At 38.8% G+C, this 119600-nt stretch overlaps 1 protein-coding gene and 1 long non-coding RNA gene across 2 annotated transcripts; both read left to right on the top strand.

Moving 5' to 3' along the window:
• Positions 1 to 34483: 34483 nt before the first annotated feature.
• Positions 34484 to 104886, top strand: LOC116734292 (tetraspanin-18-like). Its single transcript, XM_032585607.1, has 9 exons — positions 34484 to 34666; positions 75587 to 75675; positions 93081 to 93176; positions 95762 to 95956; positions 96205 to 96279; positions 100120 to 100218; positions 100426 to 100602; positions 101264 to 101347; positions 103291 to 104886. Exons 2-9 carry the CDS (start codon positions 75673 to 75675, stop codon positions 103336 to 103338), a joined length of 777 nt encoding a protein of 258 aa, XP_032441498.1. The 5' UTR covers positions 34484 to 34666; positions 75587 to 75672; the 3' UTR covers positions 103339 to 104886.
• A 12835-nt stretch (positions 104887 to 117721) lies between these two features.
• LOC116733688 (uncharacterized) lies at positions 117722 to 118027 on the top strand. The gene is made up of 2 exons (XR_004342087.1): positions 117722 to 117861; positions 117893 to 118027. It is a non-coding gene; the product is annotated as an uncharacterized LOC116733688 (long non-coding RNA).
• Positions 118028 to 119600: the final 1573 nt, after the last annotated feature.

Genomic DNA, 119600 nt, shown 5'->3' with positions numbered 1-119600 from the left:
CCTTTTTGTCACCCTTAGAGATTAAATGGAGGAATCGGCTCCGGTTGCTTTTAATGCTGTGGAATTCAGATTTACCAGTATTGGCAGAATTTGATCCTGAATAAAGAATGAACATGTGTGGTCCTGGAAATGTGTCTGGCACGTCTGTTTGCCTCCAACCTCCGAATCTCCCGTTTTATCTTCTGCCACGCAAATTCCTCAGCAGACAGTCAAATATCATATTCACTGTTGAGCCCAAGATTGAGTCCCTCTCATTACGGAAAAGCACGGGGCAAATTAAAACGTAAAAAAGCCCCTGTATGGAGCCAGACCTTCCTGCTTTATGAGCAAAGCGAATGCTGATGGCTTCCTGGGACACATATGTTCACTGACACCTTTAAGGGTGAACCTCTGTCACCTTCCAATCCCAAATTATAGTTCACATAGTGGCACAAAATGGTGAAGTGGACAAAAGCAATATGTGGTTCGCATATTTCAACAATGAAAATGGGGTGTATTGTTGTATTTAAAACACTTTAATCTGATACTTATTTTAAAGCTGATCTACTATGCTTCCTTGAACAGAGCAGGATAGGTCTGTGGTCGACACAAAACATGTTCATTACATTTTGTTTGCACAAAATCATTCTTAGATGATGATATTTTAGTCTGACCAGCTCAAGTGCAACGTCTCCCCTTTCAGAAACCGTTTTTTTCACATGGTGCAAAGTATCGCAGCGTTATGTTACTGCAAATTTGGCTTATAAAACTGTCGTTGCCGACACGTTCGGTCTAGAAAGGTAAAGTTTGATAAACAGGTCAGTGCTGTAGTCTAGTTTTTACCATTTGAGATGAATTGGCTAAATCAAACCTAATTTACCATTTTATAATTGATTTTAAGGTTTTGAAATGCTTAAATAGGCCGACACTTTAATATCTGGTAAAACTTTTACAGAAGCATGTTCCCAGAAGAAGCTCGAAGTCTTTCCAGATGTTCTTTGTGTTGTTGCAGCTAATACTTTGAAGGATCTGTGTAGCTTGACTTTTAATTGCAGTTGAGCAGAAATTATCAGGCTATTCTTATCAATAGTCTTTTCTTCTACTCACTATTTTCTTTGTTGCCTTTTTTAGTTCTTATTTTTTCTCCAATCCGTTTTATTGTAGAAACTTTTGTCCTATTGGTTATGTTCTCTTTCATGGACCTGTACTGTGCAAATTAACTGAGGTTTTTAGCATTGTGGTTTTTAATATCCTTTTTTTTATCAAAATGCTGTCATGTGGAAAAACTTTCCAGCTTGAGCCCTCATTTGTCTGCGCTGCTTGCTGAGTGGAAATGATGGAAAACGAGCCTGTCACAATGTGACAAGGGCACCGTGGATATCTTCAACATGGCAGCCTGCTGTGTTTCACATAAAAGGAAAGCCCAGCGGACATAATGGAAACGCAGAGCAAGTCAGACGCCGCTCTCCAAGAGTTTAATTCAAACCCTTTTAGTTATAAGAGGAAAAAGCAACAGTAGATTTGCGCATCAGAGTAATCAGAATGCAAGGAAGGAGGTGGATGGCCTTCAGACGAACATTCGCAGCTGCTGATTAGAGAAGCCATGTTAATGAGATTCATTGACAGTCTAATACGGAGAACAGCATGCCCCCCTGCTGTGGTGTCTGTGTCGTCCTCCCCCCACACTCTGCTCTTCTCCCGTATTTTGCTCATTTTCTCAGTTTCCATCTTGCCGCTGCTCTCTTCGCTGTGTTTTTCCTGGACTCAGCCAGCAGGGATTCTGTCTGTTTTCAGGCAAATTCTGCAAAGAACACAGCAGAGTGGTTTCATCTTCAACTAGAGATAAATACAAGGACTTTTTTTTTTTTTTTTCCATGTCGCAAATCTTTAATTTCAAAATCCAATTCTGGTCTCGAGTCCCTAGAGACTGAAATAAATGTTCTATCACTGGATGCATGTAACTTTTTAGTTAAATCTAATAACAAAACATGTTCAAAAGAAACCTGATTTAGAAACGACAAGCAACCTGTGATGTAGTGAGAGAATGAATACACATGTTGAATTTCTGTCAGAATGCTGAAGAAAGGACTTTCAGTTTGAAGAGCAACGTTAGTTATAACAAGATAAACAGATGCCAAAGTAAAAGTAAAAAGTCCTCAGTAAAGTACTCGTACCTGAAAAACCTACTTAAAATGATACATGATTGTTCACGCATGTTGTTCATGCTGCAATGCATTCTGGGTAAATGATGACTAATGGTCCAACTGCACTAGCTCCCTCCAGCCAAAGCAGGGATGAGTAACATTAGTAAGCCTTTTCAAATTGAACTGGAGCACTTTGAAATCGATGGGAACGTAGAAATCATAAGAGGTGATGAAGATGAGGAGGACCAAACGGAGGACAGAGTTGGTAGGAGTTAGTGTTTGGTGCTGCTGCTTTCAGCTTTGTACATGAAACAGTGAATGACACTTACCTCTGGTTGGACTGTGTGATCCGGTAAGTACTTTTGAAGCTCTGTGTCTGGTCTGGTCTTCATCCGGGAAGGCAGTAGTGCCACCAGTACTACTGCAGCAGAGCTCCGTTAGCATTTAAAGAGCTTCCAGTGCTGTCTGTCTGATGTTTCTCCCAGCGTTTTTCACCCCGGTGGCAGCAGGGTTTAGGCGCTTTGTGGATAAAAACTGTCAGCACGGCATTTATTTTTAGCTCGTTAAGGTAACAACCACCTGTTAGAGCCCTTGTCAGTTTTGCTCGCACAAATTACTCAAAGTGTTCTGGGGAGAAATGTTGAGAGCACAAGTTAGGTCCTTCGGAAGTTGTGTTCCGATCCGGATTTCTCCCACTGCGCTCCTCTTTTTTTTTATGTGGGAAGTGATCCAGATTCACCTCACTGTTTTTTTTTTCTTTTTTTTAAATTACAACCAATAGTGACACAGTGTGGCATTATCTAAAATTACACCAGTCAAACAGAACATGATAAAAAAAAACAACTCGGGTAAAGTTAGCCTTCCTGTGGACCGTTATCCATCATTAACCCAGCAAGTGAAAAAATGGCGACCTCCATAGTTGAAAAATATAACAAAAGATGTAAATTTTTGAAGTAACTATGAGTTTTGGCATATCACAAGCAACAATTTTTAGTTAATAGGAAAATTACAACATTTTTAGGCCAACATGTTCAACTAATCTTGGATCACTTTAACAGTAACGGATAACTTTTACATTTTTACTTTACAACTCTGGATTTTTCACAGTTCTCCAAATTTATTCAAAGGTTATTGGACTTAATGAACAGCTATCTAATATACTAAAAGGTGATTGAATGAGGGTTGTTCATGTGAAATAGCAATCAGCTTGGACCAAATAAACAGAATACCAATAATAACGAACTACTTCTGCTTTATGCACTTCCATTCATTCATGTTCCCATGTGCACCATGTGTTGTTCACCAACAAATCCTAGGGGGATCCCACTTTTGGGGACTCAGTGGAAAACTGCACAGAGAAATGAAGGAACGCAGATGTTTATAGCTCAGCAGGCTGAAGGATGAGTTCATGGGGAGACATCTGAGGTTTTCTGCTCTGCTCACTCCAAAGGGAAGTCTTAATCCACCCAGTCAGAGAATTCATGTGCAGATATTCATTAAAAGAGAAAAAAAACAATTAAGGTACAACTAATGTTCTTTTGTTCAAACCGTTTGAGGTCGTAACTTTTTTTGGCACAGCCACACTTCATAAAAGAGATGGAAGATTAAAACATCAGCCAGATGCATAAGCAGAAACAAATGTGCTGCAATGCTTTCAGGTTTGCGTAAGACTCTCTTTGTGCGACTGTAGCAAAAGTCAAAGTGTGTACTGACTCCCCTCAGGTCTGTGTCCTTTCACCACTTTCATTTCTACACTAATCGGTGTCATAGTCCAGCTAAGGACAGGAACATTATGAAGTTTGCTGATGACCCTGTAATTGTGTCTTTGCTCGATGACCAGGATGTGACCAATCATCAACAACCGCTTGACCTCTGAGGCTAAGACACTGTTAAACATTTGAAGGTGGTTTAACTTGAAAATGAAAGTACAGCCCGTGCCTTGAAAATGCAATTTAAGTCAACTGTGGCAGATTATTTTACTTATGTCACTATCAATGGGGATTTTGCGGTTACCTAGCAACCCCAGCCAAGCCCAGGACGTCACCTAGCAACCAAGTACTGGCAGATTATTTTACTTTTAACAAGACATTTTTCCCATTTTATAAGTGAAATAATCTGCCAATGGAAGAAGTTATGTATTTATCTGCAATTTGTCCTTTCTGTCTGCAAAGCAAATTACCCCTTGGCGGACAATAAAGTTTAAAGTTTATCTGAAGTGTTAGTGGAAGTTTGTAAAGGAAAAAACAGTTGATGTTGTGATTACACGGAGCGAACTGGACCTGCTTGCAGTTCCACTAAAGTGCTTCTAATTAGGATGAACTGTTTCAGTGTCTCAGTAATCACGCTTCATTACCAGACAATCAGCTGTAAATGTGCTTCTGTCACATCGTTCATTCGCTTTTTCCTTTTTGCTGAGTGGCTGCAGAATCAGCCTGGAGGCAGAGAGAGGAGCAGCAGCAGAGGTCAGTTGGTGGGTTGAACCACTTCAGCTCCCATCACAACTTCATCTGACCTCCATCCGCCGAGGGGAAACTAAACTCAACAAACCACAAGCAAACACAGCTTCTGTCCAGACCGCAGCACCGGAGACTGTGGTCACACTTGGACACTGTTGTAAAATTAGTGATAAACCGACATACAGCGTCTGTAGAAATTGTACACAGCTTCTTACAGTCGTTCTTTCAATCCACATATTTATCAGTGCAGGAGGTTGGAGGCAGCTTTTGCTCATGCTTGCCAAGTCTTTCCAGAAGAGGGTCCTCATCTGGTTGACAGCGCTTTGTGAATGCATGCATTCATCTCCAGATGCTCACAACACTTTTACTAAGATTTTTCAACTGATACCAAGCTTTGCGTCTTCTCTACTGTGGGGTCAGAACCAAATTAAGGTTATTTTTAATGATTGAAGTGAAATGATGATCTTGTTGAAGTTTACTTTTTTAATTTCGCCTCATGCACACTGCATTGGTTGACACAAACCAGGAGAGGCTTGTGATTTAAGAGTTAAAAACTGACATTACCTGCAAACCGTATTGAGGTATTGCATGTTTCTCATGCTTGAGTAACTAGTGTGAACATGTGCTCAGCAACTGGATAAACGGTCTGTTTTGCACATTTTGCTGCACACAGGAGACTGTGAGAGCAAATAAGTTGTTAGATGTCCGCTGCAGCTCATAAACATGATATGTTGGTTTGTAGATATAAATAAATTACATTTTCACTGGAATATTGAAGCATTAAACGTTAATCCTGCTTTTTTTACTCTCCTCTTTTCAAAAATATGCAATGCCCTATTGGAGAACCTTCAGGTTCACTACTATTTTTTTATTCTTCTAATTTGATTTTTCCTCACCTGACAGCCGAGGTTGTTTTGACACATCTTGGCCATATTTCATCCTTTGTTTGTGATGGCTCAGGCCCAGGTAATTTTTTGCTGTCTTGGATGAGGAGGAGGCCTCCTCACACTGACCACACAGCTGGAAAGGATGAGCTCATCTGTGAGGCAATGAACCGCTTTACCCTTTGAAGTTACAGCCTTTATTTCCAAGTATTCAGCCAATCACTGATCCACCGGACAAAAGATTCATGTGAGACCAGTTAAGGCCTTTATGAGGCGAGAACAGGCAGGACTGTGGGTTGCGTCTCCATCCAAGCTATAAAAGGTTTTCTGTGCAAAGAGACTCTGACTGCACCTGGGATCTGACTAAACTAAAACGTTAACCCCTTTCTCACCTTCACCTGGCTGTCACTCCACATCATTTTTAACTGTAGGTAGTTCTTCAATCAGGAGTTTGGGTGGATAATCATACAGAAAGATTATTGTCCTTCCATTTAAATTACATTACATGATAGATCTGTAATGGTTGGTAATCAAGTCCCTCAGGTTTGGCCGTCTGCAAGCCATTTTGTATGTTCTTGTTTTCACACCATGAAAAGCTCTGAATGCTTTGGGTCACTTTGACCCTCTGACAGTTGACTGGATTTCAATCTGGCATGTTTCTGTTTCGTCTATTTATACTTCCATTTTGTGGCCACATGGAAACTGTTGTGTAGTTGGTGGATTTTTATGAATTATAGCTCAAAAAGATAATATAAATGTTTACATTTCATTGTATAGTATATTGTTTTCTGGACACTTTGTATTACACCCTGTTTCCATTTATTTTTCTTCTGATCCGCATATGGTTCGTTTGAATCTCAAGACATTTGCCAGTAATATGTTCCCGTATATAATCAAAAACATTGAATATCAGAAATTAGAGTCATACAACCTAATGTCCGTATAGTAGATTACTGAAAATTACTTTGTCAATGAGTTCTCTGGTAAAAACATCCCTCTGGCAATTAATGCATGGTTGGGACCTAAAACAAAAAAAGATGATATGGGGACATCGTGTGGTTTAGCGACCGAGCGGGCGGCCATCTTGGATTTGATTACTGACCTCAAAACCTTTGCTGCATATCTTCCTTTCTCCTCTTTCTACATTTTTACTGTTTTCTAACTGTAAATAAAGGATATTAGTGACAAAATAATCTTTAAAAAAAAGAGGGGCAAAATGGGGTACAGTCAACCCATTTTGCCCTGGGGTGACTAGACAGGTTCAGATTAAATCTCAAATCATTTAGGAACCAAAAAAACCCCAACTAAATAAAACAGAAAATTTTAGTCTCTCCATATATTCTGTCCTGTCCAGTTACTATTAATTACACTGCAAAAACACAAAATAATACCAAACAATTTTGGTTTAGTTTGAAGTGCAAATATCTGAATACACTTGAAGTAACTGTCAGGTTTGAATTACCTAGAACAATGAAATACAGACACAAGAAAGAACAAGAGAGGGTTAGTATATTTCATCTCGCAAGAACAGACAGAGATGTGCTTCAGTTACAATCTCCACCTTTTCTGCAAGCACATTCTGCTGCACCTCTCTTTTTATTGAAAATCATCCCCTAGTTACAATGCACGTTTCAGCTCTAATCAAAACATATGCAGCTGCAATGTGATTCACAGTTTCATAAACTAGAACATTTACTACAAACAGTATAACTGTATCAGCACCATTACGCTAAACACTATCATTTTATAAACACGAAGAATAGGATGTCCTCCTGCTGAGCAGCCGTCTGATTAGAACTGGTGCCGTCAGTCTCTGCATCCTGGCCTCCTTAAACACACTCAGAAACATACTGATTAACATTTATATAGGTTATTATTTTAATTCTATCAGTAACACAAATCTAACTTTAAAGCAACTTTTCAGCAAGATATAGAGGCTTGTTTTAAGTGAGTAATTCCTTAAAATTTATTAAAAAGTTCTGGTTTTGTCGGTAGATAAATTAACTAATAACTTGGGGAAAATATCTTGTTATAAGTGAAGTAATCTGCCAGTTATTTTTTTAAATCAACACTAAGGAGTTAGAGGACGTCTTGCTGAAAAGTTACTTATAAGTTAGTTTGTCTTATTTCAAGTGTACTGAAATATTTCCACTAGAAACTAAGCAAAAATACTGGATAAGATTTTGTTTTTGCACTGCAGATTAGATTATTTCTCAATCCAATAAAACACACAAACATTTAAATGTTTCCAAGTTGAACATTTGATTCAACTTGGGAGAAAACTGCTTCAAGCTGCAGTGAATTATTTGGGAAATTGATATAATTGTTACTCCACTCAAAACATATAAATGTGCAAATGCTCTTAAAGAAAATGAGTTGAAATAGGCTAACACTTCTCGACGTAAAATTTCTGCATAAATTGCACCCGAAGGGCTTGTATTTATTTTGAAGAACCGCTGTTCTTTGAAATGATCCAGATTTCCTTAATAACAGGGTTTGATATCTCTGATCATTTTTATTATTAAGCTAGTGATATACACGTTTTTAGGAAGTATAACCAAACCACAGTCTGTAAACACCTCTGGTTAGTAAATAAAATGCGGTTTTTAACAGTAAAAGAAAAAAGACTTTGCAGTTTTGTTTTCAAATGTTAAGTTTTAGTGAATAACATATTAAATGAATCATTTTAAAACTGTGTGCATCCTCTGTTCCACTCCAAGATGCGTTTATCTGGCAGACCAGTTCACTTACTGCAGTGAGTTAAATTGGTGTTTTCTACCTCAATCTGTAGATTTTAGCTTTCAGGTCATCTTTCATCTGCAGGGATCATGGCGCAGACTTGACCTTTCCTAACAGAATAGCCTCTCTTCTGAGATGGCTCTGTGAAAGCCATTCCACCTCACATAAAGCCAAAACCCATACGACTAGTGGGAAGACAAGTCCAGTAAACCAGACTGTGATCAACTCCACTGGAGGGAGTAAGCGGTGGCGTTGTAGAGGCTGTTCACCTGAGTAATTGAGTTTTATTTCTTAAATTTCACTCCCTCGTTTTCCCAGCCGGCACTTCGCCGCATCCAGTCTTCCAGGGAGCCGAGCCGTTTATAGCCAGCGTGAGAGAATTTGTCGCTAGATTGCCTTTGTCATTTTGATTCATGTGGGGCTCGCTGCTGAGCGTGTTACTGCGCAATACTGACTCTGCTCTCTCTCCTGCCGCTGTTATTAACTTAGATGTGTCCTGAGAAATGAGGAGTCGCACTCTGAGGAAACTTTTTTTTTTTCTCGCTTTCTAAATGTTTTTTCCTCACCTCCTACGTCGCGCTGCTTATTGAACTTTTGCCGTCTCACTCTCCTCTCTGAGCTGGAGGTGGGTGGGTGGGGATGGGAAAGGTGGAGTGTAAGACGGCATGTGGATGAGAAGGAGCAGCCATTACAGCTGGTTCTGCCGCATGAGTCATGACACCAGCTAAGATGCGCCTGGCTGACCTTTCACCTCTTCCTCTGCTGCAGGATTTATCTCACCATCTCCAGGGAAAGTTAGAAATACACTTGCACAAATTCAGGAGAGAAAGGAAGTTTGATTTATGAACCTCAGTCACATAACAGACCTACTCAACTTTTATTATGTGCCGCACTTCTGCTGCAAAGCATTTTGAAAACATAAGCAGGGACCAAAATTATTTATATTATTTTCATGTTAAATCCTAAAGTTTAATTTGACTCTGATATTGCATATTATGTTCTACAAGGATTCAAACCTAAAAATAAATTACTAAATGTCACGCATCTCGCTGCCAAATCAAATGAATTACAGAAAGGAAGAATACAGCTAAAATTAAAACCTGGACACAGTTTGAAAATAATCCCTAATCCCAGACATCAACCCAATTGAAAATTTGCAGACAATCTTCAAGGATTCAAGAATTTTTATTGTCATACCATTTCGCAATTGTTTGCTTGTGGTATGAAATTCAAAGCAGTGATACTTCAGCAGAGTGAAGAAGAGGGGGCTCAGCACGCAGCCCTGCGGCGAGCCAGTGCTAAGGGTGATGGAGGACGAGACGGTGTTGTAGATCCTGACAGTCTGAGGTCGGCTGGTCAGGAAGTACAGAATCCAGTTCCCCAGTGTGGCACTCTATGAGAGTCAGATCTGTTCCAGGAAACTATCCAAGAGAAATATACTATACAATTCAGAGAAGAGTGATCAAATACTCCACAAGAACCGTGTTGTAGGCAGAACCTGGAGATTCTATGTCTTATTTTGTGACATAATGATCCTTGAACAAATATGTTAAAAAAATATTTTATTTTTGTAAAAGCCATATGATGCAGCTTTATACCTGAATGGCAAGTTGAGCTGTTTAAAATGCCAGTAGCTTATGGTTTGCATATTTTGGGGGTCCTGGGTTCTGTGTGGAGTTTGGTGCGACTTGCTCCAACTTCTCCCACTGTCCAAAAACCTGCATGTTAGGTGAAATAACTGATCTAAATCCCCACTAGGAGTAAACGTGCATGTTATGGTCGTGGGTCTCTAGGTTTCCTGGAACGGACCGCCGACCCATTCAGAATGTCCTCTGGAAACGAGCAAAAGGAACCCTTCAAGGATTAAAAGGTTACAGAAAATAAACGAACTGGGTCATGGGTTTTCAGGCTTTCTTGAGGGTTCTGCTGTTGACAAGTAAAATGCAAACTACTAAAATACTTTATAGGTCCATAATTATATAAAATTATTCTTGAACAAACTTCTCCATTGTACTGACTCCCTTTCTTTACTTTGGAAAGGTCTGTTCTCACATATTTCTTTTTCCTCTTTTCAAAAGAAGATTGCTTAAAATTGCAGTTGTGGTTTAGAGCACTTGTTTTTTCATGCAAGTTGGTTATCTCTCTCAATAAATCAACAGCGTAGTTGATTTTTTTTCCCTGCTTTACTGCCCTCCCAATGCCTTCTCTGCTTCACTGCTAACCAGGCATGTTTGCCGTTTGCTTTGCGGTCTGTAAAAGCAAGACTAAAGGTGACGAGATAGGACAAGAACGGTCCCCTCGAGATATGGCGTGTTTCTGCCTCAGTCAGTCCTGACTGAAAGCTTCAGCCCTGACTAGTCGTTAGCTTGCAACAACAACAACAACAAAAAACTCTCCTAAAAAGAGAGCAGAATGATTTAGCGGTGTTTTCGCAACAGGTGCCATGATTTTAGCTCAGAGCGCCACATGGCAGAACGCTGCTGCGCCGACGTCACCGAATGTTGCTCTAAATCAACCAGAAAAACTCAGAGAAGAGTTTTTCTGGCTTGTCCGCGTTGTTAAATATGCAGTCTCTCTGGTAAACTTCAGGAGTCTGCTTTGTGATTGGAGGCAGAAATGACGGGCTTCTTAATGGGGAAAGCAACCGGCGTGGAAGCGTGTGTTTTTCTAGCTCATCTGGTTTAGATTAGAGCTTGCCTGAGCGCCGCTGTCATACTGGAAAGTGGAGAGCGGATGGAGGCAAGAGGAGATGACGAGGGTGAGGAGAGAGTGGACCAGTAAAAAAACGAAAAATAAAACACAATAACACAGTGAACAGCAAGAGGTTTGTGATGAGCTCTGGCTCTGCTACTCCAAATGCTAGAGAGGTCTTGTGTATCAGTAAAAGGCAGAAAAAGCCTCTAAAGCAGTCTTTATCAAACTTTTTAATGTTGAGGATCTCATTTAACACATTTAACAAACACTCACAGACTACCTAACTTGAACTATAACTCACTTCTTGTTTTTTTTGTTTTGTTTTGTTTTGTTCATCTTAATGAGAATGGTGGTGCTATTTTCCAATAAACAAATTTATTTAGGGCATTTTGAGTATTTGCAGATCCTGAAAGTGGAGATTCTAAGCTTTCTAATTATATAAAACACATGGAAATCAATAAAGAAGTTGTGTTATGTGCATTGCATGCACAGGGAGAACATGCAAACTAAATGCAGAAAGACCCCAGGCTGGGAATTGAACCCAGAACCTTCTTGCTGCAAGGTAACAGTGTAGCCAACTAAGAAATTACATTAAAAGCAAAACTTTGGATGAATACTTTGGGTTGGGTTTCAGATACTACCTTTACAACAGTGTTGCCTCAGCCTTACTGAATGTGAAGTTATAGTACATCAATGATATATGATCCATCCATCCATCCATCCATCTCGGGGGTAGCAGCTTCACAAGGGAGGCCCAGACTTCCCTCTCCCCAGCCACTTGTTCCAGCTCCTCCGGGGGAATCCCGAGGCGTTCCCAGGCCAGCTGAGAAACATAGTCCCTCCAGCGTTTCCTGGGTCTTCCCCGGGGCCTCCTCCCGGTGGGACGTGCCCGAAACACCTCACCTGGGAGGTGTCCAGGAGGCATCCTAACCAGTAGATCGACCGTTAATCGAGAGCTTCGCTTTTTGGCTCAGCTCTCTATTCACCACGACGGACCGGTACAGCGCCCGCTTCACGGCAGACACTGCGCCAATCCGCCTGTCGATCTCCCGCTCCCTTCTTCCTCCATTCGTAAACAAGATCCCGAGATACTTGAACTCCTCCACTTGGGGCAGGACAACCCCCCCGACCTGGAGAAGGCACTCTACCCTTTTCCGGCTCAAGACCATGGCCTCGGATTTGGAGGTACTGATCCTCATCCCGGCCGCTTCACACTCGGCTGCGAACTGCTCCAGCGAGAGCTGCAGATCACGACCCGATGAAGTCAAAAGGACCACATCATCTGCAAAAAGCAGAGATGAGATCCTAAGGCCACCAAATCGGATCCCCTCAACACCTTGGCTGCACCTAGAAATTCTGTCCATGAAAGTGATGAACAGAATCGGTGACAAAGGGCAGCCCTGGTGGAGTCCAACTCTCACCGGAAACGAGCCCGACTTACTGCCGGCAATGCGGGCCAGACTCTGACACCGGTCATACAGGGACCTGACAGCCCGTATCAAAGGGCCCGGTACCCCATACTCTCAGAGATCCCCCTACAGGGCTCCCCGAGGGACACAGTCGAACGCCTTCTCCAAGTCCACAAAACACATGTAGACTGGTTGGCTGAACTCCCGTGCACCCTCCAGGACCCTGCCGAGGGTGTAGAGCTGGTCCAGTGTTCCACGACCAGGACGAAAACCACACTGCTCTTCCTGAATCCGAGGTTCGACTATCCGACGGACCCTCCTCTCCAGGACCCCTGAATAGACCTTGCCAGGGAGGCTTAAGAGTGTGACCTCCCCCCCCCCCGTTGATCGATATGGTAACAAAAAGTCCAGATTATTGTCTTATATAAGTACATATTTAAGAGATTCTTGAAAATATTTTAAAATCTGTGATTTTGATTGCAAAAAACTTTACAAAAACAATTGTTAAAATTCTGGAGGAACTGATTACTGTGAATAAATGGTCAATATCATTTCATTTTACGTACTTTTCAACAATGATTTATTAATATTTTAACAGTTTTACTAATGTGTTTTATCAATACATTCTGGCACAACTGGCCCTTTTGGGTCATGTCACATATGATCTTGACATGACCCAAAATACCCAAAACAGGCAAACTAGACGAATGCCCGTGCCACGTCCTTGTCTGCAAACTATGAACAGACTTATTACAGTGGGACGTTTCATCCTCTTCACCTTCAAAACGTCCTTCTGCCTCAGCATCCGCCGCCTCTTGTTCCTCTGCCTCAGCATCTTGAGATCGCCCCTAAGACTCTGACAGTCCGTCCAGAAGGAGGAAAGACAAACACAGGCAGAAGAGAGGGAGCATTTCCATATCTCTCTGCTGGTAGATGTTGTTTCCATGGTTTGCCAGATTTCTTTTGGCTGTGTTGTGCGGTTCATACAGAGTCACAGAGAAAAAGTCGCAGACATGCTGGAGCTAATTATTTCTTTTGCTGACAACCTCACGCTCACCAGCTTCAATTTGGATCAGCTACGGCACTCCACCCGTATCTGTTCTGCGTTTTGTTTTAGCATAAAAAACGTACCTTCAGAAATACTGTGAATTTCTCTCTACTTGTATATTTTTTTTACTTGTTTTTGAGTTAATCCAGGCTTTTAAAGGGGGAGCAGAGCAGGGAACGGGGGGATTTGGAGTGTTTTGAGCCTGTCAGTCTGTTTCAGCTTGTCGAGCAGCCTTCGTGCAGACAGCATTTCTAGGTCAGGCCAAATTGACGACCTGTATTACAATGAGTGGCATGTGTGTTTGTGTATTTCTGGGTGTTGCTGTCCTGGATTTTGCTGTCTCACTGTCCTCGGGCTCAGATGAGACCCTCTGTCATCACGCACAGTCTCCAGAACTAAAAATCACACGTTCGGGTGGGAGACTCGCTTGAAGATGTTACTCTGAACATGAAACATCAATCTGTAATCAGACAATGCTAGAATCTTAAAGCGACTATACAGGTGGACTGCAGTAAGTTAAATATATAGAATCTAAAATATAATTTATTTTAAAAATCCTGTTAAAAATATAAAACTCCTCTATTCTATATGCAACTGGGTTTTATTTTAACAATATTTTAGATGTGAAGTTTGTCAAAATGTGTTTATTTATTCTTTGAATTTATCTTTGTTGAGTGAAGCTATTTTTCCTGACATTTATCGGTATATTAAGTTCGGTTACGCTGCTCTTGTCGGTTGACGGTTACCATAGCAACCAGTAACCGACAGCTACGGCCCAAAACGTATTCGGTAAAACAGTCACTCAAATACACAGTAACTGATCAAATTGTCAATCATTTAATATTTAAAACTTAATCAGACAGTAAGGTTATGTAGAAATGTTGGTATTTAAAGATCAATTTTTAAATAATTCATATAAAATAATTACAAAATTGCAAAAGGAACGTTTTTCCTAATAATTTCTTCAATATAAAACTTATGAAACGAACAAACTGCAGGCGTGTGCTATAATCTGGTGAATTTTTGATTAAAACATGTTTATTCTCCATTCAGCAAAGTTACTCAAGATTAGAGGTGCTTCATAATAAGATTACTAAAGTAAAGTGAAAAGGTCTCCTCCTCAAAGTAGATTTTTTCCAAAAGTTTACTAGAGTAAATGTAACTATAGTTACTACCCAACTCTGGTTTTATTACATGTAAGCATAAAATCACCCACACTAACAAAAATAAAGGTTTAAAAACGTCAGTCTATGTGTAATTATCCATGTAAGTAAATAAAGCCATGTTGCTTTTCAATCTGCTAAGTCCAATGAGGCGAGACGGAGGACCTGCACCACCAGGTGATTGTTTCCATGTCAACAAGTTTGTCTCCTGAGACTCTTTGCTCACAACCCCAGGACATCCTCCATACTGTTTCCTGTCCAGTTGCTCCTGGTTACAGGTTGATTTTTGGTTGTTTTTTGCATTAGAATCCCATCTTGGTGTCATTTTATCCGACCTCATGTTGAGCTGCGGTCCGTTTTGATTGTTCTGTAGTTTCTATTCTGCCATATATTCCATTATATTCCCTCTGAATCCGCTCTACGGTTTCTCATTCAGCGTCTCCCGCTCTGTTAATTAGTACCTCACCTTTCTTTTGTTCCACAGATCAGCTTTTTCTCACTACTTGTTCTCTTCTGCTTCGTTCTGTTTTTACTCATTTATGCATATAGTGATGAAATTTGTAACTACTTTTTGAATTTGTCATCAAGTTTTTGACTTTATGTTTTTGGATTGGATTCAGTTTTGGGAGGTTTTTTTTCTTTAATTTATGAAGCAGCATCTTTCTGCATCATGTCTGCTTGCTCTAGAGTTATTATCCTGAAAATGATAAATTACAAATTTATATTCAAAGTATTGGCAGTTGAAGGGTGTGTGACTCCAGGGAACCAGGTTGTTGTGTGTTGCAGATTAAATGAGATCTGGATCTCACTGGGGTTTTCCCTGGTTAAATAAAAGACATATACTGAACGGGTTTTAATTTGCTAAAGAAGACACTTTATGGCCTATAGATGTCTGGAACTAAATTTTCTGGATTTTTGAAAGCTATTTTCTTTCCTTTTGGGTATAAACTGTTTGTCAAATGATCCCCAAACCGTGCAGCGCACAGTGACACACGGTGGCTCAGGTATCATGATATGGGGATGTCTCTTCTTCCTCAACTGCAGTACATATGTGAATCAACAGCTGTTATACAACTAACTGTTCAATAATTCACATAACTTTTCATGCTTTTTTCAGCCTTTACAGTAAATGTTTAAAACATAAAATGCAGACACATCCTCACTTTCTACATCAGGGTGTCAAACTCATTTTTGTTTTGGGCCGAATCAAGATCATGAATGCTCTTAAAGGGCCGGTTATGCATTATGATAAAACCTGTTCACCAAACTGTTGAAATATCTATGAAATCCTAAAGTTAAATAATATTGTTGAACATATTCTCAGTCCCTCCAGGATTCTGAGATTCTTTTTGTGATTTTTTGCAATAAAAATCAAAGTGTTTGTGGTATTAATCTGGAAATATTTGCACTTCTTTATGACCGTAAATGCTACTTATTTCTCGCTGTATAAATTATGGACTTTAGTCCGACATCAATTAAGGCTGAGGCAGCTGTTTAGTACAAGTAAGAATGTTTTTGACAATTTTTGAGAAAAATCTGCAATAAACTCTCAATTATGTACTGGCGCAAAACAGTGTAGGGATTTGTTGATTTTGCATGAATTTCCACGATAATTCTCAAGAAACTTGAGGGACTGATTTATATAATTTGGCAGTAAACAGATTAAAAACTATATTGATTTGATTAAAAACATAATAAGCTCACTTAATGTTTAGTCTAGAATCTAGAGGTCTACATAAAAAACTACGGCGAGCCGGATTTGGCCCACAAGCCTTGAGTTTGACACGTGTTCCAGAGAGATTTTGATCAGTTTTCCTTCATGTTTTGGTTTGAAATAGACTCTGCTAGATATTATATGTTTTGGTCATACGGTGATTGTTGTTATTGTTATTGTTATTCTTGCAGCAGGAACCCGAAGGAGGCTGGAAGAAAGTCTTGTTACCTTGAAAGCAGTCAGTCAGTAAGCTGGAGGAAATCTCTCCTGCTGGGTGGCCCGCTAATCTCTCACGAAGCTAACATTGCGTTTCTGTTTTCTGAGGCACACCTCATTTATTGGTGTTTTCCTGTCTTTTGTTTGTGTATCATCCTCCATCTCCAGCTGAAACATACCTTTGTACTCCATCCATCTTTTATATAGCAGAACGGCTGGATCTCCCAGAGGAGATGTCAAAGCAAGCAGACATCATGTCCGCGGACGGAAAACTTCAATGCTTTGACAGAATAAAGCCCAGAGCAGCAGCAGCGTGTTTGTACGGACAGCAGTGAAGTAAAGCTGCAATTATTTGTTTGTTTATGTGCCGTCTGTTCAGTCCCAAGTATTTATTTTAAAATTCTCCCGTCTGAGAGCTCCAGAACAATAAAACTCCTTAAGACAGTGGTGTACAGACTATTTACCATGGGGGTGAAAATTGTCAAGTTGAGAACATTTTGTTTTAATTAAAGGTGAGTTTCTTAAGACATTTGTTGTCTCTTGCACAATTTCAGTATTAAATGACATGTAAATATTTTCCAAAGCTTTTTGGAGGTCTGGGGGTTTTATTGTCTTATTTTTTTTTCTTTTTAAATTTTGTTTTATTTACATTTTTGCAACAAAGGTTGTTCAATTCAAATTCAAAAATACTTTATTAATCACAAAGAAAAATTTTATAAATAAAAAATGTAATTGTGCAGCGTATGCTGGTTTTAAAAAATGTAATCTATGAAAACATTGCTAATACAGTTAAACACTCTGTCTTGTATCTGAATAAATAAGTATTTAAGAAGATGTTATTTGTCTGTAAAAATCTAAAATTAATCGCAAATTACCTCCTTTCTTGAATTACGGACTAAGGGACTACGAATGGACATCCCTGCCTTAAGACTATTTGGAGTTAGACAACACTGGCATGGGGAATGGAAATGCCTCACAAAGCACACCTGCTCTTGCGCGTGACGTCACGCTCTCCAGAACTCCGCCCACTCCGCCATGACGGATGTCAAAACAACCAATGCGCTCCTTTAATTCTAGTCTTAAAAACAGATATCTGTAACCTAATATATTGCTTTTATTTAGTTGATTTCACTTTAAAAATGGTCATTTGGTGCAGTGCGGACGGTTTTAGAAACAGAGAAGGATATAAACCAAACTTTTATTTTATGACTTTTAATGAGGAACGATACGTAGCCTAGCATGTACGGGAAAAAACTGGTTAGCATTTCGTCTTTTGTAAGTTTTAAGACTGCTCCGGTTTAAGGGGAAACACTGTTTATGATATAGCGATTTAAATCATGTGGTTTGAATTCAGGCAAAGTGGTAATTAGATCAACACGTCAGGAGGGAGGAGGTATTGGTCGGTTTCTAAGCTAGCTATTTCCAACTCTTGTAAATACCGCCGTCTATGAGCCCCAACCAGGTGTGTTACGTTCACAGAGAAATTAGCTCGACTCGAAGAAGTTGAAACCATTAACAAACTGGCAAAAACAACTTTGGAAAACAACTTAAGTCGCTCTGTTCAAGACTCCTGTCCCTCACTAGCAACCTCCATCATCGCGCCTCGAATGATTAAGTGACATAGTTGCAAAGGGTCAATATGGTGAAAGGGTTCTGTGCTTGGTGACAACCTCCCCAAGAAGGTCAGAGGTTATCCCATCATGTTCTCTTCCACTTTTTTGACATCAGCCTGTTCGGACGCGCTGCAGAGTGTGTTACATCTGAGAACACATGTCCTTCAGACACTGAAGTTGCTGCAAATCAGCATTAATATTCATGTCGCCGCAGCGCTTCTTCCACATAACAACCCATGCTGCTGGTTTCGGCGGGGACAACCGAGTCCTGCTCCGATGGAGAGCTGACTCCGTTGTCATGGCGACAGAGACGTCGTGGCAGTTGGAGTGCATCTCCCCGCCGAAAATAAGGACCAGCGCGGAGCATTATGCATCCACTCGTGCTGCCCCTTTACTATTAATGGACATAAATATTTATGTGGTTTGGAAGATATTTTCGCAGTGCAGGAGAGCCAGGGGCCTGTGGCGAGCGGAGACATGAGCTGATGAAGTGGTCTTTGTCAGACATTTGTGATCATGTGCTCCGTTAAGGATGCACAGGCACCAGGCAGCGTGAGAATAACGATGCTGGGTTTAATGCTTGATGCAGATTGTGCATTTAAATATAATTTGAGTCCTGAAAGTTGTTTTCCTAGACTACCATATTTTTATTTTCAGATTTTTAACCTTTTTTTTTTGTTCGTATTCAAATCAAACAGGTGAAAACACCTGCTTAGCTTTGCTGTTACATAAATCAGACTTTGAATTTTGGATTGTCTCCTGCCCATTTCAGCAACCATCCAGATTTATCCATTTAGTCAAAGTGAAATCTCAATTCAACCAGAAAAATCCTTTATTTTCTTCTTTCTGTTCTGTGTTTCAGAACACAAAGAACTTTTTTGACCTTTCATTATTCTGTACATCAGATATTTACATGCATGAACCATTTTTCCTGTCTGACATTAAATAAATGAAATTATTTATATTTTCTAGACAGCAGAATAATAAGAGACATATTTTAGCCTGCTGGGAGAGCTAAAGTTAGGACTGAAGCTACTTTTAGTAGTTTATTAATCAGATACAAAAAATGGCACATTCTACAGATTTTTCATTAACCGTTTTGTACATTAAAAGATGCAAATAAATAAAATTTCTAGATGAGAAAATAACTATTTTATTTCCTAAAATGCAACAACAGTCCTTTAGTGATCATTTGTGTCAGCATGTAAAAGCTCAGATCTTTCTGCTTGATTTTAACATTAATACATTTGTATCACGTCTCTGTTGTCTTTATGATAATTTTCTTGTTAAATTCTGGCTTGTTTTCTTCAAGAAGTCTAATTTTATTAGCAGAGTTCATTCCAACATTTAGTAATATTTACTTTACTTATGTTACATTTTACTTGAAGCTTTTTAAAATATGCTTTTTTTAGGCTGTAAGGTCACCTTGTCATCTCAGTGCAATGTGTCAAATAAATTTTTTATGGGCTCTTCCATCTTTTAGCCGAGTCACCTCGTTTCTCTAACACACATCCTCTTTTATCTACTCTCTTTCTCCTGAGGTTCTTTCAAATCTGAACCACTTTCTGGTGAAACTGCAGCACAAAGACTTGCACAGCGATTGTAGATTTTCAGCAGATTAAATTATGAGCAGAGCCCATTGAATCTGCAGGGACAGGAGGAAAACCCATCCCCTTCAATCTTCTTCCCAGAGCTTTTTGTTTAAAGTAAAACCAATCGCTCTTTGCCGTCTCACAATCTACCTTGTCTATATAAACGGTTTGGCTAATCCTTTAGCGCCGTTATTAAAAATCTACAGGAGAGCTCACAGAAACTAAAGACAGAACAGAGCTTCATCTAAAAGGCGCAGAGGTGATTTTTGAAAATGAGGATATGGCGCACCACCCAGGGCACTACTCTGTCAGAGGGCGGCACAAAAAATGAATTTTTAGTGATAATTGCAACAAGTAAGTGAAGAGTTGGTGCACCACTTTGCTGTTTGAATGAATGATTAATTTATTTCAGACTAATAACACATATAAAGCCTAGCACAAAACTAGACCAAAAATACTTGGTAAGATTTTGTGTTTTTGCAGTGTATGATTTCCTGACCCTCATACTCATAACCTACAAACATTTAAATCTCCCCACACCAGATAAACTCTTAAATTATTCCCAAATTGAATGAAACTTGCACCTCATGTTCTCATCCTCCAATGTACAATTATACATTCATTTTTAAAATCAGCATTTTAGGCCTTTGAAACACACATCCTATACAACATGTTTCACAATAAGCTAATTTTGAAACAGGTTGGTTTATATTTGTACTTTGTTTAAGCTCATCACTGATATACAAAAACTCTTTGTGGTTGTTTTTTTAAAGTTTCCTTGTAACCCCCGTCTCTGTCACAAAACATTTTTGTGTATATGTATTGGAAGTTGACGGTTTTTTACTTTAAACATGAAATGTACAGTTTTAAATTTTACTTGGTCCCAAAGTTGAGTATTTGGAAAATAATGGGTTTGTATGTTCCCAATTATAAAACTTTTAGTTTAAAACTAAAGTTTGGCTGTTTAAGCATGTACAGTTTATTATCAGATTTAAGAACGTCCGAAATCTAATTGAGGATCGAAACTTTTAGCTTCAGGCTCTATTAGTTTAGGAGCAACGCTGCAACCAAACCAGCTGCTGGGGTCAGTACACTGCAAAAACACTAAGTCTTACCAAGTGTTTTTGGTCTAGTTTCTATCGCAAATATTTTAGTTCACTTGAAATAAGACAAAACTAGCTGACAAGTAACATTTCAGCAAGATATAGGAGCTTGTTTTAAATCAATAATTCATTAACATTGATAAAAAAAAGTTCTAGTTCCATTGGCAGATTATTTCACTTATAACAAGACATTTTTCCCATGATGTAAGTTAAATAATCTGCCAATGGAACTAATATTTTTTCCCTCAATGTTAAGGAATTATTGAATTAAAACTACCTTGCTGAAAAGTTCCTTTTAAGTTAGTATTGTCTTATTTCAAATGAACTAGGGTATACGAGATAGAAACTAGAAAAAATGTATTTGGTAAGATTTTGTGTTTTTGCAGTGCTTGAGTTATTTGGCCAAGGTGAGCAAATGTTTGCTGGGAGGCGTTCGCTGAATGGATTTAACCCCCGGAGCGCTGTGCTCACTGTTAGCCACAGTGGTGATTAATCTCTGTCCCATGATGCTCTGCAGCTATTTTGCTGAATGTGGTAGATTTGTGAAGGAAGTCGGAATTTAAAATAAAGAGAAAAATAGACTATCCCAGATTTTGTGGGTAAGTTTAAGGACATACATTTTCTTTTCAGTGCTGGGGTGAATTTAATATCACACAGAAATGTTCCTCTAACATATTAGAGGAAAATGTTTGTAAAAACAAAACTTCAGAAGCTTTATTGATGGAGTAAAGTCTGAGCCTTATCACTCAGCTGGACAACTTTCCCCTGCTTTTTCTAATATTACCTCCACTGTATTAACACAGTTCTGGTTCACCAGATGCAAACATCAACCTTGTTTCTTGACATAAAAACCTGTGAATTGAGCAGAGAAGAAAGGAGCTCAAACTTTACCCTTTGGCATGTTTCCTCATTTGACTCACATTTTACCCTGCAGACTAATTTTTGAGGTTAGAAAAACATAAATTAGCTTCTGTCAGGCCTAATCGCTACCTGCTGCTGACTTTACTAATTGTTTCACAATATAAAGCAAAAAAGACAAATCAGCCACTATTCTCGGTTTGACCTAAAGGCATGTTGAGGCGACTGTTAAACGAAAACATACAGTAATTTCTCAGTTGATCAGTGGTGTTGCACTTCGTCACATCACCTTGGTGAGACAGGAAAACAGTTTTATTATTAAACAAGGCCCAGCAGCGCCAGGAGTCTGTACTGTTAGCAGAACTTAACGAGGCGTTTTCCTTCACGATGAGTAAACGGATAGAAAGCAGAAAACTCCTGAGCCAAGGTGAAGCTGGAACAAAGTCTCCACACTGTAAAACATTAGAGCCACATTTAGTTGTGTCTACCATCTTCTACTCTTTAAGTCAAATAAATTTATCCAGTTTTAGATTTTGAACCTAAATGTGAGTTTGTGAAAGATAAACTTGCATCATTAAGTTGTGTTAACTTTTTATTAATTTAGTCAAACCTCCAAGAGTTGAATAAACTAGAGTTTTTAGATTAGCACTTAAAAAACTGAAATAATAGACAGGAGTGGGAACTATTTCCCAGAATGCTTAGTGGCATGTTTTTGTCTCCTGAGATGGAAGTGCGTTACATTGATCTGACTCTTGTGTTTTATTAAGGCAAATGTTCATTTTAATGCAATTCTCAGTTAGCAAAGCTTGAGGATAATGTCCTGTTCACACTAAATGTTTCTGAGCTGAATTCATTGGGATGTTTAATAAAATTCATTATCAGATCAGAAATTTTGTTCCTGCAGTTTGAAACAAGAATGTAAATTATTCTAAAGTAAAATAAGTATTTATTTTAACTTGATATTGAGAGTAAAATAATACAGAAATGTGGCTCTTTAACTCGGTGAGGGCAGATTCTTTTTTATTGCATATTGTGAAATAATTATTTAGTTTAAATTGCAGCATTAAGTTAAAACTCACAATTCAAGATGAATGAAGTTAAAAAACAATGTTTAGACAACTTGTCTCTTGTTAAATCAACTTCATAAACTTTAATTTCTGAGTTAAAACCAAAACAATTTTCTTGTTAAATTAAATTGCTTTTTCAAGGCAGCAGGTGGACTTTAATAAGTCTAGTTGTAATTCTCAAGCGGGGGAATCTCACGGAGTTGGCTCGTGTTATTATTATTTTAGTATCTGCAAAGTGTTCCCTAAAACCACGTCTCGCGTCAAAGTTTCATGTTTCTGTCAAAGCGAGCTGAGCGCTCATCCTAAAGGGAGTTTGAATATCACTTCAAAGAAATGGATCCTATTCATGACAGATATTTACCCTGCCAACTGAAGAAAGCCTCAGCCTTCCCCTGATGCGCTCTGGTTCATGGATTTGTAATTTTAAAAATTGTGAAAGTCGGCAGTCGCATGTTTCCCCTGAAACCACCTGCTAACTTCTGACAAGAACGGGAAATTGAACGACTTTTTCCTTTTTTTATTCCCTCGCTGCTCTCCTTTTTATTTTCCGTAAAACCTCGTCTCTCATCCACTGTCTGTGGGGTGTTTGTCATTCAGTCTTGTTGGGTTATGAGGCAAAGCTTCGATATAAAACCATTTCCCATCAGATGAGTCACAACCACAAAGGACATTTCAAGGTCAAACTTCCAGGTTTTCAGTCTTCCTCCTGAATTCTCCTTTGTCTGTAATTGTTTGAATTTCAGGGTGACAGTTTCTCCTGATAACAGAGATTATCCCTGCAGCATCAGAAAATCTCTCGCCTTTTACGCTGCTGCACAAATAACTCACCGTCATTAACTTTTCATTTCCCTTATCATGACTGTCAGTTGTTTGACTTCACAGTTAAACCAAACTGTGATATCGACTGAATTTTCTGTTACTCTAAATCTCAAAAATAATTCTCATTTTACGAAGTCACCATCATGTCACCCTTTATATCAGAACTTCTAAAGCAAGTACAGTTTTTGAATAATGAGGCAGATATATGTTGCTGCGACACTTTTATGGTTTTTCTGAAAAACAAATCTGTAAGGGGAAAAAATAATAATAGAAAAAGTTGCAATAAACTTCCTACATAAGTGTGTTCACCCTCAAATAACCACATTTTATATCTAGGGACGCACCGATAGGAAAATTTCGATATCCGATATTAATATTGCCATAATGTCCAACCTCCAATATTTACAGATGTTATATTTCCGTACTATTTTGTCACCTTCGGGGGGGAAGATTACCAGGAACAGTCGGCATTAAGATGGAAATAAATATCAGGTCTTAGTATCGACCCAGTTTTATTACTGATACCGATGTGTTAAGAAATGACTAATATCGGCCGATACGATGTTACAATTAGGTAACCACGATATAATAATTGTATCTGTGCTTTTTACTATTATTATTCCATCAAATAAATTGGCTGTTTGAGGTCTAAACTACACAAAAACTCACCAATCTTTCCACACGTGTCAGTCATATGGGAAATTACTTATTTTAAGGATTTTGCAAAAGTTGCAGTAGAAATAGCTCAATGGCGCCCCCCAGCAACTTTCAAAACCAACTATTCATTCAGCTTACATTACTCTTAAATTGGTCATAATTCCCAAGAGACAAAAGTCTGCTGCGTCCGTCCTCTACAACAAATAAGTCGTCTATTTTGTAATGAAGACAAAAAACTTGCTTTTCTTTTTCTTTTTATTGTTTCTTTCTGTATTTGTACCTGCTTCAATCATTACACCTTAGTGTGATTAATAATTAACATAACTAATAGTTACAGGTAATTACTTTGATTGCTGTTAAATAAATCCTAATTGGAAACATATTAAGAGTGTGATTGCTTCTTTAAATATGTGATGCAGCTGTTCAGTGGGATAGGTAATGAATTCATCCTTCAGATATATTGTTAAACTGATTAAGCTCCTGATTATCAATTCATGTTAATGCAATTTAATGCATGACACCAACTGGAGTTAATCTGGGAGGTTTTGTTTTTCTTACAGTCTCATAAATTTATTTCTATCTAGTAGCTTTGACTTGATTGTCTTTTCTGGAAAGGAGATACATCCAAAAAAACAAAACCAAACATGTTGAGACGTATCATTTAGCAGGATTTTATTTTTTCCCATTTCAGAGATTTTATTTATGCATACAGAAACAAAACCAACACGGAGTGGCTGAGCTTCGGCACGCATCAGGTATAATAGGTATTTGTGCCTGAAGTTTCTCAGCATGTCGAAACATCGCAGCAAACACAGCCATCATAAGATGGGGGTCCTAATTTGTGTTTTATGATCTCAAATAAAATTATGCATGCAAGTTCTGGCGCTTTGAACATGTCTAAGCGGTTTCCCTCTGGGAGGCGTGTTTACAGACGTATCTGATGACATCTGGAGTGTTAACTGAGGAAAAAAAAGCTCTGTGTGTCAGCTCAAATTTCTGCTCAGAGGACCCGACAGGTGTCTCCGAGCTGCACGCCTGTTCTCCTTCTTGGCCATGCTGTGCAAACACATGCGTAATTCTCTGATGGCTGCCCCGTGTCCTGGTAAATCTCACATAGAGCAGGCAGTAATGAGAAAAAGGATAACTGTGTTCCATCAACAGCTGAGCCCTGCTGTTCCCGTCAGCATTTAATGCACACGTATAGCTGCTGGCATGGCAGTTGCTACGGAAATGATGGTATCCAAGCAGAAGTTGGCAGGAAAACACTGCTAAAGTTGATTCAATGGATCGGATGCCGCTGGAGTTGATTTCAGGCTACATCTATAGTTCATTTATCCGTAATAGTTTTCTGAGTGGAGATGGAAAATTGGCTCGATGTCTGTCAAAATGTTGCAGGGTTGAAGGTTGCAGATCCAAAGTGGAGTCTGGGAATGTCATTTATGGTTCACAGGACATGAGGAAAGACCTGGAGGACAACAGAAAAGAGTTATGGTCTCTGGCTTTTATTCATAAATGATTAAAAGGGAACATATGATGGAAAATTCACATTCGGCACATTTTTGTGTTTCCATTTGGGTCTCAGCTGCTTCTAAAAAATAAAATAAAATAAAAAACACCCAAATTTGGCAATAAGTTAATGTTTTTTTGTTTTTTTGTTTATCTTGGACAGGTTAGGATAACTCTATTGGTTATACAAAAACATGTCTATTACATTTTCTTTTTGCACAAATTCTTTGTCAGATAATGAGATTTCAGTCTGGTCACTTCTGCCTATTTTGAGCTCCTTTCAGATAGTGAGCAAGTGGTTTTTCCAGCAGCCATTGTACAGCACATATAGCGATAATGTTCACACTGAACGTGATTTGAGCATCAAGAGCGCCTGGTTTAAATTCAAAGCCTACGTGGACGCACGTCCAGAGTGTGTCACGGTGCAGTCTTGAGCGTTTGAAGCGTGTCCAGCGCTGGAGTTGGAAAATCTGAACCACTAGATGCGGAGTGTCAACCAATCAGAGGGACTTTGCTACATGACATATTGGCACCCATGCGGGTTAGCAGATCATCAAACTGGGCTGGGTTGAGATGAAAGCAGCGCTGATGGCCACCCTTGTTAGCGCCCAGCTACTTTGTGAAACTCACAACATCTCTGAATTATCTGGTGAATTCAAACACACGTCCGACGGCAACATTCTGTTGATTTCAGTAAACAAAACCAAGACACTCAGTATTTCGTCTGGCGTTGTTCAAAGTAACTGGGAGAGGAAAAGAAGGCAAGAAGCTCCGACGCACGTCGGGCCGTTACCAGCTGTCGGCGTTGTATGTTCAATAGAAACTGAACACAAAATATTCAGCTAAGACATCTGAGCCTCCATTATGATTGCAGAAGCTTTCACCACATAATATTTTAGTGTCACTTTCTCAATTTCATCCGCCATAGTACAAAGAGACAGGCAACGGAAAACAATGGCTCATCCCGACGCTCGCATAGAGCGATTTTGACGCAACTGACGCATGTCAAGCTTCTGACTTCAGAGTGCGCTTTTGAAACGCGTTTGGTGTAAACGCAGCATAAAACCAGCTGGCCAAATGTGCTGGAACTCTGTTTGGGTTGCTAGGTAACGGACTTGGCCTCCCTGGGGTTGCCAGGTAACAGGCAGTTCCTGCTTTTTTCTGACTCATTTTCCAGACACCTAAAAACCTAAACTTAGAGCCAAAATTGCCAAGATATTTGTTTTGAGCAAATGGAAGTACAAAAATATCCAAAATGTGAATTTTGCATAGTAAAATTACAGTTATTTTTAAATTAAAACAATTTTAAGCAAATATCCTCAAATTAATGGCTGGATTTTTTTCTAAAATCTTTAAATGTGCAACTCCAATGAATGAAGCTTTTTTTTTTTACACTTGTTTTAGTAGCATCTGTCAAAAACACAGAATATGAGGAGGAGAGTTTGTTCTGAGTCAGTTCCAAGATAAACAAAATCACTTTAGGAAAACAATGAAACTGGAATATTTCGCTGGACATGCAAATAGATTGTTGGCTCCCAGTGAACCAAATTTCTAGATATGAAGGAGAAGGAGAGGAGGAAGAGGAGGAGGAGGAGGAGGGGACGCAGTGGTGAATTTCCTGGCCTACTTTCCTCCATTCATCAGCGAGTTTCTTCCTCCTGGGAACTCTGGGATGTACAGTATGCAGAGAGAGTTCAGCCACGCTTGGCCAGCCACCATAAGACAAAACCCTGAAATGGCTGCACCCTCTGTGGGTTGGGGGGTTGGTGGAGAATCAGCACATGACGATTGGTCCAGGTCCAGTCATTCCTCGTTTCCATCTTCGCACTCTATTTCCTCTCCTCTTGCTCCCCCGGTGCATTGTGTGTGACTCGGTGCATGTGTGTGTTTGCGCTTGGTTAAGATTAGACCTTGCAGATGTTTCTGCTGTGTGGATTCCTGACAGAGGCGGTGTATAATATATCTGGAAAGATTGACACTCAGTTCACCCCCTCCTGCTGCCTCTCCCTCACTCGTACCCGTATCCCCGGGCTGCTGTCACTGAGCTGCAGCAGGTAGACATCTGTAATTATTAAGGTGGAGGAAAAGATCGCCCTGGATTGCCTACAGGTGTTTTGTTTTTAATGCCTAGGAATGCACACAAAAACAGAGCGAAAACAAGCCGCCTTATTGCAGCTTTCTAATTCCATTTTAAATCTATGTTTTTATTTTCCTGCAGATTTGCCTGATTATTCCTCTAAAAAGTGCTTGAGGCTCATTGCTAGGTTACAGACAGGTAGCGCTGCTGCAAATCTGTTTAAGTCGAGGTGTTTCCGAGTAAAGATGACTTGTTAGCTGCTGGCTGAAGAGTGAAAATATCACGCTGTAGTGTCACCGCTGCCTGACTCTCCTCTCGGTTAAAATGACAGATGCAGACAGGCTCTGTAAGCCAGATGGAGCTGCATGAATTCACACATCATTTCCAGTGAAAGCTCACTGATTTTAAATAGTGTCTTAACAAAAGTCTTTGAGGGGTTTGGGGTGTTGGTTCACCAGAAACTACATGAAAACACCAAAATATCATACAAAAGTTTCCCCCTCAAGACAAAGACATGGGCGACGTCAAAGTCTGGAAAACAGGATTATGACTCATGCTTTACAGTGGAAAATTAAAACAGCAGCTCTTATTCAGAGGCAATGTCTCTGTACGGGTGTTACAGGCTCCCCACAAGGTATTTAGAGAACAACTAATGCCAACATGCAACCCCGTTTTTACGGATTGATCTTCCAGTTGTGGAGTCACAGAGGGGGCCGGGTGCACGGCGCGTCTCCTCCGGGCGCCGGATGATGTCCCCTGACAGATTGAGGCTGCAAGCTCGTCTTTACCGCCTATCTGTAGGTTCATGTTTGAGGATTTTATGAGAATCAAAATAATGGGGAAACGAAGTGCAGAGCTCTGGAGACGCACGCTTCAGCTTCATTTGTTTGTTCAAGCAAAAAAAAAAAAGCCAAGAAAACAAGTTCCATAAACCAAATCATCATTTTCTGAGATTTTATTTATTTTTACTGCAAAGCCATAAAATCTGACTGAGTATTTTTGGTCTAGTTTCTGGTGCAAATATCTCAGTACACTTGAAATGAGACAAAACTAACTCACAATTAACCTTTCAGCAAGATATTATTGTTTTAAGTAAATAACTTCTTATTATTGATGAAAAGTACTGGTTCTATTGGCAGATTATGTCATCTATAACAAAATGTTATAATTGAAATAATCTGCCTTTGGAACTAGTACTTCTCATCAATGTTAAGAAATATCTTGCTGAAGTTTAGTTTTGTCTTATTTCAAGTGTGCTGAGATATTTGCACCAGACACTAGACCAAAAAGGCTTCACTGTTTTTGCAGTGAAGCCTTTGCAAAGGTTTCACATTTTGTTAAATTTCATGGCAACACTTTATTTGACGTGTTGTGAATAAAACTGTCATGACGCCGTCATAAAGACGACATAACGCCTGTCATGAACATGAGTAAGTCTTCATGAATATTTATGACTGTTGTCACAAAAAGTATTAATCAGTAATACTTTTACAACAAATTTATGTCAGATCATGATTTCTTGGTTAATGTCAAGTTGTCATAACGAAGACATTTGAATAATGTCAACTTTGTATTAAAAGTGTCATGATTTACTGAATGACACTTTATGACAACAGTCATAAATATTCATGAAGACTTACTCATGTTCATGACAGGCGTTATGTCGTGTTTATGACAGAATTATTCACAACCTGTCAAATAAAGTGTTACCAATTTCAAACAGAAACTTTAATGACTTTAATTGGGGTTTTATGTGATATATATAGGTGTATCAGGATAACAAATTTTGATGAATGATAAATTGTCCCAGAAGTTACCGCGATAAACGATAATATTGCTGTTTTGATACTATTTTCCAGTGATATAATGGTAATAATGGCATAAAAATGCAAGAACACATTTCCAGGTCAATAAGCCTTAAATTCTAACAAACATTTAAAACTGGAACTGTAAGACATTCTAAATATCCAAAATAAATAAACAAAACAACAAACAAAATGAATTATGAAGACTTTGAAAACAAAATTGTCCTTCCAAAAAAAGATAAATAAATGAGGAAACACCTTTTCACACGTCTAAAATCAGAATAAAATACATTAAATGTTGTGATTGGACTTTATCAAAATGTGGAAAAGTTCAAGTTGAATGAAGACTGTAGATGATTTTTGCTGTAGTCTTCAAAGTCACATTAGCTATGGAGTTATTAAAAAGATGAAAGACATTTAATAATTCATAGAACAAGAAAGACTCCAAATTAAATAATTCCAGGCTTGTTTTTTCTGTTTTCACGTCCTAAGCATCTCAGTAAATTGACACTTTTTGTGGGGTTTTTGAACCTTTCCATCGTTTAAACTTATATCACCAAGGATAAAACATTTATGCTTTTACAAAAAAACAACAACATTTAAACATAAAGCAGATCACCATCTCTTTTCCACAGAAATGTTTTGTATTAAAATATTCTGCTGCTCCTGCCAGGGGAAATCTTCATTTGTGTTTCTGTGTGTATTTCTCTCTCTCTTTGTTTGTGTGTGTGTGCGTGTGTGTGTGTGCACAACAACAAGGAGCACTGTGTGAAAACTTGTGAGGCATGACCATGGCCTATTTAATGAGACAGCATGTGGTCCAATACTGTGTGTGTGAAAATAAAGCGCTCATAGTGCAAATTAAATTAAGCAGGTTAGTGTGCCAGAAGAATGTGAGTCTGAGGAAGACTCTGCGAGAGAGCGTGGGCCGTCTGGGATTGTGTGCATCATGTGGTTAGCATGGACAAAGAACAAAATGGACATTATACTGACCGCTGCTTTATGGGGGACAAACAAGACGACCACACAGCAGCCGAAAACAGGACACACTGAATCCGATTTAGAGAAGCTGCAGTTCCTCCAAACTTCCTGCCACCTAATTAGATTATTTTCAATTAAAAAAGAAGAATTATGAACAAAGAAACTAGTACATTTATTGAATCTGGGTTTCTGATATGTTAGATTGCGACATTTGAAAACCTTCGCTAACCGTTTCAAGACAACATCTCAAGCACGTTTGTTTTAAGACCAAATATCAGGAAGAGACTTTGGATCCCTAGAAGTGTTTTATAGATGCTGGGAAGTGCCACATTTATCTGTTTAAACGATTATTTGCAAGTAGAAACGGCATCAGAAAGGAGATGGGTTCAGTGTCCCAGAGATCAACTGGATTTGGTGAATCGGAAAAATCGACTCCAGAACGAGAGCAAAAAACCTTGAATCTGTTACCAAACAGTGAAATGAAACAGTAAAAAGTCTGCAAATGCATTTATGAAGACATTTATGTTTTTCTGTTCACGTTAAACTTAAGAGGAGAAATGAAAATATGTTGCCTGACTTGGTAGTAGATGTTCTGGCTGGAAGAGAGACAAAATTTTAGCAAACAAATGTCTGAATCTTTTGTCCCTCCAATTTAAAGGCAACCATTGTTGCTCGATGAGAGGAGTGAGTAAAAACTGTTTGTTTTCTATGGTCTGTAAAGGCAGCATCAGAAACACCAAAATATAATCTACCAGTTATTGACGGGACCAGGTTTCTACAGGTGCACTGCAAAAACACAAAAACTTACCAAGTACTTTTGGTCTAGTTTCTAGTGCAAATATCTTAGTTTACTTGAAATAAGACAAAACTGAATTATAAGTAACTTTTCATCCAGATATAGGAGCTACAATTCCTTAATATTATTTACTCGCAGATTATTTCACTTATGTCACTATGAATGTCGTTACCTAGCAACCCCAGCCAAGACCGGGACGTCGCCTAGCAACCAAGTAATAGTTCCACTGGCAGATTTGTTAGCTTGTTTTAAGCCAATAATTAGTTAATATTAATTTTAAAAAATACTATTCCCATTGGCAGATTCACTTATGACATTTTTCTCATAAGTGAAATAATCTGCCAATGGAAATAGTATTTTTTCCATCAACATTAAAAAAATATTGACTTAAAAAAAGCTCCTATTTCTTGTATTTTCATATTTCTTGCTGAAAAGTTACTTGTCAGTTAGTTTTGTGTCATTTCAAGTGAACTAAGACATTTTCACTAGAAACTAAACCAGAATTACTTGGTAGGATTTTGTGTTTTTGCACTGTGTGCAGTCAGAGCCGAGTATCGCTCTTTGCTGGTTGTTAATAGGTTACATTTCATGAGTTTTGTGTGAAACTGAACTGCATTTTATCTTAACCCAATTTATGTAAAAACCACCACGACTGGAGACAATCTTTTATTTCTGGCTATCAGCACCGGCAGTTTATTTTTTGCCGGTGAAATGTTGGATTTAAAATTGAAAACTAATTCAGATTTTTTTTTATATTCTTACCTTGAAATTAATGTGCATTTGTTAAGTCTTAAAGAATTTTGCTACTTTATCAGTGGGTACAAGCTGCATTTGTTGATCAATCACTGATTAGCCAAAGACAACAAACAGTTTCTTTACTTAACAAGAGACTTGGAGAGGTCTCCTCCCCTAACCAGTGATCCATGCGAGCGCTCAGATGGTAGAAGGGGCTTTTTTAGTCACCTTTCTTAGCCTTTCTTTACTCTCTAAGTCCTCTGAAAATACCCAAGGAGCCAAAAAGAAAACACCTCGCAGCTGTTCCTTCTGCTGCCAACTCACTCCTGTGATACCTCACTTTACTCAGCCGCACTTCTCAATCCTGACAACATTCTCAAACTCTCCAAGCTAATCTTTGTCCAGTTTTGACATCGCATTTTGCTTTCAAAATGCGTTTTAAATCGCAGAGCTCCCAAGGGGCAATAAGGACGAGATGAAAAGAAAACACGAGGAGACGGGGGGTTGAAAGTATCACGTTTGCCAGGGAGAATGTCAGTGTCACGACCTCGGAGGAGAAGGCAAAAAGATCAGCCTCTGGAGCGCTTATCTTGCTCTCCATCTGCAGTAGATTCTGTGACACGAGGAGCACAGAGGGAGAGAAAACACTTCAAGCCCACTCCAAACGTGGAACAAAAGCCCTTCTCCTGTTTTTCTGGCTGGAGCGACAGGCACACAGCATGAATAATTAACAGGGACAAACAACAGCTATCAGGTGGTAGATCTGAAAAGTTGGGGCTGGTCGTCAACAGGGGAACTCATTTGTTTCTTATTTTTGTCATTTTACGGAAAAATGAACGATAACTACATGCTAAGTATCTACATGCTAAGTATCCATCTTTGCATTTGGCTATGAATGCTGCCTGTGAACATTATGATGTGTGTTATCGGTTTTACTTTTCATTTTGTGTTTGGGTCGGTTCTGGAGTTCAGATGCTGCAGCCCTCTGCAGACGAGTAGCTGATTTATACAGTAAGAGCTTCGCTCCGTTCATTACATTATTGGTATAACGGAGTAAAACATAATATGTTGTCCTTCCACACTGCAAAAACACAAAATATTACCAAGTATTTTTGGTCTAGTAGTGATAGTCAGCTCTACATTATGATGTCACCAGGTGATTCAGAATCCATCCAATCACTGAACAGATGTTCAGTGATTGGACCTTCTCCAGCTAAACTTTCTCCAGCTAAACACAAACGAAACTGAAGTTATTATATTTGGACCTCAGGAGGAGCTTTCTAGAGTCAACACACAGCTTCAGTTATTACAGCTGGAAACCAGAGATCAGACTGAACCTCCAGAGCCACATAAATACGGTTACAAAGTCGGCCTTCTATCACCTGAAGAACATTTCCAGGATTAGAGGACTAATGTCCCAGCGAGATCTAGAGAAACTCATCCATGAGTTTATCTTCAGTCACATTGATGACTGCAACAATGTCTTCACAGGTCTGCCTAAAAAAATCAATCAGATTCAGAACGCTGCTGCTGGAGTTCTGACTAAAACCAGGAAGATAGAGAACATCACCCAGTCCTAAAGTCCTTCCACTGGATCCCTGTAGCTCAGAGGATAGACTTTAAAATTCTGTTGTTAGTTTATAAATCACTGAACGGCTCAGTACCACAATACATTAAAAATCTGCTGTTGTCATAGCAACCTTCCAGCCCTCTCAGGTCTTCTGGTTCTGGTTCTGGTTCTGCTCTGCATCCCCAGAACCAAACATGGAGAAGCAGGATTCAGCTTCTATGCACAATAAATCTGGAACAAACTTCCAGAAAACTGCAAAACATCTGAAACACTTGAGTACTTTTAAATCTACACTAAAAAACCCACCTGGTTGCAGTTGCTTTTGAAACATTATTACCTAAATTACATAATTGGACGTACCAAAATATAAAATTAAGTGAAAAATTTTGGTATTTTAAGGTTGAAATTTGAAATAATTGATAAACTTAATAAAAATAACAAAATCAGGCAAAAGTGATTATTCCAAATCAGTTTCTTTCAATAAAAAAAACTTATGAAACTTTAACAGAAACTGCAGGCTTTTTGTGGCTTTCTGGTTAAAACATGTCTGCTTTTCATTCAGTTGGTATAGAATCTAGTCAAAGTAGAGATACTTTATAATAAAAGTACTCAAGTAAAAGTGCAGCGTAGTAAAAATACTTCAAAAAAGTTGCTTAAGTAAAAGTAGCTAAGTAAATGTAACTGCTAGTTACACCTACCCAGCTCTGCTAACGTAAAGTGTGCGGTTCGGCTGAAGGCGTGTCCGCCTCCGCAGAGTCTCCGCCCTCCGGATCCGGACCGGCTGCTCCTGGATCAGCCGCTCAGCCTCCACTGGCTCCAACAAACTGTTTGCTTCCTCCAGTCGCAGCTCGCAGGAGTGGAGCGGTGGATTTTGCTTTAGCTGGGCGCTGTTGGGCATGACTCTCTCCGGCGGACATCCACTCTGACCGGCGCTTTGTGTTTGGCGAACAGGAGCATCCAGAACCACGTCGCGTCTTTACTGAGGTTTTCTGAGGAGAAGCGGGTCGCCACAGATAGACTGAGGTTCGGCTGCGCCTTGAGGTAAGAAACAGCTCCCTGTTTCTGAGTTTAAAGTTGAATGTTTCTGGGAATTTAAAGGGGATTCTGTCTCATACTTTGTTGGAACAAGTTGCATCTTTCCCCCACCTTTAATGACTTGCTGAAAAAAGTAACGAAATGAATAGTTAATATAAAAATAGCTCTACATTCATGTTTCGGGTCCGTGCAGACTCAGTTCAAATCGCATTTCTTCTATTTTTTTTATTGCGAGTCTTTCCTATTTCCCAGTAAACTCTGTGTTTTTGCGTGGTGAGAAGCCGGGCATGAGGCGCTCGGTCCGGTCCGGTCCGGTCCGGAGCGCCGTGCGTCCGTCTCCTCTCCAAGCTGGCACCCTTCCCACGGCGGATCAGCCCCAACCCGAAGAGGCTGTCTGCCGGGACGCGGGGGGTCACCAGATGGATGTCTCTGACGGCACTACCTTTGCTGCAGGGCAGAACTTCACTGTCAGTTTGCATTAATCGGAGAGATGCATCATCCAAAAACCTCCGCAGCCTCTTCCCCTCTGTCTTGTCAGATCTCCGCTGAAGCGAGCGCAATGCGTCCTGTGAGGAAAAAGAGAGAGAAAGTCAATACTTTTAAGGACAGAGTCACTTCTTATACATCAGACATGTGACTTATCCAAGTGTCCGGGCTCAGAAAGCTGCTTTATTGTAAGGAAAAGGGCTAAAGTTCAAATTCAGAATACATTGCAAAACAAAAGTATGAAAAATAATTTCAGTATTTTAGCATCCACTAGGTAATGTTTTAGTCAACAATTAGCTATTCTGTGTCTAACAGAGAACATTAAGGGTGGTATGAATCATTATATCAACTTATTCAGAGTTTATATTTAATTCGGAAAGCTTTTGAATTTAAATTTGTATCATGTTACTTGGATCGAACTCACTCAGAGCATGTCTATCCCAACACACTTTGATACACAGGTCAATATGTGCTAATTTTGGGTTTAGTACCTTAATGTCAACATGTCACAGGAGGAAGCTGGAATCAAACTTACAACCTTCCAATTACAAGACCACTATACCACCACTGGTCCACATTCACCACAGGTTTCCACTACTTTAACAACAATGCTAACACTAATAGTACAGTTTAAATCTGGTTTTCAGGGGATAGGAAAAGTTTAATAACTTGTAAGAATTGATTTTAAAAAACTTGCATCCAGCTTGAAGTGGGTTAGCAACAATGCTAACACTAAAGCAAAATATCTAGCCAGCTGTGGTTGTCAACCCTTAGGCAATTATTACCAATGGACAGAATCTAATCTGCTGTTATGTTAGGATAGTTGAAAAGCCTGCATGCCATCTTGTTAAAATAGATTTAATGTATTAGTATTAAGCTTTAACTTGTAGTTAATGACAATGCTAATGCTAACGTCAAATTTGCTAGGAACCTTTACATGCCATCTTAGGACAAATTTAGAAACTTTCACCAGCATTTTATGAAATAATCATGGCCCAATTCTTATATACGTTTCTTTTTAAGGTGAAGCTGAGTGTAATGATCTTGATAATTACCTACAATTTAACCAGTTTTGTTCAAAATTGGTTGAATTTAATTTATTCAACTACCTATCAGCTGTTTTATTTTATGTAATTTATGACCAAAATGCTGATCAAAATGTGTCCAATTATTACTCCAATTTTATTGATTGAATTCTCCCTGTTTTCGTCAGGGTAAAAAAGTGATATTTCTATATTCCACTCAAGCATTTATTCTGGTTACAGTAACTGCTAGGAATCTGGATCTAATCACATTTTGCCCCAGGAGATTGTCTCCGAGGGACTCATTAACACACAGCGGTGTCCATGTGAGTGTGCCTGGAGTTGGGGCCCTGCAGCTCCCTGACGTTTGCATGTCAGAGGAGAGGAAAATCACATCACAGCCAGTCAGTTTGGACACACTGACAGACAGACAGACTGTCAGCACTGCTGCATTATACTGAGAGAAGAGCTCTGCTTCCTTCTGTTCTCTGCTATTCTTTAGTCTAATATCATTATTCCTAACCAAGTACAAAGAGGTTGGTGGAGACAGAAAGAAAACAGAGATCTGTTTGTTCACCATGTTGCTGGAGAACAATTGCTTTGTCAAAAAAAAAGGCGGAAAAAGATAAAGAAACAGTTGAATTGATGTGTTTGGAGGAGCTGCCAACACAGATGACTAGACTTTGCCTGCAGCTTTTCACTCCTCCGTTTGTTAAAAGAATATATACGGAAAAAGAAATAGTTTTTACACAATAAACATCAACAGCTGCATTAGTGAACTGGTAGTGAAATTTATAAATGCGACAAATTAAACGGTTCAACATTTCAGTTGATTCCAGTGGGTTTTTCTCTCCACCCGCCCACACACAACACCTAGGGTGTTAATAGTATCCCTGTTGATATGCTGCTTTTGATTTACCGTCTACATTACAATGAAGCAAAAACGCGCCTCAGGATGTGACAGAGTGATAAGTTCAAAGCTGCCGTTTCATCCAGGTCTTTGCAAACTCTATGAGCTAGCCTGGCAGAATCCGCTGAAAAATAGGTGACACCGCCTGACCTGGCACAGCATTAAAGGCCTGACGTTAATCAGCCAGTGGTCTCTCCGTTCGGCGTCATTTTCCCACTTTTTTCCTTCTTGATCTCAGCTGGCATGATTGCAGATGTGGTGGATCTCTTTTTGGCAGGACATTTAATACGACTTAACCAGATCCTCTCTCAGCTTTCTTTCCTTGTTTCCACTTTGTCTTTTGTTACGACTCCATTGCAAAATGGCAAAATCTTACCAAGTGCTTTTGGTCTACAGTGTAAAGAAAAAAGTCTCTAATTTATAGTAAAATACCGGCAGGTGTGGTTGATGAAATCTTACCGTATTAAAATGGTAAAATTCTGAGAAATTTGGTAAAATTCTCTTCTGTAAAATATAGAAAAGAGAGTATTTTACCAAATATAAAATATTTTACCATTTTATATATGGTAAAATTCTGTCTGTATTTTACCAGCATAAATTAGAGACTAACAGTTTTTTTTTAACAGTGTAGTTTTTACTTCAAATATCTTAGTTCACTTGAAATAAGACAAAATTCAATGCCTGCTGATTTTGTGACGTTTCACTCAGGTGGTTTTAGAAACGACTCGTTTTCCAGACACCAAAAACATGAACTAATAGCAAAAAACAAGCCTTGTGTTTTTTAAGCTCTTTAAGTAAGTTAGTTTGGCAAACTAAGATATTTGCAGTAGAAACTAAGTCAAAAATACTTGGTAAGATTTTGTGTTTTTGCTGTGTGACTAAACATGCTGGAGCTCTGCCTTGGTTGCTAGGTAACGGACTGGGCTTTGCTGGGGTTGCTAGGTGAGGGGCAATGCCTGCTGATTTTGTGACGTTTCACTCAGGTGGTTTTAGAAACGACTCGTTTTCCAGACACCAAAAACATGAACTAATAGCAAAAAACAAACCTGGTGTTTTTTAAGCTCTTTAAGTAAGTTAGTTTGGCAAACTAAGATATTTGCAGTAGAAACTAAGTCAAAAATACTTGGTAAGATTTTGTGTTTTTGCTGTGTGACTAAACATGCTGGAGCTCTGCCTTGGTTGCTAGGTAACGGACTGGGCTTTGCTGGGGTTGCTAGGTGAGGGGCAATGCCTGCTGATTTTGTGACGTTTCACTCAGGTGGTTTTAGAAACGACTCGTTTTCCAGACACCAAAAACATGAACTAATAGCAAAAAACAAGCCTGGTGTTTTTTAAGCTCTTTAAGTAAGTTAGTTTGGCAAACTAAGATATTTGCACTAGAAACTTGCACATCCTCTCTCATCCAACTTGCAGAGCACGTCTATATTCATACCGAAGCCTTTGGAGCACCAGAAATGTGTAGGGAAAACAAGACGGGGTCAGCGCTCTATGTTCGCTTTCTCTTTGAATCATCCTCTCTACTCTACAGCAGCAGTAATCCACAGAGAGCCACAACTAAATGGAGTATCTATTGGCTAAATGAGAAAATAGCTTTTTTTTTTTTTTTTTTGCTCAATTGCAAGAGGACCCTTCATTTAATGTGTGTGATGCACGCGCCTTGGCCCGTAATGGGTTCAGCATCTTTGTTGTCGAGAGACAGGAGAAAATGAAATTTGCTTTTCAGCTGGCAGAAATAATTTACTCTCTGAAAGGTGTGTTTTTCATCAGCTGTGCAGGAGCCAAGAGATGAGCAAGGTCTGATTCTACAGCCTGAGCGCCTCGATGCAGCAGCGCTTTTCTTTATTTATCAAAGCTTTGGTGTTGTCGGGCAACTGCCTAAGAAGTTGATTTAAGTTGTTTGTTTTTGTTCACCCTTTGGTCCAAAGCATGCACACAGCAGAGCTACGTGTTAAGGGTTTGTGTCTGAAATAGTCCAAAGAATGTTTTTAGAGGGAAAAACTTTGCTGCCTTGATTTAAATGGTGTCTGTTTTTTATGTTGCATGTTGTCATGCATCTTCCATCAAACCAGATCAATTTACCATCACTTAATCAAAAAGGAAACAAGATTTTCAGATCATACAGCAGAATAATAGATCTTGTAAGCATATAAACAATAGCGACAAAACCTCAAATTATAGTAAAAAGTGTAAAAAATTAATGGAAGAAATTAAATAACAGCAAGTTCAGCTTATTTATTTACACTGGAAGCAGTTCTCTATTTTAATGTTGTAGTACTTTTTGATTATAGCAGTTCAAAAGGTTTGAGGGTTTGACAGAAGGTAGGGACTCTAATGAGCTTTTCAGCTCCCCTCACTGTCCCCTGCAGGACCCTCTGGGCTGCCATATTGGAGCCAGAACAGTTTGTCAACATGCTAGAGTTTCCCTGAGAACACTGCAAAAACACCAAATCTTACCTCCCTTAGTTTAGTTTCTAATGCAAATGTTTTAGTTGACTTGAAGTAAGACAAAACTAACTTACAAGTAACTTTTCAGCAAAATACAGGAGCCTGTTTTAAGTCAATTTCTAAATATTGATGACAAAATACTTGTTCCATTGGCAGATTAGTTCACTTATAATAAATGGAAAATGTGGAACTAGTATTTGGTTGCTAGGTGACGTCCTGGGCTTGGCTGGGGTTGCTAGGTAACCACAACGTGCCCGTTGATAGTAGCATTAGTGAAATAATATGCAAGTGGAAGTATTTTTTCATCAATATTAAGAAGTTATTGACTTAAAACTTGTATTTTGCTGAAAAGTTACTTTGAAGTTAGTTTTGTCCATTAGTTTTTTGTTTTTGCAGTGAAGTCGTCCAGTTACTGGAAAGGTGTGATTTTTAGCCTCATTGACAGACTGAAAACTCAAAAACTTGAGAATATACCACAACTAAACTTCATTAAAATTGTAAGAAGCAATTTACATGGAAAATGTATTTTTATGACATGTATGCATGTTTGTGGTTGAGAGAAGGCAAGAGAGAACAAGACTGAGTCATAATCACTAGTTAACGGCTCTCCAACTCACACAGTGTGACTTTGCCTCTTCTTCTAGTACAAATTATTACTGATACCTCAAATTAAACACGTTGAACTTTTAAATCTGCATCAACATGTAAAATCATCCACCAAACTCTACCGCTCTGCCAGTCGCTCTACTGTAAACCAGCCTGTGTGTTTGCCTCCATTACCCTCATTAGCTGACATGCCTGAAATAATAGTCTTCCATAAAACGTGTCAGTGCTTCACTCATGCATTTATCAACCGTGTGAGTATAGATCATTTTCATTGCTGCCTTTGTGTGTTTGGCTGAAATGTGAGCACATCTCAAATGAGATCGACCACAAACGTTATCCTGGCACCATCTTATCTGTAAGCTTTTCATTTACTTGCTTTCGCTCAGAGCTCAGAGAGACTTTCTCCCAGCTCCTTTTCTCCCTCACATGTTTTGTCCTCCGTTCGCAGAAACCTCCTTAAGGTCTTCCTTCCTGTTTTTAACTTCCTCCTAAAATATTTAATTGCAAACTTTCCGGAAGATTTTAATGACAGACTTATTCAAATAATTTTAGGAAGAATGTAGACAGAAGAAAGTCCGTCTACCTAGAGGTTTTACTGGTTAAATGATTCAGATGTTTCTTGTTTTTTTGACATAACTAGGAGGATACAGAGTGAAAAGTAGCATTTTATTTCCCTATTTTTGGAATCTTATTCCTGGAAATTCATAAACCCTCCCTGTTTGTGAACGATTACTCAGTTAAACAGTCTATGTTTAGCTTGATGCTACTTGGTCAATTTAATTCTGCTGTAACATTAACAGACAGGCAAAATTATTAATGTTAGACATGACCTGGTTACCTGTTACCCTGGTTACATCTAAGTTTTCAAAACAACAACAAATTTTAATCAGTCTATACTGAGGCTGGACAATAAACCAATAACAATATGTATCATGATAAACACATGATCAATTGATAACACATTTGTTAGAATATTTAATATATAGAATATTCACTGAACCTTGATCCAGAACCGCACAGCATTCTGGGAGATGTAGGCAGAGAAAATAGAAACGCTCAACTTCGCTAAGTATGGTTGGTGGACTCAACTGACTCACTCACTCTTTGGTTACCTAGCAACTCACTCACTCTGGTTACCTAGCAACTCACTCCTTCTTTGGTTACCTAGCAACAAACTGTTCCGTAACTTGCGCAGCAGCAGTTTAAGGTTTGTCCACTATGCCTCAGAACTGCTTAAAAATAAAAAAACAGCTTTGAGTGAAAACTGTGGATAAAACAGGAAAAGTCAGGCCATCAGTGTGTCAGTATTTCAGATGTTTAAAACAAAAAACTAATCAATAACTGAAGATATTGACCTATATGAAACCCATACGTCGTGATATGCTTTTATCTAAACTTTGGACTGCCTTGTTGCTGAAATGTGCTTTCAAATAAACTTGATTGATTAATGAACTGACAAATAATGTGTCAGAGTCACAGGAGTTTTCCCCAGCTGTGCACTGGCAGTTGTAACAAAATCTGAAAAAATGCTGCTTTGGCAATTATCAAAAATAAATAAAGTCACGTAAATAGAAAAAAATAAATGCAGCATATAAATCTCAGGTTTCATCTGTACATGAAGGATTTTATTTCTGACTTAATGTAATCTAAAGTCCTTATAAGCACCCAAAAACACACACGGTATTTCTGATTTTGAAGCCTTTCGCAGTTGATATATGAAGCATTTTGGACAAATCTTACACACTGCAGGGCTTCTGCTTTTATAATCTGTTTTAGAATATATCTACGCTTCCACGGAAATCTTTATTCGCTGCTTGTCTCCATGAGGGTCTGGAAGTTGTGAGTGACCCAAACACGGGGCAGCTCCAGAGTTCACAGAGGGCAGGAAGCTGAGGGGCCTCGCTTCCTTTTTATCAGGAGGAAGCAGGATGGCTGTTTGTGCTCAACCCAAGAATTCCTTGTGCTTATCTCACATTCACGCCTTTCCCCCTTAATAACGGCTGTGCTGAGCAGGTAATGAGGTAAAAGGTATGTATTCGACAAGCTGCGGCGGGAGATAGCGGACCCTCCAATAGGCTTAGGATTCGGCTCCGGTGGGGGGAGGAACTCTCAGCTTCATCTCAGGATGCGACAAATGTTCTCGACGTTTCCCCACAGCCATATTTTCCTTTACGTATTTTTTCCAGAACTAATAAACCAGTTTACACAGGTATCCATTAAAGGCTGAGGTCATTGCACAGAGCGAGTACGCTCGGTAAATCTCAGGGTTTTTTTCCCCGTAAGGATTCCTCATCACCTCCTGCTCTTTTCATCCCCAAGATGTATTCAAAGCTCTGCGAGGGGCTTAAAGCGGGCCAGCTGTCGGGATTCGTGACACGGGTCTGACGTGTGGGGGGAATTACCTCAGGAGCGCTGATCAGAGGCGGGCAGAGGACCCAAAAATTATACTCCAGGAAGAATAGCAAACATATTTTTACTCAAGTAAAAAGTAGCTATCCAAAAAATTACTCAAAAAGCATTTGGTAAAAAGTCGATTCAAGTACTAAGTAACTAATCAAATTATCAATCATTTAATATTTAAAAATTACATCATCAGATGGACCAGAATAAAAAGTTAAGTGGAAATTTTGGTATTTTATGGACAAAAATGACAATAGTTCTTATAGGTAGCAAAAAATAACAAAATTAGGCAAAATAATTTTTTTTCCAAATCAATTCCTTCCAATAAAAAAACTTAGGAAACTTTAATCACTGTCTTTTTATTGAGTTTTTTTTTTCCTTTAGTACATACAGTTTGTGAGTACAAAGAAGTGTATCTAACACATACATAAAATAATACACACAGAGAAAATAATCCCTCCAAAGTAATCCCATTTAGCCCACCCAGGTCACTGCCTAGTAGGTCCACCCACTACATTCCTATCCCTGGCAGAAACGGAACACATTTTAATAAAATTAATTAACTTAATTAATCTGGAGCATTATTGTATGTTTTGAAATGAGTCAAGAAAGGGTCCCCATGTTTTTTCAAATTTACCAGTTGCGTGTTGAAGAGAACATCTGATCCTTTCCAGTTTTAAACACGACATAAGGTCACATAGCCACTGTTTATGAGTTGGAGGGGCAGCACCCTTCCACCTGGTCAGAACTGTGCGCCTCGCTATCAGTGAGCAAAATGCCAGGGCCTGCCGTTTAGAGGCCGATAAAGGCAACCCCCCACCACTGAACCCAAAGAGAGCCAAGAGGGGGCCAGGTGTTACCACCACCCCGGCCAACCCGGACATCGTACGAAAAACATCTGTCCAGAACTGACCAAGAGCGGGGCAGGACCAGTACATATGAACTAGTGTGGCTACAGCAGTTTTGCATTTGTCGCAGTATGGGGTGACTTCTGGATAGAAACGAGACAGTTTGCTTTTGGAGAGATGGGCTCTATGTACTATTTTGAGCTGAATGAGACAATGGCGCGCACACAGAGACGTTGTATTCACCAGTTTAAGTATAGAGTCCCATGTCTCATCTGGTATAGATATATTCAAATCTTCTTCCCATGAAGTTTTAAGTTCAGGTGAGGAGGTCTCTTTCATACTCAACATTTTATCATAAAGCCAAGAAACCAGCCCTTTACGAGTCGGGTTCAATAATAGGATGGTTTCCAATAGTGTAAACTCTGGCAGAGAAACTGAGCCTGATAAGTGAGACTGAATAAAGTTTCTGGTTTGCAAATATCTAAAAAAATGGGATTTAGGTAAACCATATTTAGTGCTAAGTTCCTCAAAGGATGCCAAATTCTTCTCTAAAAAAAGGTCCTTAAAATAAGTAAGCCCCCTCCGGTGCCACTCTAGGAACACCCCATCCTGAACAGATGGTTTGAAAAAATGGTTAAGTGCAATTGGACTTAAGAGGGAAAAGTCATGAAGTTTAAAGTATTTCCTAAATTGGCCCCATATTTTCAGTGAGTGTTTCACTACAGGGTTTGAAATAGCGCTAACTGAAGAGAGTGAAAGTGGGGAACAGAGCAAGGCAGGAATGGATATATTGTTACCACTGCGCAGCTCCATAGCCACCCAGTCAGGACAGTCACCCAGGTTGTAGTAGAAATACCAAAACACTGAGCATCTAAGGTTGGCAGCCCAATAATAAAACCGGAAATTGGGGGAGGCAAACCCCCCTGCTGTTTAGGTTTTTGGAGTTGTAATTTATTAAGCCTTGGGCGTTTACCCTGCCAAATAAAAGACGAGAGAGTCGAGTCTAGCTCATTAAAAAAAGTATTAGGAATAAAAATAGGTAATGCCTGAAAGAGGTATAAAAATTTGGGCAGTATATTCATTTTAATTGAGTTGATACGTCCCACAAGGGACATGGAAAAGGGCGTCCACTTTGTGAGGGATCCCTTCACTTGGTTCAACAGTTGAATCAGATTCTCTTTGAACAGGTTTTTATGTTTTTTTGTCACTGTGACACCAAGGTATGTGAATTTTTGTCTTTCAATTCTGAACGGCAGATTGGCTAAATCTGACATATTGGCTTTATTACCTATTGGGAGAAGCTCACTTTTGGTGAGGTTCAGCTTATACCCAGAAATCTGACCAAATTGGCTAAATATGTCGAGAGCAAAAGGCAATGAGGTTGATGGTTTGGAAACAAAAAGTAGAAGGTCATCTGCATAAAGCGACACTTTATGTTCCATATCATTCCTCCAAATGCCGGAAATCTCTTTACTGGTTTTAAGTGCAATGGCGAGGGGCTCTATGGCCAGATCAAAAAGCAGGGGACTAAGAGGACAGCCCTGACGGGTGCCTCTTTGTAATTTAAAAGGTTTTGAGGTCTGAAAATTGGTACGAACTGTGGCAGACGGTTGCTGGTATAATAGTTTGATCCATGAAATGAAGTTTCCTCCAAAGCCAAATCTACTAAGGACCGCAAAAAGATAGTCAAACTCAACCCGGTCAAAGGCTTTTTCAGCGTCCAGAGAGACAACACACTCATCTGAATCTGAGGCGCTGGAATAAATGATATTAAGCAACCTTCTAACATTGAAATATGAGTGCCGACCTTTAATGAAGCCTGTTTGGTCTTTTGAAATAACCGATGGTAAAACAGTTTCAAGTCTACGGGCAAGAATTTTGGCTAAGATTTTGACATCTGTATTTAGGAGAGAGATAGGTCTGTATGAGGTGCGTTCCACTGGATCTTTGCCCTTTTTTGAAATAAGAGTGATGCAAGCCTCATAAAATGACTGAGGGAGGGACTCTTGTTTAAAACAGTCAGTAAGGGTGGAGCTGAGCTCCACAGACAGTAAGTCTGAGAATTGTTTGAAAAATTCTGAGGGGAGACCATCCGGTCCTGGGCATTTGCCAGACTGCATTGAGGCTATTGCTAGGGAGACTTCTGCCTGGGAAATGGGTTCATCTAACCTGTTCTTAAGTTCTGGTGAAATTACAGGGATGTGAAGTTTAGCCAAGAAATCAACAGTCATGTTGGAATTGGTCTGTGATTGTGAGCTGTAGAGCTCCTCGTAGAAGTCCCTGAATGCATCATTAATCTGACCGTGATCTGTGACTATACTGCCATCTTGTTTTCGAATTCTAGAGATATTTTGCCTTGCCCTAGAGCCCTTGAGCATGGTCGCTAATAGTTTATCGGGTTTGTCGCCATGCACATAAAATTTGGATTTGTTGTGTAAGAGCAGGCGTTCAGCTGAGTGTGTTGTCAATAGATCAAGCCTTGTTTTAAGTTCAACGCGCCTTTTGAACAGTTCAGGACACTGATTCAGAGCATATTTTATATCAACCTCTTTGATTTGTTGAATTAGGTTGTTCTGTTCATAGGTGGACTGTTTTTTAATTTTGGCTGAGTAGGCAATAATCTGGCCTCTAATGTAGGCCTTAAAAGTATCCCACACCACAAGGCTGGAGGTCTCATGGGAGGAGTTAGTGGCGAAAAAGAAACGTATCTCATCCTGAATAAACTTTACAAAGTTTTCATCAGACAGTAGGGTTGAATTGAAACGCCATGATCCAGTTCTTAGGGGGAGGTGAGGAAGGGACAGGGACAAAGTGAGTGGGGCGTGGTCTGAGATAACTATGCTATGATAGTCACAAGAACGGATCTGCTGCAGCCATTTAGAATCTGTAATAAAATAATCAATTCTTGAGTAAGTTTTGTGTACATGTGAAAAGTATGAGTACTCCCTCTTGTCAGGATTTAAAGTACGCCACACATCACACAGCCCGTACTCAGATAAAAAGGTTTGGATGACTGATGCAGATTTGCTTATGGCATTACTTTTAAGGGATGAGCGGTCCAAAGCTGGGTCCAACCAACAGTTGAAATCACCCCCCAGGACCAGTGAGTATTTATTGAGGTCAGGTAGGAAAGAGAATAGTTGTTTAAAAAAATTCTCATCATCTGTATTAGAAGCATAAACATTAACCAGGGCGACCAGAGTGCCATGCAGTTTCCCACTTACAATAATAAACCTGCCATGTTTATCAGCCACCACATTATCGGCCTCAAACGGAGTGCTCTGGCTGATCAGTATAGAAACCCCTCGCGCCTTAACCTGAAAATGGGAGTGAAAACATTGTCCCTTCCAGCAAGCCAGGAGACGACCCCCGTCCAAGGTCCTGATGTGAGTCTCCTGCAGAAACACCACATCTGTATTAAATCGTTTAATATGGGAAAAAACCTTCCTTCTCTTCACTGGGTGGTTTAAGCCTTTGACATTCCAACTTAAAAAATTTAAATACTGACTCATACGATTTCAGAGTGTACATGTTGTCCTACTTTGATAAGTACGATAGCAGTATGGCAGGCAGAGATTGGAACAAAAGAGGTGAAGAGAGGTTGCAGTACCTTGCAGGACCCCTGGCAGTGACCTTAGCCTCCCCCCCAAAACCTCCCCCAAACATAAACAGCTGCTAAACAAAAAATAACAATGTAGCAGCAAGCTCTTCAAAATTAACATTCTTAGAGATCCAATCTTCCAGTAACCAATAACCTTGGAATAAAAAAAACTGAACTTTCTATAGCAAACTAACCACTGCTCCTAGTGGGTATGAAGTAGGTATAGACCCCCCCACATTGATATAGATTTTGAGACATAGTTTACTGGTTGTCGTAAACACCATAGGAAAGTAGTATTGCAATACAAATTGAGGCAACCACAAGAAATGGAATGACAGAGCTGCCCTTCCATTCATTAAGTCCAATACCAGCCAAAAGGATGGCCAGAAAAAGTCCATTGGAAATATGGCAATATGACAAGTCTATTTTTACAGTACCTACTGCGTCCTGAGGAAAAGCAGCCTGCCTGTGTTTCTGAAGAAAGCCCTCGGCAAAACGTTGCTCCTTTATTGGTCTTCCTGTGGTTTTGGAAGCCTCTTGATGAACTGTTGAGCCTCTTCCACAGAACCTAAAAATTTTTTGGCACCGCTGGATTGCGTAATGCGGAGACGGGCTGGGAAGAGAAGAGCCGGCTTCAAGCCCCGTTTGTAGAGCTCCGCCATGATGTCCTTATACTCTACGCGCTGGGCCAGGACGTCTGGACTGTAGTCCTCCACAATACGAAGAGACGCACCTTTGTAGTCGAGCTTTCCTCTCTTCCTGGCTTCCCGAATGATGAGATCTTTAGTCAGGTATCGATGCAGGCGAAGGATCACCGGGCGGGGAGGACGTCCTGCGGGCCGTTTGGCTGCCAGAGAACGGTGCGCTCTATCGAGCTCTGGTGGAGATGGGAGCACCTCTTTCCCAAATAGCTCACAGAGAAGGTTGGAAAAAAACTGAGTAGGGCGCCCACTTTCAGTGTCTTCGGGCAGACCGAGGATGCGAATATTCTGCCGTCTGCTGCGGCTCTCTAGGTCAGTCACTTTATCTTTTAGCTTAGCGTTGTCTTCACGGAGAGCAGCACATGAGTCTTCGAGGCTAGCCACTCGCTGGCCCAGATCCTCTGTTGCGAGCTCCAAGGAAGAGATACGCTCTGCCTGTTCCTCCAGGGCCTGCCGCACCTGGTCTAGCTTGGAGCTCAGCATGTTGACAGAAGACCTGAACTCAGATTTCAGATCCTCACCATGCTGCTGAAAAAGTGCGGTGATAGCCTCTAGCGTTAAGCTAGCGTCCTCCTTCTTACTTCCTTTCGCGCTCTTACAGGCCATCTCTAGTGCGCAAATAATCAAAAATACTTGCCAAGAATGTTTTTTGTATTGATAGGCGGCGTAGAATTAGTTTTCTGTGGGGTGAATTTAGTTAAAAGTCTGGATTTTTCCGGAGCAGTCCGTTGCTACGTCTAACCTGTCCGCATGGCAAACCGGAAGTTTGCCATGCGGCAAATACAGAAACTTTAACAAAAACTGCAGGTGTGTGTCTGGTGAATTTTTGCTTAAAACATGTTTGTTTTTCATTCAGTAGGTAGAAAATCCAGAAATTTACTCATAATAAAATTACTCAAGTAAAAGTAAAAAGTACATCATGGAAAAAAAATACTCCTAAAAGTACATCTTGTTTTCAAAAACGATACTCAGCACTAGTTATGTATTACTATTTTTTTAATTATTATTTTTTTTCTTCTTTCTGTTTTCACCAACTTAATCTTGTGTGTTTTCCTTTTTGAACTTTGCTGTAGTTTTTAAAGTGGTATGTAAATAAATTTGACATTCACATCGACTAAAGTAAATGTAATTAAGTAAATGTAACTAGTTACTACCCAGCTCTGGCTCTGAAGCACTGAATGATGCTGAAGTTTGGGCGCCACAGAGATAAACCATGTTCCATCTGGTCACTTCAGTGATTTAAAGCAGTCTTTCTCAAACTGGTCCCTGGACCACTGGTGGTCCGCGAACTACTGCATGTAAACAACCGTTTGTTTGCCAGGATGTGAGCTCAAAGTGCGACGCTACAGTTGGCTTACCAGAGGACTGTGTTTAAAAATAAAAATGCATAAATAGCTTACTAAAAAGAAAACCTGAAGATACCAGTGGAAAGTTTCTCAGGGTGAGCTGCAGAATCGTTGTTTTTGAACAGCATTACGATACAAAGCAGACTGCTACGTATCGTAACAGTCTGCGGCTGTGCTGAGTTCAATAGGCGGTGAACAGAGCTGCGCCCCGCGCTGACTAACTGCATCTAAACACCTCAAATAAAATTATTTATGTTGGACTAGCTACTAGCTGAAGGATAATGTTTGTTTTTTCCAAAGCAACTTAAGTCTGTGTTCTTTTCATTATGCTTCTAAATTAAAAATAGCAGTAACAGTTATAGTAAGAAACCTTTTTGATTTCCATGCGTTTTCATTGGAAAGCTTAGAATCCATATTGTGAATAACTCAAAACACTGTATAGACGTGTTCATGGTTTCATTGTGGCTAGTCACGTTTACATAACAGCGCCACCCTTCACACTAGGAGGAACAAGACAACACGTTGAGAGACTAATACTTTAATTTGTTGTGTTATTGTTGGGGCAATTTCAAGCCGAGTGTTTGTTAAATGGGGTAAGTTTGAGATTTGAAGGTAGAAACTTGTTTTCATTACAAAATCTTGAATGATTTTGCTAAAGTTTGCATCCTTCTAAACCCAGAGGTGAAATAATGTGCAGGAACTCCATGAAAAAGCTTCTCATCTCATTGTTCTTATTTGTTTTCTGCACTGCTTAACACTCAGCCTTCAATATTCAATGCCCTGTTAGGAGTTGCTTCTTGCTTGTGTTTGTTGCATACATTAACTGGTTTCCATTGTCACATGATTTATTTATTACCCAATATGGAGGCTTGTGCTCTGCTTATGAACTGACTGGGAAGGGGAAAATCTGTTTGCAGAATGAATAATGTAGTTTCCTGGATTCATCAAGTAAACAGTCTCAATAGATTAGTTCTCGGTTATTAACACATGTCTGTGACTAAGCTAAAACCATTTAGAGCAACTCTGTAAAACACCGCATGCAGATTTTTTGCTTCTATTTTTTGGTGACGGTAAAGAAGATAAATGGCAACTGTTATTTCGTTGGACTCTGGATCTTAGAAAGCCCAGTCCAACGAGATTAAAAAAGAAAAGGCTTGGAGTTGGGTTTTTAGCTTCTTTACTGTGAAATTCTGTATGCACATACCTTTATTTGGAGTGTTTAATCTAAACAAACAATGCAACATAAATAGAGTTTTAAGCTTTTCTGAGCATGAAAATCTCCCTTTTTGGATGTTTTCTTTAGTCTCTTTTCATTGTTGCCCTGCCAAAAAAGAAACGTTAGAAACTGTGACGCTGCATCGATGCTTAACTTGACTGACGTCCTTCACAAGGCGAGTCTTTGCTGGCACTAATGTGATCTCAAGCTTCTGTTTCCTGTCCAATATGTTTCAAATTTACCCAGCAGCTGAACTCAAGCAGCTAACCGCTAATTCACCATGAAATGATCTCTAACCGTTTATGATTTAAATAGTTTTAATCAGATATTATAAACAGTTTTTCACTTATGGGGTGTTTGCAGCAGTGTGTTGGCTAACTTCCTGTCCAACCAGATGCTGCTGCTGGAGAGGCAGCTAGATCTTTGGAAGCTAAATTCAGAGATTAAAGGTGTCGTTTAGCGATCTGGATAAAAAATGTATCAAAACTTTTATGATGATCCTTGTCATAAATTCACACTGGAGGATTTATGCAATTCATCGCTTCTTTAAGTCCTTATAAACTCATATCATTTCATATCAGGGTCACAATCTGCTGACAAGAGCATAGTGTCTGTTGTTGAAAAATATGTCTTAGCCCATGCATGTAATTGTACAAAAGTATCATATTCAATTTATTTCAATACAAAGATCCTTTATTAATCCAAATTAAGCTCTCTGTACTCAGCCTCTTGTCCGTCTCTGACTTTCAAACTCTTATTTTTGTAAACTTCTTGCTTTGAACAAATGAACGTTGCCTTTTATGTTTTCTGTTTTGTTGCTTTACAGTCTGTAAATCCCACATTTGGATAAAGAAAATATGGAAAGATCGACTTTATAGTGTATTGTAAATGTAAGCACAATCTATTTCCAAAAACCTGGATCAAAATAATAATCATATATATTATAATTCAATAAGATGGGGATTCTCTGAGGAGGGAAAAGGTTTGTGAGGTTTATGGATGAATAAAATTGATGAAAATGTTGTTCTTTCTTTTGTCACAAGAACAACAACCTTTTGTTGATGCTGTTTGGCTGTTTGTGAGGGATGACACCGGCGCGCTGCTTGGCTTTGAGCCGTTTCTACTCTCGCTGTGACTCACCAGGCCCAGAGCTTTTCTCCTCTCCTGACTCAAGCATTTTCCAGATAAATTGGGACTCTCTCCAATCTTCTGGCTTTTTACGGTTGCATCAGCCGTAACTGGGTCCAACATTTTCTCTTTGTCCCTCCCTGCGCCTGGACTCTCCTCCACATTCCTATCTGAAATAACACTAAATGTGAATACAGAAGTGCTGTAGTAACTATTTGCATTTACTTGAGTAACTTTTTGAAAACATTTTCTTTTATGTGTATTTTTGCTACCCTGTACTTTTAATTTTACTTGAGTAATTTTTATTATGAAGTATCTCTACTCTTACTTGAGTAAAAGTTCTGGATTTTCTACCCTCCGAATGAAAAACAAACAAAATTCACCAAAAACAGACACACACCTGCAGTTTTGGTTAAAGTTTAATACGTTTTATATTGAAAGAAACAGATTTTGGAAAAACTTTCTTTTGCCTGATTTTGTTATTTTTTTTTTACTTTTATGAATTATTTTCATTTTGGTGGTTAAACTACAAAAATTTCCACATAACTTTATATTTTGGTCCATCTGATGATGTAATTTTTAAATATTAAATGATTGATACTTTGATCAGTTACTCAGTAATCGAGTAGATTTTTTTACCAAATACTTTTTACTCTTGAGTACAATTTCTGGACTTTCAATCAAACATGTTTTAACCAAAACTTCACCAGATGCTGTATCTGTGTCTGCTTTTGTTAAAGTTTAATAAGTTTTATATTGAAAATAACTGATTTGGAAACATTTTTGTCTTCCTGATTTTATTATTTTTTGTCATTTCTATGAATTTTATGCAATTTTGTCTTTAAAATACAAAAATTTCCACTTAACTTTATAATTTGGTTCTTCTGATTATGTAACTTTTAAATATTAAATGATTGCTATTTTGGTTAGACTTTTTACTAAATACTTTTTTACTCTTACTTGAGTCACACCTTGGATACTTTTGACTTTACTCGAGTAGAAATATGTTGAAGTATCGCTACTCTTACAGTTTTTGTGTACTCTGTCTGGTCATCAGATGAATTCATAAAATGATCAATTTTACTTCATGTCTCACTTTTTGCTCCAGTTTGGGATCTGAACTCTTTAAAATATCCTGTTGATTTCAATCCACTGAAGATCGCGTACTCAGGATGATTCTTGCTCCTGACACAAACTGATTGGGTCATTTGGACTGAACATATAGTCGGGCCGGGTTTATTAATGGTGACACCGGTAATGAGGTCGTTATCTTCGTGTACCAATAAAATGCAGGTTGATGCTGGATGTTTACCCATTGTTTTGTTTCTGATATGAATCAGCTGCGGACGTATCGACACAGGGAGGACAGTCGCTGTGAATAAATGATGCAGCTTTATTAGCTTTCTCCACTTGTCCTTCTGAGGGATTTATTTCCAGGATGACTCGCGGTGCATCCTGCCTGGTAAATAGCACTTTAATGTCTCAGGCAGTGATAATGATCCCCCCCCTGCCTCTCCTTACAGCCTGCGGGTGAAACAACTGGAACCGGCGTGCTTTTCTATTTAAAACTCCCAATCTATGCTGCATGTTTTAAGACATGATCGTTTTTACTTGAAAGTGAATATTTCAAACCTCAGCAGATGTAATTGGGCTAATTTTATTCTAACTTATTATGTGCGTTTGTGTTTGCGTGTCTTGCCGGTATGTGTTGAAGCCGGTGAGCAGCTATAAAAAGGCTCTGAATTTTCCTTCCTCTAGGCCTGCTGCGTTTTTCTGCTGCCTTTGTAGCCCGCACACCTCGTCCACAGCGCGGCTCCCTGCAGCTCCGCTGGGATCGCAGCAAAGCCGCGGTCCCTCCCACAAAGTGAGACTTGCCACAGGTCTGATGCGCACATGGGCTGCTTTGTTGGATCAACAGAATCAGAGGAAAAGATCAGAGTTTGTCCCTCATCAGGTTGCAGCCTTGATCTGGAGAATCTGGCGGAGAGAAGGAGACTAATGATCCCACTTAGACGTTGTTCAAGAACTTTTGAAGTTCATATTGTTACCTAATACCTTAAAAACAAGCCCTCAGAGTAGATGTGCTCAGAGAATAGACTTTAAATAGTGTTAGTTTACATATTGCTCAATGACTTGGCACCACAATACTTTAAAATCAAACCAGTTTTGTTTGTGTAGCACATTTCAGCAGTAAGGTCTCTCAAAATAAACATTTTGCCTTCGTTGAACATCTGAATGTTGATTGATGTTTCTAAACAGGTGGGTTTTTAGTCTGGATTTAAAGGAACTCAGTATTTCGGCTGTTTTGCAGTTTTCTGGAGGTCTGTTCCTGATTTCTGGTGCATAGAAGCTGAATGATGTTTGGTTCTGGTTCTGGGGATGCAGAGCAGAACCAGAAGACCTGAGAGGTTCTGGAAGGTTGATACGACAATCAGTTTAGAGATTTTTTTTTTCTCCCCTCCAGGGGGTCTTTTGTGGGCTCTAGTGTCCCTTATATGACAGCAAAGGGGGAAAGACATGCGGTAAATGTTGCCGGATCTGGGAATCAAACCTGCGACGGCCGCGTCGAGGACTCAAGGCCTCGTGGGTCGCGCTATCCCCTACGTTTAGAGAATATTTTGAATGTTTTTTTTAACGTTCCTGTGGAGCCGTAATAGTCTGTAGAATTAGACGTAGTCTCTTTGTGTTGTCTTGTTTTTTCATTTCTGTTAACTTGATTAAGTTAGTAGGAATTGGAGGCTAATGTTGTTTGTAAGAATTCAGTCTTTTATGTGCAGTAAATTTGATCAGAGGTAAAAAAATAAAAAAAAGAAAGACTTGGATGAGAGGATAAAATGCCTCCTTCTCAGAAATGAACATATAAAATGATGAATTCACTGCAAAAACATAAAATGTTACCAAGTATTTTTGGTCTAGTTTCCAGTGCAAATACCTCAGTTCACTTGAAATAAGACAAACTAACTTAAAAGTAACTTAGGCTAGATACATCAGCTTGTTTTTCATCAATGCTAACTTCTTAATATTGATGAAAAAGCACCAGGTCTACAGATTATTTCACTTATAACAAGACATTTTCTCCCTGTTTTAAGTAAAAACTGAAATTAAAATAACTTTTTTTCTTAATTTTAAGACACTGATAAATTTGTGTCTTTATTCTTCCTAAGAATAGAAGATTGAAATAAAAGCCACTTTTTAAAAAGTCATTTGTAATTTCTTTTTTTAGAAAAGAAATGGAGAAAAATCCTTTGAAATCAGAAATCAGCTCTGGTTTGATCCACACTTATAAATATGTTCAACTTGCTTTTAAAGCTACACCAACATTTCTCTTCACTGCAAAAACACAAAATCTTACCAAGTATTTTTGGTCTAGTTTCTGGTGTAAATATCTTAGTTCACTTGAAATAAAACAAAACTAAATAACTTCAGCAGATAAATAAACTTATTTTGGGTCAATAATTGCTTAATATTGATTAAAAAATACTAGCTCCACTGGCAGATTACTTCACTTTCAATTATTTAGTTAAAACAAGCTCCTATTTGTTGCTGAAAAGTTACTAGTAAGTTAGTTTTGTTTTATTTCAAGTGAACTAAGATATTTGCAGTAGAGATTTTAGATTTTATGTTTTTGCAGTGTTCTTCAGTTAAAACCCTTAAGGATCAGAACTGAGGATTTTTAATGGATATGAACTGGTAGCTGTGCATGTAGGCGTGTGTGTGAAGGAGTGTGTGAAGGCGTGTGTGTGGGTGTGTGTGTGTGGGTGTGTGTGCGTGTGTGTGTGTGTGCGTGCGTGCGTGAATGTCTCTGCTGTTTTCCATTTTTTCCAGCGCTTCGCCTCAGATTGCATGTGATGAGGAACTTGCAGGGTCATGGAGGAGTCAGATGAGACTCCTCATGTGACCCAGCATCCTCCAGTGATGCTGGGAGATTTTTGTTCAGATTACTGAGAGCATTCTGGGACAAACTCAGGACATGCTTTTAAAAGTTCAAGAATTATTTTATCTGAATAGTCTGATTAAATAAGAGCCTTTTAACAAAAGATGCTCTGTTTTATGTTTTTTTTTTTTTTTCCCTCTCTGCTTCTCACAGGGGAAAACAATTCGACAGAAAGACAGAGTGGCACGCTGCTTCATGCTTTTTTGATAGTGGCTTATGAAATTTTTAACCTTCCGCTCGTTCTGAAAGCGTGGCACTCCAGACGGCGTTCGCGGGCCAGCGCACTAAAACACGGCCTCTGTCCTTTGGGCAAACAGTCGGTCAGCGCCAGCCGAAGTGTTACAGCCACAAGCAAACCATGCCATTAGCGTGCAAGGAGGGAGCGTGCTCTGTCAAACTTCCTCAAGGAACTGTGGTTTTCCAAGAAGAGATGCAGTTCATTTTCTTTCCTAATAGCTTTTGGAGGAAATGCATTCGAACTGTGAAGTCGATTCCCTTTTTTCACTTAATCCACAATTCTCTGGGCGCTCTTTCCTTTGAAGCGCGCAGTAAATAGAATCCACTGCACTGGAAACGCATCCAGCCTTTAATAAACCGTTTGATGTTTATTAACGGAGTTTGGTTTTATCACGAAACGCTTTAGAGCCCAGAAATTTGCTCCAGCGCGTTTATCAGAGGCTGCACAGCACCGACAGGTGTCCCTACTCGCTGAATTTAATTTGGCTGCCGTGACGATTGATTTAAGTTGATAATAAAAATGAAAGGAAGGTAAAAAAAAAATAAATAACAGCAGAACATCAGGTGATCCTGGCCGCCTTCCTGCTGATTTCTCACCTGCACCAGGTGTCGAGTCGTCCAGCTTCCCGCCGGCGGCCACCTGTCTCCGCTTCTCGGAAGTGTTTCCCGAAGCAAACGCTCGCTTTGGGAATGCCTCCAAAAGCGTGCGCCTGTAAGAAATGGGCTCAGATTATGTTTCCCAATAACACTTGGCAGGACGCAGATCCCAGATGAAATGCTCGGATGCTGAAGCCAAAGTAATTTTGTTGCTGATTTCTTTTTGAAAACCCACCCCCCTCAGCTGAGTTGATGTTCTTTTGGCTTCACAACTATGAAGAGACGCATTAAAAAAATCATCCAGCTCGTTCATCCAAGCTGCTGTTTGAACGAGACAAATGACAGAACAGACATTTACTCAGATGGATCTGTTTGATTCCTAAACCTGGAGCTGATTTCTTCCACAAAGAGAAACCATAACACAAGGAAACCAATCCAAGCTGGAAACGCAGCTTTACTCCAGTTTGAAAAATGGACACCTCACTATTTATTTAATAAAGAGCACATGTCTGCAGTTTCTGAAGCTGTACCTAGAGGAGCGTCTCAAACATCCGTGCAGTCGGTGCTGTGAGCTTGTTAAAACACCCACTTCAAGTATTCAGCCCGCTCTCCAGTTCTCTGCACTTATTCTGTTGCTTTTGGCTCAAACTGCCGGTCTGTTGTTCTTCCAAGAAGCTGGAGACGTTACTGACAGCTGGAGATTTTAAAGGAAACAAAAGAAAGAAAGACATATCTCCCACTGCAGTTCTTCAGCCTGTGGTACCAAATACATACCGGTTTTTATTTAAACATTCATCATCTAGGAGGAAAAATGATCTAACATTTTATATCATAATCATTTTAACCCTTCTGTGCATGAATTATGATTTATTATTGTTTACTAAATGTTTTTGATTTTCTTAAGGCATACAAAAAGGTGGAAAAAATATTTTGTAAAATTTTTTTTTTTTTTCTAGGGGATCGGTTGTAATTTTCTCTAAGCACAAGTAATTTGGAAAATACATCAGTAGTATTAGGGGTTACATGATGTCACAATATTTTTTTACCTGCTACTGTGGAAGGAGGGACTGGATGTTTCTGAGTTGAGTTTGTCTGCCATATTGGATTTAACAAAACTTTTCTTGCACTTGCAGTGGATGGCCAGTAGTTGGCAGTGTATTATGGTCCGTGTGCATTTATAACACAAAAATCCACAAGAAACACAAGAAAATGGTTTTTAATTAGCTGCACTGCAGCGACCGCTGTGCGTGAAAGGGTTAAAACTTATTTACAACCTTAAAGCATTATGTTTACATCAACTGAATTATCTAAATTTGTGTGGAGTTGTGGAAAAGTTGCATTTCTTCTGGGAAAATCTAAATAGTTTTTGATGTTTGAGACTAAGATTGTTTGTTTTTGTTTTTATCCACTTGCGATTGTCGACTCGGAAAAGCAATTTCTTTTCAAATACCAGAAGTCGTGTTCGTTTTTGTTGCCTTTGCATGTGAATACAGATCAGCGGGATCAATTTCATTTTTGCTTTGTCTTTATGGTAATCCGTCTGTTTTCCCTTCCTCTGACATCAATAATACACCCGCTGCATTAGAGTAATGCTCTCCTATAGAATAGCTATAAAACAGTCTGGATGAACGTCTTTTGGGGCTGAAGCTTTACAAGCAGCCTTAAACAATACACCAGGTCAGATTTAAACCTTTACATAAAAACTTACTTCATTATGAAAATCCCAGGTCTTTGTTTTATGGCCAGGCGGCGCTACATGGCTTGTTTATTCTGAACTTTATGTTTGTGGTGAGGCTGATTGAATTATTTACCCCCGAGTAAAGCTGCAGCTCAACCTTTTGGAGCGTTTGCTCACAGTTTCATCACCGGCCCAATAATTACTAAAGTTGGCATCAGCAGGATCTGCTCAGGCAAGAACTGTCATCATTTCCCTCCTATATCTGCTGAGACAACCTCAAGTAAATCAACAGAGATGATCTTGTGTTTATTCTAGTTTATTACACGCTTTAATCGCCTTACTTTAAATCCTAAAGGCACCTTTTTAGACCGTTTTCTCATCGTGCTGCCAATGTATCTCTGACCCTCAAACTGCCTCAGATCCATCATGTTTTGTGGCCTGAGTCTATTGACTTGTGTTTCTGTAGGGACTTCATTTTGGAGCCGCTCCAAGCAGCTCGGTTTTCATCCTCTCCCCATCGTTTCTCTGGCCCCCGTAAATCAATGTGATGTAATTGTATAAACTCCCTTTTCCCACAGCTCTGAACTGGAGGCACAACGTTCTCAGGGAGAAAGTGATTCAGCGTGACCCGCTAACCTCAGCCTGTTGATTCCCACAGTGTTGTTGTCCCCGTCTTGTGAAACACAGACTTTGCTCTTTAAATATCTGTTTAAGAACAAGTGTGTTTGCTCCAGCGGTGTTTAGCATTTGTTCAGTTTGTCAGGGAGGTCCTCAGGGCCAAGCATGCACCTCATGACATCATGAGGTGCCGTAACAGGATCTGCTCGAACTTTTCACATTTTGTACGCGAGAGGATTAGGAAACACTGACGAAAAAATTATTCTGACTTTAATTTGTCGATATTAAAAGTCAGAATTCTGAGTAAAAAGTTTTAAATTATCGAAAATTTTAGAATTCTAAAAATTCTAAGAATTTTGACTTTAATCTTGGAATTCTTAAAGTCTGATTAAGAATTCAAAAAAAAATTTGAAAAATTTTCTGTTTTGTTAGAAAATTCTAACAAAAAAGTCAGAATTCTGAGAAAAAAGTTTTAAATTATCGAAAATTTTAGAATTCTAAGAATTCTAAGAATTTTGACTTTAATCTTGGAATTCTTAAAGTCTGATTAAGAATTCAAAAAAATTTTGAAAAATTTTCTGTTTTGTTAGAAAATTCTAACAAAAAAGTCAGAATTCTGAGAAAAAATGTGAAATTTAAAAAATTGTAGAATTATGAAATTCTAAAAGTCAGGATTCTGAGGAAAACATCAAAAATGCTAAAAAAAAAAAAAGCCACAATTCTGAGAAAAAGTTTTTGTTTTCCTCAGGGAAAAAATAAAGAAGAGTGGCTGTAATCCACTTCTCTACATTTTTTCCACTCTAAAACCAAATTTTATTTTAACAAGATTGTTTGAGGTGAACTAACAGAAATGTTTTCAACAAAGTTAATAAAATCCGACCGGTTTGTATTTACCCACATTTACTCTGATGCCCCTAAACAAAATCCAAAGCAACCAAATACCTTAAACTAAATATTAAATAGATCAGAGTTTTATTTACTTTAACCTTGAGAATAAATATAACCGTTAGTCGTCCACCTGAACTGACAGGTCAGCCAAGCAGAGCGTTCATCACAGAACCATCCAAGAGGCTCATGGGAAATCTGACAGAGCTGCAGGTCAGGCTGGAGAAAATGCTAATATGACATCTATTAATCATGCGCTGCACTAATCTGGTCGAAGACGGCTGTTAAAGGAAAGGAGTTCTGCTCAAAACAGAACAAGATTAAATGTTTTTACTGTTTCTAAACTCATGCATTTCTTTTGATTGTATTTACTCAGGATGCAGTGCGGTGTAATTCACTTCTGCTTTTGGAGCGGACTTTGGTCCGCTTGGCATTCACATATCCATTAGAACTGCATCGGTTCACTTCAATCAAACCAAAACTGCATCAGAGTTTGATTAGGGATTCATACCTCCGAAACGAACCGGACTTTGGAGGAAAACAAACTAGAGTTAGATTGGTGTGAATTTATCCTTATCGGCCTAGTCAAAGTCCAGCTCTAAATCCATCTAAGAATATGTGCCAAACGTTAAAATGGTCCTCTGTCTAAACTGATGAAGCTTGAGCTGTTTTCAGAAGATTGATCAGCATTTTCAGCTTCTAGAAGGTCAGAGCTGATAAATGAACCCTGCAGGATTTGCAGATGTAAAAGATTTAAAATGGATGAAAATAAATGGATTTCACACTTTTAGATTATTATGTGTAAAAATGTTAGAAAGCCATTCGTCCTTGATATTTTTGAGATTTGTTTTGCCTTGCTGGTGATTTTCCTGTGAAAATAGTCGTTCAAATCATTGAGCAGCCGTGTTAACGCGCTCCATTTTTATACGTTGCTTTAAACTGTGTGACTAAAGGAATAATTAGCAGTTGTAAACGAGAGTTTTTAAAAAAAAATTTTACCCAGTTTCGTAAACCGTGCTGGAGTAAAAACACTCCCACACCTCGGTTCACCGCCAGACAGTCTCCTTTTTATTTATTTATTTTAAAAAAGGCTGACAGCTGAGTGACGGGTGGATGGGAGGAAAGTGCAGGTGTGGATCCTCACAGCTCTCTTCTCTCGCTGCCTACCAGCTTTTCCTCAAAAAGATGCTTTTTTTTTTTTTTTTAGTTGTTTCTATGACAACATGATCCTGACAACTCATCCCCACTTTAACCACAGGTTTTTGATAAACCAATATTACCTGTTTGCTTTCTAGGAGAGTGTAGCAATTTCCTAAACCTTTAATTCACAAATCGCCTTTTGTCTCCAGATGTTTAAAACTTGATCTTGTTCCCACGGCAACCGTTAAGATAGTAATATTGCCAGTACAATCACCTTTAAATTAAACAATTAGGAAAGCAGGAACGCAAAGAAAGAAACTGCAAGAATAAAATTTCTGATCTGATAATGAATTTTATTAAACATCCCAATGAATTCAGCTCAGAAACATTTAGTGTGAACAGGACATTATCCTCAAGCTTTGCTAACTGAGAATTGCATTAAAATGAACATTTGCCTTAATAAAACACAAGAGTCAGATCAATGTAACGCACTTCCATCTCAGGAGACAAAAACATGCCGCTAAGCATTCTGGGAAATAGTTCCCACTCCTGTCTTTATTATTTCAGTTTTTTAAGTGCTAACCTAAAAACTCTAGTTTATTCAACTCTTGGAGGTTTGACTAAATTAATAAAAAGTTAACACAACTTACTGCTGTAAGTTTATCTTTCACAAACTCACATTTAGGTTCAAAATCTAAAACTGGATCAATTTATTTGACTTAGAGAGTAGAAGATAGTAGACACAACTAGAAAATTCCTGAAGAAATTTACCCGGGGCCTGCCAAAGTGTGCCCGTCGGTTTTTACCCAGCGTTCTGATGCTAGAAATTAGCATCAATGCTAAAGAAAGCTGCAATGTAATCAATAGCATGAGGAGATTGACAAGAATGTTTACCAACATGGACTTGCATCATTCAGTATGATAAAGTAAGTGTATCAGCTAAAATTAGCGAAAATGCTAATGTTAGCATGAATGCTTTCAGTAGCATGTGGGGCATCATTAGCATGTTGTCTATACTTCACTTACTCCATTCAGTCTACTAGACATGGCTAATAAGTCAGAAAAATAGCTAATAGCTTACATAAGCTAAAAGGCTAATGCTAATGAACTGCCTAGCTGTGCAAGGCAGTTCCCTAACCTGAGAGAAAAAGATAATGCAGAATAATCTTATTGCTAAATGCGGCTCAAATGTTTTACAGTGTATTCCAACCAACTTTGTTGCCTTCTGATATTATTTTATATCTTATCTTATATCTTATCATTAGGTTTGAGTTTAAATCATTTCCACTGATTTTCTTCTTGGAGTTTAAAATCATCTTATTGAGATGATTATTTAAAAATATGCATTTTACATTTCAAGCTTGCAAAACACAAAATCTTTACCAAATATTTTTGGTCTAGTTTTTAGAGCAAATGTCTAATTTCACTAGAAATTAGACAAAACTAACTTACAAGTAACTTTTCAGTAACAAATTGAAGCTTTTTTTTAATCAATAGGTTTTTAGTATTGATGAAAAAGTACAAGTTCCACTGCCAGATAAATTCACTTATAACATGGGAAAAATGTTTTGTTATAAGTATTTGTCTGCCAGTGGAAGTTTTTAATCAAAATTAATGACTGTTTAACTTAAAACAAGCTCCTGTATTTTGCTGAAAAGTTGCTTGCAAGTTAGTTTAGTCTTATTTAAGGTGTGCACAGATATTTGCTCTAGAAAGTTCACAGAAATACTTGGTAAGATTTTGTGTTTTGCAGTGATTAATCGCTATTAGTCTCATAAAACTTTTTAATCAGCACAACAAAACGATTCATTTAGCAATTTGGAAATATCATTCTGTTGAGGTTTTCGAACTGCTACAGTGGACTCCTGTGGATCACAACAGCCCACAAACTGCTTGAGACTCCCGTTAAAAAGCACCAAAAGCATCTTAAACCAACGGTGTCCAAACCTTTTGCAACAAGTTCAGGTTTGTGTGTTTGTTGGTCGTCCCTCACTGACTCCATGATATTTTTAGAAGGTCATCATGTTGTTAGATTTGCATAATCACGCTCATCTGTGAAAGTATTTCCTCCTCTGTAAACGGACTGTCTGTGGGTTTTTGTGGCTGCGCTGACTGTGCGCACCAACAGCAACAATAAAAACTCAAACACAAATGTCGGCTCTGTAAATCGGCTGCAATTAGTGACCAAACCAGAAGGTTTGGTCAGCTGGTTTCCTTACATTCTCCAGATGATGTCACATTTTGGCATCCACACACAACGCAGCCCATCCATTTCAATTTAAAACCGCGACACCCCCACGTCCTCGCATTTCAGATTCCCGTTTAACCCCTGATGTTTTATGCATTGTGTTTTTCAGGCAGCACAGCTGAGGAAGTGAACTTTCTCACAGCCAGCACTGACTGTTTACAGGCAGCTAATACGTTCTAAGCTCCGCAGATTAAATCTCATTTCTCTGAGTGCTTTTTGTGTCGAGCCAAGCCTGATTTCTCCTGACGTCTCCTTGCTTGCGGCTCCCTTGGCTGTTTGAACAAATGTTTCTTAAAGTACTCCTGCATTTTCACAAGATTAAAACCCCCACCCTCCCCTCGCTCCTCCAGTTTTTCCCCCCATATTTCAGCGTCTTCCTGGCTCGCTCTGGGGACTAACTAGAGGCAGGATATCTCGTCAAAGAAAATCTTTCAACTCTTTCTCCAGTGCGGAGCTTACTGGTAGAGGGAAGGAGTGTATCCTGAGGTTTTGGACTGAGCAGAGTTCATGCTTTCACAGTTTAGAGTTTGTCTTTGTCCAGAATTCATTTTTCTTCCTCTCCACATCCTTTCACACCCTGCCCAAGTGATAAATCCAGTTTATTCCCTCGTGTCGCTGAAGCATATTATTGAATTTTTGGCTATTATTGTACATACATTTGACAGGGTAAGGGACCAAAAAATAAACATTCATTTAGTTCTCCCTTTTTCTGTTTAGTTTAACCTGCAGCCTGTGAACTTTTTCACATTTTATTACAATTTATGATAAACCAACACAAAGTAGTGTGCATGCTTTTGTTTTCAGCCAACTTAAATCCAGTGCAATCAATTCTTTTCATGAAAGTATAACCGTTGTGTGCTTAGGTATTATATTTTCAGTCAAATCAAATAATTATTTTTCTATTTAAATTATTCTAGAGTAAAGTTAGTATTTATTTTAACTTGATATTGTGAGTAAAATAATAGAGAAATGTGGCTCTTAAACTCGGTGAGGGCAGTTTTTTTTTCTTATTGTGAAATAATTATTTGGTTTAAATTGCAGCATTAAGTTAAAACTCACAATTCAAGATGAATGAACTTAAAAAACAATGTTTAAACAACTTGTCTCTTGTTATTAAATCAACTTTAATTTCTAAGTTAAAATCAAACAATTTTCTTGTTGACTTAAATTGCATTTTCAAGGCAGCAGGTGGACTTTCATTTTCAACTTAAACCACCTTCAAATGTTTTACCGTGTAAAAAATGATATTTACATACGTACTTAGTTTTTGGCTGTAATTTGGCTGTGTCTGCAAGCTGCTGCGTCATCTGACAGCGCTTGCAGATTCTGAGGGATTTTGGGGTTTTAGAAAAGGTGCAGCTTTATGAGGAGGTCCCAGTGTGGCGTCTTTGTGCCGAGGAAATGATCCAGATGCAGAGCTGCTGGCTCTTGTAACCCAGTGGGACTTCTGCTCTGCTGCTCCTGTGCTGCCGCAGGATAAATCCACACAGTCAAACACCTTGCTGCTCTCAGCGAGGCGCTCTTAGGTTCAGTTTGATTTTCTGTGAAGCATCTGTGGTGTTTGTGTACCGGCTTTCCTCTTAGCACTGATTGAAGATTTTCAGTAGAACTTAATTACTGCTCAGCGACATAAAGTTTCCATATGTTGTTGTCTTGGCATGTTTTTGGAAACCATCAAGACGTAAACACGCAAATAGTTCTTAGACATCAAGATTATGGAAAGCTGTTGTAAAAACTTTGGAGACCAAAATGTATATTTTGACCAGAAATGTTAACATTTCCTCGTCTTTGTTCCCCTTCCAGTCTTGGGGATGAGGAATGTTGCATGTAAAACTTCCTCTAAACAAACGCTAAGCAATGCTACAGCATTGAGCTGAATGAGAGATGAAGTATATATCGGCTGATGTCGGGTGATGTGAGTCAATTTTTAACTCACATTTTGTGTGTGGTTTGGGGGGAGAGAGAGAGTATTTAAGGCTACGTTCACACTGCAGCCTGAAGTAACCCAATTTCGATATTTTCGCTTTAATCCAACTTGTATCTGATCTTTCCATGACAGCCTGAACAACACAGATTAGACTTTTTTCAAATATGACCCAGGTCAATTGGACATCCGATACGTATCTGATCTTCATGTGACCCGAATCTGAACGTCCAGGTCGCATCCGTCCAGAACGTCGCCATTCTGCGTCCTGATGGGCGCAAGCGGGAAGAAAAACAACAACTATGGCGGACGATAATGATGATTAAGAGGTTAATGTGTTGGCTCTGGTTGGACAACAACTTCAGAATCATAAGATGTGCTCCACCGTTGGCATCCACGTTTATTTCCGTAAACACTGAGCACTTCTTCTTTATGCACGCTCGCTACTTGTGACGTTGTTGCGCCCTCTGCTGCACATGCGACACACTTCAGGTCGTTTGCAGTTCACACTGGATCACATACAATCGCATATATTTGGAAATGTGAACGACCACGCCAAAAAAAAGAAAGAAAGAAAAAAAAATTGGGTTTGGGTCACTTACGTGTGAACGTAGGATAAGAATGATTTTGTGCAAAAAATGTCATAAATATGTTTTGTATGAATCTATCCTGACCTGTTCAGGGAAACATAATTGGTCACCTTAAAAACAAACACACACACACACACACACCCACATACAACCTAACACTGTTTTCTTGTGATGGCAGCCAGTTGTAGCTTCAACCACTGTTTTGAAGTTCTTGTATTTTTTTGGCATTTTTAGGATGAATATGGTGTGAAGTTGTTTTGCGTTTCTGTCAGCCACAGCTGTGAGTCGTACTCGTTGCTAACCAGCTGATTTCAGAGGGATTTGTGAACATTGTTGTATCACTGGACGTTCTCGGCAACAAACTCAGAATGTAAACCATTAGGATTTGGACCCCAGCCTGCAATTTGGGCCGGACTCATTCTGTAACCACCAGGCAGCCGTCCAAGTATCTTTATTCCTTTTTTATGTTGAGTCCTTTGTGTCAGGATTTATATTTTATACTCCCCATTCATTCCCTTCATGCACTATTATTTAATATACAGTCTGTTGGAAAGTGGCCTTGGAGCCTCGGCAATATAAAAACAAATCAAACATCAGAGCTTTGGCTCGTGTTGTTCAGCCCATAAACATTTCAGAGAAACTTATGCAGGAGCCCAGACTCAATGGCTTTTAGTAGTTTTTAATAATAAAAAATAGCTTTAATCTGGTGGCATTTTGCTAATTTTCTCTTTCTACTTCTTATGCACACAACTCCACTGTTTATTGTTGTCAGCACACTAAGCAGCTTTGTAGATTGTGTGATGACATAACAGTTGTTTTGCAGTTTATGCTGCAGACAAAGAACACTTTATTTCCTGCTAAAATGTTTTTCCTTAAAATTTAATGCTACAGTGTTCTTTTTTTTCTAAGCAATCTGATTTCAGCAACTGTACAGGAAACCCAACCACTCTATGGTATTTTAGCATCATTTAAATGAGAGCTAGAAATTGTTACCAGATGTGCTCTTAACACATGTAAGTGGCTGGCATGGCTTACAGAATAGCGCAGACCACATATCTCTACATCTGATGTGTTTGGAAAAATGTCCCATAGTTAGCCATGTCGGTATTTTTGGATTTAATGGCTGCTGGTTTGTGCTAAATCTCTTCATACAATCATCACTTGTGTAAGAGGTAATTTTCTGGAAACTCTTTCATATCTGAGTTGAAAATGACTGATTATTCTGGCAGCTATTTTTTATAAATACATTATTTTGACACTATCTATAAAACCTAAAAGTCTGTCATCCTTGCAGGTATTCAAACAGCTCTGACTTTCAGACATTTTGATAGTTTGGTTAGATTGTGATTTATTTATTTCAAACCGGGTTTTGAAAACAAGCACTCAGTAGGACAAAGAAAACCTAACCAAGAGTAAAATAATTTGTCTACCACACCTTTTCTGTTTATGTTTTAACTCATAAACTTTTTATTTCTGATTTAAAATCAAAACAATTTTCTTGCTGACTTAAATTGCATTTTCAAGGCAGCAGGTGGACTTTCAATTTCAACTTAAACCACCTTCAAATGTTTTACAGTGCATAGTACTGACTGCGGGGGGTTGAATTGAACAGTTTTCATATATTTTTGTATGTTAAAAAGCACTTATCATTTGCCTTCTGCATACATTTTATGCCTTACTTCACCTTACTCAACTCTCTTTAAATAAACGTGGAATTCAGTTCATTTTTCACTGTAAGGTTTAAGTTCAAGGCGTATGTTGACCTACATGATGAATAAGGGATGTTTTTTAGGTGGTTTTCTTATTTTCAGGAATACATCACATTTTCTCTTTATTTGCTTATTATTACAGAATACAAAACATTTTGTTGTGTTTGAGATGCAGACAGGCCGGATGGGATCTTTAGCCCCGTTGAATTCGCCGTCAGCTCTCAAGCTTTCCTGGCTTCGGGATTTGACAGAGATGGAAATTGTTATCGTGCGTCTGTTGGACAGCTTGCGGGGCGTGTGGGCGGGAGGGAACAAACCAGGTTTAACAGCCCCCACCGTGTGTGTAGTAATGAACTCTTACCTTGGCTTGGAAGGCAGCGGCGCTGATATCCTCGCTGTGTTTTCGTAACCCTCGCTAAAAAAGGCCTTGCTCTTAATTGCGTCCCTCGGGTTCGGAGCGCTTGGTATTCACAGCCTTTCCTGTCCCTCACGTTGATCCTCCTCCTCTCCCGATCTTAACCCCATCATCCCTATTCGACAGGTCTTTCCTCTTTAATCGCCTGACTTCAAAGCGGCATTGTGATGCCCCCGGGGCGCTGAGCTCTTCAGAGACTCGGGGCGAATCTTACGGGCCTGGGAAGTTGGCTGAAGGTGTGATGCTACATGAGGCCACAGCCAAAGTTATTAACAGAAAGTTGCTTGGTTGCATCATGTTGTCACAACACTGCAAAAACACAAAATTTACAGAGTAATATCGATCTAGTTTGTTGTGCAAATATCTTAGCTTTATCTTATTTCAAGTGTACTAACATGCAAGTAACTTTTCAGTAAGAAATCTGAGCTTGTTTTATGTCAGTAATTTCTTAATATTCATGAAAATGTGCTAGTTCCAATGGCAGCTTATTTCACTTATAATATGGGAAAAATGTCTCGTTATAAGTGAAATAATCTGCCAGTGGAACTTTTACTTGGTTGCTAGGCGACGTCCTGGGCTTGGCTGGGGTTGCTAGGTAACGATGAAGTGCCCGTTGATAGTGACATAAGTGAAATAATCTGCCAGAAAATAATATTAAGGAATTGTACTTAAAACAAGCTCCTATATCTTGCTGAAAAGTTACTTGTAAGTTAGTTCTGTCTTATTTCAAGCATTGTAAGATATTTACACTAGAAACTAGACCAAAAATACTTGGTGAGATTTTGTGTTTTTGCAGTGAAGAGAGACGTTGGTGTAGGTTAGGAAGCAAGTTGAACATATTTACGAGACTCTTAAGTGTGGGTCAAACCAGAGCTGATTTCTGAATTCAGTGGATATTTTTTTCTCTATTTCTTTTCAAAAAAGAAATTACAAATGACAGAAAATATTTTTGAAAAGTGTTTTTATTTCACCCTGTATGATGAAGTGTCAGGGCCAGACTGCAGGAATTTCTATTTAATTGTGAGTCATAACATTAGATGAAAATTTACCAGAACGTCTTAAAGTTGAGACGAAAACAGCTTGGATAATTAATTTTTTAAAATTTTTTGTGTTGGAGTTTTCATAAAATTACTCCTTCATTCTTCTAATATCATATGATTTTAAGACCTTATTCTCATATTGCCACGTCTGTATTAGGTTTTGTTGTAGAGTTGACCTGAATAAGAAATGCTTCTCAAGCAAGATGGCGGCCAGAACAATGGAAACCCAAGGAGTGACTTGATGGGGGGGGGAAAAATCCAGATTTTCCAAAAATAAAATATTCAAAAACCAAAGATTCAATGAGTCGATTAAATTGATTTATCACCCATATCTTCTCTGAGTGCTGGGCTTTAATGAAGGCATCTTTTGCAGAGGTGAGAGACAATCTGCTGCATGAAGAACCTGCCAGCCAGACGAGCGATCTGGCCAACGCTCACCACAAAGGGGTCGACACAACAACGTCCTTTCATTTGCATCACAGTACCTAACTCACAACACAACCTCCTCAACTTTTCATTCAGCCCAATATGATTAATGCCTAGAAAACAGTGGAAACTGCTTAACGAGTCCAACTTCCACCTTTTAGCTGAAGTGATTCTGTATGCTATTTGTGTGGAACCCCCCAGAGTCTGCAGTGGAGCAAAGAACAAAGAAAACAGTGGGGAGCGAAGGCCAGAGAGGGAAGAATGAGTGATTATCAGTGTGGTGCCCTCTGATCAGTGTGGGGATTGTTTCTCCATCGTGGTAGTTTATCTTTATCTCCTGTGGCTGACTTACACTGTTGGATCAATAAATCCAGATGGAGTTAGGCGATAATTCTGCCTCAGCATTGCCCTCATTAAAGCGGACATTCAGGAGATATATAGCTGCCGGCATGTGCCATTTTTCCCATTTCTATAATACAGCAGTTGGATAGATATGAACTGCTGGGGGTTGGTGAGACCAGACTGAAGAAAAATGACATCCAAATGGCTACAGACTCTTTTCTTTGTTGAGGTGTTTAATAAGGTTTTATTGAACACTGTAAAACATTTACAGGTGGTTTAAGCTGAAAATGAAAGTCCACCTGCTGCCTTGAAAATGCAATTTAAGTCAACAAGAAAATAGTTTTGGTTTTAACTCAGAAATTAAAGTTCATGAAGTTCTTGTTTCAAATTGCAGCAACAAAATTTCTGATCTGATAATGAATTTTATTAAACATCCCAATGAATTCAGCTCAGAAACATTTAGTGTGAACAGGACATTATCCTCAAGCTTTGCTAACTGAGAATTGCATTAAAATGAACATTTGCCTTAATAAAACACAAGAGTCAGATCAATGTAACGCACTTCCATCTCAGGAGACAAAAACATGCCGCTAAGCATTCTGGGAAATAGTTCCCACTCCTGTCTTTATTCTTTCAGTTTTTTAAGTGCTAACCTAAAATCTCTAGTTTATTCAACTCTTAGAGGTTTGACTAAATTAATAAAAAGTTAACACAACTTACTGCTGTAAGTTTATCTTTCACAAACTCACATTTAGGTTCAAAATCTAAAACTGGATACATTTATTTGACTTGACTTAAAAGGTAAAAGATGGTAGATACAACTAAATGCTGCTCAAATGTTTTACAGTGAAGGTGCATTACAGTGAAAGGGTAAGCGTCTGTTTAGTTTGTATAGAAAGGACAACTTTACCTTGTGTGTAAACAATGTCGGGTTAATTAAATAGATGAAATAGAGCCTAATTTTCAACACATTTTTCCAGGCTAGAACTGTTCAGCCTTCAATAACCATAAAAATAAATCCATGGATGTGAAGTGGAAAAATTTAAGAGGTTTGTTTTTGACTAGAGAGAAGCTGATTCCAGACCAAACATCAATCACTTCCTGCCTGTTTCCTTGCCACTTCCTGTCCTCAGAGGAAGAGAACTGACCAAACTACCTGCTGTTGTGTGACCTTTGACATTTCCGACAAAGCTTCCTGCCTGATCAGAGTGAGACCCAGAGAAAATACAACCACTATGAATGGGCACACAGATTTAAATTAACTTCATTCTTTTTGCTAAAAACCGATGTTATAAATGTCTGTTGGAGAATTTCTCAGTGGAAACGATCTGTTAGGTGGCAGCTAATATAAAGACAGAGTGGCAGAATACTGGGTCAACTGGAAATACATCTTCATCTTTAAGTAAGCATTTTTTTTTATCTGCTTTTATCAACTGTTGTTATACCTGCAGCTGACAGTTTTGGAAATTGGATGGTCCGAAACTAATGATGACTGGCCACAAATGAAAAGCTCTATCTGAAGCCGAATTGATTTTCTCCTTGTCACGATGTTGTTAATCTTTGGAGGGATCTGGCTGTCTTACTTAGTGATTACAGTGCTGTGTTGTTCCTTCTGCTGTCAAGAATTTATTTTAAATAACTTCGACTGATGAGACTAATGAAACTTTCAAGAAAAACCTCTGTGCTTAAATCAGTGTGAAGTTCTTGGTTCAGTCCCAAAATATACAGAAAAGGTCATGATATGGTTTAAGCAACACTTTAATGTAACTATATGTTTAATATTTTATAACTTACTACACTCAGCAGCAGAAACGTTTTCGTACCTCTTAAGAAAAACTGCAGGTGGTATAAAAAAACCTTTATAGCTTTATAGTATTCATGTTTACTATATGAAACAAATACATTTATTTTACAAATAAAATAAGGTTTTATTTGAAACATAAAAATTCTCTCATTGATGTAGTCAGCTGTAGTTGTCATGCCAGGCCACCAGATGGCGCTGTGAGTTTATCAAGTCGCTGGCGTCTTTTGACCGTTGGCTTCAACCTCTTTGTAAACAATAACCAGTCGACATGAATACCTTTGCGGAGGATTTATCAGATATGGTGAGGAATTACATTTGTATAATTCTTCATAAAATACCTACAAAGATCGTGAAATGTCTCACCGTGTGCGTGAAAAATGTGTGTGAATACGAACATCTTTCAACCACGTGATCGATGGCGCATTGACTGTCGGTTTTGGGTGAAGTACGGGAGAACTTTTAGCCGTTAGCATGGAGATGTGAAGTCACAATCACATTCCCTGTCAAACAAAAAGCATGAAGGACCTTATAATTTCTGTTTTGAGCCAGTAATATGGCGCTCGGGCTGTTAAAGTGGGTGCTATAAGTTTGTAAATATTTTTGAGACTTCTATTTTGAAATACAGACGTAATTTTAGAGTTGTTTCATTGACAGTCGGCTAAAACGGTCTGTTACTATTTGGTCTGGCTGATAATAAGGTGAACAAACCTCTTTCTCTTTTAAATAGTTTATGTTGCAGTGTTTTAGTGACCTGGAGGAGAGATTTTAGAGCTTTGTTCCCACAAAACCTCTTAAAGGTGAGCACCACTTGGAGTTAGACAAGCATAAAAACATAACATAAAAAACACATCATTTACCTCAAGGTCTGTTGAGCAACTGCTTCAACATTCTGCCTTCAAAAGTATGTTTTTATTATTATTTACTGACTAGTTAAAAAAAAAGACGTATCTTCTGATATGAAATATTTCTAAGCGAACAAATACATTTTTCCTTTAACTAGGAGAAATTCTTATTTCTCCATTTAAAATCAAGGAAAAATCCCAATACATTTCATGACAAAACATATATTTCTGCACAAGTTCTTTAAAAGGAACAATCCTTATTCTTCTTGCCAAAATTGTTAAAGTTTTTTCTAGTTTTACTCAACTGCAACCCCCTGATTACTGCACACATCAGCATGCATCCCTGACCTTCATGCTTGTTAAAGGAGATCAGCAGCAAACATGATACTTATAAAAACAAGCAAAAAATGCAGCTCAGCAATAGACTTACTGACTCTCAATTACTTCCAAGACGTCAAACAGGTGGTTGTGCCAAAGAAACTGTTTTTATTGTCTTCATGCTGTTAGCTTAGCTCCAGTATAGGGTTTTTATTCCATAGGGTTTATTATAATAGGGTTTTATAGGCCTGGCCACCAGGCTTTACTTCTGCCCCCACCAGGCTAAGCATTGCTTATTTATTTCAGGGTTTTTTTATGTTTGCATTTTTTGGAGTTTACATTTGGTGTTCTGGTATTAATATTCTAATAAGGCATAATTGTCAAGTGATATTTTTCAAATTTCCTGTAAACTTTGAACATTTTTAACTCAAAAACACAGTGGGCTGCTGGATGAATGACTGCCTTTGCGTCCCAACCACCGGGGGAAACCCTGCATAATGAAAATTAATGGGATTTTGAGGGCGGCACATATTTTGGTGGGAGAATGGTAGTGGGAGCTAGGATGAATTATTTTAATTTCCAATGTTTTCAGTGGAGAAACAAGATAAAAACTGCTTTAAGCAAATAAAATCTCTATTCAGACGCCACACCGTAATGATGACACAGAGGGTTGATCCTGTTTGCTTATAAAGATTGATGGAATATAATCACTACCGTGACAATAAAAGGATATTTTCTTGATTTGTTGGGAATAAAAAAATGCGGAGGCTCCTGCTTTTAACCACGTTGACAGACAGACCCTAATGATGCAATACTTTTGTCAGAACCTGAAATATCAGCAGACTCTAATCAATTACTGCCTGCCTTGGTGTTTCAATCGCCCACAATACTCCTGAGCTTAAATGTCATTGGCAAATTGGCGAGAGTGATTTGTTCAGAAGCGACGCCATTGGGATGGATGTAGATGAAACCTTTGTTGGCGCCCCGGGCGGCCTGGCCTTTCCCCCCCCAGAGACTCCGTCCTATTGTTGTGCTTTCTCAGCCGTCTGCGCCGATCTCCGTTCGCACCCCCATAACCGATTCAATGAGGGCTGCCGCATCTCATCGGCTCTCCTCTTTCATATGAAGGGGTTTCCATGGAAACCGGGAAAATATTGCAGGACCCTCCGCACTGGTGCTCTCCACCCACTGATAGTCCTCCTAAACAGAGGGTTCAAGAGAGCCTACCTCTGCAACAGGCTTCAGGGTAAAATCTGATCATGCGGTGGCTCAGTGCCATTACAGACCGAGATAATGACAATTACTTACTCATCTGCTGCTTTTGTAATGTCTGAAACAAGCTGGCACTGGGATTACTGCACTCCACTACCTGGGGATATGATAGCTGGGCCATATGGTGATTTAAAGACAGTTGTTTTTTTGTAAATGACTCTTTCAGCGTACAGAGTACATCCTCACCCTCCCTGCATGTGTGAAGCCGGTGTTATTGATTCTCTCAGCGTGGGTGCTTTCAAGCTCCCACGATAAGAGACTGTATCATTCCAGTGCATCTCCCCACTTCTGAGATTTGTCCCTCTTCGTCACTCTGGCTTTGATTGCCTCTTCCAGATGCAATCAGAGTCACATATTCTCCATGGGAGGAGAGGACGTGATGCTTTCACTGTCGCTCGGGTTTAGTGTCCTGCCGAATGTGATGTCAGCTGGAAATGGACCCTTGGAGAGAAACGTCAAGCGAGCACCTCCCTGCTGGAGGACAAAAAGCTCCTGGCTACCAATGATTAGCATTGGTTTTAGCTGTCAAGTTGTCAATATAACGTGCTAAATCTTAAATGTACTCCTGATATATAAAAGAAAAAGGGACACAGTGCTGCTTTGCAACTAATTGTCAACACTAAGATTACTAGATAACGTCAGTATAAAATTTTAATTAAAAAAAATTGTGAGGAAGAGGGAAGTAGTTCAGTTAGGCTAGCTTGACTTTAACAATCGTATCTTGTAGATGTGATGTGGAATTCGGTGTGTTTCGGTTTAGATAACAGATTTTTAGAAAGACGATCTAAACAACAACTCTGACGTATCATCAGTAGAGCAGGTGTTTAAGTTAGCTAACCAACCACCGCAGTGTTAGCTTAGCTAATAGCAGCGGAAGCTAATCTGCCACAACGTTCGCTTTTTAATAATCGCAAAATACACACGAAGCCTAAAAATATAAGACTTAATATTCTGTTCTTTGTGTGAGAAACGTCTGAGAGTTTTTGGTGTTGAATCCTGATCTGTAGAGTGGCGTTGCTGTCAGTTGCTATGACAACAAATCTGCGTGCAGCGTAAAGAGCGAGAAAAAAGTGGTTTTGAGTTGTTCTTTAACGGTTTTTCTGCATTATTTTCCCTTTGCTGTCTCACTGTGATAAATTAATAATACCAATATCTCCAGGTTTCATTTAGTTAACGGAGCTTTTCTAACCCGGCAGCGCGGCTATGGACAGCATATGTAAGAGAATCGTCTCTTTGCCCTCTGGCGTTGTGCACATGCGCGACATTTCCGGATGTAAACAATAACTCCATGTGCAGGAATACTCCAGGGATCTTCTCCCGTCCTGTTCCTCGTCAGGATGAAAATGCCCTGCCAGCTGGTTGCACCAGCTAACTGCGCGCTGCTTCGTGTCTTTCAGAAAGACAGGCAGCACTCTCCATTATTGGGTACCAGCTTGTCAGTGCCAGCGCTTTGAAACTGGCTCCAAAGAGTAGTCAGTCAAAAAATTGGGCTGCCGACTATTTTTGCACACAGAGGCTGGAGGAGCAGCGGTTTAATTGGCGCTCATTGCCGTATCGTTATTTTCAGCTGGGAGACAGTTGTGGCAAAAAAAAGCAATTTAAAGACAAGAAAAAGTTTAAAGCGTTTATGCTCATTAGACACACATGGCTGGAGACACTTGCATTGACAGTTAAAGTCAGCAACGTGTGCTTAGGAAGGAAAGTGAATAATGCATGAGTTCAGACGCTCCTCAAGGTCAAGCCAGAAGCCGTATGACGATAGTTTGGTGTGCTGGGTTTACTAATAATGGACAATTAACCTTAACCTTACTTTAGTACCGCAAAACCGTTAATAGCCTTTTATTTGGAAGCAACATTAGTCTGAACTGTTGCTATTAAAGTTGTCTTTTATTCCTTCTAATGCTGTTAACATTGGTGAGAAGTGAAGTATTCACACAGATGAAGCACTTCTGCCTTATATTAGAGCGGCGCTCGGGGCTAAAGCTTCATACATAATAAATGCAAACTCTGTCATTTTAAGTGGCCCAGAATTTCCCTTTCTGTGTTTTTTTTTTCTCCCACTTTCATTCTGCTCAGATCGATTATAAGAAAGAATTGCCACATTTATTTCTGCTTTCCACTCCTTTGCTATTTATTCACCTCGTTAGCTCGGTCCTAACCTGTGGTTCTTTTTTTTGTCTTGTGTTTCTGTCCTACAGCCCATGAAAACGGGAGCTGGGGGAGAAAAGCAGGACAAGTCACAATCAGTTTCACCTGAACAAAGACGAGCAACAAAGGGATCCGCATGGTATGGCTGAGTTTCATCTTCAAATGCTGCGCATGTGACGTTAAAAAAAAGAAAATCCACCACTTTCATCTCCAACACACATTTGTGTTTCAAACATACTGGTGCCCTTTGGTTTTCTGCAGTAATGCATAGCTGCTGCCTTGAGGGATTCCAGCCTCTGCACACATGTGTAAAATCAGTGAGAATCACAGCAGAAAGAGCTTGTTGACAGACTCTTTTCAGCAAGATGCTGACAGCACAAGCGAAAAGCCATTGTTACCAACGACAGGAGGCAGAGCGCCGGAGCGAGAGCTGCTGCTGCGGCTGCAAAATAGACAGAAAGGCTTTCGTCCTTTAACCATCACAGCAGGCTTGTGCTGCTTTATTGTTAGGCTCTGATTTGCATTGACATTTGCAACATTAGTATTCCAGGCATGGCTGAGCAGCAGACATGTAAAGACTGAGAGGTTAAAGGGGAGTTCAGGTCCGGATGGATCAGCTGTTAACAGCCGTAAGACATAACAGACAAATGCTACATGCACCAAGGCATGTAAATTTATTGACATTACTCAGCTGATGATAATATAAACTACAAACAATGCTGGTCTTTTCAATGTTTACTTTTGTTACAGACACCTGACTAAACATTGACTTTTCACACCTGACAATCCGGTGGACTCAGTTTAATTGGGGACCAACATTTCAACATCTGTTAAATTTTTAGCTGGTGTGGTTTGGATTCACACTGCACTGTGTCAAACAAACTAAACAAATTAAAAAATCTGTTCCCCTCCTCGCCTGTGGTGGCGCTGCACCAAGAACCACTGAAGGAAATGAGACAAAAACACCTGGAGAAGACATGGGAACAACCTCCTTCTTTATGAAATGTAACCAGAAATGGAGTAGTGTCAGATTTTGGCGGTTGTAGGATTTCTTTTTTGTTTTCGGTAAAAGGTGACGAGCCATTTCTCTTACTAACTCTAGACTCTCGCATTTGTTTTTACCCAGAATGCCCTGCACTGTAGTCCACTTCCTGCTTTTAGAGTGGTGTCCGGTCCACTTGGTGTTCACATATGCAGTCGAACCGCACCAGAATTCACTTCAACTGAATCAAAACCTACGTTTGTAGCTTTTTTTTGGTTTGCATCAGAGTTTGATTGTGGATTCACACCTTCCCAAACAAATCAGACTTCCTATGAAGAAACTAAAGTTTGATCAAAGCGGACTAAACAGGGATGGTGAAAATGCACCATCAACAGAATGTTGATGGTGCATTTAAGTTAAAACATTAAAGTTCTGTTGAATTATTTATGAGTTTTTGTCATTTAGCTCTTAGGAATCCTTTTAAAAGGTTTTCTTTTATTTAATGTCATTTTTTTTCTTAAAATTGCAATGTATAATCCATGATTTACTGATCATGAAAAAATAAATAGATATGATTAGTGCGGTTTTTCAGCATTAACCCAAAAACTTACAAAGCTCTGGTCTAGTGGTGTCCAAAGTCAGTGCTCAAGGGCTGATTTCCTGCAGATTTTAGTTCTTTTCTGGTTCAACACACCTGTATCAAATGATGGTTCATTACTTGGCCTCTGCAGAACCTGAACATGCTCAGATTGTAGTTGGACCATTTAAATCAGCTGAGTTGGAGCAGAGATGCATCTAAAATTGGCAAGACACCGGCCTTCGAGGACTGGAGCTGGACACCCATCCAGCACTTTCGACTGCATCTCAACATCTGGAACGCCATGAGATAAATTCTTTTTTTGGATTTTAAAATCTCTGGATAACTTGACACTGGAAACCCACTTGTGGATTTTCCAGTTCAGCACTTCCCTCCTGCACTTTCTGGTCTCTCATTAGATGGAAATCATTAATATACTGCGGCACTAAAGTTTTAGCAGTTTTGAAACTGCAACTTTTTAAAAACTGGTAAAAGCGGAAACCTTGTTCTAAAAGATTGGATCTCCAGACTGTTTCTGTTATTTAAACGTCCCTTTGCTGCTTTTAAAGTTTTAGCCATGACTTGTTGGCGTACTGGGAACCTTCAGGGATCCAGTCCCAGGTGGTGGATCGGGTTTTATGTCACTGTTCTGGTTTTGAAAACTACAAGCAGAACACACACTACAAACAGTGTACTGGACAATAAATCCTTACCATTAAAAATTAATTGGGCGATTGTCATTTTCTTTGAAATGAATACATTCAGACTTGCTTTGAAATTCCAATAAAACACTGAATTAAAGTCTAAATTACCACCTAAGATTCAAAAGAACAAGCTTCACTCGACACCGATAAATCAGGTTGGAGTTGGCTTCTCTTTGACGCAGTTCATCATTTCCCCTCAGTCAGTGCCTTTCTTGACACGTTTGAAGTTTAATATATTCAAAGTGTGAAAAAAGTGAGAGAGAAGTGGAAGGGAATCATAATGACAGCTCTGCTGTTCTGATGATTTCATGCAGAAAGTAAAAGGAAGCACTCAGGAGGAAGGTCGCTTCTTCAGGGATTTAAATGAGTATTTGTTTGTCATTTCTATAGGAATACACTGTTAACGCTACAAAAACACAGAATCTTACCAAGTAATTTTGGTCGAGTTTCCTCTGCAATATCCTGGCACCTGAAATAAGATGAAAGTAACTTACAAGTAACTTTTCAACAAGAAACGGTGGTTTGTTTTAAGTCAATAATTTTTTTAAAAATATGAGATCCACTAGCAGATTATTTATTGGGGCCTGCCATGCAAAGCAATGGCAGGAACCTATTACTATTGTCGGAGAGAAGCGTCTCTTTAATATTCTTCTTCTTTATTTTTCTTCCGTCACCGTTAATGCGGCTCATACCGCTGGGTGCACACCTACAAATGAGGTATCAAAACGTGCAGAAAATTCACGCCATTGGAGCTATTATTTTTGGTGGGATTTGGGGTTAACGTGGCGACATAATTCGCAAAAAACTACGAAAAAAACCCCATTATAAGTCAATGGGAAAAATCCTGGAAATACCCTATTTTTGAGGATTTTCTGTGTCGTCACGAATTCACCTAGAAATGCCATTCAAATTTCATTTTGTAGATACGTCTGTGATCTCTTCGAAAGTGAAGACGGCTCGTCGATACCAGTTACGGTTTGTCCACAATTTGCCTCTAAGCGACCCAAAGTTTCTCATTTTTCCGAAAATTACAGTGCTTCTCTGATTGATTAGAGTGAGAGATCAAGACAACTTTTTCAACCCAAATCATTTTTGAAATCGCCATCACGCCCACAAATATCGCACGATTGGTATCAAAATCGGTCCTGACATTGATACGCCTGTCTGCTCCGGTAAAATGTTTTCGAAATTTATCTAGACCGTACGGTTTTCTGTCACGGTGCTTCAGAGCAAAGTCATGCGACAGGATTTTCTGAGGCTCTCAGGCTCTTTCACTAACACTTCACACCTTGGTGTGAAACTTATTTAACATAGCAACGGAACTCAAGAGGCTATTGGCTGCTGATTTGGACTACAAATACGCATCACTGTAGTTCTATCTATAGTGAAACCCTCAGTTGAAACAGATCAGGACTTAACTGGCCTTTACAACTACCTGCTGCTATGGGCTGTATACTGATTTAACTCAGTAACTGTTACACATGGGATTAGTTTGGCCCTTTGAAATGAAGCTTAACAAAAATTTCAAAATAAAAGCCTTGAATATTTTTACATCATGTAATTGCTCTTTTTGGCTTTATTTGACTTTTTCATCCAAAGCACTGTTACACATGGTATTAGTTTGGCCCTTTGAAATGAAGTTTAACAAAAATTCCAAAATAAAAGCCTTGAATATTTTTAAATCAGATAATTGCTGTGTTGAGCATTATATAACTGTTATACATGGGATTAGTTTGGCGCTTTGAAATGAAGCTTAACAAACATTTCAAAATAAAAGCCTTGAATATTTTTACATCAGCTACTTGTGTTTTGAGCATTATATAACTATTTTAACCCAAGGACTATTACGCATGGGATTAGTTTGGCCCTTTGAAATGAAGTTTAACAAAACTTCCAAAATAAAAGCCTTGACAAAATTTTAAATCATACTGAATGGTGCACGTCCGCCTTACTTAACGTTCTTGTGGTTCTCCGCATGCCATTGATCACGTTGCGGCGTTCTTTAGCGTCGATGCCAATTTGTGGCGTGACGACGCCGGGCCCAAACCCGACGGGCGCGCCTTGGCAGGCCCCGGCTAAATTTCTTCCGAAATTTTCTAGTTTAACTTATAATACAGGATAAATGTCTTTTTCAGTTTAACCAGTACTTTTTGTCAATATTAAGGAATTGTTGACTTAAAACAAGCTCTTATTTCTTGTTAAAAAGTTAGTTGTGGGCGTACTGAGATATTTGCACCAGACTTTATAATTCATTTTATTTGTTCTTTCTTTTGTTTAGTTTATTTTGGATATTTAAAATGTCTTAGTTCCAGTGTTAAAAGTTAGTTAGAATTTAAAGTTTATTGGTGTTTGAGAATGTGTTCTTGCATTATTATGCCCTTACCATTATATCACTTGAAAATGGTCTCAAAACAATATCATCATTTATCGCGATAACTTCTGGGACAATTTATCGTCCAGTAAAATTTGTAATCACGACAGACCTAATTACGTCCCCGTCTTTGAAGCTGCCAAGCTTGTTGTCGTAGGTAGACACCAGACATCTGCGTAACCACAAAGGCATCTGAAACTTCTCCTGTCATTTCCATATTCTATGAGGCTTAATCAGCGGCAGCAGAACCGCCCCATGCAACAATATGGACCTATAATCACACGGGGCAGAGAAATGTCTGATACAGTGCTGAGAGACGCATTAATGCTCCAGGCTTCAGACCAGTGGGTCGAACATAAGGAATAAACTGTGAACATAAAATGCACAAACTAACAAACTTGAATTATTCATCAAATGCTGTTATACAGGAAATAATAATTACCCCAACCAGTTGCTCTGTTATCACACTGTCTCAGCATTATATTAATAAGCACTGACAGTACAAGCTGTCAGTGCTTATTAACCCACCCAGAGACATTAACCCACTTTGTTTTCTTCTGCAAACATTAGCAGCAGAGACTGGTTTTTATACGGTTATCTCTTTCATCTCCCACTAAACCACATTCAGAACCGTTACCCTCCAGGCTTTGTTTTGATCGCTTTAAACTCCAACTCGTATCAGAAACTGGGTTACGCCGTTGCTCTATTCCCCTCTCCCTTATCTTGTTGAACCTTCACTAACTTTCATTCTCAAGGTTTTGGATATGTGTGCGTGGCACGCAGCCATCTGTGAGTGATGAAACAGGTTTCAGTCTCTCTACACAAGGGAGCGAGCTGTATCCAAACTAACATATGGCCTTGTACCAAAGTGTGACTGATTGTTCATTAGACAAATGGCGGGCCAAACTGTGCTCCCCCCCACTGTTGTAAAGTGCTCCCCTGTGCTCCCTTTTGTTTTCTAACAGGAACTAGCGTTAGGAGGAGATGCCAAACACAGTCCTGCAGACAAAGGCCACTTTAACAGCATGACTGGGTGGCCTTAGAGATTACTTTTTATAGAGAGCAACATGGAAGTTGAGAAAGCAAGCATTTGAAGGTGAGCAAATGTTGCCAGGGAAGTGATAGCTACAGTTTTTAGAGGACTTGGTTGCATGATACAGCAACTCAGGTTGAGAAAAAGGAGAACATTTCAAATATTGAAGTGTTGAGGAGGAAGAGGAGCAACTCACTCACAATCATTTGGCAACATCTTGAGTCCAGCAAAGATGTTGGAAGTTGGGTTAGCTTGCACTTCTAAAATCTTATCGTATCTTATGATACACTTTTCTGTATTTCTTAGTATGGGTGTTACTCAGGTGGTTTCTGTAATATGGGTAATTAATATAATACAAGTTCCACCTGCAATCATCCACACTCTGATCTTATAATGGTAGACTGGGAAAAACTGAAGTAGCAGCACTTTTCCTCTGCCATTCACTAGATAATGAGAGCCTGCATTGTGTTGTTGCAGAGCTCAGCCATCAGAAGCCTTCCCTGCTTGTGAGAAAGTCGGTCTGCTGTGAGGATATGCTCGCCAGCCACTTTTATTGCTGGTATCGTGTTAAACCCCCTGTTGCTTTCAGAACTGCCTCTGTTTTTCGGAGGCAGTTCAGAACAACATGTCAGAAACATTCCTCCAGAGGTTTTGTTTCATATCGACATGATGGCAACACAGTTGCTGCTGTTGGCTCGTGGTGAACCTATTACCATGTTCGAAAGCCAGTGTTGGATGATTTGAGCTTCGTGACATGGTGGATTGTTCTGCTGGTAGAAGATGTGCTCAAAGATAGTCTGTTCAGAAATGACTCTGACGTCACCGGATCATTTTATTCTCACAAATGTTGCTTATTGGATATTTTCTCTTTTCTTGCACCAATCTTTGCAAACCTGAGAGTTTTTTTTGATTTTTTGTTTTTTTGCGGAAGTCCCTTTAGATTAGAGTTGGGTAATTACTAATTGCATTTACTCAAATGCATTTACTTGCGTATTTTTTTTAAAAAGCGTACTCTAAGGAGAATTTATTATGTTTTACTTTTATTTGATTAATTTTATCATGGTGTATCTTTACTCTTACTTGAGTAAAATTTCTGTATTTTCTACACACTGAATGAAAAACAAGCCAAAAAAATAAATCAACAAATACAGACACACACGTCCAGTTTTTGTCAACTTTTCATTTCTTTTTAGTTAAAGAAACTTATTTGGAAACATTTTCTTTTGCATGATTTTGTTATTTTTATGAATTATTGTCATCTTCATTTTTAAAATACCAAAAATTCCACTTAACTTTACATTTTGGTCCATTTCATAATGTAATATTTAAATATTAAATTATTGATAATTTCATTAGTCAGTCAGTACTTCAGTAGACTTTTTACCAAATACATTTTTACTTTTACTTCAGTAATAATATGTTTACATAGTGCTACTCTGACGTGAGTTCAATTTGTCGGTAAGATTAGCAGTTTCTGAAAGAGGGCATATTATGCAAAATAGTTACAGTCCATTATCGGTTTAACGAGTAACAAAAAGTCACAATTAACATCATACATAAGTGGAAATATTACAAAGTTCCTTGCAAGTATTTCTAAAGTAGCACCACAAAAAATTTAAAAATAATCACAAGATCCTGTGAACAGATGTTCAGTACTAATTATAAGAAGCGCTTATCGAATCCAGAGACAGCTATTTATTAATATTTGAACTGGTTGTTAATGGGTTCATCAATACATTCTGGCACAATCGACATTTGATAGCATTGGTGATCTTGACGTGCTTGATATGGAGGGGAAAAATGCATAATACCAGGAACTCGAAGAATAAGCTACTGAAAGTAGTATTTGGCAAAAAAGAAAGAGCAGATCTGCAGAGAAATAATTCCCATGTTGTGTAATTATGAATCACTTCATTTTGAATTGAGTTATAACCCAGTTTTCTGGAAATCCCCCAGGATCATGTGTCATCCTCCCCCTCTATTAAAAAAGGAAAAAAACTGTAAAAGCGTTCAGAAGTGTCAGAGTGGAAGTGTTTATGTGGAGCATAACATGCCCTCACTGCTGCAGGACCAGCGGCCGACTCGGAGCTGCAGCTCCAGGCGATCAATGCATCAATGACCAGCTGTTATCGATCCCAGCTTGTGTCTTCACTCACCCAGATAGAGGCGGTGAAGCAATTAAATAAAAGTCTTTGGTAAGACAAAGTGAGGATCACAAACACATGTTCAGTGCAGACGAAAAAATCTGTTTGTTTACCTCACAAATCAACCACTTATGTTAAATATCAAGAAGAAATCAATGCCTTTTACGTTGGCCCTATCTTTCTAATCCAAGGATCTGGGAAATCGATTCGCTGAGTCTTAGCAACAGCTTGGCCTGCACTAACAGCTGGATCCGCGCCCAGTTGGGATGTCAGGAATGTGGCCGGCGGTAATGTTGACTTCCATGGCCCTTCTGTTTCTGTCTGTGCATTTGTTCGTTCTGAATGTGCTTTCTGGTTAATCAGCCGGTAATTCAGGAGAGCATCAGCTGCCTGGTCAGAGGACTTCAGCCCTCAGGGTTTCTATAACATCATTCCCATGTGAATGGATGGGATGTGTACCGCTCAGCTCTTACAGGAGCAACAGTATTAAATAATAGATGATCTAGTGGATTGGAGCTAATTCATTATAGCCAATTAGTTGCACTACTCTTATATTATGCATACTGTAAAAAGACTCATTAGGCAAAGGTTCACTGAGAATGAACTATTGATATGTGTCCCTTAGCTGTTAATCAGCATAAGAAATATTCATATAGCCTGGCAGATTCCTGGACTCTCAGACCCAAGGGTTGTTCTTTTGTGGTATTTGCTTGTCAATTATGCTAAATAACAAAGACAGAAAAGCAAAGCCTACCCGTGTGATCCACAGAGGAAGATGGAGATTCTCAGATTCAGGTGGTGTGTCTGACATCCAGAGGAGGAGAAGGTGAAGCAACAGTATTTGCTTTTTCTACTCTCTTGGCAAACATTTTGACTAGATCTACCAGTTTAACCCGCACTATTAGCGCGACGGTCATAGAAGAGTGCGGCAGATGTCACGGTCGACCAACTGGGTGACCCATCAGCTCTTCAGTTTGTGAAACCACAAAAAAAAAGTTCATAAACCGGCGACCTGCTCAGGCGGGATCCAAACAACCCTCTTAGAACTACGGGAGGGATCAAACCCCAGTTATTCATTTTTAGCTCACAGAAAACTCTCACAGCTGCTTTACCTTCAGTGAACTTCAAAGCACTTCGGTGCGACGGCCCCGCCCAGGGCTCATTCCCTCCTAATTGGAGGTTCATTAAGGGACATGCTGGTCCTCTAGGGAAGCTCGTTGCTAGAGGATTTCGGGTGTTTACTTGTGGATGATTTAGGAAGTCACGGAGAAATGGGAAAATGGGTTTTTAATTGAGATAAAGGGTGATGCGGCATGAGTTCGGTCCCTCAGTGTCATCTGAGGGTATTAGCGCAGGGAGCATTAGCGCGCCCCGCCACATCGAGGCGCCTGGGACCCCAGGGCGGACCCCAGGGTTCAATTACAGGTGATCATTTACAGGGTCAATGGAATTAGAGCAGGTCAAGTTTTACCTCTTACATTTTCAAGAGGGTTTCATTGTTAATGATTATCTGTTATGCAGACCTGCACCCAAGATGAAGTAGACTGGCTGAACATGTGGTTGGTGGAGGTGCAGACAGGATGTCCTTGTCAATGTAATCCATTTATCCAGGGGGGAGCCTGCTGGAGCAGAGGCATATGGATTCAGCTTATTAATTGTACCAAATGAGACATTTGTGACCATTTTTAAGGTTTTGACCTGCAAATGACTGATTAAGCCAGGTGTGATTTCTCTTTAAGACCTATTATGGCTTTCAGAATATTTTTTTTCCAGCTCTTTTCTGTGAGCAGACATTAAATTATTTATGTCAGGCGCTCAGGTGACCGCACACTGTGTGAGAGAGGGAGCAGTCACTGTAAAACAGAGAATTGGTCTTTAAACAAAGACAAAATGATTTGTAATTTTAAAGTCGATTAACCATCTTATGTTAGCAATTAGCACAATTATTGCAGCTTGCATTAAACCTTGGTTTTTATGTTTGGTCCCCATGGATCTCAAAGGTGCCGCATTTATTATACTCAGAAGAAATCTTGGTTTTATTTGCACCTAAATAAAAACAAATTGCAGCTCTGGAGGCTCCATTTATTGGATTTGATTAAAATTTGGATCTTGGATCTGCAAATGAGCTCAAACCCAATTGAACAGAAATCATTTGGATCTTTAAAAAATCTACTCTGTAACATCTAATCTTATTATTGTTAGCAATAATTAACAGTAATTAAACTAATGCAGTATTTCTGTACGTTGCATTTGAGCAACATACTAAATATACTCTGAAAAATCTAATGACATATGAATCATTAAAAATGCATGTAAACTTATTTAATGCAGGAATCCTTACATTTTTAAGCAAGGCGGCCATATTGGATGTTGTGGACGGTATTAGTGAGAAACCTTTGACGATTATAGATTTTTCTCAATTTCAATCTTGAAAATGTTATCTCTGAGTAAAGATGTAAGTCATTGTTACATTGCAATCAGTACCAATATTTTCCGTTTTCTAATTCCTCTTGTGTTTGTGTTTTTGAAATGTCAGCCAGTATTGTTGTATTTGAAAAATTCAGTATTTACCCAGGTGATACTTCATGTAAAAAGTTTATGAAACATTACCCTAATGAATATAAACCCTTACTTAGACTCAGACATTTCGAAAAGAGTGCCAATTTTTCCCAAATCCTGCATATTTCATGACAGATAAAGACTGGAAACAAAAAAATAAATAAATAAACCAGAACATTTTTCCATGTACACTTAATTTCAACATGAGTTAATAATGCATCTAGTCTAGAACTATGTTTTTTGTTTATGTTTAAACCAACTAGTGCCTGGTCTAAAAGTCTAAAACATGTCAAAAACAATGAACCAAAATTCATTTAGGTTATTTTTTTCAGTTGTGATATTGCAGTGATATTTAAAATGTGTATTTGAGTGGAATAATGTATTAAAAATGGATAAATATGATTAGATATTTAATATTTCTTGCTGTGGTGGCATATTTAAAAAAGACATACTTTATATCTAATCTAATCAGATTTTCTAGTAATCTCAGCAAGATACTTCCTGAGTACCAGCAGAGGCAACACTCAGATCGTTTGCATAAAATATAAATGAATAATGCTACTCAATTGAAAAGACACTGGATTTGTAATCTAGAGGTCTTGAGTTGTAGACCAGTGTTTTCCAATGTCTGCTTAAAAACATCTTTGTTTTGACTTGTAACAAAACTCCAGTTTTAAACATAAAAAATGTTAACGTTTGGTTAACAGATTGGTTAACGTTTAAACCAAATTTGCTGTAAAAGTAGCCTAGAGATCTATTCACCACCAGACAATCTTTTCACGTTTTCTTGTTGAAACGTTACTTTTACGTTAGCTTGTCTCGTTTCCAGTGTAATAAGATATTTGCACCAGAAACTAGACCACAGATTTTGAGATTTTGTGTTTTTGCAGTGTACGCTTAACTGCATCCATAAAGGGATTGTCAAGATAAACAACCATCCACCTTTTATGTGTTTTTCCTGTCGTCATAGATTTTTTTTTATCTTTGTCTTTTTCAGCCATAGTTGTTGATCTTGTGGGTGCAAAGAAAATGGAGCTCTTGGTATCTAAGATCGGCTTGGAAAAATGCTCAAGGCATCGCTTCAAAACGCTCCCACTGGGAGGAATGTAGGTCGGGTGGGTTTGTCCTCATTACAGAGCACTGGCTTCTGCTGGTATCATAAAGTTGATTTGGGTTTCGGATCTCATTAATCCGCCATCAAACACCACCATTCTGAGGTCCGCAGCCGGGGATCTCCAGGAGTAAACAAAGGGATTCTTCGAGCCGCGCGGCATTTAATGATGTCAGTAACGTAAGGAGCAGTTGATGTAAATTGAGTTGGCTTGTGCAGGATACCTCAGGGCATAGACTGTTGTTACATTGTCACATCAATGACATGCAGTGTTTCTTTCTAAGAAAATATTTCTCTAATCTCATCAGCACAGCATTTCTTTCTGCATCGGTGTTGGTTAATTATAATATCTGCGTTTTGTCATACCAACATAAATTCATGCATTTTTGCAAAGCAGCACAAACACAAACTTTGGCTGCGTTCACTCTGCAGCCTGAAGTGACTCCATTTTTTTTTTTACCTTTATTTGACCTGTATCTGATCTTTTCATTACAGTCTGAACAACACAGATCAAACTTTTATTCACTTGGATATCCGACACGTATCTGATCTTTACAAATGTGACCTGAGTCTGAACGGCTTGAATGGTTCATCTGAGCTGAACGTCATTGATGCTAAACAAACGTCACTGTTCTGCGAAAATCTCCGCTTGGAGATAACATCTTTAAAATCGTAAAATATGCTCTACCGTTCGCATCCAAGTTTACTTCCGCAAACACTGAGCGCTGCTGCTTCTTTTTTACGATGCGTTCACACCAACCGCTTTTGCATGTCAGACGCGTCTGGTTTACATTCAAAGTCTATGTTGAGGGCCCATCGCGCCGCGTATCGCATGTCTAGCGCAGTGCGATTTGGAGCACTTTCAGTGTTTGACGTTTTAAGTGCGTCCAACGTGTCCGACAAATAGGCCGGCAACAGAAAACAATGGCAGAGCGATTTTGACGCATCTGACGCGCCTCCGCATAGACTCTGAATGTAAACCAGATGCGCGAAGTTCTAAGGGTGGAGCAAAAGGTCAAGCGTCTGCATTCAAAGTGCTTCCAAATGGAAGCGTCGGACGCATTTTTGATGGGCATAATGCGTTTGGTGTGAACGCACCATGATGGCGGTTGGCAAAACACTGAGCACCCTCTCTGTGTGACGTTATTGCGCCCCCTACTATGCATGTGGGATACTTTCAGTTTCTTTGCAGTTCACACTGGAGATCACATACAAGCCACATATTTGGAAGTATGAACTATGATGCCAAAAAGATCCGATTTGAAAAAATTCCAAGTTGTATCTCTTCAGGCTGCAGTGTGAACATAGCCTCTGTGTTGTTGCCCTTTTCCAGATAACAGAATCTGCAGACTTGGGTGTCTGATCTGTGAGGCTGAACTGTGATCGATGAGGGCCAGCAGTCTTATGGGAGTCATGGGAAAGGCCAGTTTGTTTACTCTGCACTTTCGCTGTGGCAGTTTGATTTATACAGTGCTGGTTTCCACCTTTTTCTGGGAGCCTCGCTAGGCAAATACAGTAAAAGCGAACTTAAGCAATGAATTTTAATGCACAGAAGAGAACTGGCCCCACATCTGACAGCTGGGCCGACCCTGAGATGGGAGAGCAGAGAGAAAGGGTGAGGCTGGAAAAGAGATCAGACATTTTTGTTTGTGGTTATAAAAACTGAGAGGTTTTCCAGCAGCCCGTCTCCTCATCCCCTGCTGTGGAAAATACTGTTTGCTCTCTTAAGGCCCAGGGATTGACAGAACGGACCGTTTCACTTGCTTTTCTGCGAGACAGTAATTTATGCAGATCTCAATTAAAACCTACTGTGACCTCATTAGACCTTTCAGTTGGATCTAGGAAAGGATGGAGTTAATTAAAACCCCTCTCAGGCAATGAGGTGGTTGGTAGCTCAGAGTACCACTCCGAGGGTAATCAATACGAAAGCATATTATTATGATTTACAGAAAGTATTTAACCGTCACTCTAAATCAGATTCCTAAATCATGGAAAAAACATAATACACCCTCTGGCTACTGAGGAAAGTAATAGTTCTCATTATATGTTAAATCATCCCCAAACCAGACAGAGACACGCAGTATCTTTAGATTGGTTCAATTTGATTGTCACAGCAACTTACACAAGCTGGCAGCGAGACAAAGAAAAAGCTTTCTCTGTGGCTCAAAACACATCAATACTCTGCAGCAAGTTAAAAACAAACCAACACAAGCATGCAATATTAAAAGACAAAAAGATAAGGCTTTTGTTCTGCTTAATTATTCATGCAATTTCGATTCTCTGTGAGTGCTGGACTTGAGGCAAATGTTTGGCAAATGTTTTTGGTTTGCATCACCTCAATGGTGAATTTCTGTGTGTAAAGTGAGATCATATTTGACAGGAAACAGACCAGCATTGATCATAACCCAGGTGTCAGTTCTGCAGAGAGATTTAGCCAGAGCAGTGGAAAGCCTGCCCAACAAAAGGGAATGAAAGAAGACGTTTTTTGTTTTCTTTCTTCTGCTGAGAGGCTTCCAATGGGTGGTTATTAAATCTATTACAACTCCTTTGAGAAGCTGCTTTTTGATCTGGTTGTCACCAAGTTTAAACCCCAACAAAACAACAGATTAATAAAGCAGGGAGTCGTTTAGATTCTGACAAATTATTAATTGTGTTCCCTTAAAGTCACAGCAATTACAGCTGCCCCACAGATCGCTTCTCATCCAGTCCTAGCAGAATACATAGAGAGAAATCCTTGGAGGAGAAGAAAATACGTTTGTTTAATTGCTAAAATTTAGCATCAATAAAATGTACTGGAATTACTCAGAAACACAAATCTAATTCAACTGCAGATGGAAAGTGGTTTAAAATGAAACCAATTGTTATTTTCACACAATATATTTAACTCCAACATCGGCGCAGGAACTGGAAGCTAACACTCCCCCTAGTGGTGGCTGCATTTGAGCATTATTTGATTATTTTCACACCATTCACAAGGAAAAACAAGTAATATAGATTTCTGCTTTTATTTTTATTCATGTCAGTTTTGGTCCTCCAAACTTTGGCGAGGTAACGCAAAATGAATTTATAGCCCATGACTCCTATGGGACTCCGTACAAATTAACTCAACACATGGAATCACAAAGACGTTTTTTCACATTTAGGGATGCAGACCAAATGAATTAAACTTTTATAAACAACTTGCAGAGACCGTTTTCTGTGGGCTCATTTGAATGCCGTTTTGTGTCAATTCGTGGATGCTGCTTTCTTTAGGCTTAATTGCAGATGGACGAACAGCGCAGATCAAAAGGCAGCATCTGGGACGCTGGTGTGAGGCGTGACGGGAGCATTAGAGCACACGCGGTGTGAAACCCACTCAGATGTGAAGATGTAATTAACACTGACTGACACATGCAGGGTTTGAAGCAAATTGTTCTGTCATTCGGACAACAACCACTTCAATTAAGGTTTGTTTATTTCAGCAAGACGAACTCATTTAGCTCATGTTGGAAACAGCAAGATTAAGCTGTAAAAGAAGCTTACAGATTTATGACTAACAATACTAGATGTGTTCTGGTAGTATAGTATAAAACTGAATTAGTGAGATAAATAAACTTAATTAGTTGATTTCTATTTATAAAGATCATTTTTACCCATCTAGTTGTCACTCATATTTTTAAAGAAACTAAATAGAAACAGTATTTTTGACTAAAGCATAGAACATTGCTGAAATGTACTGATAATTTATCAATATATTGTAACAGGATGTAATATAAACCTTTTCCCTGATAACCAAAGTTAGCGGTTCTGTTGTAGCATCAGTTATATTACAAAATTATCCACTTTACTGAAACAAATGTCTTAAATTTATGCAAGCAAGATGATGTTGAACATTATTTCATGACAAAACTAAAATCTCCCATTTCCCCAGCAACAACTTACTCAGGCCCCCTTCATGTATTTATTTATTTTGTAAAGCGGCTTGTCGGTTTCAAGAACATCCACATCAACGTGGGACTGATTCCAGAAATTATTTCAAAAACATTTGAACACAGGATGGACCGAAATGCTGTTTTTACTCCCCCAAACCTGTAAGTGGCGCTGTTGCTAAAGTAGTTAAACCAGAATACAAACCAATTTCTTCTCCAACACAGAAATTTCCTCAACCTCGTCTTTGATAGTTCTTACTTTCAACAACTTTACTTACTTGGTAAATATCTTACTGCACAGTTACCAATGTGTAGTAAGATATTTCTAGTGCAAATATCTTACTACGCATGAAATAAGACAAAACTAACTTACAAGTAATGTTTCAGCAAAATATAGGATCTTGTTTTAAGTCAGTAATTCCTTAATATTGATTTAAAAAAGTTTTAGTTCCTTTGGCAAATTATTTAACTTATAACAAGACATTTTTTCCATGTTGTAAGTGAATTTATCTGCCGAAAGAACAGGAACTTTTTCATCAATATCAAGGAATTATTGACTTATAACAAGCTCACATATCTTGCTGATAAGTTACTTTTAAATTAATTTTGTGTTTTTTCAAGTGTACTGGATATTTGCACTAGAAACTAGACCAAAATTACTTGGTAAGGTTTTGTATTTTTGCAGTGAATGTCAATTGAATTTTTCAATCATAACATTATTCTCCATTCTAAGAAATTTCAAGTAGTTCCTCTGATGTAGGAAGTTAGTGGCTGACTTTATGTGTGGGGTCAGGGATGGAGACACCGCCATGTCGTCCCTTAATGCACAAGAGGGGCTCTTCATTATCTAGGAGTGCTTTGAGGAAGAACCTTCATCAAGTAAAGTGTGTTTATGTCAGGTAGAGGGTGAGCTGACGGGTGCACAGGAGCTTCTGCCTTTCATTACATTAACAAAAAGATGCTCTGAAGTAAAGCCCATCCCCATTGGGTTAATGCACAAGGAGACTCGGTCAGGAATTACGTCCTTAAAACGCTCAGCAATAGACTAGGATAACACCATATGTCAAGTGCTGATAGGGAAGCCGGTCATCTGACTCTGAAAATGAATTTTAAAGCTTAATTCACTTTTATATTCTTGGAAATGATAAGAATCATGACATCGCCAAAGAGTTTAATTTCTTTAGAAAACGTTTGGTGATTAAATCTGGCAAAGAAAGACCTGAATTTAAAGCAACCCGGCTGACGCACTGTAAAACATTTGAAGGTGGTTTAACTGAAAGTCCACCTGCTGCCTTGAAAATGCAATTTAAGTCAACAAGAAAATAGTTTTGGTTTTAACTCAGAAATTAAAGTTCATGAAGTTGATTTAACAAGAGACAAGTTGTCTAAACATTGTTTTTTAACTTCATTAATCTTAAATTGTGAGTTTAAACTTAATGCTGCAATTTAAACTAAATAATTATTTCACAATATGCAAAAAAAAATAGTTAAAGAGCCACATTTCTGTATTATTTTACTCACTATATCAAGTTAAAATAAATACTGATTTTACTTTATAATAATGTAAATTCTTGTTTCAAACTGCAGGAACAAAATTTCTGATCTGATAATGAATTTAATTAAACATCCCAATGAATTCAGCTCAGAAACATTTAGTGTGAACAGGACATTATCCTCAAGCTTTGCTAACTGAGAATTGCATTAAAATGAACATTTGCCTTAATAAAACACAAGAGTCAGATCAATGTAACGCACTTCCATCTCAGGAGACAAAAATATGCCGCTAAGCATTCTGGGAAATAGTTCCCACTCCTGTCTTTTTTATTTCAGTTTTTTAAGTGCTAACCTAAAATCTCTAGTTTATTCAACTCTTGGAGGTTTGACTAAATTAATAAAAAGTTAACACAACTTACTGCTGTAAGTTTATCTTTCACAAACTCACATTTAGGTTCAAAATCTAAAACTGGATACATTTATTTGACTGAAAGAGTAGAAGATAATAGACACAACTAAATGTGGCTCAAATGTTTTACAGTTATGTTCGGTGTTTTTTTGAACTCATGAAAATGTGAACAGGTCCAACCGGAGCGTCATCAGCCTAATAACCGTCCAATATGGAGGATTTATTCGTCGCGTTTTCTGCTTTTCCCTGCAGGGTCAGGGAGAGGCTTCAGCTCGGGGGACGACCATGGAGGGCGACTGCCTCAGCTGCATCAAGTACCTCATGTTTGTCTTCAATTTTCTCATCTTTGTAAGTACTTTTCATCTCTTTCTCAAAGTGGCTACCTCTGAAGTTAATGATTTAAGATGGGCCTCTGACTAATGGAGCCGCATTTGCATTTCATTAGACAAAGCAATCTTGATTCCATCAAATTCTCTTTTGATTAAATTTTCGTGTGCTGACGCACATCTGAGGCTCACTGTGCCATATGGAGCTGGTGACTGACACCTGAGTTTATCAGACTTGATAAGACAATCAGGGGTAATCCCGTTAGCCGCGTGGGGGTGGGGGGGGGTCAGAGTGGGGAAGGTTTGTGTCTTTTCCTGCTTTATTAGGCGCATCCAAACCATTTAGAGACTCCACTCACATGTGATTGTTCAAGGCTGGGCTGATGATGCAGCCAGTAGAGCAGAGAAGGGGGGTGTTTTCTGTTTCTTTTTTTTTATTTTGCTTTATTTATTTATTTTTTACCTCCGAAGCTTTGAAAATGACTCCCAGTTTTCATTAATTCCCCAGTATATTTGAGCTAAGCAAGGTTATTTTAGTTAACTAAATCCAACAGAATTACAAAAACTGAAATCGAGGAAACATATTTTGTTAACTTAAATAAATAATGAGAAGAAACTATAACTACCTGGAACTATATGATGCGTTTATCTGATGTGTAGTCACTCAATCAATCAATCAATCAAGTTTATTTGTGTAGCACGTTTCATCGACCAGGCAGTTCAAAGTGCTTTACATCATAAAAAGTAATGGAAGACACAGTGAACAATTGCAATGTTACATTTTGTCTGGTGACATTATTACACAATGTGAAATTTTATTTATTTATTTTTTCTCAATCAAGCAGTTTAAATTATGATGCTCCATAATCCTCCTGTCACAAAATGGCGACAGCAGAAGTTGTTATAAAACGCCAGAGTCAGTTGGTCGTTCAACAATAATTAAATTTATTTTTTTTTAATGGTTTTCTTCTGATGAGCATTACCCAATCACATAATCTCAAAACAATACTTTTATCTTTTTAATTCTGCACCAAAACTTTACCAAAATATGATCTACTACTATAACCAATCAAAACTAAACTGAAACTAAACGTTCAGTTAATGATGGCTAATAAAAACTAATTTAACTCAACTGAATTCGACAAACAAAAAATTAAATGAAACTAAACTGTAATGGAAAAACTGTTATAACAGCCAGGTTTCATAAAACGCTGCAGGAAGGAGAGGATTGCAGGAGAAATGCTGGAGGCTCTGATCTTTCCTCACCTCAGAATCTACTTTTCTTAATCACATGAGGGGTTAGCCTGTGGTGGAGGTGGATGGGGTTTTGGAGAGACGGAGGATGGTGGAGGATGGGAGCTTTAGCAGGTTGGGGGGGGTTTGAAGCAGGGCTGATATCTCTACACTCCCCCCTCTAAGCCATAGTGACTGGAGAAACTAAACCTTTGCTCTTTCACCCTGAACTCTTATTTAGCCCTGGAAGACATTTATATTACTGAGCTGTAAGTCAGTGACTCAGTTCAATCTGCTGGGTTTCCTTACATAGAAAGTTTATAACTACTCTGAATGACTAACTGTACTGCTGAGAACTGGTGCAAAATAAATAAAATGAACTGGGTTTTTACCGCTCTACAATGGCTGCTGGAAAAGAAAAGTATTTTGTCGTTGAGTTTCTATTCAGAAACAACTCACTACATTCTTGCTGGTTGTTCAGGAGGCTCCACTTCTGCTTTTCAAAGATGTATGGCCGTATAAATGTTCTCCCGTTTGCATTTTTACATGAAAGTCTAAACGTTGAGTTAGGATTCAAAGTGACAAGACGGCCTGAAGCAGCTCGTTCTGGCAGACGATAGGCAGAACTGGGCAGACTGAAATCTTATCAAAGAAGAATTTGTGCAAAAAATGTAATGAACCAGTTTTATTTTGGGCCAAATCAAAAATCTGAATGTTGTTGAAGGGCCGGTAGTGCCAGAATGTATCGATAAAACCCATTAATTTGCTAAAATATCAGTAAATAGCTGTTTCATCATTCATTAAGTGTTTCTTAAAATAAAATAATATTGAACATCTTTTGACACTGATCAGTCCAGCCAGGATTTTTATTGTTTTTGTGTTTTTTTTTCTTTTATTATCATTATTATTTGTGTTTTTTGCCATCAAAAACACAAATAAAATTGTGATGCTAATTTTGAAATATTTGTAAGGAATTTTTACGATATTTACGCTAATATGTGATGTTAAATGTGACTTTTTATTACTCACCATATCGATCACAGACTGTAATTTGACATGAAGTAAAGCATAAGCAGTAGATACTTCAACCCAAAGTTTTTGACCAATTTTGAGAAAAAATGTCAATAAAATCAGCAAAACTTTTGTGGATTTGTGAAAAACTTCTTGATGTAATTTTTTTAAAGGGCCACAAAAACTACGGTGTACCCGATTTGGCCCCCGCACCCTGAGTTTGACACCTATGCCATAGTCCTATCCTAATTTGTTCAGTGAAGCATAATAGATCACCTTTGACCTCACTAACCAGCCCATGGCTAATATTTTGTTTGAATTTTAGTTTTTTAATGAAGTGACCTCTTTTCTTGTCTCCTGCAGCTGGGCGGCTCGTTCCTCCTGGGCGTGGGCGTGTGGGTTCTGGTGGACCCAACTGGGTTCAGGGAAATTGTAGCGGCCAACCCTCTGCTGTTCACCGGCGTCTACATCATCCTGGGGATGGGAGGCATGCTGTTCCTGCTGGGCTTCCTGGGCTGCTGCGGAGCCATTCGGGAGAACAAGTGTCTGCTTCTCTTCGTGAGTTCACGCAAACATGTGCAACTCTGGTCTTTTTGGGGAGGTGGTTCCAATTTTTGGAGTTTGAAACAACCAAAAGCGAAACCATCTGTGTGCTTTGGTACATCGTGATGTTTTAACGATGACTTCAGAGGGCACAGACGGCGTGTAATTTGTTTTTTTACAAGAACCTGGAGTGCAGTTTTCCTGACTCACCTAGCTTGTAATTTTCACACTATCTGGTTTTGTGTTGTTTAACTTTATTGCAGTTCTTCATGCTCATCCTGCTCATCTTCCTGGCAGAGCTGGCCGCTGCCATCCTCGCCTTCATATTCCGGGAACACGTAAGTCGCTTTAGGAAACTTATTATCTTCAATCACGAGTCCAAACGAGCTTGAAGTCGAAGCTCTTCTCACTTCTTTTTGACTTTGAAGCATTTCTGCATTCAGGAAATACATCAGTGATTACTCAGGGAGAGAGATCGCAGTTTCAATCCCTGGACTCCTTTTTCTTCTCTAAACCAGGGATATTTTGTTACCTTTGATGCTGAGTCCATCGGCTCTGTGGGACAAAGCAGAGTAGCGATTTGTCGAATAACTCACTTTCCTCCATTAAATGTTTTTTGTTCCCAGCTGATGTTGCACCAGCTTGCATCATTTTTACTTCTTTATTAGACTCCTCACATCTTTCTTAGGGAGGATTTTCACAGCTGTGGCTTCCTCACTGATATTAGGCCTCGTTCAAACAAATATTGTCTAAAGAAGAAGTATTCATTGTCCTACACTGAAAAAAGAAATTAGTTGAATCAACTTAAATTAATTGCTTCAATTGGTAACAAGTAATTCAATTAAGTTGATTCTATTATATTTTTTTCAGTGTACAGGATCTTTGAAAATAACATGTTAAAACATACATTTCAAATAATTTTAATTCTAGCTGTATTTTAAGTATTTTAGTTTTTTAGTTTGGAAGAACGTAAAAATTTGAGTTGACTTTCTGTAGAATTAAGTCAAAAGAGATTTGAATTATTTATTAGGAAAAAATTAATAATTTGAGTAAGAGTGACTTAAATTTGTCATATTAAACACACTTAATGAATTAAGTTATAAAAACATAATAAATTAAGTTGGTCAGACAGGATATGAAACTCATTGACCTCAATTGTTTCAAGTAAAGTCAAAGTAAAAAGTTCCTTTAAGTTAAAGAAGTTGCCATCACTAAACCAAATGAATTAAGTGAGATTAATGTAAATAAGACCATAAACTGAAATACACTTTGAATTCAGTCATGTCATTTCAGTGTTACCTGGGAAATGTAACCTTTAATTTCACTCTGTGACAAAAAGAAAATCCTGTGTTAGGAAATAACTGTTTTTAACTAAATTACCAGTTAGTGCCGCTGGTGTCAGCAGCCGCGCCGCCAACAGGAGAGCATTTAATCTTCTGCTGTACCAACTGACAGAGAGACAAATCTATGATTATACATTTACATTTCTCTAATTATCCTGGTGTGTTGTTCTTTCAGCTCAACCTGCAGGTTTTAAATGAATGAAGGACTGTTACTGTGTACTGCAATAGATTTTAATTTTAAAATCTGGTATATAAAAGAGTTCATTCTGACGTCCTGTCCAACAAGATTCAGGAGCTTTTAGAAGAAAACCAGACAGACCTGCAGGTCCTCCACTTTAGTTAACAGGATCTGCATTTCTATTAACAATAAAATGGAATTGCAAAAATAAATTTGTTAAATGGAACCATTCCGATTTAAGAAAAACTTACCTGATTAAAGTTTTTGCGCTAAGTTGATTCGGCTTTTCAACTTTATCAAAATCAGTGTGTTTCACAAAACTGTTTTTGATCACAAGAGTTGTGATCATCGACCGGATGTTAAAATATCGGCAGAAAAAAATGACAGGAACACTGTAAAACATTTGAGCCACATTTAGTTGTGTCTACTATATTTTACTCTTTAAGTCAAATAAATTTATCCAGTTTTAGATTTTTAACCTAAAAGTGAGTTTGTGAAAGATAAACTTACAGCAGTAAGTTGTGTTAACTTTTTATTAATTTAGTCAAACCTCCAAGAGTTGAATAAACTAGAGTTTTTAGGTTAGCACTTAAAAAACTGAAAGAGGAGAAAGACAGGAGTGGGAACTATTTCCCAGAATGCTTAGCGGCATGTTTTTGTCTCCTGAGATGGAAGTGCGTTACATTGATCTGACTCTTGTGTTTTATTAAGGCAAATGTTCATTTTAATGCAATTCTCAGTTAGCAAAGCTTGAGGATAATGTCCTGTTCACACTAAATGTTTCTGAGCTGAATTCATTGGGATGTTTAATAAAATTCATTATCAGATCAGAAATTTAGTTCCTGCAGTTTGAAACAAGAATTTAAATTATTCTAAAGTAAAATAAGTATTTATTTTAACTTGATATTGTGAGTAAAATAATACAGAAATGTGGCTCTTTAACTGGGTGAGGGCAGATTTTTTTTCTTGCATATTGTGAAATAATTATTTGGATTGCAAAATAGTTTTTCTTACATTAGCAGAATAACAACAAATTTTTACGCCCATCTGTAATGAAAATGCAGCTGCTGCTGGAAACGAGGAGTTTCTCACATATTCCTGCTGTTTTTAATTCCAGCCTCACCTGGTTATTTTTGGTTCAAAGAGCCTTAATCCTCTTCCTTTCTCAAACTTTTCAATCATAAAGTTGTGAAGCTCCTACCAACAATTCACAGATCCCAGAGTGGAGACAGAAATTTCCTGCACAGCTGTGAAACCTTTAGAAACGATGCTGGCAGTTTGGGGGGAACAGGAGGTTTGGTGCAGCATTAATGTCAGCTCTACACATAAATCTGTGATGGATGTCTCCCTGTCAACATCTAAAAAAAACAACTAAATAAAATTCTTCAAATTTGAATTATAAATCTTTAGTTTTCTTGATGAAATTACTTCTGAGTCTGTTTTTGGTTTGAATTCCTGCTGCTGGCTGGTCACACAAATCAAGCATCATAACTACCCCACTCCGGCGGAGTAGTCAGCTTTTGCTGAACGTAATCAGCTGTGACACGGCATGTCAGGGCTGTAACAGAGGTGGGCTGATTTTTACCCCCAGCAGAACAACACACACAGAGACAGAAAAAGAAAAGAGTGCTTCATCTTGTGTTGACGTGTTGGTGAAAGGCACAAAGTTCCTGTTTGGTTTGCTTTAATCAAAATGTGGATCATTTTCCCAGAAGGTCAGGTTTGTTTTTGGAGGTCTGAATCGAACTCTGATGCCGACCAAAAAATTTAACTCTGGTTCCCCTACAAATCTAAGGCTACGTTCACGCTGCAGCCTGAAGCGACCCAATTCTGATTTTTTTGTTTTGTCAAGTCAGTTTTTTTTTTTGACGTGGTCGTTCACATTTCCAAATATACCTCTATACGACTTGTATGCGATCTCCACTACAAACGCCCTGAAAGTGTCCCGCATGCGCAGTAGGGGGCGCAATAACGTCACACAGAGAGCGTGCTCTGTGTTTTGCCAACCGCCATAAAGAAGAAGAAGAAGAAAAAGAAGTGCTCAGGGTTTGCAAAAGTAAACATGGATGCTAATGGTGGAGCGTAGCTTATGATTTTAAAGGTTTTATCCAACCAGAGCCAACACTTTAACAACTTAATCCTCATAACAATTCGTTATTGTTGTTGTTTTTCTTCCCGCTTGGGCGTATCAGGACACAGAATAGTGACGTTGGTCGAGTATCGGTTGTCCACTTCCTGCCTTTGTAGCGTTCTCTGGTTCTCCAAGCGGCCAGGTTGGATGAACGCGTTCAGACTCAGGTCGAAGGAAGTTGAGCTCAGTGTCTTCTTCAGAGATTTTTGTGTTGTTTCCTTCATTGGTTCTTGTTACAGCGCCCCCACAGGCCAGGAGGGGAACAGGTTTTTTAAAGGGTTTAGTTTGTTTGATTCAGTGCTGTGTGAAAGCAAACCGCACCAGCTGAAAATTTAACAAATGTTGCAGTTTTGGTCCCCAGTTGGTAGTTTTCCTAGACAATCAAAGTGAAAACACTCAAAGTCACAGCAGCATGTAATAAACTCAGAATGGAGTTTATTGAGCTCATTTTGACTCATCATGCGTTCTTGCTTCAGGCTTCATCTTTAGTGGCGTTGATTAACCTCTGCTCTTACTGCTTATTTAGCTGACCAGAGAGTACTTCACCAAGGAGCTGAAGAGTCATTATCAAGGCTACAACAACAGCGACGTCTTCACCTCCACATGGAACGCCATCATGATCACAGTGAGCAACACTCATCAGCGTTTCTCCCACCTGACACTCTGCTGACAGTCCATGGAAACACAGACTCAGAGCTAGCCGGCTATTTTAAAGACGAACCCTTTATATTTAGGTCAATATTTCTGCTCGGTCGGCGCCCACACACAGCCGACCGCAGGTCACTGCACAAATAGGCGCTCGGCAAATGCAACTTCTTCTTCTCCCTTTCAGTTTGACTGCTGTGGAGTGAACAGCCCAGAGGATTTTAAGGACAGCCTGTTCAGGCTCAACAACCAGAATCACATGGTGCCAGAAGCCTGCTGCCAGCGCATTCTGCAGAGCGAAGAGAGGGTCTACTCCGGCCAGGAGCAGTGCCTATCAGGCAATATGATGTTCCGCAACAACAAGGTAACTTTTGGCACCGCTTTTCCCCCCTCAACCTCATTCTAGACCTCCTCCAGGCCTAATTAGAGCATAAAACAGTAGATAAATGCACTCGGGGACTGCCTGACTCTGCCATGTCTTATTAGTGCTGTTCTGTCTGGGTGTCACGGTGGGTCATGTGCAGCACGCAGATGGCAGCTTTCAGATGAGCCTGTGCATACATGCTTAAATTGGAGGGTTTTGTGGAGGATATATCCGCCCAAAAATAAAGCCTGGTAAGAATATAAGAATAAAGCGTGCTGAGAATTAAAAATATGTGAGAATTCACTCCTAAATCTGTTATTCCATGTGTGCAAGAGCGAGCTTTGCATGTAGTTACAGTGATAACAGGTATAGGGAGGTTTTAAACAGCAGCCTTTTCCCTCCACCTGTTGGTTTCCATGCCATCATGATAAAGAGATGTTCAGAGTGTGTGTGTGTGTGTGTGTTCGGCTCGTTCTGCTTATTCACACAAAGAGCCCTCATTAAAAGGCTGCAGGCCCCGCTTCCCACTCGTTCAGCAAGGCCTTTGTTCTGATCCTCGCTCTATTGAAGCCGTGATGTCGCCTTAACTATCTCTGTAATTGTGCAAATTTATAGCCTGTTGATTCACTGCGGAGCATGTCGTCCACATGTGTGTCCTTAGGGCTGCTACTCTGCCGTGGTCGACTACTTCGAGCTGTACATCTACGTCGCCGGAGCGCTGGCTATTGTGGTGTTAACCATCGAGGTAGGAGGGACTTTTGAAATGTTTTCCTGCTGCCCAAATGATCAGGATGTCTATTTGTGAACGACATCACTGTGCTTTTAAATTTAAGACACCTAGCTTGTCAAGAGAAGGAGCTTTCTGTGGAAAGAGCGCCATCTTGTGGTGATGTTCAGTATCACAGGAAGACGTAGCACTGGAAAAATCAAAGAGCCCACTGCACTGAAGCCCGTTGAAAACCTCCTGGTTATTCCACCAAATATTGATTCCTGAACTCTTCCTGAGTTAAAACATTAATATTGTTGTTTCTAAATGAATATAAACTTGTTTTCTTTTCATGAAAGCACTGCATCTTTTTTGTTATTTTGAACATTTCTCATTTTCTGCTAATAAATACCAAATTTTTGCTTGGAATGTCAGAGACATGTTGTCAGTAGTTCATAGAGTGAAACAATATTCATTTTTACTCAAACATAAACCTATAAAAGAAGTAAAATTTGAGAAACTGGTCATTTAAAAGTGGCCTCTTCATTTTTTCCAGAGCTGTATTTTAAAGATGATAATCATTTTTCAAAATTCAAAAATACTCTATTGATCCCAAAGGAAAATCAAATCCTACCCTGTTGCTATGGTTACGTATCACAACAAAATGGAAAAGTATCAAAAATATTGACAAAATCAGTCCAACTGCACATTATCCAAAACAAGAAGCAACAGTTATCCAAGAAAAAAAAACTGTTTTCCCCCAAAAGAGGGAAGAAATGAAAGTTTGAAAAAGAGGAAAACTCTCTAAAGTGTTAAAAGTATAAAACTACGTTTGATTACAGTCGGGTTTGAATCTGTCATGCAGCATCATAAGATGGGAAATGTCTCTTGACATCAATTTTAGCACAGATTGATGCTTGAAGTTACGTGTGGACTTTGACTGGACCATTCTAATATGTGACTAACCATCAATAATGTGTATAAAAAGCAGAAACCCAAACATTGTACTCAAGTAAGAGTAGCACTGCTTCAAGTAAAAGTAAAAAGTAGCCGCTCAAGAAATTACTGAAGAAAAAAAGTATTTGGTAAAAAGTCAACCAAGTTCTGAGTAACTGATCAAATTATCATCATTTAATGTTTAAAAATTACACAGAAAAACCAAAATATAAAGTTTCTGGACATTTTGGTATTTTAAGGACGAAAATGACAATAATTCATACAAGTAACAAAAAATAACAAACAAAAGAATATTTTTCCAAACCAGTTTCTTTCAATAAAAAAATCTTATGAAACTTTAACAGAGATTGCAGGTGTTTGGTGAGTTTTTGGTTAAAACAAATGTTTTTCATTCAGTGGGGAGAAAATCCAGAAATTTTACTCAAGTAAGAGTAAAAAGTACAGCGAAGTAATAAACTAATAAAAGTCCATTTTTTCAAAAAGGTTGCTAAAGTAAATGTAACTACTTATTTCTGTTTTTTGTGTTTATGTATATTAAGCTCTGATGTTTTGGTTATAGAGTAAATTTGTATTTGCTGGTACATTGATGTATATGTAGGTTTACGTAAGTTTATATTCTTATATCTGTGCACATATGCAGAACTTATATGAAGACTTAGGGACATAAAATTTTATGTTATTAATGTTTTTTTGCAATTAGTTAAATTTACTAGATATGTGATTTTTATAAACAGTTGGTGTCATTATTTTTATTTAGGGGCTGAATACAATGCATGTCACCCTATACAAGTTTTTTTTTTCACAATATGTGCTACTTTGAGTTGTTTTAAAGTCGCCTCTTCATAACTTTGGACAAAAATCTTTTTTCTGTCAAAGTAGCAATGAAGACCAAAGACAAAAAAAAACCTCTACAAATATGTTCCAGAAGGAATATTGAGATTTGATTACTGATAAATTGAATTAATCTGGGTTATTTTGGTTGAAATAATGGCATCTTGTGACTGTTTGCTTTGTTTTCCTTCCAGCTCTTCGCCATGGTCTTTGCCATGTGTCTCTTCCGGGGAATCCAGTAGAAGTGCTTCATTTGCAAATCACTTTTTTTCTTTAACTAAAAGGGAATTCAGGAGAAAACAACAAAACGGACATTTGTAAATTTGTGGATCTCCTTTTTTTTAATTGTCCAATTGGTTTAAAAAACAACAACAAGAAGAAAAAAGGCAAACTCTCGTACTTCATAGCTGGACTTTTGAGGTACTGGGTGATTAAAAAAAAAAAAAGAAAACCAGACACGGAAACCGCTGAGAAAGTTTAAAAATCAAAGATTAAAAAAAAAATGATTTGTGCGTAAAGTGGAAGCAGTAATTAGTGGACCAGGTCTAGCACAGACTGGGTGTAAAGCCTGAGCAGAAGGCACTGCACTGACTTTTGGATGAAGAATATTTATATAGAGTTATGTTGGCTCAACTGTAAAAACCGTGTTTCATGTACACTCTGAATGGCAACCTGTCCCCGTTTTCTTACTGTAAGCAGCCTCCTTCCTCCACATGCCCTTTTTTACTGCCACCTCTCAAATACTGTATCATGTCGGCTCGTTATTATTGACCCTTTCCACGTGACGTCACGCTCTCCAGAACTCCGCCCACTCCGCCATGACGGACGTCAAAACAACCAATTCGCTCCTTTAAAGCCAGTCTAAAAACAGACATCTGTAATCTAATATATCGCTTTTATTTAGTTGATTTCAATTTAAAAAATGGTCACAGGATGCTGCGCGGTCGGCTGCACAAACAGAGAAGGATAGAAACCATTTTTGTTATTTTATTATATAACTTTTAATGAGGAAAATACGGCAGCAGCCGTTAATCATAATGACTTGCAGCCCTCGTCGGTGTAACCGCGGATTTGCAGCGAACAATTTTACAAGGCAAGAACGTTGATATACTTTGAGTAAATGTGATTAGAAAGATACTTGGAGAAGGTTCGGTCTAACCACTAGTAACCATGGAAACAGTGCCGCGCCGTCATGTAGCCTAGCATGTATGGAAAAAAACTGGTTAGCATTTCGTCTTTCGTACGTTTTTAATGCTCCGGTGTAAAGGAGAAACGCCGTTTGTGACATAGTGATTTAAATCATGTGGTGTGAATTCAGACAAAGTGGTAATTAGATCAACACGTCAGGAAGGATGGATGCGGTACGGGTCGGTCTCTAAGCTAGCTGTTTCCAACTCTTGTAAATATCGCCATCTATGAGCCCCAACCAGGTGTGTTACTTTCAGACAAATTAGCTCAACGCTAACAAATAGAAACCATAAATAAACTGGCGAAAACAATTTCAGTCGCTCTGTTCAAGACTCCCGTCCGTCATGGCGCCTTGAAGTGACGCAGTTGCAAAGGGTCATATTGACTGTGTGTGTGTGTGTGTGTGTGTGTGTGTGTGTGTGCTGGATGTTTGTGAGCATGTGATTTTCTCCATAATCCCTCCCAAGCCAACAACTCTTTTTTTCTGTTTGTATGGTGACTGTTATTTGCATTAGAAATGTGCTTTTAGGTGGTGACATGTATGTGTATAAATTTGTATTAGATTGTTGAAAAGTCTGTGACATAAATGGCATTTTAAATGACTGGTTTTGTTCGTCTCTTGTTCAGTTTGCACAATCCCACAGCTAACCGACCTACTTTTAAGAAAATGATTAATTTATTGCCTCTTCAGCTTAGATGTTTTGTTATCCATCATTAATACAAAAAGGTAAAAATTAGATTTTTTTCTCTCAAACTTAATAGTAAAATCTATTTTCACGCCAGTGTGGAGTGAAGGAGACATTTCTCAAACATGACAGTTATATTATTTTTCCCTGCATGGATGATTTGCCCTTTTTCCTCATCAAGTAATTCCTCTCAGGCTCTCTGGTGACATCTGAGGGACTGAAACACAAATGATGGGCCGTGATATTTGTTAATGGGCCAAATAATGGAAAAATCCCAGCACTGTGCTCAATTTGCTCTTGGGTTCACTGTGACAAAATCAATTTAACTTTGATTATCTTAGTGGTTTGATTCGCTCCTTTTCTTCGTGTGAGAAAAGCGGGAAGATAACGGCAACAAAACGGAGAAGCAATTTCAAAAACCCTGTGGAAATCAAACCAATAGAGCAAATTCAGAACAATATGGAATAGCAGCAAAGACTTTTAGATTCTGCAAACATTAATTTATTTCAGTATTTCACAAATGTTCTTAAACGGCCGGTTTTGCTAGAAAGTACTGAAAACCTGATAAGGAAATGGTTAGAACCATCTCTGCATTTGATAAGTTCATCTTAAAATTAAACCATATTTAAGTTTTTCACATCGATCAATCCATTCAGGATGTTTTTTTTTTGTAATTTTGCCATAAATTTCAAATATATTTGCAAGAAAGTTAGCAATATTTGCGATTTGTTGATTTTGCCACATAAAAAGCAACGGCGGGCCAGATTTGTCCCCCAGGCTTTGTGTTTAACGTGTATTTTAAAAGGTCACTTTTGATATTTTGGCTTTATTTTGACTAACACTAACTGTAGATGCTGCAAAGTGGAATCGTAGTGATATAATTTAGATATTTTTGAAATAGCTGTTGCTTTAAAACGTCCTGCCTCAGATGAATGTGATGCACTTTAGTCGTTTTGTTTTTTCGCTGCATCTTAAATTTATTTATGAAATATGTTACTTTTGCTGCCCACCTGAGGTGTTTTTATCCATCTTATTTTATCCACCTCTGTGAAAAACAAATATGTTCGTTATTGTAAGCGTTTCCGTTTAGGAGGATGGATGTCAGTTATGCACAAATCTGGAGTCCATGGAGAGGAAATCAAGAAGAAAACTAATGCTGAAAGGAGTCAAATTTGTAGTTCGCAGCTAAACATCTAGGGGGCGCAGCGGAGAAGATTCTCTGATCAGAAGAGACTAAAATGTCACTTTTTGTCTTTAGTGGTGAGAAACCAACACTTTGCCTCGTTATCACATCATTTTCACAGTAAATCTAGAAATGCTGCATCATGATGTGGAGAAGTTTTTCCTTCAGCAGGAAGGAAGGAGGGAGGGAGGAAGGATCCATGATTTCAAAATCAACTTAGTTTAAAAATCATGGTTCAGTTTTATTTTACCTAATCATTCACTACTTTCTTAGTCACAATTAAACATATTAAATATTTTGGTTTTAATTTATTAAATATGCACATGTTCAAAATGAAATAAAAAATCCCCTGTTTTTTTGGGAGGAAAGGACCCTTAGCTTAAAGCACGGGTGTCAAACTGAAGGCTCGCGGGCCAAATCTGGCCCACCGTAGATTTTTATGTGGCCCTCTAGACTTTTTCACAAATCTGCAAAATTCACACAAAATCAAGAAATTTCCACATTTTTTCTGATTTTACTGCAAATTTTTCTCAAAATTTGTGAAAAACTTTGAGTTTAAGTGTCTGCTGCCTCAGCCTTGCTAGATGCCAAGTTACAGTCTGTGATCGATACGGTCATGAATAAAAAGTCACATTTAACATCACACATTAACTCAAATATAAATATTTCTTCCAAATATTTCTAAGTTAGTGCCACAAAATATGTGATTTTGATTGCAAAAAAACAAAAACAATCAAAATCCTGGATGGAAAAGATGTTCTATATAAGAAACATTTATTAAATGCTGAAACAAACATCTATTTATTGATATTTTATGAATTTAATGGGTTTTATGGATACATTCTGGCACAACCGGCCCTTTAACAACATACAGATTTTTGATATGACTGAAAATGAAGATGAGTTTGACACCCCAGGTTGTAGATTTGAATTAATTTCTGCCTGGGATCTAAATAGCACCAGCAGCCACAAATGATTGTTGGAATGAAACATTTTGTACTTAAATTTTGTCCTTGAACAAAAATATCCAAGCAAGATGAAGCGAGTTACTAAGTTATGCTTCCTCTCTTTGTTTGGAAAACATTCGCACTTATTTTTTAGATTATGATTATGAATGCCTCAGAAAACCTAAAATTGATTCAGCCTGAGTTTGTATTTTCCACAACTGGGCCAAACTGGGAAGAATGGTAAACATACATCAGCAAACTTAAGCGCTGCACAAAAGATGTTCATTAGTTGTTTTTTTGTCCAAGCAAAAGGAAAAACATTAATTTGCAAATAGATGCCACTTCTTATGAGGTGTTACATTCTTCACGGTTCCAACTTAATTTGTTTCAATAATACTCTATTAAAGATTATGCAGTGTACTTTTATTGCATCTACTTTATCCTGTATTACATGAACAGGTTTGTGTTCGGGCCTTTTGATCAGCCCCGTGACGGGAGAAAGAAAGTGCGAGAAAAGTCGACACAGCAAAACATGTGATCACAATTTTCTTAACGAGCCTTTCCAGAAACTCTCCTCCGTTCTGCTGTGGATCCTTGTTGCGGTCAAAGTGAAGTGAACAATGTGGCAGCTGACTTTTTTTTTTAGTTTTTCCTGCCTCATTACCATATACTGGAGCTCATTAGAGTAACTCTGAACAAGAAGGAGCCGAGCAGCTTTGTTTCTGGTGCTCTGTACACACACAGCAACGGAGAAATGGCAATAAACGGAGGTGTTGGCTGAGATGCTGCTCTACTGAGGATGCAGTAGATCCATGAGATCCCAGGTTCATGAGAAATCACCTCACAAAGATACTACTGTTCTCAAATTAAAGAGATTTTATTCTGCCTTTTTTGTATTACTTCTGTGTTTGCATTTTGAATAAACTGCATTGTACTTCTTGCCCAATATAGTAGCAATTAAATTTAAATGGAAGATGTATTTCATTTAACTTCCACAAGAGGGCGGTAGCATCCCAGTCTTCAGTCTTAACCTGATTTTAGTGTCAACGTGCAACAGGAAGAGATTTTTTTTTTTTTTTACCAGAAATCGGACATTTATCTAAGCAGTACAAAGTAGAAAAGTTTCCATCATTACAGTGTTTATAAAATATGAGTTGTTAATATAGAAACGTTACCTTTAAACCACATAGACAGGATTCCCTGTGCAACCCTGCAAGAAGTAAAAAGCATGTATTTTCCTTTTTTGAGTAGGTAGTTTCAAAATTGTAATGAAAAATAAAAATAATTTTACTAAAATGGTCTGAAGTAACAGAACAAGAACAATCAGTAATGCAGAAGAATGTTGGAAGGGAGGAGATGATGTTACGTTTGGTGAAGTTCTCTCAAATTTCAGTTCAGTGAAGATTATTTGGTGAATTGCACAGTGACATGACAGACAGCAACTGCAAGGAATTAAAAGTGCTCTGCCGTTATTCCAGTCTGCCCATAATTCACCAGAGGTCAATTATCTCTTGTTAAAAACTCTCAGCATTTTAATTTCTGCTCCAGTTCTGACCAGCATTATTAATGTGATGTCCATTAGCACTTTAATGTCTTCTTGTACAGTACTTGCTTCGTACAGAGGGTCTGCTGAGAAACCATTTCTAGCGCCAGTTCAACGCTATGAAACTTACCGGAAATTGCCAGCGCTGTACACTGCAAAAACACAAAGTCTTACCAAGTATTTGTCCAGTTTCTAGTACAAATATATTAAAACATTTGAAATAAGACAAAGTAACTTTTCAGAAAGAAACAGAAGCTTGCTGTAAGTCAATAATTCCTTAATAATGAGGAAAACTGGTAGATTATTTCACTTATAAGACTGTTTCTGAACTTAGGTTTTCTCACGCTAACATTGATATTCCTCTCTCCTACCTGGATCACATGACTAAATATGCAAATTAGACGGTGACGTCATGTAGCAACATTCAGGAGAGCTGAGGAGTTGGCAGCAGTGGGATTGTCTGGAAAGAGTTGTTACACATTTCACATAATCTGTGGCCATCATCAGATGTTTTGCACTAATACTAAACACATAAAAAAAAAAAAGTAAAATAAGTTTTCTTACCTGATGAATCTTTGCCCTGTTTACAGCTAAGGACAGGCTTCCACACAGTCCCTCATATCTGGTTCTGAAATCAAATCATTATGCAAACACACCCTTGTGGGTTGAATTTGACAGTTACATCATAAAACGGCTGAATAAAAAAAAAACCCCACCAAAAACACAAAACATCTGTAATTCAAAGTCTGGTAAATATCAACCTGACCAAAATAATAAGCCTGTCAAACGTTACTTTTACTCAATAACTGATAGAAAAACAAATTACGGTCATTTTCTTTGAGCAGTTGAATTAATTTGACAGTTTATTGTATAAAACTCCTTTCAGCAAGTATTTCATTATGTATGTCACAGTAACTGTTGCAGCCAAGACAAACAGTTGAAAACTTTGTAGATTACCTTTAAACTGACAGAAGAATCAATAGTAAAAGATGAACAAGCCCCCGTATGTTATGACTTATCTGGTTTGTGATTGTTGTCTTTTAGGATGTACCAAAGTTTTTATTTTTATTTATTGAGAACATATTAAAGCCAAGCAAAGTTGTTCCTTTTTGTGATCAAAGTTCTTTTTTTTTTTTTTTTGTGCTGTTTTGCATTTTCATGCAGTTGAACTAATGTTTCTTACCTCATAAAAATTCCTACCGGGAAAAAAGGAAGGAGCAGTGATGGATGGCGAAGATGTGAGACTCGTGGGGGTTCCGTGTTGAGTTTGTTTTAGGCCTCTGTTTGGAGAGGAGACTTTCATTGCTTAATGATTTATGAGTGGTCAGCCTCCCAGGGGAATCAGAGTGAGTTCTTTTTCCTGCTTTTAATAACCCTCCGTCTATCCGTCTAACATAAAACCTAGGCTTCTCCTTTGTGTTATGTTTTTCCAGCATGAAAGGTGTTAGGTCCGGTAGGGAGCCGTAGCGCACAGAGAAGCTCTCTGTATGATCCACCCCCAGCAGAGGCAGATTTACAGCAAAACTACGAACATACGAGAATCTAAAATAAGCCTAAAAAGATTTCCACATACTGTAAATAAGGCTGCGTTCACACTGCAGCCCGAAGTGAGCCAATTCTGACATTTTTCTCTTAATGCGGCCTGTATTGGATCTTTTCATGACAGTCTGAACAGTCAGATTTTTTTTTTTGAATGGGACCCAGACCGTTTGGATGTTCGATACGTATCTGATCTTTGTGTGACCTGAATCTGAACGTCCAGGTCGGGTTCATCCCACCTGAACGTCGTTGATACCGACAAACGTCACTATTCTGCACTCTGACGCGCAGAAGCAAGAAAAACAACAACCATGGCCGTCACTATAGTGAGGATTAAGTTGTTAATATGCTGGCTCCGGTTGGATAACAACTTTAAAATCATAAGCTATGCTGCAATGTTAGCATCCACTTTTACTTCCACAAACACTGAGCGCGCTCTCTGTGGCGTTATTGCGCCCTCTACTGCGCATGCGTGACACTTTCTGGTCGTTTGCAGTTTACGCTGGAGAGGTCACATACAGGTCGCACATATTTGGAAATGTGACAAAAAAAAATCCGATTTGGCAAAAAATCTGGATTGGCTCAGTTCGGGCTGCAGTGTGAATGTAGCCTTATTCATACCCTGCTTGCATAGGTCTGATTTATCTTTATTAAAATAAACAAATGGTAAATAGCAAGGCAGAAATTCATAAACAGACTGAAACTGACACTGACGTTCATAGAAAAACTAAAAACTCCTAAAGAACTAGATGAAGACCTTCTTAAAATATTGCAAGAAAGTCTGACTCACTCATTCCAGAACACATCTGTGCAGTTTTAAATCCAATCAGAGTATAAATACTGCAGTGAATAAACTAAGTCAGATCAGAACATGCCGTAATTGCAGGTATTACAGCTTTTATCATGTGACCATGGATATTTGCCTTTAAAGGAAGATAAACCCACCTACTCTCCATTCGGACATTGTTCCTTTCATATCCCATCTCTGATGGTCTCTCATTGTCATTCTGCCATCGCGTCTGGTGTCGTAATTGTTGCCCTGCTTTCCGTTCTGCCACGTCAAATGACTGAATTTGCTCATTAGTGTTCAGACATGTATGTATCCAGTCCTTTTGTAATCCCGTTTCCTTTCCAATTCTGCATTTAAAAGGGAACTATTACACAAAATTCACTCTTTACACATTTTTATTACTTCTATTTGGGTCTCAACTGTTTTTAAAATCAACTTAAGCTCTAAAAATAAACAAAAAAACTACCCCGCTGTTTTTGGCAATAAGCTAATGTTTTTTGGTGTCTGGAAAATGAGCCATTTCAAAAACTTCCCGAGGAGGACTGCACTGTTACTTAGCAACCCCAGCTGAGAAAAGCCTGTCACCTAGCAACCCAAAGGACATTTGGTCAGCTGGTTGCTGTGTGCAACCAGCTGTACAATGGCTGCTGGAAATGACAAAGGTTTTGTTGTTGACTTATTTGGGTTTAAAGTGACAAGAGGTCCTGAAACAGCTCTCTCTGAAAGAAGCTAAATGAACAAACCAAAATAAAGTTTTCTAAGAGTGATTTTATGCAAGAAAAGTACATGAAGATGTTTTTCATGGCCCGTAGATTTACCTTAACCTGCTGAAGGAAACATAAGGTCACAGTTAGCGCTCTGGGTCTTTCTAGAGCAAATCATTGAGCTCGTCTCCAGTTTTATTTTACAGCGTTTGGTTCTAAGTCACCATGCAACACGGCGCATCTATCTTAGTATTTGTGCATCTCATCTCCTCAACAACAGTTTCTCATTCTGTTGACTAACAAACAGACTGGAGTCTCCATTTGCTTGACAGTTTTGCACAATTGCTTTGCACCTTATTATTTATGCTTTGGATTATGTTTCAAAATTTTTGCCTGTGTGCATTTTTTGTTCATTTTCTGTTTCTTCAAAATGTAATTCTTCAATCTAAATCTTTCATTTTGTTTGTTTGAAATTTTTATGTTTACTTGGTTAAACATGAGTGTCATTTTACATCATTTTGTTTGTTTTGTGTTTTCCAAGTAATTTCTCTGATTCTTTTTTGCACAAGAATACGTACAACGCAAATTGTTACCAAATTGTCAATACCTATGTAGGAAAAACTTTAACCAATGTAATGCGGCTTTAAATGGCATCCTGTTGTGGTGCAGAACATCATAAAATGTCCCGCGAGTACCGAGTTCCACAGATCCAGCGGTTTTTGACCCAACCAGACAATTTCTGTGACTCAGAAAGAGGTGGTCTCAAGTAAAACAGGAAGTGAGCTGAACACAAAACTGGTCTGCAGGGACGAGCTGTTTCTCAGGCCGAGCAGCTCTGCTGTCTGAGAAGCTCTCTTGTGCCTGGTGACTCACTTGTGGAGCATGTGTTTTCAGTCCCCAGGACTTGAGTATAGCTAATGAACGTCACTAAATAGCTGAGGCTGTCCCATGTGAAAAGACCACAAAGTAATCTTTGGTCACAATAAAGATGAGTTGTGTAAAAAGTCAGTGATGAGCCCAATGATTTTTTGAGTCACTTTATTTCCCTTCTTTTCGATCTGTGATGCAGTTTCCCAGTTGGAGGCTAACCCACGGCGTAGCTGAAACTTTACTTACGTTAAAGTTTGGACTCGAGCCGTCGTCTCTGCCTGTCAATCTCTTCCAGAGTGACATGGTGCACCGTCATCCGCTGGAGGTCAACTGTAGTGCTTGTCTGACCTTTGTGCTCTGCCGCAGGAGGCCTTCATGTGTGACCGCACTGAGCAAGACTGGACTTCAATGAGCAATAAATCACAAGCGTGCTTTACCATCCCCATTTTCACGAGATTCATAATTGGAAGCATATTGTCAAAGAGGAGGGCCGACAAGGTTCTCTGGAAGGGTTGAAAACACAAACTGAACAAACTTCAGGACTTTGGGATGAAACTCACCATCAAAAATTGCATCACAGCCCCAAATTTAAAGATTTCATCTGAAATTTCAACACCAAGCAGGGGAAGAATGTGAAATGAAGGAAAATGATACGTGATAAATGTTTTTGTTACAAATAAAAATCGGTAAAGTGAGAACTTTTTAAGCAATTATCTGAAAATAGAGCATGGTACAACTGCAACTGTTGGATTCACTCCTACCATTCCACTAGGGGGCTCTGCAGTTTATTTACTTTAGTTTAAGTGACTTGACGGCGGACCGGAAGTAGATTTATTGCGAGCCAGAAATGGTTTATGTCACCGCCAGCGGAAGCGCTTAATTAACCTTAAAACTACGTATTTCTTGCGGTTTTGATTGTTGCCCAACTTGGTGAGTGTATATTGAATGTATTAAGCTATTGAGAGATATGTGTTGTTATTTCATATGCCGGTTCTGGCAAAGTAGCTTTTAGCTCATGAAAATGCTAGTGGTTAGCAGCTAAGTAGCACAATGCTAACTCAAGTGGGTTTTAATGCTGAATGGTGTTTATTATACTGCAAAGTGTTCAAAGAGGAAAGTTTGTACTTAATTATTTGTTGGTTAAATTAAGCATAATTATTGATAATATGCTCATGGTTTACATTAAATATTTTAATTTGTTTTTTAAAGTTTTTGTTTATTTTAATATTATGCAGACTAAGTATCGCAAATTTAGTTTTTACTTTGTTTACAGTTTAACCGGCATGTCTGCGTAAATCACCATGAAATAAATAACAGTAACAGCAACCAACTTATGTTCTTTCAGCAGCCGTCTTGCCGAGACACGGCCGTTCTTCTGGAGGGACAGACAGGAAATCATTCATCAGAGAGAAACCCAAAAGGTAAATCTGTAAATTAGACAGTCACTAGTTTTCCTCTCCACAAATCTGTTTTTTATGTAAGTGACAAGAAGGAAGTCAAAGTCCTGTTTAAAATGTTCCACAAGGCATGTAGGGAAAACACCAAAGGTGAGACCAAAATGTAATTTTCTTGTTGCCATAGGAACATTATTAGTGGTGGAAAACTGTCACTGAAAATCCCCGTGAAAACAGATTTATTATTTTTCCTCACATTCTCTTATTACCTTATGACTCTTTGTAGGAGGTAATAAATATTTACTTTTGTTTCGCTTCAAACTTTTGTAACATTTGTCATCATTGTGTCATTTTTATTATGTAAATGGAGGAAGAAAAAGCAATACAGCACATATGGAGGATTGGTCAGACTGATGTAAAAATAACTGGCATCAGCATTAAAATTTCCTGCATTGGTCGAACTGAAGATTCTCATGTTATGGATGTGAGAATCTACACCACCATGTGACCTTTGACCTGTTAGCATACGCTCAGTGTTGCAACTATAAACCTTGTTAGCATACGCTGACTGTTGCGGTTAGCACACTTCTGAAATTGGCTTGCATCTGTATAGAGAAAACTTTACTGTAATATTCCTACATAAAATCCAGTGCGACCAGTTGCTTTCAGAAGTAAACAGTCAACCCTTTTGTAATTAAATCTCAGTATAAATTCCTAATTTTGGTGCTGATACCGTGCCATAATAAGATCATTAATTGGATCTTGAGTTGCCTCCAGAGTTTTGCCCCATTGTAGCTCTGGAGGAGCTGCAGAGATTTAAGTGGGAAAAACTGTTAACTTTCAGACCTGCGCTCTGCAAATCTGGCCATTATGCAAGACTGGTAAGAAGACCGCTATGTTGAAAGAAATAAAAAGTGCTATTTACAGTTTAGCATGTTGGGAATTCAGCTAGCAGAAAGAGCTCTGGTTAGATGAAATCAACATTTTCTTGTTTGAAAGTTTGAAAATCATGTATAATTTTCCTTCTGCTTGGCAGTTAGGCACCACTTTGTGTTACTTAAATGCATAAAATCCAAATAAATTGCAGTGAAGGCTTTTCTAAAGCACAGTACTGTAGGCCTACTCTTCCATAACACGCCTCTGTTCAAGGATCGGTCATCATTCTTGTTCTGTGTGATTGATTTCTTATGCATGTCAAAAGCGAGTGCTAAATATGAATTGTTTTCTGGCAGTCTAGCCCTGTAATGAGGAACGTTTTGACTGAGCAAAGATCTATGTGCGCCTTCATCTTCAGCCACCCACTCCTCTGCATGTGGCCAAACAGAAGGGCTGTGGTGTTTGTCCACGACCGCAACAGGAGGACGCTCCTCCTTGGACGTCTCACTGGACAGCACCACCGTGTCAGATGGATTTTTGATTTATGAGCTCATGTCACTGGGGAATGTTTGATTGAGGAGCCGGTTGGTTTCATCAAGGCCAGTGCCAATTCATTTATGTCACTTCACTTCGCCGCCAGTCCTTTAATGTTTTAGGAGTCTTTTCATTAGAATAAAGAATCTGATTTACAGTGCAAGCACCATCGTTCCTCTGAGGGATCATTTAACACTGGAAGCTGGAGTGCAAGCCCCAAAAATATGACCTAGAAAACATTTCTTCTGAAAGCTGATATCAGGGCAGATTTACAGCGTAGGTCTTGCTAACGATGGCCCTTAACGAGCAGCTCAGACTGACTGACGGGTCAACTGATGGGAAAATAAGGCAGTAAATGAGGAATCGGATATTTCCCCTCTTTGCTATATCAGTCTGGCCCTAATGCAGAGGGGTGAACTTTGAAGTACCCTAATGGTCTTCATAGTCTTTTAACCGAGCAGCCCTATATTATAGGGTTGCCAATGGAGCCTGGCTGGAGCAGCGGGACCCGTCAGCTTTAACGAGTTCTTCTCAGGGCACAGTAGTTTGCTCTTCTTCCTTATTCTAGGCATTTATTTATCATTTAGCTGTGAAATAGAAAAGTTACAGGGTTTGGGGAGAGTCTCTTTAATAAGCATTGCCTTCTTTGGATCAGATCAGAGGAAGAGGTCAGCATCTATAACACGGTTGAACAGAGTTACTAAAGTAGACAATGGTGCATGCTTTATTTTTTATTAGCTAAAAGTAACCCTGAACTAGACATTTTTTTTAGATGTTAATTTTTTACTTTCCCATAAACCTATATAGTAAATATTTGTGATATTTTTTAAGATGTTGAGGTCACACAATACAATTCTGACACATTCAGGATGATGCTACGAAAATAAAAAAATATATATGAAATTACAAAAATAGTTATAAAATTCCGAAAATAAAGACAAAATATTACAAGAATGAAATTGTAGTACTGCAAGAATAAAGACTTAACATTACGACTTTATTCTTAAAATGTGACTTTATTCTTGAAATGTTATTAATTTATTCTTGGAATTAAAAAAAAAAATCTTACAATGGCCCCATTACGCCATCATACAAACTAACACATGAAAATTATATTTATTGTTTATTTTATTTGTTTTAATTTGATAAAAATTAACATTTAAAAATATTATAAAATAAACAACTTCATTGTATATTTTGTTGTTTATTGTATTATTATTTTAGTTGACATAGATTATTTGTTTAGCAATAGTTCCCTCTTGTCCCTATGCCAGGTTCAAAATGTAAACTCTTTTGGACTAAATTTGTTCTCAATTTCAGGTAAGATAACTTTTTCTGAAGAAATATTTCAGTTTATTTTTGAATTAACAACCCATGTTATTTTTTTTATGTTTCAGAGATTAAGGCAACCTTTACTAAAACAATTTATTTTTTCCAGCTTTGACTGATCTACTTAGTGTAGAAAAAAATTAACTCTTTAAAGAAGAAATTCTTCAATCTTTAATTCTTTAAAGCACAATTTATTTCAAAGTTCCAGCCAACATTGACAGAAAACAAAGTATTAATTCTGTACAAAGTCCTGCACCATGAGGACTGCACTCTGATCCTGTTTTTGTTACTATGGACGGGCTTAAAACTGGGACAAAAAGCTGCTCAACTTTTGACTTGAGGTTGGAGAGAACTGCCCCAGCAACACTTGTTTAAAAAAGCACAGTAAGTGCAATAACTTATTGCATAATGAAGACCATCAAAAGTAAAAATTTATGATTAATATACAAAAAAAGCTGCTTAAAACCACAGAAAACAAAAGCATTTTTCAGAATAACGAAAACAATGTGGCACATTTAGCATTATTCCTTATACTTCATTGGTTTAGAACTGGATGTCCAATATTTGAAAGAGAAGCAAAAACACATGAACACATAAACGAACAATATTATTTATACTGTTCACATTCAAACAATATGGCGTCATTAACTTGAATTTCATTGCATTAATTCAGTAGTATCAACATAGATGGAGCGGCAGTAGAGAGGAGCACTGAGGAAAAACGTCAAAATGACAAATAAAAAATGAATTGGTGTCATGGATTCATTTTGGCTGTATGTCAAACACCAGAGACATTAATGGGAGACAAAAGATGACTAATTTGAACTAAAGCTGGTTTTGCAGACTGCATGCTACACTTTATTTGCAATATTTTCCTTCATACATGCACAATTTTATGTTGGTTGGTTAGATGAAATCCTCATAAAATACATTGACGTTTGTACACTGCAAAAACATCAAGTCTTACTAAGTATTTTTGTCTAGTTTTTCTGCAAATATTTTAATACAATTGAAATAAGACATAACTAGCATAAAAGAACATTTTCAGACAGATATAAGAGACTGTTTTAAGTCAATAAATCCTTCATATTTATTTTTAAAAACCTGCTAATTCAACTAGTACTTATTTTATCAATATTTTTGAGTCTTAAAGGTGACTTGGAGCACAGCTTTGGTTGCTAGGTAACGAGCTGGGCTTTGCTGGGGTTGCTAGGTAACGGGCAGTGCCTGCTGATCTGTGACGATACACTCCAGAGGATTTTGAAATGGGTCATTTTCCAGACACCAAAAAATATTAACTTATTGCTGTATGTCTTTTTTTTTTTTTAAGCGCTTTGGCTGTTTTTTTAGAAACAGAAACCCAAACACTGAACTATTTCTTCTCCTGTGTCGTGTTGAAAAGTTATTTGTAAGTTAGTTTTGTCTTATGTCAAGTGTAGTAAAATATTTACACTAGAAACGAGTCAAAAAATACTTTGTCAGATTTCTTGTTTTTGCAGTGTACTTGTAAAGAGTGAATGTGGCTCAGCTCATGTCATAAGAGAGATCATTTAAGACTCTCATCCTGGAGCCCAGCTCCGCTTATAACCTCTGTTGGCATGACAACACAAACCGGTCCACGCTATCGATCTGGGTATCCCAGCGTTACAGAAAACCGTTCAGGAGCGCCACGGTGGCAGGCTCTGAAGAACCAACATTTAATGATAAATTGAGCATTTAAGAACGTTTGCAGGCCTGCAGGCTGTCACTTAGCCTGGTGTTTACAGGGTGGGACAACGCCGGCTGACGCTAATTAAGTTGTCTCTTCCTGTTGGTTGCTGATAGAAATGCCGTCAGAAAGGAAAGGCCCCCGGTAGTGCTCAAGCCGGAGAAGTGACGGCAGTACTGGAAGGATTGCTGGAGCTGGTGAAAAGGAAAATCAAAAGTGCCAGGTTAGTAACCGACAGTTACTACTGTGCTCAGGCCCTTAGAGAGGACTTGGCCATTTGGGAAGAAAATGGTTTCGAGACAGCAAAGGGCAAGCCAGTGGCACACAAAGACTTGTGGAAAAAGATTGCTGAGCTAAAACTGCAGTTGGAAATAGATGTTGAGCATCAAAGAGCACACACGCATGAGGGAGCTCATTGGCGTGGGAATGATGAAGTGGACTGTTATGTCCAACAAAGAAAGATCGTCTTTGTCGGTACCGAGAAGTGGGACAGAACTCCCAAGGACGGGAGGTCCCAGAAGAATACGTGGTCGAGGTCGTGCGGAGCGTGCATGAGGCCCTTGGACATGCAGGCGTGCGACCTACCGTAAGGAACTGGAGGAGCAAGACCTTTGGATCCCAGTGAAACAAGTCCAACGCGTGCTAAGGGACTGTGAAGTGTGTGGTCAATACAACGCAGGTCGCCGAGGGCAGCGGATGGATGGGTTGTCCATCAAAAGCACGGTCCCCTGGGGCTCAGTCTGCATGGATGTTGCAGGTCCCATGGGGATAACAGGAAGGAGAGGTGAAAAGTACCTCTTAGTGCTGGTGGATTCTATGTCGGGGTTTGTAACTACAAAAGCAGCCAGGAAAGCAAACGGCAATAGCGTTGTCGGCATGCTGGAACAAGTATGCAGTGCCCTGGGAATCCCGAAAGAGCTGCGCACGGACAATGGGACTCATTTCCGTAATTCACAGGTTGACCAGTGGTGTCAGAAGTATGGAGTAATGCGAGTTTACTCGCCACCCTACACCCCACAAGCTAACAGGAGTGGTGGAACGAGCCATTGGGTTAGTGAAAAGCTGGATAGCTAAAAATGCTAACACCAACAGCTGGAGCACCCAAGCGGTGGAAATAGGGCAGGCCCTGAACGACAGAAGCAGAGCCGAAAGACCCCCCCTGCGATGGAACTCAACCAACGGCCGTTCACCACGAAGGAAGTGGGGCGGGGCC

Source organism: Xiphophorus hellerii, chromosome 15 (genome assembly GCF_003331165.1).
Source record: "Xiphophorus hellerii strain 12219 chromosome 15, Xiphophorus_hellerii-4.1, whole genome shotgun sequence".
In the NCBI taxonomy this organism is placed as follows: Eukaryota; Metazoa; Chordata; class Actinopteri; order Cyprinodontiformes; family Poeciliidae; genus Xiphophorus; species Xiphophorus hellerii.
This window is presented reverse-complemented; position numbering and strand designations above follow the sequence as displayed.

Coding starts and splice junctions, on each gene's coding strand:
- LOC116734292 (XM_032585607.1), top strand. Junction 93,177..95,761: donor TCTTCAATTTTCTCATCTTT/GTAAGTACTTTT, acceptor TGTCTCCTGCAG/CTGGGCGGCTCGTTCCTCCT. Junction 95,957..96,204: donor ACAAGTGTCTGCTTCTCTTC/GTGAGTTCACGC, acceptor ACTTTATTGCAG/TTCTTCATGCTCATCCTGCT.